Source organism: Lepisma saccharinum, unplaced genomic scaffold (genome assembly GCF_977018435.1).
Source record: "Lepisma saccharinum unplaced genomic scaffold, izLepSacc3.1 HAP1_SCAFFOLD_483, whole genome shotgun sequence".
Lineage (NCBI taxonomy): Eukaryota > Metazoa > Arthropoda > Insecta > Zygentoma > Lepismatidae > Lepisma > Lepisma saccharinum.
The window spans coordinates 4,524-148,702 of NW_028143172.1; the positions used below are offsets into that span (position 1 = coordinate 4,524).

Here is a 144,179-nt window from a genome sequence, read left to right on the forward strand (position 1 = left end):
GGATGAAGTGCCCACTGTTGAAATTAGGGATATCTTCTTCTGTCCGATCATTTTAGCAGCTGCAGATTTATGTTCTGCTGTTGACACATGATGAAATATAAAGTATTTTTTTCTCATGGTTTATTGTTTTTTCACATATCTTGCAGAGAAGAATAGTACCGTCTGTCGAAAATGTACTTTCACCAAATTCACGCACGTAACCATGTAACTTACCACTTTTAATGGCACACTAAATTTTGGCATGATGACAACTACACGATCCTTTCCCTCCAAAGTGCAGAACTAAACTAAAGATAGAGAACTTGATTTTGGAATCCATGTTTTGGCATTAGTGCTGTTTCTTGTCAATAACCTCCTGACACGGAAGCTGGACGTGATGACGTAATTGTGCAGGTGTTCTGCAACAGGTATTCATCATTCAAACATGCACAAGGAAATGTTAACGGCAAAGCAATATCCTAAATCAGCATCGAATACTTTTTTCTCACACTTTTCTCCTTCAGCAATGTTGAAACATACCTGAGTTGAATATTACTTTAATAAGGTGAAAATTATTCACATAATAAACTGAAGAAAAATAAATGCCAACAACGTTTTTTGGGAGAAAAATAATTTATCCTACACATTTTTTTAAAGAAATTGTCAAATTTCATTGAAAAAGGCAAAAAAAGGCATTATAATTAAAAATAGGCAGTGGGGTCCCAAATAGGCAAAATGAAAAGGCTTCTAAAATATTCGAAACAACATAAAAAACGTATATCCGGGAAAAATTTATCAATATATGCAGTAGATAAAAAGAGGCATTTTGCCAAACTTTCGGGCTCTAGTCATTAAATTCAAGAGGGCCTATCGTTGTTTACTTATATATATATATATATATATATATATATATATATATATATATATTTATATATCTTTGTTTATTTTTATCTTTGCATGCTCGAAATATGCACACATGCTCATGGGCGGCAAGGAGCAAGGGAGCTGTGGTCCTTCCTGGAAAATGAAAGTCAACCAAAAATTATGTATTTCACACACATAACTTCATTTTAGCCACAATAATATGTGTTAATTATTGCATTAACACAATAAATTAAAATGTAAGCAATGTTTTTTTTAGGGAACTACACTCTTTTGGGGGAAAATGTGACTTGTTTGCGCCCCTGGAAAAAATACCTTCCTTGTCCCTCCCTGAAAAAAATCCATGCACATGCTCTCATGTTTCGAAGATATTTTGCATTTATATTAAGTAATGACACATTTTAAAAATAATTTACGTGCCGAAAGTACTTGTAAAATGTTATGTTTTAGGAGACAAAAAGAAACAAAAATACATTTCGCTTGACATGCATGCAGGTTTTGATGTGTTCTGCGGTTGGCAATACTGTGGATTTTCTCAGTGTCTGCGATGTAAGCAGCTCGGCGGTTGAGGCAAGACTGGCACGGAAGATTCTGTGCTCAGTTCTCGCGTGGATTGATACATAAAACCTGCTGCAAACTTAGCCTGATGCGCGGCTTAGTGTTACAGTAGAATAGACAAGACAAGAAACTCCTCGCGGCCTCATGCCCAAGCCATATGTAGGGGAGGGATGCACGGAAGCAGTGTTGGCAGTGCAAACGGGCCAAACTGTCTATGCAGAACGAGAAGAAAAGTAAGCAAGAAATTGAAGTTCATCAAAACAATAGGTTTTTACAGAAAGAAAAATACACAAGACATGAGATGTTAAGATAGTGAATTAAGATAGAGCATACCTGCACTATAAAGTTTAGTCGCTATCGGTTATGTCTTCCATGCCACTCACTTCATCCTCGTTTGATGGGACGATCTTCCAAGGAGCTATCATCTTCCAAGAAGCCATCATCTTCCAAGGTACTATCATCGGCAATACTGATAATGAGTCTCTCTGTTGCACTATCGATTAACGGTTCTGCCTTGAGATATTCATCCTCAATTTTTTTTAACGTGATTTGACACTTTTTTCCATGCTGAAAGTGGCAACGTGGCTACAATTCTGTGCACAAATAGGTGGCTGATTCCACAGTAAACTTCACGTTCTTTTTCGAAATGTATTGTTTCATGTCTGCCCATATTAGTTCTATCGGGTTAAGATCTGGGTGGTATGGCGGTAAACGTACAACAGAATGAGCATGTTCTGCTAAGATGGAATCAATTTTGAACATCTTCAAACGGGGTTTGTTAAGTTTCACCAACGAATACAATTCTGGTTTGAACATGTGTGCGTCAAAGGGGATGTTGTTTTGAAATAGCCACTGAATCATAGTATCTTTTCGGGAGGATGAAGAAGGCGCAGGATTTATTTGTACGTTATGGGATGAGGCGTTGTCAACAACAACCACACTGTTTGGTGTCAAATTTGGGATCAACTTCTCTCGTAGCCACTTCAAAATTTTGGGCATTCATATCATGGTGGTAATCGCCAGAAGACTTTCAAGATTTGAATGTTAACAGTGCACCTGGAACAAAACCCTCTTCGCCCCTAGCTTGTACAACAATTACACGTTGCCCTCTAGACACCGGTGCTTTGATGCCAGCCGTGGTTCCATCCACCCAAGCTTTTTTCTTTGTTGTCGAGCTGTGAAAATAAGTCTCGTCAACGTAAACAATGGGTCGCCCTTGTCGACAAAAGATTTTTATGGCTTTGAGTACAGCGCCTTGAATAACATAGTGTGGAAAATAACCCAAGAAACTGGTTCCCCAGACGGATGAGAAACATAGATGGCAGTGCGATCAATCTTGGTGCTAATTTTCTTATGAAAGTAATGCGGCTTTGTTAGTTTTGGGAATATATTATGTAGATTTGTTTGTCTTGAAAGGCGGTACGTGAATTGATGGAAACAGTTATATTTGTGGAGTGATTTGCAGTCACGAAATAACATTAATTTGGAAGAAAAGTAAAATAAAATTAATAAATAAATAGCATGCGTACCACAAGAAGAAACATCGCAAAGTGATTCCGGACATCAGGTGTTGAATTGTATACTAGAGTTTTATTTTTCTATGTTATTAGAATATAAATAGTATCCTGAGAGATATTTCATACCGAGGCGACAAACCACAAGTGTCGCTTGGAAGCGAGCAGTCTGTAATCAATGCAGCCTTTCGAACCGTAGGGACACAAGCTCTGACTGCACCATTTCCTCAAGGAGATTTTACACCAAAGCGACACGCGACAAACGATATGAGGATTTCACACCAAAGCGACACAGGTACTTCGGTCCAAGGCAACTTTCACACCGAAGCAACACATGTTGCTTGGAAACGAGCCAATCAAGAGCAACATTTCACATCGTAGCGGCATGACGGGAAGCACAGGCCAGCGTTCGGTTGGTGAAATCCTCAAGCAACAAGTGTCGCGTGCCCCTTGTCGCTTTGGTGCGCAATCTCCCTAAAGCAAGACACTCATTGCATCAGCGAACAACAAACAACGGCAACATGTTGCAAGCTATTGAGGAAATGGCCCAGTTTGAGCGACAAAGTGACACGTGTGACTTATCGTGTCGCCTAGATCTGTTGTTGTAATGTGCGGTTTGTCGTGTCACCTATCTGTTGTTCGCACAATTAGCAGCTAACGCTTGCCAATGGACTGAAGGTTCTCGCTTGTCACTTAGTTGGGAACTCCCCCTGTAGCGTGTTGCTTCGGTCTTAGCACCCTTCCTTTAAGGAGCTTTCCGACCGAAGTAACAAGTAGCACGCGAATACGCCATATGAACGTGTCGTTTGCTGTTTGGACCCTCATGTGCAATGAATGCTATTTTACAGTCTGGAAATGTGTGTCACCAGTGTGACAGTGTGAACATTCTGTGTCGCTTGGTTTGAAATTTTCCTTACACTCATGTCGATGGCACTAAGAAAGCTTTGTGGGGTTCCCCTTGTCGTTTCATGGAATCATCATTATCATCATTGCCGCGATTAGTTTAAAGTGGAAGAAAAGAGACAGTAAATATCCAAAATACAAATGCTTCAGTGTGGATGTCTTTAAAAGAAATGATGATGATAATAATAATAATGAACCTAATTCATACACAAAAATTTAGTTGCCAAGAGCATTCCTCACGTATTTTTCTCCCGTATTATTAACGAAAGTATGATGATAACAGGACATGGTCGACTGTCTAGAATGTTCGTTAATATCTTCGCGACCACTGTACCAAATATCATGGCAATTATCACATTCTTAGAAATGCTTCATGTAAAAGAATCAGACGTTGCAGCGAAAACTCCATTTACTTCCATTATAAGCAGACGGTATGGGTACTATTATCGTATGAGGGAAACACCTACGAATCATATATTTCGGACTTCTTTAGATTGCTAACATGTCATTTTCGAATGTGGAACATTTCCTAAAGTAAAATAATTCATATCAATGTCTATTTCTTAGACTTACGAGTACTTACTGTTACTTGTTGTTTCGAATCTGTAACACATTATGGCCGTGATAGCGTTCTGGTATAGAGAGCGTTCTGAGTGTGTTTTGTTGATTTATGCAGTGTTGCAACCTCGTTCACCGGAAAATATCTACTTTCGTGCCCAGACTTCAAATTATGCTAATACGTCGCAAACCATTGACGTTAGCCCCACAAACACCATTCACGTTAGCCCCAAAAACAATTTTCCGTAAGGTTAGGTTAGGTTAAGTTAGGTTACGCAAGCATAGTTAAAATAAAAAATAATGAAGAATACTCGACACGTCATGTTCTAGTGAAAACACAGCGAGGCTGAAACACTGGCTACGGGGTTGCATCATCTTAACACACGGAACATTGCACTCTCGTGCAGAAAGCAAATTGCGGGAACAGAAACAGCATGTCGGACAGAGATTTTCGCAGAAAACAACACGCATTCACATTAAAATGGATCAAATCTACATTCAGGAACTTCCACAACGCTAAAGAAAATGATTTCCGTAACTACTTTCTCCTGTAAATTTGAAGGAATCCGTTTCCCTCATATGATAATCTTACCAAGCAGTCCAATACCAAGCACCGGTTCAACACCAGCGCCTCTAGCGGATCATTTTCGAGTGGAACCAGCCAGAGCGTGCAGAACTGTACCGTTTTCCACACTACGTTATTGAAGGCGTTGTACTTTGAGGTACGATGAACGTAAACTTCTTATTTCGTCCTTTTCTATAAGCAGTTACCTATTATTTTCTGCTTTTTTCCACTTAAACCCTAGGTCACGTATTAGTAGTTGTATTGACTGTATTATAAACTCAGGAAAGGAAGAGCCCCCCTCAAGCAGGTTTGGCTATACTTAAAACAAGCTCAACATGAGCATATGAGCTTTTTGCTCAAGTGTGGAACCCTGCCTAATCCAAGATTTTTGTAAAAATGCCCTCGGGAATTTTTTTGTGAAAGGAAGAGCCCCCTCAGATTGATGTGCCCATACTTACAAAAGTTGCATCAGCCAGATTTTTGTCCATAAACTTGTCAAAAATTGATATTTTTTGGCTATACCTGAAATTAAGCAAAAACCCATACCTACCCACACATATTTACTTCAGGTTTAAGTTCAATTGGATACCAGGTTCAATTGTTTATCTAATATTAAAACAATGCAATATGCAGAGCCCTTCTAGAATTGCTCCGTGACTTTCTTATTTCTTATATTATATGTTTGCATGTTTCAAGTAATTCCCCTCTGTGTTAGTATGTACAATTCCCGAGACGGTAGTATTGATTTTTGTTTTGCATGTTCTCCTCAGCGCCAGTACTTACAGAAATTCCCGAGTATTGCATCAGCCAGTATTGTGAGAGTGGTTGAGGAGAACAGATGTGTTGTTACAGTGCTTCTCATACTTACAGGCCTGTTTGGTTTAAATATTCATATTGAACAATATAAAATCTGATATTTGTTGTAATCCACTCATATTTAGAGTCAAGCTTATATTTGTCCCAGCCTGTTATACAAAAATCAATACATAACAAGGTCATTGCCATTCAAGACATGCATGTTTGTGCAGGTATTTGCGCTGGGTCAGTGTGAATCAATATTTATTCTCTTTTTCCACTTGTGGGCTATTGACCTTACAACCTGTCATAAGATAAGCATAGAAATTAGATTTAAAACCCAGGAAATTTTATATAAATACCAAAGCCAAAAATATTAACACACACACACACATACATACATACACACACACACAAAGCACAGTGCTGAACCCAACTGATATTTTTTATTCAGTATAAAGTTTTGAATTGAAACCCAGGAAATTGTATATAATAAACAACAGCAAAAATGCCAAATCAAAAATATTGTGACCAATGCAGTAAAAATATATTTAGCTCTAATTGGGCCAGACACCAAAAGATTTGTAACCCAGACAAATACAGAACTCCCACAAAAATTTGCCCCAAATGCAATAGAAAATACAGCATGCAATACTTCACATATACACATAAAGATACTTGCTCTGCACAATCATCAATATTGCCCCCACAACCATCCACATCTGGTCTGAAAAGAAAGCATGAAGCACCTCTTAATGCCAGAGCAGCAAAGCAGCCACGCTATGCACCACCTATCCATAGCAGTTTTAATGGCCAATTAAGGGATTATCGGTTTGTATCAGAGCCAAGATGTGGCATTGAGAATTTTTTGAACAATATAAATCCTGATCTGCAGGCAATTCTTAATGCACAAAATGGCTCTTATAAGCTCTCCCTCAAATTGTTTACACAATATAAGAAACCAAATGGCACAAAATTTACACAGCCCCACATAACAGAAACTGTGCCTGTATATTCAAATACAAATTTAGACAAAATAATAAGCAGTTTGATAGATCAATTGAATATTAAACACTCAGAATTTGCAGAAAAAGAGTCTGGATGGAGCCTATGCGGTTCTCCACACAAGTTATATGTTAATATTTCTGAATTCAGCCCATTACAAGGATCTACATATTTGCCATTACCTGAAAATATTAAAAACAAAAGAGCCGTGGTTAATATAGAAAATACCGACCAGAAATGCTTTTTGTGGTGTATATTAGCTGCTTTGTATCCAGTTTTAAAGCATCCTGAGAGAATAACTTATTATAAACAATATGAACACAATTTCGATGAAGCAATGGAGGGTTTAGAATATCCAATGTCTGTTCAGAATATTGATAAATTTGAAAAAAAGGCCCGGGATATCAATGGTAAACAATTATCTATTAATGTATTTACTTGTTCTACTGGCCGTGGCAATTGCTTGATAGCACCTCTCAGAATCAGTACACTTGATGATGATTCTGCTGTTCCGATTGATCTGCTCTTAATTGAAGGGGAAGATACATATCATTACACTCTGAATTGATTTACTTCCATTATAAGCAGACGGTATGGGTACTATTATCGTATGAGGGAAACACCTACGAATCATATATTTCGGACTTCTTTAGATTGCTAACATGTCATACATAATCTTGAAGCTTTAGTCATAACACAACTAGACAAATCTAATAGAATATTTAAGTTGTGCAGAAGATGTTTGACTGTATTTGATGGTAAAAAAATAATAAATGGGGTTTGTAAAGTGAATGCAGAAATTGCTAAAAACAAGTTAATTGAGCATCTGAAATACTGTGGCAATCATAAACCTGTTCATATGGTGATGCCTAATCCAAGTGAAAATGCCAAATTCAAAAAATTTGAAGCCTTGTTGGAACACCCAGCATATATAGTCTGTGATTTTGAATCAAATCTCAAACCTCTTGCATTCTGCAGCCCAGATCCTGATGAACCTTCAATTACACCATACCAATTACATGAACCTTCTAGCTTTTGTTATATAATTATACGGGATGGTGTAGCTAGTGAACCACACTTATACATGGGACCAGATGCTATCAAAAAATTTGCACATAGAATAGAAAATGAGTGCCATGACATAGCATCTAATATCTTATTAAAATCAAAACCCATGTTGCCTTTAACAGAGAAACAGATTGAAGATTTCAACAATGCAGAAAAATGCCCGGTATGTGATTCTGAATTTTCAGATACAAATATCAAGGTGAAACACCATTCTCATACAGATGGTAAATTCTTAATGGCCCTGTGTAATAGCTGTAATATTAAGATCAAGAGACCAAGATTTGTCCCCATATTTTGCCATGGAGCATCCAATTATGATTTCCATCATCTGATCAGGTACGAGGGGTTTGACAAGCAGAATTTAAATATTTTAGCAGAAAATGATGAGAAATATATTGCTATTAGCAAAATAATTAAAGTTAATGATGTTCCTATTCACTTAAGATTTCTTGATTCCTACAGAATTCTGTCTGCTAGCCTGGCTACACTGGCCACTCAATTATCTGATGATCAATTCAAAATCACATGTGCTTTGTTTCCAAATCAGGACCTGAAATTAATTAGGCGGAAGGGTGTATATCCATATGACTATGTTACAGATTTTTCTAAATTTGATGAGTATGCTCTGCCACCACAACAAGAGTTTTACAGCAAACTCAGAGGATCTGGAATCACTGATGAAGATTATCACCATGCCCAGTTGATGTGGAACAATTTAAAATGCCAGACATTTGGTGATTATCACATGGCATATTTAAAACTTGATGTCACTCTCTTAGCTGATATACTGCAGGCTTTCAGAAAATCTTCCATGCAAAATTATAAACTGGACCCAATGTATTTTTACAGTGCACCAGGCTTAGCATGGTCTGCAATGTTTTTAAACACTAAAATGCAATTGGATCTGATCCAAGATCAAGATATGTACTTGTTTATGGAGCAATGTATAAGAGGAGGCATGGTGCAATGCTCTCAGAGATATGCCAGAGCAAATAACAAATATATTCCTGATTATGATCCAGCGCTGCCATCAAATTATATACTGTATGTAGATGCCAATAGCCTGTATGGTTATGCTATGATGGATAAACTGCCATATGCAGGGCTTGAGTGGGTTGAAGATTTCAATATTGAAGATCTTCAGGATTTTGATGACAGTAACTATGGCCTGTTCTTAGAGGTTGATCTGACAATTCCTGATAATTTACACAACATATTTTCTGATCTGCCCCCAATTCCTGAGGTTCAGTGCTCACCTGGCTCTAAACAAAAGAAATTGATGATGACTCTAGAGCCAAAACAGGGTTATGTCATATATTACAAAAACCTCCAGTTCCTGATGCATCATGGTGTTCAAGTGACCAAAGTTGGAAAAGTTTTGAGGTTCAGGCACTCAAGATGGTTGAAGCCATATATTGATACAAACACAGAGCTTCGAACATCTGCAATGAGCCAATTTGATAAGGCCTTGTTTAAATTGATGGTCAACTCTGTGTATGGCAAAACCATAGAAAATGTCAGAAAACATACCGATGTTAAAATAATTACTGACCCCAGCCTGAGCAAAAAATTGATAGCAAAACCTAATTTCAATTATAGAAGAATTTATGATGAAAATATGGCACTCTTCAACATGAAAAAAACAAAGATTAAGTTTGATAAGCCTATTTATGTAGGGGCTGTGATATTGGAATTGGCCAAATTACACATGTTAAAACTCTATTATGATGTGTTGAAGCCTATTTATGGTGATAGTGTAAAACTGATGTACATGGACACAGATAGTTTTATTCTTGATATTCAGACAGAAGATATTTTTCAAGATATATCACAGCCTGAATTAATTAAATATTTTGATACCAGTGAATTGCCAGGCCATCTGAATATTCAACCCCACAACAAAAAGGTGCCTGGCAAGTTAAAAGATGAGACACTTGGTGATGTTATTGTGGCATTTGCTGGGTTAAGGGCCAAGATGTACAGGTTTGAAACATGTAGTGGTGTTGTTGCCAAAAAGGCCAAGGGCATTGGCAGAGTGACTGTAGACAAAGAGCTTGAATTTGAAGATTACAAAAATTGCCTCAAATCATGTAGCACAATCAGAACATCAGAATCCAGAATTCAGAGTGTGGATCACTTGTTGACTAGCAATATTGTAAGAAAAGTGGCTCTGGACCCACATGATGATAAGAGATGCATTTTATCATGTGGCATTCATACTTTACCATGGGGTCATTGTGATTTGAAAAATGGCAATCAATGCCCAATTACAGAGCATGATTTGAAATAAATAAACATGCCTATGAACTTATTTGGGTTCAAAAAACAGGCTATTATGGAGCTGCCAACACCACAAGCCCCTCCTGATATGCAGTCTATGCTGTCTAAACTGAGTGGCTTGTTAATTATTCATCTGAACAGCATATTTACAGATGTTGATGATGAAACAGGCAAAATATTGTACATATTTAACAATAATTTAAATCATTACCAATTACCTGTAGGTGGGCAATTGCAATTTATTACAACCCCTGAGGGTGATGTTAAAATTTCAGTAGGGAGAAATATTTACAGAATTAAGCACTCAAACATGATTTCTGGCACTGTATATACTGTTTCTGCTGGTGACTGCTTATATATTGAGGTCCCTGGATCTTATGACAAGCTTATACCTTTTTTTATAGAATTAAGAATCAGATATTCAATAATAAATAACTACTAAACAAAATGCCTAATGATATTTTTGGCCATACAAGACATGAAGATCACAGTGATGAGATTTTGATGCTTGATGTCAGAGTCAAGAAATTAAGAAGTGATTTACAAGCTTTACAAACTACACTCAATGCCAGTCTTCAATTAGAAATTACAAATTTGCAATCACAATGCATGGACCCTCTTCTTAAAATTGATTCTGAACTCAAATTGCTGGTTCAGAAATATACTGACCTGGCCACATTGGATAATTTTCAAAGTTTAGAAGAAGCTGTAGCAGCTCTTCAAGCCAAATTTAAGACCCAGGCTAACAACTCTGAGCAATTGAAACAACAATTGGAAGAGCAGATAAATAATGTCCAGGCACAGCTCCAAACAATTGTCAAAAGCATAAAATCACAAGAAGATTTTGATCTCGTGATTTCCACTCTAAAGGAACAGATTCAGTCACTCCAAATACCTAATCTGGACCCTCTGAACAATGCCATAGCCGAGGTTAAAGAAAAAATTGAGACACTTGAAAATTTTATGAACAATTTGCCATCTTCTGATGCTTTGAATGCAATAACTCGGAGTGTAGCAAATATTAAGCTGCAACTTGAAACATATGAAGATTTTGGAAAAATTCAAAGTTCCATAACCCATCTTGAAGGTACAATAGCAGCAGTGCAAAGTGATTTGGCAAATGTACTAGAATCCCGATTGCCTGGGATTGTAGATACCCTTGTCAGTGTCCAGCAACAAATCACAAAGCTTGAAAACCTCAACACTGAATCTGAGCTATCTCATTTTCATCACTTGATAGATGATATCCAAACAAAACTTGAAATTTTACAACAATCCACACCCACTCAGGCAGATATAGCTCTGCTCCAAAATGCTATGCAAAATGTGGCTCATGCTTCTGAATTAAACAATGTGAAATTGGCACTTGAATCTTTGCAAAATACAGTGTCAAATTTGCCTACATCACAGGAACTTAAAAATATTAAGAGGGCAGTGAATAGGATATTGAAATCAGAAGATATCAAGAATATCCAGGCAGAGATCAAACATCTCACTCAGGTAGTGGCCACTCTACCAACCAATCAACATATTAATGAATTGCATGCCCTATTTGAGGATATCAGAGGACAGGTCCATGATCTTACAGCTCAAAATTCAAAATTGGCAATTGTTGAAAATTTGCAACAAATTGTAGCTAATATCAAGCAACAGCTAGGGACCATGGAATCCAATCAAGCAAATGCTCTGTTTTTGCCACCCAGCTCCAAGAAATTGTGCAACAATACAAAAAACTTGCTGTTGACATAAGAATCAAGCCTGGGCACGATGAGATTGTTAGGACCATCAATGAGCATCTTGAATCTGTAACAAGCAGATTGCTCACAGCAGAAAAGGAAATAACAGGCATAATAGAAAATCCTAAACATACAGTAATTCTTGAATTGTACAGCTTCCCAACAAAGAATATGACTCTCCATTTACACCAGGTGGCAAAATATATATGCTGTCCCCTGCACAATTTTATTACCAATTTTTTGTTGGGGGCACATTGAGACCAATCAAGATCAAATATTGGCTTCAGCCACAGGCACACCACTACCCTACCTTATCAATAACAAATGCTGATAACAAAGTGAAAATCACCAGTGTAGAATTGGAGGATTTTACAGATCCCAATACATTAGAAACAGCCTATGCTTAAGATGATGACTCCCTGGAATTTAAAATACAAATTGGAGACAAATTATATTTAGAAAATCCTGCAGTCTCAGCTGCTGAACACCCCATAGTTGCAATATTCTTGTTTACATATTATGTCTAGAAAAATTATTGTTGATGAATTACACAGACAGGCCAGACATAATTTTAAGAGACTCCCAGTAGTCACAAAGGGCATAGATGATTTATGGCAAAGCGACTTGATTGAAATGGCAAGTGGACAGCTGAAAAACTTAGACAAAATCAACAAGGGCTACAAGTATCTACTCACTGTAATAGACACATTTTCAAAATTTGCCTGGGCTGTGCCACTCAAATCCAAGACTGGAAAATGTGTTACAGAAGCTTTTAGAACAATTATCAATCAGAGTGGAAGATCCCCGCGCTATTTGCAAACAGATAATGGCAAAGAATTTTATAATTCAGTGTTTCAACAATTTATTAAAAGCCAGGCAATAAAACATTATTCGAGTTACAGTGACCTCAAGGCCTCAATTGTAGAGAGATTCAACAGAACCTTAAAAAATCTTATGTATAAACAATTTACACTCCAAGGTAATTATAAATGGATTAATATTCTTCCAGAACTTCTACATAAATATAACAACTCTGTCCATTCCACAATCAACATGAAACCCTCTGAAGTAACTTCATCTGATGAGCAAAAATTGATCAGTACTGTTTATTATCCTAGATACCAGCCAACAACAAGAAAGGCCAAATACAAGGTGGGGGATCAAGTAAGAATAAGCAAATATAAGCACTTATTCAAGAGAGGCTTTACAAGAAACTGGAGCACTGAATTATTTACAGTGGTTCAAGTTAAACCCGGGACCCTTAACACATATATAATAAAGGATCACCGAGGAGAAATTCTCAAAGGCAGGTTCTATGAACAAGAGCTCAGCAAAACTAAACAGCTTGACACATATCTCATAGAAAAAATTATCCGCAGAAAAGGCAACAAGTTATTTGTCAAATGGCTAGGACTCCCAGAACACAGCTGGATCGATGCAAACAAAATAATAATATGAACACCTGGGATGTTATAAAGAGGCTGCCAGAACCTGAACAGCAGAATAAGAGAAATGGAAAATTGCTACCTGATAATATTAGGTGTCTTATTGTTGGGCCATCTGCTTGTGGTAAAACTACACTAATGGTTGATAATTTTTTATTGGCACCCAACTGGTTAGACTGGAAAAACAGGCACTTGTATGTCTTCTCTAAGAGCTTGGAACAATTAAAATATCAGCAGCTGATGAAGCTATATGATGGATTGGATATTGGCACTTTTGAACCAGATGTTAAGCCACTCCATGAATGTCTCGATAATTCTGTTGTTGTGTTTGATGACATTATACTGGATAATCAAAACAAGGTTAGGAATTTCTTTACACAGGGCCGGCACAAAAACATTGATTGCTTCTACCTTGCACAGACTTTTTCAAAAATACCCAAGCAGCTGATCCGAGACAACAGCAATTTTATATGTGTGTTTCATCAGGATCATACCAACCTCAAACACATACATGATGAATATGTAGGTGGGGACTTGAGCTACAATGATTTTTCTAAGTTTTGCAGCAGGTGCTGGAACCAGGACAGTTATGGGTTTGTCACAATTGATATGACAAGAACACCCAATAGTGGCAAATACAGAAATAAAATCAACAATTTTCTAGACATTGAAATATAAATAAATAACCATGAAAAGGCCAATTATTGATGATCTTAAGTTAAGAGATTATCTTGTAAAAAGATTTAAGGGATGGAAATCAGAGAACCGTGGAATTTATGAAAAACACAAACAAACAGAACAGCCTGTAATTGATGCTATTAATAATTTAGGTAAGAATATCAAAACTGTTACAGAGCAAAATCAAAATTTGCTCACAGAGCTTGTACCTGTAGCTGCAAGGAACATATTAGATTATCCATTCACCCCACTTTCCAGTATTCATACACCTAGTCCTATTGCTCCTAGAAGAATTGAGGCTAGTCAGGATCCTATTGAATTGGGTCTTCTTGCTCAAAAATATTTAACCACACCTAAAGACAATAAAGATGAGGTTTTTGGCTTATATGCTGACACAGAGCTTGATGGCAGCATCATACATAGAATTGGCAATTTCAGAGTAACATTTATGGGAGATGATATAATTGTATATTCAGAATCTCGACTTGGAGAAAAAGGTGCTTTTGTTAAGTATCTCGGCACACCTGGATTATGGGAACTGATGACTAGGAAAAGGCCTGGCAGCTATACAGATCAAGATTATGAGGATTACAAAGAAATATTAATAAAATCAGATGCTCTATACCAGAACAATGATCCCACACAAAAAAGGGTTAAGTCGAGCAGTGGGGCAAAATACAATAATTTAATCAAGCCCATATGGTCACAAATCAAGACTGGCAGTGGAATCAAACAATACAACACCCTGCCCAAAGAATTTGTATGGGTTGATGATGTCAGGAAACTTGTAGATAGGTTATTGGTAATAGCTGGGGAGGAAAATGCTGGGAACCACAATTTTTACAATGAAAAGGTTGGAATTATGGACATGATAAGCACAAAATTGTCTAATTTTATAGTGAATGACACTAAGGGGATTGGATATGTTATAAAAATTATTAACACTCTACCCCCCAAATTTTGGAATATTTCTGAGGGTCGGGGCCTTGTTAATGACATTATAAACAAGCTGCCATTTGAACTACATATTCCAGGCTATCAGTATTGTGGTCCAGGCACAAAACTGGATCATAGATTAAACAGAGGGGATCCTGGTGTTAATCCCTTAGATGCTGCTTGTAGAGACCATGATATTGCATACAACACACATTCTGATCTTGACAAGAGACATGTTGCAGACAAGAAATTAGAAGAGGCTGCATTTGGTAGATTTGTAAGCAAAGATGCTTCTTTAAGTGAAAGAATAGCAGCATTGGGAACCACCATAGCTATGAACACCAAACAAAAACTGGGGTGGGGGTTGTGAATATATATATATATAATAAACCTAGGATGAAGGCCAAGGGTGTTATGTATCAGGTACCTTATGCAGGTCTTAAATCTCTTAAAACTATTGATAGCCTTTTAACCAAAAAGCAGCGCAAGAAAAAAAGCTCTTGTCTTGCAAAGGGGCATGGTATGAAATTGTTACTTAGTACCCCCCAATTAAAAAAATTACAGCAATCAAGAAAAAAATCACATGTGGGGGGATTCATATTTACCATCCCTGCCATCTTAGCTGCTCTCGGGGCTGTGGGGAGCTTGGCCGGGGGATCAGCCGCCATAGCAAAAACAGTAATAGATGCCAAGAAAAATAGGGCAGAATTAGATGAGCAGAGGCGCCATAACCTGGCCATTGAGAAACAAGGCAAAGGTGTTAAGAGAGCCATGAATAAGTTTAAAAAAAACAAGAGCCGCTTACAAACCAAGATATTGAAGCTTCAATCAAGCCACTGGGCATCAAACATTTTAGAGGTGTGTACATGTCTGATTCTCTACCAGAACAACCACTCAACAAAGAGTGTGGCATTGTTAATTTGGATAAGTACAAAAATCAGGACACTCACTGGATTTGTTATCGTAAATATTTAAAAATTGAGGTATTTGTATTTGATTCATTTGGAGGTGTTCCACCTGAAAATTTAATAAAATATCTAAAATCAGCTAATCTTTATTACAATAATGCCCGTGTTCAAAACTTCAAAGATGTTAATTGTGGACATTTGTGTTTATCTGTTCTTAGATATATGTCTCAAATAAATAAACCATCAATTGAAGATTTTCAAAAAGCCTTGTGGTATCTGAAACATCATGGGGGTATTTCATCTCACCAGCCAAAATTCAATATTGAAGCTCAGATTACATGATGATATAGTGTATCCCAAAACAATAGCTCTCAGAGCATTTTATGGCATGTACCTAATCCCCAATATTACACACCACAACAACACAATTGCAGTAGGGGATGAAAAAATTGTCATCACTCCAGGGCAGTATAATCTCTCCACTCTAAATGCTCAATTACCCAGAGGTGTAGTGTTAAGTCAAAATTCTGTCACTCACAGAGTAGAAATTGTATCTGCCACAGAAATAGTGGATCTGGGTACTATAGGAGAGCTGTTGGGATTTGAGAACAACACAAAACTTGAACCAGGCATCAAACACACTGCTATGAATATACCCAAATTCTTAGCCATAGAAACTCTCAATATTCACTGTAATGTGGCCGAGGGTATGATCACCAAATCAAATGGCATAGGCACTCACAAACAAACTGGCATCATTGCAACATTCAAACCTAACTCTGAATTTATGGAGCCAATCATCTACAATCCATCCCCAACATTATATTTTCCTGTGTGTCATAATAGAATAGATTACATTGAATTGATGGTCACTAATGAAAAAGAAGAATTAGTTGATTTTGCTGGAGCCACAACAACTGCAATCATAGAGATTAACATTTAAATAAAAATACATACAAGAAAAAAATGGAAAATATTGAGAGTTATGAGCTTCAATCATTCCCTCCAAACAGGAGGACATTTGCAAATTTAAATCAACCCAACACAGAAATTGAGGTTGATCTTGATGTAGGGGATGGCTTTATACACCCTCACAGAGCAGATCTATACATCAAATTTGATGTTGTAAAGCTCGATGGAACAGATTATCCGGCAAATACAAATATAAGATTGGTAGATAATTTTGTGCCGCATCTATTCTCTGAAATTGAGATCAGAAAGCATGGTGTTGTTATAAACAGAGTGGATTATCCCGGCATTACCTCCACAGCTTTGGCCACATTAAAATTATCCAAAACAGAGGCTTCTTACTACAAAATCGGTGGATTTGAGGCTGGTGAGAAAATTTTATCTAAAAACCACACTGTGCTGTTCCCTATGCGCCTATTGCCAGGATTCTTCTCGGATTTCAAAGATATTATGTGGAAGGGTGGGTTAAGAATTACATTTAGAAGAGCTGCAAATGATAACAATGCTTTGATGAGGTACAGTGCAATAAACCCTACAGGGGAAGCTCTGCCCAATACCCTACCAGATGCAGGCAAATGCATTATTCAGACCATGGAGCTAAGAATCCCTGTTGTTGAATATGAGGCCAGCTATGCTCTTAAATACAAAGCAGATATAATAAAAAAATCCACAAATTCCTCTAAAATTTTATACATATCAATGCGTACAGAAGCCCGCATCTGGTTCTTATTATGAATTTGATGCCACAAATTCATTCTCCAGCATACAATTTGACATGCCTGATTTTGTAGTGGTACTGTTTCAGACTGGAAGAAACAACAATCAGGAAAAAAATTCAAGTAAATTTGATAGCTGCAACATCAAGAACATATATCTTAAAAATGGCAGAAATGAGGTATTCCCTAGAGAAAATTACAATTTAGACATGTCCAAGGATGATTTCCTCAAATTATATGAGGCATTTTCTTCCTTCAAACGTGTCACTACAGGCAATACTGATATGTATTACACTCCAGATGAATTCAAAGCACAGAGACCCATGTTTGTAATCAACACTTCAAAAAGGAAACAAGTTGTGGTGAATGACAGAACAAATATTAAAATTATCTGTGAATTCCATGAGGCTTTACCTGATGACACCATATGTAGTGTTATTCTCATAGGAGAAAAATCATATGTTTATGATGTAAGAAATGAGAGAGTCACAGAGCAATTCTAGAAGTCCGATTCAAACACAGAGGCCCTTTGATTATTAAACAATAATACCAACACTTTGCTGTCAGGAAATATATTACTTACCCAAATTTTATACCACCTCTGCTCGTGGCAGAAAAGCTTTTATATATATTACCTACCCAAATAACACGGCATATCTGCCAAAAGCTTAAATACGGAAATATGCAATGTTTTGTAAGTTACAGACTTGGGTATATTATTGCAACAAGACCAAACCTTTCAGTTTGCATGACAAATATCCAAGAAGCCAATACTAGGAATTTCCTCAATATGATGGATGGTAAGTAATTTTCCCTGAAAGGGGGTACAGTGTAGATAATAATTTCTCTTTGAGTCCCATGATAAATAACATGTAATTTCTCTCTGAAAAGCATAGCGCAGGTTATGCCAGCAGATAAAATCTCCCAGGCATACAGAAAGAAGGCAATTACTCTTTAATGATGAATAATATGTTATTTCTCTCTGAAAAGACGCAGTGTAGATTATATCTGCTGGCATACAGAAAGAAGTAAATTACTCTTTGATGATGAATAATATGTTATTTCTCTCTGAAAAGACGCAGTGTAGATTATATCTGTTGGCATAAAAGAAATATAATTTTCCCGGGCAAACATAATTAACTGCTGGCCAAAACATAGGATTGATTAAAAGATTAGAAGAACATGCAAGCAGTTAATTATGTTTGCTTGACCTCTATTCCAGTGTATTGACCAGGGAGTTTTGCCTCATAAAAATATAACAGCAGTTAATATGATTTTATACCCAGACAACAGCTATTAACTAGGCTCTGTTGTATAACACTTTTACCAGGTTTTCAGATCTGGGAGTTGTATATCAACTAGCAGTAATTATTCTCAAAATCTCACGTATGGAAATATTATTTTGCCACATGTATTTCAATCTATCAGGACTCGAACCCAGAGCCCCTTGTTTACAAGACAACAATATTAACATTTTGCCATCAGGGGAGGCTTCACATTTTACCAGGATTTAAACCCGAGCCTTTTGATTACAAGACAATAAAAACCATGCACCACACTCTACTGGCTCTCAGAACCCAATAAATATCAATTCAAGATTCCTGGGATTTTGACAGAAAAACATACTATAAACAATAAGATGATAAGAGAACTTGGCATAGTTTTAAGTATAGACAAATCAATCTGAGGGGGCTCTTCCTTTCACAAAAAATTCCCGAGGGCATTTTTACAAAAATCTTGGATTAGGCAGGGTTCCACACTTGAGCAAAAAGCTCATATGCTCATGTTGAGCTTGTTTTAAGTATAGCCAAACCTGCTTGAGGGGGGCTCTTCCTTTCCTGAGTTTATAATACAGTCAATACAACTACTCGTATTATCTTGCGCACACACCAGACACTGCCTTGGAAATCTATTCTTTGTTTCAAAACCCTTCGGATACCTTCTAACGTTGGCCTTTCCCCGTCCGTAATGTGAAATTCGTGCACAACACGCCTAACAACACACTTATCGAACTCGTCTATATCACTCTTTGACTTTTCGGTGAGGTCGTGTTTTATGGGGCGTACGAAAGTGCTTCTTCAACGTAGTGCATGCTTTACTTTCGATTACAATTCTTCTCACACTGCTGAAAGAAACACCACATGCGCGAGCCACCCTCCATTGCAACTGTTTTTCGGACATACGAACTCCCACCTTGCCTTTCATAAATGTATATACATTATATACAATTTCTCGCCCTGGGCTGTGGATTACTTTCCGTCCCCCGAGTATACTTGCTTTCTCTGAACTGCAAGCTTCCATGATAGCAAGTACACTGCACACAAAATCACACACAAAACAAACACACACTTTAAATTAAGACTAGGAAGTCGATCACGTTGTTTCTTCGTGCTCGCACAGCATTTATGACGTTCGGCAACCCTGCCTGCCTGTGTGCACGATAAAGGGAAAGTTCGCGCATGCGTTAGCCGCGTTTCCGACCCAGCACACGGGGTAGTGTGGAAAACGACCCAAGAAACTGGTTCCCCGAGACGATGACACGTAGATGGCAGTGCGATCGACACAGCGGCTAATTTTGTTATGAAAGTAATGCGGCTTAGTTAGTTTTTGGAATATATTGTGTAGATTTGTTTCTCTAGAAAGGCGGTAAGTGAATTGATGGAAACAGTCATATTTGTGGAGTGATTTGCAGTCACGAAATGGCATTAATTTACACAGAAAAGTAACATAAATACGTTTTATGTGCAACGCAACACGAGCATCAACATATCGCATGTGAGGCTGGACGTCAAACGTTGGATTGTGTATACAAGTTTATTTTTGTATACTAATAAAATTGAAATAGTGTCATGAAGGAGAAAAAATGTTTCGTGGCGTACATATTATGAAGTCATTTTCCCGAAATGCAGATATTCGAAATAATTTAATTTCATATTCCATGGAGTTCAAATAGCCGATTAGGATGTACCTTGTCATCTCTATCAACAAATTGCTTTACATTCGTGTCGATTGGTAAGTTGAACATTGGTGTTAAGGACTGTGCATAATCTCTGATAATGTATTGTCCATCGAAATGCAATTCACAAACACCAGCTGTGTCATAGAGTTCCTTGTCAGCTCTGGGAATTGCTCGATTCCACTCGGCTAATTTATATTTTTGTTTGGGAACACTAAACATATAAATACCCTTTTCTTTACTTGAACGACATCCACCAGAACAACCAGGCACAAAACAGTGGCGACAGTTTCAAGACATGGTGAAAATATAACTCAACCAACGTGTTGTTTACATTTTTCCTGTAAGCGGGATACGAAAAGTGTCATATTTCACGCTTGCGAGTTTTTGGGCGGTAAGTTGGACAACACGCGAGTGGATGTAAAACAATCTTTGAAAAATAAACGACTATTGTCTGTGTGAATTTCCATAAAAATAATATTTGTGACAATGACCATATTAATGAACCTTTCAGGATAATGCATACACAATACTAATTCTCGCAGCAATTGTCATGTTACGTGTTACAATCCATACCTATGTTTTCTTCCGTATTGTTAATAAAAAAGTCAAGGACAGGTCATGATCGACGGTTCATAATATTCTTTAATATTTTCGCGACTACTGTACCAAATATCATAACAATTTTCTTATACAAAGAAATGTCACAAGGAATAGAATCAGACGTTGCAGCAAAAACCCCATTTACTTCCATTATAAGCAGTCGAACACCAAGCACCGGGGTCAACACCAGCGCCTCTAGCGGATCATTTTCGAGTGGAACCAGCCAGAGTGCGCAGAGCCATGCCGTTTTCCACACTACGTTATTCTAGGCGCTGTAACACGGGTGGGAGAGTTTCTTGTCTCACCTCTTGTACTGTAAAAGAACACAAACAAAAGACAAGATAAAATAAAATTAACAGAATATGGGGTTATTCCTGAGTAAACAGAAAATAACCGATCAGACAATTCGATTATAGATGGCGGGGAAAGAACTTCCGGTTTGGGCAATTTCCCAATGTAAACAAGTGGAATCAGATCCTCGCCAAGCTTATTTTATTACAAAAGATCGGATACAAAATGGATCACTTGAAATTTTTGAGTGATATAGAGAAACAAAGGTACCTAGAAAAGATTGGCTATTTCCCGGATCCTTTGGATGAAGATTTACAGAAAAATAGTAGTATTTTCCAAGACAATGTTGATCTTCTACAGTTTCGTGTTAAGACTTCTGCAGGTTGAAATAAAGCTTACATAAATGGACATTTCCACTCATTTTTTTTTTACAACAATTTTAAAAACTACACTCTGGAAAAATGACCCCTGCAAGTTCTCGCGTTTCTCTGCGTCCAGTTTAAGGCAGAAACGAGACTTACAAAGTTGCGAGCCTAGCATTGCGCTGAAAACACGCCGCCGCCATGTTACTACGTCACTCCTTAGGGAGAGCTCGTTTGTCGTCTGCTTCGAGCGTCCAGTTCCAGGTGGGTAGCTCACGGTGAGCGAACACGTGCAGGAGTTTTACAAATCTGTACTGATTTAAGTAAGAAGAAGGAGCGATAGGAGAAAGGAAAGCTATGCTTTGTAATGATCATTCTTCTATGAAATATCTGTGCTGCTCACGTGCAAGATAAATGAAGAGGTTCAGCTGCGTGTGTGTTCTCAGGCCATGCGAAAAATATTGCTTATAAAATTGGTTAATGACCAGACACTCAAAAATATTTTTTAAACTTACATTTATCGATATTTACCGTAACCTATGTAGTGAAAAATAGAAATCTTCACATTCTTCACTTTATTTATAAAGCCTTTATAAACTTCCTTTTCCATAAAGCAATTTCAGTTTGTGTTCCACGTCTGTTGCGCAAATTATGATCAAATATTTTTGTGCAGATAAGAGAAAAATACACTGAGAAGATTACATTAGTTTCACAGTACATATCTATACTTAGTTTATGTATAATTATTACAAGGAAATAATGTGTATAACCATGGGCGTATTTAAGGGGGTTTCAACGGGTCCAACCCCCCCTCTTTTTTTGGTTCACTAAAATTACCAGTTTTCTTGTTCTATCCGCTTGTTCATAAAAATTCCTTCGGACTTATTTCATTATCTTAAATTAGAGACGTATAGGACGGGATACGGATGGGAACGAAATTTCGTAATTCCACACACCAGATGGGACTGCAGACCAATATATGCAATTTCCTGATAGTTCTGCGATAAGAAACTGCATTGAGACTGTCAAATCAGTTATTTTCCCCCCCTCGAATCATATTAAAGAAATTTGGTTCTTAAAAACGTAGTGACACAAGATGAACAGAAAAATATCAATACTAAGCAGCGTGACTTCGTGACTACAAACCTACAACTTTGTCGGGTCCAACATCCCCTCCCCCCATGCTCCCGGCCAGCAGTGTCCTGGATTTTCACTTACGAAATAATCATACCAAAAGTTGACCCATCCCTCCTTCCCCCCCGTGAACTATATATACGCCCATGTGTATAACAATATCCCATACTGAAATGATACGATATAATTATTTCGAATTTTGTATTGCGAAAAAAGCCGCCTCATCTCGTTACCCTGAACGCATTAATTGGTTGGTTCACAACTTCACCACTAAGGATCCTATCGAGACGAGACATGGCAGCCTTGGTCTCGTTCTCGTTGAGAGTTGGAAATGTCTGTCTCGTATTTATTTGTAAATGTCTCATTGACAGTCTCGTCTCTATTTATAAACATCCGTCTCGGTTTGGGAGGGCAATTCTCGTTCTCGTCTCAAGTCTAGAAAAATATAGAATTAACAACGTATGCAAAGGCTTATCATTATAAATACAAAAAAAAAAAAGAACTTTTTTTGGGACTCCTCGTATCGACGGTACAGCCCTCGAAAACTAAATATTATCCTGCTTATATATGCAAACCAAACTGCAGATTCAGAATTACCAGGAATGAACTGGCGTTGTAATTATTATACACAAAATTCATGATTTATCTGAGTAAGTCGCATATTCCAGGTTTGACTCTCGACCTGGGCATGATTGTTTCCTTGTGAGTGATATTTCATTGAAGTGGAAATTGTTACATGGGAGGATGTTTGCTCGAGACTTTGGGGACAGCTAGGGGGATGCTTCTAGTATTGTAATATTAGTGTTGCTCACGAGACGAGGCATGTTCCGAGGGGTGTACTCCTGCAACCCGACTTCGAATACTGCTTGTAGTTATTCATCTTCATTGTAGCGATTAGCCAAAAGTGGGAAGAAATGTGATGTTAGAGATGATACATACTAAACTAACCATGCGTTCTCATCGTTGCGGTTAAACAAAGTGAACGGAAAAGCGACGTAAAAGTAGGCTAAATACAAAAAATTGCAATATATATATTAACTGAAGAAAACTGTCATTTACTGCAAGAAATTTAAAAACTCACCGTACCTTTTTATACCGTATCACCTCCTATATTGCTGAAATTGGCGTGTAAACCAGTGTGTTCTAAAAGTATTTGTGAAGAAAATATTATGACGAAAATAATTGTAATTCCAGTAAAGGTATTCATTCCTATAACATTAAGTTCTTGCCAGTCAGAACTAACCTATGTATTCGCAATGAACAAGGCTGTTCACTTGTTCAGCCATTGACTGTTACAAGGTTTGCTTTGCCACCCTAATGGGAAAACCCTCTATCGAGTGGCTGAATTATAGTAAATACTGCTATACTGCTAGGGCATAATTCATCTCCAAGAAATGGAGCACAGATTTTTGCACTGGAAGTTGTAAGATACTCGTTTTACACAGTAACGAGTGAATTTGCTGTTGCTCTCGCGGCTCATGCTAAGTTGACGAGACGAGCAGATGCCCCGCCTGCACGCATTTCTATATGATGACGTCAGTGGTCCTCTGTCTGTGGAGAGGACGTTTTCAAATCCGTGACGTAGGAGGTGAATTTCAGCGGTGTTTGAAGGCGTGTTTCTCGAGAACCAAAACAAATATCGCCGAGATATTTTGCACATCTCGTGTTTGTGTCATTATCTGTAAAATGAAAGGATTTAAAACGTTTTTCATGTCAAAGTGGAAATGTCCATTATAAACATTGAAATACTTCAATTTCACCAATGCTATTAGTACTCATTTTTCAAAATTGTTCCAAATATATTTTACAAAAAAAATAAAAAGCAGGGAAAAACACTCGCAAATACACTCAAACACACCCTCAAAAATACACTGAAAGACCCACGCACAAAGAATTAAAATCATACACACGAACAACGCATTTTTCGCCACGGGAGACGGTTTTCGAAATGGTAAGATTCCGACCGAACCGAACCGAAGAATAACTGGACATTGATAAACCGGCCCTCCGGATTGCATCTGACTTTCGACCCGACGTCATATCATGGTCATATCCAGAAGGAAGAACGGACTTTTCTAATTTTGATCTGGCAACTCTGCAGCCGTTTTAGCGCCTTGGTTACTGTTTTGTTTCTTCATCTCTCTTGTTTATGTTTACCTCGAACACAACACATGAAGGTGTATAAGGCTGGTTATTTTGTTCCCGTGTAAGAAAATTAGTACCTTCAGTGGTATATACTTTGGGTGTAATGTAATTCCACTGCCTATCAGTGCCAGGGGTTTATGAAGAATTGTTCATCTATGTGTGTTGTTTAGAGGCATGAAATTAGCATTGAATTCAAGCTGGAAGAGAGCGGAGCCTAAAACCGAAGGGGCCCAAGTTCCTTTTGTTTTATTGCGATTTAATTGCTACGAATGCAATTTGGAGCGAATGAAGAATACAGAGAATGTCTCCAATTTCGTTAATATTTGTTATAGTAACTAAATTTTTCTTTCTAATCACGAATCTGGGTAGTTATCCGATATAGCCCGAACACTTCTCACTCGTTTATTTCCTTAATTTTAGCATTGATACTTACCTATTCTGCATTGCGGAAGATTCTTTAAGGTGTAGTTATGACTTTTTCCATAAAATAATGTCAACTTTTCATATTACGAGTCATTATTTGTCTTGCTTGTTATGCTTGGGTAACAGATAATATGGCGTGCACTCGTCATGGATCATCGCACGTTGTGCTTGTGTTTTTTCGATTTGGAGTTGGTATGCAGTGTTTCAACCTTCTTAACCGAAAAATACCTACTTTCGTGTTCATTATGTCATCACAAACCATTGATGGATAGCCCCAAAAACCATCTACGATAACCCTACGAACCATTGATGGATAGCCCCCAAAAAACATTCACAATAACCCCATGGACCATTTCCGGCAAGGTTAGGTTAGGTAAGCATAGTTGAAAAAAATAAATAAGTAAATATGCGATAACACCCGGACACCTTTCACTCATTTATTTCCTTAATTTTACCACTGTTACTTACCTATTTTGCCTTGCGGAACATTCTTTAAGGTGAAGTTATGCCTTTTTCCATAAAATACTGTCAACTTTTCATATTACGATTGATTATTTGTCTTACTTGTTCCCCTTCTGTAATAGACAATATGGTGTGCACTCGTAATGGATCATCGCACGTCATGACGTGCCAGCTTGTGTTTTGTCGATTTTCAGTGTGCAAGCAGTGTTTCAAACCTTCATGACGGAAAATTACGTACTATTTCAATTTTTTTTTCATGTTTACCTCCACATACCATGCACATTAGCCCCAAAAACCATCCATGGGTAGCCCCACGAACCATTGACGTAGGCCCCAAAATCCATCCATGGGTAGCCCCTCAAACCATTGACGTTAGCCCCAAAAACCATCCACAGCTAGCCCCACAAACCATTCACACAAGGTTAGGTTAGGTTCCATTAGCACTTATTTCACCCCTAAATTCATCGAAAAAAGAAAGCGCGGCGAACATAGTTAAAAATATAAATTTTTGTAATAAGAAGGCATGTTTGGAAACACTGCAGAGATTGCGTGACTTTCAACGCTCTCGCCATCTGCACGCACACAATGGAAACAATGGCATAATGTGGCAGGCAATGCCAATTTCTTACGTAAAAAGTGATTAATTCTTGTTTGGCAGCATTAAACCCCGAAGTTTTTACTTTCCGTGAAAGAAAATACCTCCAAGAACGCCCAGAATGCTAAAGAAACTCATTTCAGTAAGTACTTTCTCCAGTAAATTTGAAGAAATCCATCCGGGTGATATCGCATATTTACCAAAATAATTTTAAAAAAATCTCGTAAAAAAAGGCACGTTTGAAATCACTGGAAAGACCACGTGACTTTCAACGCTCGCGCCATCTGCATGTACATAAGGGAAACAATGGCCTTATGTTACAGAAGATGCAAATTCCTTACGTAACAAGTGATTATTTCTTCTTCTGCAGCATTCTATGGTGGAGTTTTCAGCTTCCACGAAAGAAAATACTTCCAAGAACTTCAACAATACTGCAGAAACTGATTTCAGTAAGTTGTTTCTCCTGTAAATTTGAATAAATCTGTTTGGGCGATATCGGATAGTTACCCAAATCTGTTCTTGAATGCTGCGGTCACGTCTGAAAATCGTGAAAAAGCAGATTTAATTTGATTTTTTTTTTAAAAATCTGTAACGCATTGTTTTACGAACAAAATGATAAGGTAACACTTGCATATAGGTGAGATGGATTTCTTACTTTTTACAGGAGAAAGTACTTATGCAAATAATTTTCTGTAGCGTTGTGGAAGATCGTTAATGTAGTTTTGTTCCATTTTAATTTGAATGCATGTTGTGTTCTGCGAAAATCTCTGCCGACACGCTGTTGCTGCTGCCGCCATTTGCTTTCTGGATGAGAGCACAATGTTCGGTGTGTTGGATGACGTAAACCCCGTAGTCAGTGTTTCAAACCATGCCGTGTTATCGCTACAAGATGACGCGTCAAGGATGCACCGTGACGTTGTTGCCAGGTGTGGAAGATGCCGTTGAATTTTTAATTCAACACTGAATCGTGAAGAAAGAAGTGGAATGCAGGACGTGGAAAGTTAAAATTCAAAAGAATTCCGTGTATTTTCTTTCATCGAGAAAAAAAGCGATGTTGTCCATATATGCTAAATTGAATGAAATGAGTGCTAATGGAACCTAACCTAACAGACCTAACCTAACCTCGTAGGCATACCTTGTCCCCGTGATGGTTCGTGGGGCTACCTGTGGATGGTTTTTGGGGCTAACGTTGTTGGTTTTTGGGGCTGATGCCAATGGTTTAATAATTAATCTTTATGTCAAACATTGAACTTTTTTCATGAAAAAATCTAGGCACGAAAGTAGATATTCTTCAGTGAACATGGTTGCAACACTGCATGCACACTGGAAGTCGACAAAACACTGGCACAGCGTGTGATGAATGGGTATGCTATCGCCATATTGTGTGTGGAAATAATGAAGAACAGTAAGTACTCGGTAATGTAAGAAATAGACATTATTTTCAGTAGAAATTCATTACTTCACCTAAATAAATGTTCCACGATACATAGTAGTATGATATCAATGTAAAAGAGTGGGAAATAAATGTTTTGAAGGTGTCTCACATATTTGAAAGTAGTACCAATTATTACTGATCAGAAGGCAAATAGTAGTTATATATTAATTAAATATTAATTAAATTCAAGAAAGTTATTTACTCTAAGCTTCGAAAAAGTTTCGTGGCAATATCAGTTAAACCTTTTCCCATTGGGTAAAACACCGAAATCCATCAATTTTGTAATTAGCCTACATCCATCCTCCTCCGCACTCCACTTAAGTAAATCTTGCACATTATCAATTTTATCACTCCTCTGCTCTGCCATGCTTTAACAAATAATGTTCTACAAGTGCAATACAACAACTTATACTCTGCAAGTAAGGAAGGAACAGTGTGGCAATGCTGTAGACAGCACAACGAATGTTGAATGTCACATTTTCATATCATCAAAGATGGCTGTTATGTTTACGTATGGAGAATGAATGTGGTAATGAAGAATGTAATTTTGCAATATATATAGATGTAAGTAAACAATTTTTACATGTGACCGCAGCATTTCAACAACAGATTCGTTATTAGAAGGCCAAATGTAGTTAGTATACCAAATATTAACGAAATTGGAGACATTCTCTGTATTCTTCATTCATACCAGCAATTTTTACATGGTTCGATTCAATTGAGATTTACGTCTGGTAACATCAGTGAGGTGCGGTGACCTTGACACTTGGTGTAGCAATCCGAGGGTGCCAAAGGGTGGTTGGTGTGGGTGATAGCCCCCCTCCCACCCACACACATGCATGCACACACACTTTAGTGCCCAGTATTTGTAAAGAAAGTACACGTAACTCCCACCACCTTTCGAAAATATAAAACTATTTCATTTGACTACTAAGCCAGAGATCCCTGCTTGCCATGGGTGTTCTTTGTGTGTGTGTCCCTTCATCAATTTATCATCTTCGCGATTAGCCAAAAGTGACAGGAAAGTGAAGTAAAATAAACCAAATCTAACAATGAATCAATGATTTGATTTGATTTTTGTTACTTAGCGTCGATTTTTTGTCACATTAGGTTAATCGCGAAGATGATAAGATATAATTAAGGACTGGATAAACACAAAGAACACCCATCCCCAGGTGGGGGTTCGAACATGGAACTCCTGGTGTCATTGTGCACTGTGATAACCTCTCCCCCGCAGTTGGTTGATTTGGTGTATTAAACCCACTTTATGTACAGAAAGGCTAATCGGGACTGGCCCTACAGCTTAAAGTGGGAACTGAACCACTATGTGCCTCCACTGGGTAACGCTGGTCCTCGTAGCACATCAATCATGCTAAGACACCAGGGGCCCCAGATTCAAATCCCGGCAAGGGCATGGATGTGTTGTGAGTGTCCATTCATCAATTTCATCATGTCAAAACTCATCCCTATTTTCGCAAATTAGTCAAAAGTGGCACAAGAAGCAAAGTTTAATAAAGGAAATAAAAAATCCAAGGGCTAACCATTCAGATACGTGGGTATCAGTAAAGCAAACTGCATTTGCCCCCAGTGATAATTTTCAATTTGTTTTTGAAACACCATCTTTGTGTATGATTAACTTTTTTCCAAAAGTTTGCATTGCTTGATTTCCCTTATTTCTCCATTTCACGATCACATTACTGAAAGATCAGAGTTCAAGCCCTGGTCTGTGCATGAGTGTCTGTTTGTATCCACCCTTCACCCATTAAATTTAATCAACATTCAATTGTCATTACAGAAGTTAGGTAAAGTTATGGAAGAGCAATGCTAACAAAAAGAGGTACTATTATAGAATGGGGGTGACACCTATAAATCATTTATTTCACACTTTTTTACATTGCTAACATACTATTTTGCAATGCGGAACATTTCCTAAGGTGAAATAATGCATTTCTAACTAAGATAATGTCTATTTCTAACATTTACGAGTACTTATGGTTACTTGTTATTTTGATTCTGTAACACACATTATGGCGATAGTGTACTGCTTCATCGCACGTTTTGCGACTGTTTTGTCGATTTATGCAGTGTTGGAACATTGTTCACTGGAAAATACCTACTTTCGTGCCTGGATTTGAAATTATGCCTCGCAAACCATTGACATTAGCCTCACAAACCATTGACGTTAGCCCCACAAACCATTCATGTTAGCCCCACAAACCGTTCACGTTAACCCCAAAAACCATTCACGTTATCCCCACAAACCATTTTCCGTGAGATTAGGTTAGGCAAATAGAATTTAAAAAAATTCAAAATTCTCATCACGTCATGTTCTAGTGAGAACACGGCGAGTTTGAAACACTGACTAAGGTGTTTACGTCATCTAACACATGGAACATTTTGCTCTCGTGCAGAAAGCAAATGGCGGCAGCAAAAACAGCGTGTCAGACAGAGAAAACAACATGTATTCGCATTAAAATGGATCAAAACTAATTCACAAACTTCCACAATGGTACAGAAAATGATTTCCATAAGTACTTTCTCCTGTAAATTTGAAGAAATCCATCATCACCCATAGTAAACTATTACCCAAAAAGAAAATATAAATACAAATAATTTTCTCCAAGTGCATCTGCAGGGCACTGTGAAATCTGGAGTCCAGAGTTCTCTGTTTATGATTGCCCTCATGACTTAAGTTCATTAGCTACTTATTGCGATTAAATCTATACAGCTAGAAAAAGTGATGGGAGGTGGCAAAAATACAATATATTTAAGGGGATAAAGGTATCAATACACATCTTTTTGTAGTTTCTTCAATCAAATTCATTTGGCTTTTTGAGCTTTGTAATAAATTTTTCACTTCATTATTTACAACAGAGTACAACACACAGGAACAAGAATACATGGTTGTCATGTGTTCGAATCCCGGCCTTTATCATTTCCATCATATACGAGGGTCACTATTTATATTTTGAGCCTAACAATGAAAAAACAGGAATTTGGCATTGAAAACTGCTTTATTGTTTTTCGAAGTATTCTCCTTTATGGTCAATACACTTTTGCATTCGTTCGAACCATTTGTCAAAGCAGTTTTTCCAGTCTTCTTGAGACACCTCCATAATATGTTTTTTGAACGCATCGACGGCGTCTTCCGCCGACGAAAATCGTCCACGCAATTTATTCTTGACATTCGGGAACAAGAAGAAGTCATTGGGTGCCAAATCAGGACTGTACGGCGGATGACCCATCAATTCGATTTTTTGACTGTTCATAAAGTCGGTTGTTAGACGAGATGTGTGACAGCTGGCATTGTCTTGATGAAAAATGATCCGACGGCATTTGTTTGTTTTCCGTATTTGACCGAAGACCTCTGGCAAACAAATTGTTATGTACCATTCAGAGTTGACCGTTCTACGTTCCTCTAAAGGCACAGTTGCCACATGACCAGTTTTCCCGAAAAAACAGGCGACCATTTGTTTCGATGTGCTTCGAGCGCGAACAACTTTTTGTTGGATTGGGTTCATCTTGAAACACCCATACTGTCGACTGCTGTTTACGTCCCGGCTCATATGCATATATCCATGATTCGTCACCTGTTACAATCTTATATACGTCTTTTGAAGCACCACGATTGTATTTATTGAGCATTTGTTTGCACCAATTGACGCGAGCGTCTTTTTGAGTTTTTGTCAAATTGTGTGGGATCCAACGAGAACATACCTTTCTCACAGCTAAATGATCATGTAATATTTTATATATGCTGGTGGAACTAATGCCTATGGTTGCCTCAATCTCACAGTATATCACATGACGATCTTGCAGAATTAGGTTTTGCACAGCATCAATGTTTTCTTGAACAACAACTGATTTTGGACGACCTTCGCGAATCTCGTCGGTAAGCGAATGGCGGCCACGATTAAATTCGTTATACCAGCGTTTCACAGTGGCAAAGGATGGGGCTTCATCGCCAAATGTGGAAGTAAGTTGATCGATGCACTCTTGTCTTGATAATCCACGTCGAAAATCGTAAAAAATCATCGCACAAAAATGTTCACGAGTTAATTCCATTTTATTGTTGTCGCGCTATCTCCAAGGCAACATAAACAACACAAATGAAGCTATTGACAAAACATTTGAAGTACGTTATGGTCAATAATGCCAGACAATTCCGTGCAAACGTCAAATCGAGCCTAACTTCAATCAGTGTTGCCAAGGCTCAAAATATATATAGTGACCCTCGTATCACTCTCATCCTCATTTTCGCAATAACCAAGTGTGGCAGAAAAGCGAAGCAAAATAAACCTAATCAACAACAACAATAAGAACACTCATTCTCTTGCCCAAATAAATACATACTTACATAATTGTTTTCATCAGAGGCCAAGAGATACTATATTTAAATAAAACACTACTAATACGAGAGTGAGAGAGAGAATGTGAGCAAATATTTGTTATTTAATCATTATATATTCCATATTTGGAAAAAAAAAAAATGAAACCATAACATTTTTGTCTGCACATAATAAGTTCCCATTTCATAAATAATGAAACTACATCCCATATTATACATACACATTGTACAACGTGCAAAAATGTTGAAAAAAAAATCATTCAGCATTCGAAACCATTACCCATGTAGGGCTGGTGGCCAAATGTACCCCTCTAAATTTATGTTGATTTTTTTTTTCAATTAATATATGTTCATGTTTTACATAAAATTTGTTCACAATCCAGAGTCTCGAATATCTGATGTATTTATTCATGATATGTTTCCCACGTACTTCTATTGTGAAATACTTCCACAATTTTTATGTGTCTGAACCAGTTGCATGCACATTCAAAATGTGTAGAACCATGTGTAAATGCTAAGAAATGCAAAAATATGCAAATTTCAAGAATGTGTTTGCAATTGTGCATTGTGTAAATGCTCAAGGATCATGTATGAAATACAAACACAGCCACGCAGGGGCCTACAGGGTATATGGCAACAATATGCTGAATTATATTCCTGAATTATCAGCATCCTCATGACAAGCATTTTTCCAATTTGTATCGAAGGTCAATTTTGCTGACACTGTGGCCAAGCACATCAATTGTTTGACTTTTAATCCCATCAACAAAATTTTCAGGTTCGAAACTTTGTCTGTACCTTTATCAATTTCATCTGACCATCACTCATCCTCATCATCATGATTAGTAAAGAGTGGCAGAAAATCAAGAGTGATACAACCAAGAAATTGTGGAAATTCTAACAGAATTAAACCAACATGTGTAACTCAACAAAAAAAAAGGTAGAATTATTTTCAGCAGCAGCAACTGAATTTCAGTCGCAGGAAGATATTTATCATTATCAGCAACTGCCTGTCCAAGTGCCTATTGTTTAATTCCAATTCTTTCAAGGCCACTGCGTTTTTTATGTAGTAAGGTAAAAGGTAAAGTCCAATGCATAGCACCATGCCATGAAGGCACATTTAGGGGATGTTGGGGTAGGGCCTCACACATTTTCGATCTCTGTTCTTTTGGAGGTGATGTGACCAGCACTATGCTCCATCTGCCTTTATCCCCCAATGTTGTGCCCCAGAACCACTTTTTGCAGGGACAAGGTCAGAAAAATTCCAACCTTAGGTCACCCACCTTGGAAACTGAACCCGGGTCTCCCACATGACAGTCAAATGCCCTACCAACTAGAGTGTGAGTGATTTGCTTTCTGTGCCATTTTTGGCTAATTTCCGAAGATGGGGATGAGTGATGATATGATGAAATTGATGAATGAACACTCACAAACATTCATGCCTAGACCTGAATTCAAAACCGGGGCCCCTGGCATTGTAGCACGATGTGCTAATCGCTCCGTCACAGGGGCTGGTCCTTACCGACTAGATTGCTGTGGTATTTTACATGGTTTGATTTCTAATTATGTCTGTTAACACATACTTCAGAGGTTTCGTGACTACTTACTACACTTTTTCTGGAGAACAATTTTTCCCTCCCATGCACTTCTATCTGATTGTTTGCAAGCAGTCATTCATTTACTGTTGTCTTAGATACAGACTGCTGCTACCATCTTATTTCACATGCGTGGGATGTGAAGGAGTATTATTTCACTCCTAAATGTTTTTGTTATTGTTAGTCAGGTTAGGTTTAGGGCTCTTGGTAGTAATAAAATATTCTGAAATCCTTTGATTGTTAGATTAGGTGGGTCACCTTTAGGTCTCCTAGTAGTAGGAAAATGTCCCTAAATTCTTTAAACACCTGATCACATCTTGATCTGACCTTGAGCACAAAACTTCCTTCCAGCCTCACATGATAATCTGCAAGTAATTGATGAAAGTTCAGCAGGGGAAAGAGAAACTACATTCCATCTTACTATTTCACAAATTTTGTATTACATCAAAAACAGGGGTGTTGCTAGTATGATTCCCAACAATACCATGCCTGTCTACATTTACTGCAATTTTGCTTGTAATTACATAGTGTACATTTCATACTTCTGATGCAGAAATGTAACCCGTATTAACCATGTAAAGAAAACCAAACTAAACGTTTCACTACTCACATGGTTGCAAATTGACTACACATATATGTACAAAAAAATCCTTTCCAAAATATTATATCAAAGTGGCTTACAGGGGTGGCGCGAAATGTTCCAATATTTTCACTGAAATGACACTTCCAAATATGGGCTTATTTAGTACTTTTTACATGTAAAATGTTTCTGAATTTGAATTATGTGTTTATTTTTTCAATTTAAGGCAAGCAACCAAACTACACTAACTGAGCCTTGCAAGTGCTATATAGGCTTACATTCTGACTTGGGCGGTGCAGAAGTATCTTGAAACACTAAGGGTGACATGAAATGAAACAGTTTGAGAACCCCTGTTCCATCATACAGTGTTTATTCCATTTACTAGGTCACAGATACATTTGATCACATAAGAAGAATGCTCCCTCATTGCTTGAAAATGCTTCGTCTTTTCTTTTCAAGAGTATAGGACCCGTTCCGAAAGTTGCACGAGTTTAACACGTTAAACGAGTTATGGTAACTGGCTGTCCCACAAGTGCTTCCGTGCATTTTGTAAGATTCATTATGCTGTCCCAAAAGTCGCATTCCGTACGTTTCGTACAAGAACGAGATTCACCAAACGCACGGGCCACGAGGCTGGTTTGTTCGGTGAGAATCGTCTGCTGCTTGCAGACAACGCGTGTCTTTGATGGATTCAAACTGAACTAGTTTGAAAATGTTTTATAATTTTAATAGATAGCAACATGAAGCAACATGCACAAGATGAGTATGCCTCAACTGTTCTTAGAATGTGATTAGAATGAGTAATAGTGTCCGCAGTAGTGTTTATTTTTGCCATTAAGAACATTCCTTCCACTGGACACCATGCGGAAACATTCTCTAAAAAAAAAGCTATGCCTGCTCATTTGCCAAGATAATCCCATAAGTCTGCAAAATAACTGGTTTCACCAAATTCACGAGCCCAGTTATTTTCATTAAATGTGTTTGTTTCGTTAAGACTTTCGGAATGCACCCATAATATTGTGCTTATATTAACCTGCATGGGTGCATGCCACACTCACAATTTAATAAAGTGTCATTTTAATAATATTTAAAATATTGGCCTGCTGCACACACTACCAACTTTTTAGAGTACCACTGGAAATACAACAACTTAATTTCAAAAAATTAAAATTTGAATTTTAAATTCTTATACAATTAACATTTTTTTTGTTGATTAATGTAAACTACTCCACACTTGAAATTAAATATTATATATGTATAAATATATATATGTGAGTGTGTACATATGCCATTTAATTGAATTAGTATTTTGTGGATACGTTGTATTGACTGACACACATATCTCTGCCATGATCGGTGCAGCACAATGCGAGAACCAGCGTTGCTAATCTGTTCGATAGAGAAATCGCTATAGTGCACCGAGGCACATCTGTTCATAGAACAAGGAAATGAGAGATCTCAGCTCTATCTAAACATTGAGTTTTAGACACCATGCATTATAATGAGGGCTGGAATTAATATGTGCTAACAAGTGGCTTGATATGTGCATACATATGCTAAATTTGGACTAACACATGCATAAAATTACCCAAAATGATGCAAAGAAGACTTCTTCATAGTGATTCATTATTTGTGTGATTTCAAATAAAGTAAACACTGTATTATTTTTCCATTGCATTAATTGGCCTGGTGGCATTTTAACTGTTCACTCCCAATAAGCCCATCCACACTGGTACTGGAACTGCAACAACATGTGATACATGACTGACACTACTACTGGTTTGAGAACTAATAATCTGCGCTGCGAACGTGTTTAACCTCGACAATTGGACCACAAACACTTCTCCTTATGCAGTATTATTGCCTCTCTAAGTTGGGCGACAGTCAGCTGCCTTTGTTGCACATTTACAAACTATACTGGCTTCCGCAACAATAACAAGAATAAGAAGAAAACAAGTACATATATTGCCACCAGACGATAAGCTGTGTGGATTTCTCTTTTTTAGGAACTTGCCATCAAAGCATGCCAATTTTAACAAAGAAAACAATATGCATCACATTAAGCAGTAAAAATACCAGCTTCCTTCCTTCGCACAATTCCTACAAGAACATGTGATGGAGCCGAGTGTTGAAACACAGAAATGCTCATGCATCCACATAATTTCTTTCTTTTGAACAATTCTAAAGTGATGAAGTATGAACAATAGTACTGGAGGCATTATGGAATTCAATGTTCACTAACCAAACACTCACATACACACACAAGCACACAACATCAAACCGGTCAAGTACTTAAAATAATGTTATGGTGCTTCCAATCCAACAAAACTCACAGTCACTTTGTCTTTGTCCTTACGTGATAGAAAAGTACTTCATTAATACAATTGGCCACACTAGTTACTAACTAGCCAATGAAAATGCACTGCCTAAAAGAAGTAACCATTACGCCATGCTATATTGTCACATTAATGTCCCTGTTGAACGGTGTGAACTGTGAGCTGGAGCGCTATTCAATTGTTTTCAGTTATGTTTGCACGAGTGTGTCCAGGAATAGAATGACAATCGGCAACAATGGCAAAGGTTGGCGAGCAGGATAGAACATGTGATGCTAAGAGGCAGGGAGATGAAATGAAAATTGTGATCTGCACTGCAGCAGAGATGTGTGTGTTGGCCTTTAATCACACAGACTCTTTAGATTGTTAATTATATTTGTGGGAGGGTGAGAGGTGGTAATATGTAAGGTTGAAATAGAGAAAACATTTACTGAGTAAGAGATGTGAATGTAGCTAGGAAAGTGAGGATATGTAATATATAACTGGAATGACCGAAATATAATAGGAATAGATATATACAAAGCTTTGTATAATTTAAAAATGCAGTTTACAATAAATTTTACAGGTTTGGTAGGGAATCCAGATGTTCAACTGTAACAATTGCAAAGAGGAATGTTTATATTTTTGTCTCAAGACAAAATATAAAGGGAACATTTAATTTGTAATAAATATCTACTTTTGAGGTAGGTAACTAAAAAAAAAAAGGCCAAGGTATCCCTGTTTGTTGTGCACACATGATGTGAAGGCACATGGGGTGTGTGGAGGTATAGAGCTCCACATATTCTTGATCATAGCCATAGTTGTGATGTTGATTAGCATCCTGCCTTTACCCTACAGGTAGTGATTTATATGAGTCTGGGTGAACCTCAGAGCCATGCAGAAACAGGGAAAATTTTCCCTTGTGCAGATCACCTGCCCCGGGATGAGCTTAGGTCTTCCGAGTGATAGTCAGATGCTCTACGAACTGAGCTATGGTGGTTCTTGGTAGATGACTATAATTTTCATAAATACCCTGCATTTACCCAAATTTTATTTAGCTACCCAGTGTTTAAATACCCATGTCCCAACCCTACCCTACTTATGACTTCAGTTTTCTTCATTCTAGGTTTCAGAGGTTGACAGTTTTTCCAAAGTTTGTGTGCTATCCATGCATAGACAAGCCAGACAATCTTGCAGGACTTCCATAACATGTCTTCTGAGTCGGAAAACCTTCTGAATGAAAACCCATCATCTGCAGAAGAGAAGCAGAGAAGGGAGATGGGCTTTGAGGTAAAGTTACTATTTTTTACTTGAAGGAGTTGTGATGTACTAAAAAATACAGTCAACCCTTATTTGCTCTTGGGGTGGTAATAGATGTATTTCTAAGAAATGAAAAAGTATTATTTTTACAGCTGCTGTTACTATAATAATAATAATGTAATCATGTATACTTTCTTGAAGAACCACTGTGAGTATCAGGGTTCTTGTGAATGAAATTGTTTCATATTACACTATCCTCTCCTGTTTGGCACAGCAAATCAATTTTGTGAGTGGCATGGACCTCATTGTAAAACTACATGAGGAATGGAATATATCTACAGAACAAGATATTGCCATGTTTAAAAATATATTTAAATTTCAATTGAGTTACGTAATGTGCAAGAGTTGCATGTGTTCATTATATTTTACCATACATTCTTGATAAATGTCTATGTTAATGCACTCATCATAATAAAATACTAGTAATGGAAGATGTACCTAGAGTGGGTAATAATAAACACGTAGTTTTTTTTATATACGTATACACAGTCTATCCGAAAAGTCACGCAACCCGGTGTTTACGACCGTATAATGTAATAGCGAAATGGAATGAGAAGAAACGCTTTCTGCCAAGAGAATACCCTGTATATTGGGAAAATTTAGAGAGACAAACATATGTAAGAACATGCATGTTTTAATAATAAATAAGCAAAGTGTTGCCAAAGGTGGAAAAAAAATATTTGCAACTCGTGTATATTGATGCACAGAACTCACTGAGGTAAATTATTGCAACATTTCACAATACCAACGAACAATTTGGATGGCCATCTTTTGAATTTGACAGAAAAAGAACTTTGACGAAGTTTCAAAAACATTGCAGAAGGGATTAAGTGGCCTGTTCCAAAAATCGATGTTTTCACAATATTACGCAGGACACTGGCAACACTGTTGGTGTCACATGTCACTAACAGATGTGTTTCACCTCAGGCTATCACACTAAGGCACTTTTAACGACGAAGGAGAAAGTTGGTTATTCTCGAACATATGCAATAAATTACATACACCTTGCAACCCTGAAATGTGGGTATCACTACAAATTAAAGCAAATGTTTGAAGTGTCCACCATTTTCTTGGATACATAAGTTGGTTCGCTTGATCATGTTCTCAGATACCTTCCTGAGGGTTGCAGCACCGATATTATTAATTTCCTGTGTAATGTTTTGTTTCAGCTCCTCCAATGTTCTGGGTCCCGTTTGGTATACTTTCCCTTTTAAGTAACCCCACAGAAAAAAATCTCAAGATGTTAAATCGGGCGAGCGACTGGGCCATAAATCCTTGGATATGAGACGATCACCAAAAAATTATCTCAGCATACGAAGAGATTCATTAGATGTATGGCAAGTTGTTGTAGCCAAACATCACGTTCATCTTCTTTCAGGAGAGCAACAAATTGCATTATGAGATCCCCGTACACAGCAGCATCCACTGTTGTCTCAAAGAATAATGGTCCCACAATACAACGTCGCGATATTCCACACCATATACCGATTTTCGGAGAGTGCAAGGGTAGTTCATGCTACTGATGTGGTTTTTCTGTCGACCAATGCCTGGAATTTTGGCTGTTGACATACCTATCCAATTGAAAGCACATTTCAGGGTTGCAAGGTGTATGTAATTTATTGCATATGTTGGAGAATAACCAACTTTCTCCTTTGTCATTAGTGCCTTAATAATAATAAGTGCCTTAGTGTGATAGCCTGAGGTGAAGCACATCTGTTAGTGACACTTGACAGCAACAGTGTTGCCAGTGTCCTGCGTAATATTGTGAAAACATCGATTTTTGGAACAGCCCATTTATTCCCCTCTGCAATGTTTTTGAAACTTCGTCAAAGTTCTTTTTCTGTCAAATTCAATAGATGGCCATTCAAATTGTTCCTTGGTATGGTGAAATGTTGCAATAATTTACCTCAATGAGTTCTGTGCATCAATACACACGATTTGCAAATATTTTTTTTCCGCCCTTTGGCAACACTTTGCTTATTTATTATTAAAACATGCATGTTCTTACATATGTTTGTCTCTCTAAATTTTCCCAATATACAGGACATTCTCTTGGCAGAAAGCATTTCTTCTCATTCCGTTTCGCTATTCTGTTATTCGGTCGTAAACACCGGGTTGCGTGACTTTTCGGACACTCTGTATAACATCCCTGATGGAAACCTTTGTTCAGAAGATCAAAACACTGCATTTTATCATTTAATAACCAGTCATAGAAGTTATTTCTTAGCTGTTGTATATTTTACATAACAAAATCGGATCACACATACACTGGAACCCCAAGTTCAAGTTTAGTTTAGTTTACCTCTTTAGCTACTACGTTCTGAGGAATATTTATTCTAAGTTACACTGTAAATGCATAGCTTGTAATGATTTTCTTAATTGGAGCAGCATTCAGATACAGCATGGACAAAATGGACCAAAGAATTATTTACCACTGTTATATTAGATTGCTCCATTGGAACATGCTGACTGTCTTCTGTATTATTTCAAGTATTCTGCCTGTCTATTCAAGTCTCTGCCGATCTGTCTTTTTACTGAAACCATAGAGCATGTCTCATGCCAAGGTGAGTGATCTGAGGTCAGATCACCCAGACTCAAATATATAGGTACCTTGGGGTAAAGGCAGCTGGAGAATTGTGCTGATCACATCACCTACATTGTGAACCAAGATCGAGAATGTGTGTAGCTCTATCCCCCACATCCCGTTCCCCTAAATGTGTCTTAATGACAGTCTTAATGGCACAATGCAATATGCATGGGGGAGTTTACTATAGTGTACGCCACAATTGACATTCAAAAGAGTTGCTACATCTGGTTATAGCCAATTTTCTTTGTCCCTGTATCCACTAGGGTGTATCAAACCTCACATCCCCTTTGTTTTAGAAAGTCTTAAAACATGCAGTGTGCAGAAGTTTGTGTGTTTTTTTTTAACAACCTGTGATTTTTTAGGCTCAGTCAATAAATAATGAGGCAGAGGATATTACACCAAAACTATGGTAGTTAGAAATGGGTCGATGGACCTGAAATGAAGGTGCAGGTGTGACAAAACTGATTCACACATGTATTCCCGCCGGATGGCGTTACGTGTCTGGCAAGGTATGCGCAAAGGCTGCTAACTGAGCAGCGACCATGTCCAGTAATTCCATGTTTGACTCTTGACGCGTAATGGAGGCATCCAAAGAGGAGCAATGTGGGTGTTGCGTGTTTCTTGACAGCGGAAGGTGTAGGGGGTCGTGAAATCCATCGACGAATGGAAATAATATATGGGTATATGTGTTGCACTGTATGTCCCATGCAGGAGTGGAACAAACTCTTTGGCGAAGGACATGTGGAGTGGGGCACCAAAGTGTGTCACAGACCAGCATGTTATGCAGGTGGATGAACTCATCAAGACAGACCGTCATGTATGAGTGGATGACATTTTGGCATCATGGTACTGCCCACACAATCATCAAGGACACCTTGATGTTTTGTAAAGTGTGCACTCAATGGGTCTCGGAATGTCCAATTGCCAGGGTTGGCCCAGGTGGGCCCATCCCAGTTTTCCCCATGCATTTTTTTTTAGAAAAACCTACCAAAAAAGACACAAAATGTGTAGTTTTTTTAAGAAAATGTTGTAAATTATTGCTTTAAATACTTGTGAGGTTCTACAATTGTCAAAATTTTTTGGAAAACTTGTAAAGAAAAGTCTTAGCAGAGCTTTAAATACTAAAAATGATGAATGTAGTACAAGTCACAGTGAGTTTTTTCAGGCTATTTTCCTCAAATCATGCTAGAAATGGACTTTTATATATCTAAGAAACAAAATAGAAAAAGTATCACAAATTTTTAGATAAAACCTTTGCATTTATTGATGTAGCATAGTTTAATAAAGCTTATAATTTTTAAATGTGGGAACATTTTGGTTATCAGTTACTTCCTTATGTGAGTGGAAATGATAGTGGCAGATCATAGTTTCAACTGTGACAATCAATTGATACAATCAATTTTTGCATGTATAAACATTACAAGGGAGAATTGAGTACATTTTATTGAAATGTCATTAATTGTGGCATAATTAACTTGGAACACACTTTAAATGATTTTTGTCATTTCTCATCCTAATGGGTTGCTTTCCTATGCAGCAAAATGTTATTTATGTCTGGTTAGGAGCTCTATACCCATGTAAGTCATGCATCTTCATAATACTGTATGATAGTAATACCTATCATAATTGGAGGATTTGGAAATTGATTAGTACCTCTAATAATTGGGGCCCCCGACATAGCCTTCCCACGATTAAATAATATAAGATTTTTACTACTACCACCTTCATTAACTCTGCTATTATCAGGAAGAGTTGTAGAAAGTGGTGCAGGAACTGGCTGAACAGTGTATCCTCCCCTATCTGCAGGAATTGCACATGCCGGAGCCTTTGTAGATCTATCAATTTTTTCATTACATTTAGCAGGAGTCTCCTCTATTCTAGGGGCAGTAAATTTTATTACAACAGTAATTAATATACGAACTATAGGAATATCTATAGAACGAGTGCCATTATTTGTATGATCAGTAGTAATTACTGCAGTTCTCCTATTATTATCACTACCAGTTCTAGCAGGAGCAATCACCATACCACTAACAGATAGAAATTTAAACACCTCATTTTTTGATCCATCTGGTGGTGGAGATCCTATCTTATATCAACATCTATTCTGCTTCTTTGGACATCCAGAAGTATATATTCTAATTTTACCAGGATTTGGAATAATTTCACATATTGTAACTCAAGAAAGAGGTAAAAAAGAAACATTTGGAGTTCTTGGAATAATTTATGCAATAATAGCAATCGGATTTCTAGGATTTATTGTATGGGCACATCATATATTTACTGTAGGAATAGATGTTGACATGCGAGCATACTTTACTGCAGCTACAATAATCATTGCTGTACCAACAGGAATTAAAGTATTTAGATGAATTGTCACACTCCAGGGAACACCAATTAATTACTCCCCATCAATATTATGAGCATTTGGATTTATTTTCTTATTTACAATAGGAGGATTGACAGGAGTAGTACTAGCAAATTCATCATTAGACATTGTACTACACGATACATATTATGTTGTAGCACATTTTTATTATGTATTATCTATAGGAGTAATATTTGCTATTATAGCAGGACTAGTACATTGGTTTCCACTATTTAAAGGAGTAATAATAAACCCAGATTGATTTAAAATTCAATTTATTGGAGTCAACTTAACATTTTTTCCACAACATTTTCTAGGATTAAGAGGAATACCACGACGATACTCGGATTATCCAGATGCATATACAATATGAAATATTGTATCAAGATTAGGATCAATCTTATCATTTACAGCAGTAATTATTATAATTTTTATTACCTGAGAGGGTATAAGAAGTGCTCGACCAACATTATTTAACCTACAACAAGCATCATCAATTGAATGATATCAAATATCACCTCCTTCCGAGCATACATACTCAGAACTTCCGATACTACTTATTAACAACTAATTTTTAAGGTGGCAGAGAAGTGCATTGAATTTAAGCTTCAAATATAAGGATTACCCTTACTTAAAAGTGGCAACCTGAAATCAAATAGGACTACAAGATAGATCCTCTCCACTAATAGAACAAATAATATTCTTCCATGACCACACAATATTAATTTTAATTATAATTACAGTATTAGTAGGATATCTAATAACATCATTATTTAATAATAAAGTAAAAAACCGAATACTTTTAGAAGGACAAGTGCTAGAAACAATATCAACAATTATGTCAGCAATTACCCTAGTTTTTATTGCACTACCCTCACTACGTTTATTATACTTATTAGATGAAATTAATCAACCTTCATTAACCCTAAAAACTATTGGGCATCAATGATACTGAAGCTATGAATACTCCGATTTTATAAAAGCAGAATTTGATTCATACATGACCCCGATAAATGAAATAACAATAGTCTCATTTCAATTATTAGATGTGGATAACCGAACAGTATTACCAATTAATATAGATATTCGAGTACTAACTACATCTGCAGATGTATTACATTCATGAGCCATGCCATCCATAGGAATTAAAATAGATGCCACTCCTGGACGGCTTAACCAAGCAGGAGTAAACATTATCGAATTGGTCTATTTTTGGACAATGTTCAGAAATTTGTGGATCTAATCATAGATTTATACCAATTATTATTGAAACTACAACTCACAAATCTTTTATTAATTAATAAAAATTATACAACAATCATTAGATGACTGAAAAGTAAGTAATGGTCTCTTAAACCACAAAATAGTAATATAACAACTACTTCTAATGAAAAGAGTTAGTTAATACATAACATAGGAGTGTCAAACCTAAATTATCGTTATGGATACTTTTTTATCCCACAGATATATCCGTTAAACTGAATTATTCTATTTACAACATTTATATTAATTTATTTTCTATTTATAATTATTAACTACTATAATTATAATAAATTATTAAATAATAACAATTTTAAAATAGAAAATAAACCAAAAATTAAATACTGAAAATGATAACAAGATTATTCTCGTCATTCGACCCAACATCATCAATTATACAACCTTAGTGACAATGAAGTTCGACCAGTCACAAATATAGGAGTGCGTTGTGAAAGAAGGAGAACACATGCATATGCTGAACATATTTTATTCAGCAGGCTACATGGAACAAAGGAAAACATAAATTTCCGCTGCAACGCAGCAATGTATGGTGTCCACACAAAATAAAACGTTTTCGTCCATCTACACGTGACATTGAAGTTCGACCACTGTTAGAGGGGATCCTGTTTACCATGGTGTGATGCCGCCCCGTCGGCGAATAACTGTGGCAATGCGTCGGGGCATGCTGCGGATGAGTCGTTCAAGGTATTCCACATGGATGCGGTGCCATTCCTCCTGCAGGCAGGCAGGCGATAAGAGCAGCCACTGTCGTGGGTCCCCTCTGTTGCACACATTCTCAATGGGCGAGAGGTCGGGACTCGATGGTGGCCATGGCAGAGTTCGCACGTGATGGCAAGTCAACCATTCTCTTGTCAGCCGCGCTGTATGAGGCCTGGCATTGTCATGTTGAAAGATGAGACGTCGCCTGTGGAACAGGTGCCTTCGCACTGTGGGAAGATGCCGCTCCAGTATGCGTGTATAGGCGTGTGCATTCACAATGCCCTCACAGACGTGTAGTGGGCCAACCTCAGATGCCGTCATGCATCCCCATACCATCACTGACACAGGTTTCTGTACCTGACATGCATAACATTTTGCTTCATTCTGTTCCTCCATCCGACAAATGACTGTTTTCCATATTTTCCCGTACACAACATTGAAAATGGATTCGTCTGTCCACAAAACCCTGTTCCACTGCCGAAATGTCCATCCCCGGTACATTCGTGCCCACCGTAGTTGATTGCCTTTGTTCAACATGGAAAGGAAGGGTTTACGTTTTGCCTTGTACACTCGGTAACCGCATCGCTGTAGGTAACGGCGAATGGTTCTGGTTGACATTTCAATGCGAAAGCGTTCTCGGGTCCACACTCGTAATTCGGCCACAGAATATTCGCCTAAATATCCGTAGGTCACGCACGCTCAGCAGGCATTTTCGACCGGGGGGCCTTACCTGGCTCTGTAGTACCCGTATTTTGGTGGTGTTTGATGATGCAGTGGACGGTTGACTTGGGTAAGTTCAGTTGGCACCCTATTTCTCGTTCACTGAGTCCATCCCGTTGCAACTCCACCACTCTTCTCCTCACGGTGTTGTCAATAGGTTTGCCCCTGGCCATGGTGATGATGCACTGCGGTTCTTCGGTGCACAGCATGCGCTTATATACGGCGGACTCCCTTATCGTGTCCGTGACGTCATGCTTCCGTCGAATGCGCCACTATCTGGAATTTCCGTATGGGTCTGGTGCCTGGTCGAAGTTCAATGTCACGCGTAGAGTTCCCTGTTTTCGTTCTTTACGTGACCTTGGGTCCAACATGCTGGGATCACAATTCTTGCCTGCTCACACGCCTCCTCTTACACACATGCGTCACTTCTGCAGGTCACCCATTCCACCGCCTATGCCTCTGTGCATTTAATCACGTATTCCTTTCTGGTCGAACTTCATTGTCACCAAGGTTGTACATTTATCACTAAATTGAATAAGAACATTCTTGGGATTATTAATAATCCCAACTCCATTTTGATTCATACAGTCACGGACCTCTATGTTATATAACACAATAATAGTAAAATTACATGAAGAATTCAAAACATTTTTAGGAATAATTAATCACCAAAGAAGAACTCTAATATTTATTAGTATATTTTCAATAATTTTATTTAATAATTCAATAGGATTACTCCCCTATGTATTTACTAGATCAAGTCACTTAGTTTTTACCCTAACCTTAGCCTTACCAATATGATTATCATTTATACTATTTGGGTGAATTAATAATAGATCATGAGAATTGCCATTCTTATAGCATTTGAAAGCTTATTGTGGAGTAGTTGGAATAAAGCCAACTTACGGAAGGTGTTCACATTTTGGTATGATTGCATTTGCAAGTTCTCTCGATCAAGCAGGAGTAATTACTCGTTCCCTTTCTTATTCAGCATTAATGCTAGCCAGATATTTGGAAGATGTATAAATTATTCCATTTGGATGAAATCAGCCAGACAATTAAAAACGACAAACTTATAATTTGGCATGGTTAATACATGGAGGAGGTATCTATGCTTGAAAAGTCCAAAAAATAATGGGCAAACACAACTGTGAACAAACTGTTTTGAAGCAGATTTAAAACATTGTGTTACATAGTATTTTTGGATTATTTTATGGTCTATGGCATATGAAATAAATTAGAAAAACTGTGTTTGTAGCATAATTCATTCCAACATATGTACAACACTACATTCGCAAAATAATTTGTTTCATAAACTGAAGTTCAGAATGGATTTGATTGATTGATTTGGTTTATTTTACTTTGCTTTTTGTGCAACTTTGGCTAATTTGCAAAGATAGGGATGAGTGATGATGTGATGAAATTGATGAATGGAAACTCACAAACATCCATGCCCAGACCTGGATTTGAACCCAGGACCCTTGGCATTGTAGCACGATGTTCTAACTACTCTACCACAGGGACTGGCGAAGTTCAGAATGAAATATTTACTAATGGTATTAACTGAAAATGTGCATAACCTTGAAAAACATGTAATTTAACATCTAAATTTGAGTATCATTATGGAGGAAGAAGGTAGCAAACCTAAGAAAATTCCTGCATTATTAAAGTTGTTATGTTATGTTACCGTGTTGTTTGTTAATGTGTTCATCGAAACAACTACTCAAATTTGTGTCATGTTCATAAACGATGATGCATCCAAGTACACACACACACACACATATACATACATATGGATTTCTCTTGTTTGTTGTTTCACTGGTCGATCGATTGATTTGCTTTATTTTTCTCCTCTTTTCTGCCACATTTGGCTAATTGCAAAGATGAAAACTAGTGATACGATGAAATTGATGAAGGGACATACAAAGAATATCCATGCCCAGTTTGGGATTCGAACCCAGGACCTCTGGCATCCTAGGCATTTTTCATCTTAGAGTAAAATGTTATTAGTCCTCACCTATAATCAGGTGGCAGTGTAGAGTACCGTTGTTGACTACCAGAAAGAAAGAAAACACTGGTAATGACATATTCTGTACCCCCCACCCCCGTTAATTTGATTATTGGATACACCAAAGTATGTGCCTCCTCTGGGAATGCGACCCTGAAAACTGATCACAAAGCAACAGCATTAACTATTACACCATCCAGGAAGAGTTGAATCAAGTTGTTGGACAAATATTTTAGAACAGAAATATTAAATAACTATTCCCTCTGGAGCAAGGGTGTGCTTAGCATCAGAAAAGGGAAGGAAATAGAGTGGGCAGAGCAAAGCAGTACATGCTGCTGTGAAGGCTGGTAACTGCAGTCGCTTACTCCTTTCCAGGCAATCCATTTCTCTCTCTCTCTCATGTTCATTGATGGAGCCATCTAACTTTACTACTTGTGCAGAGACTTGTTTTTGTTTGCTTGCTCCAGAGAGAGTTGGGACCGGGTGTAAAGCAATACAAATTGAATGTTATGATACATTACTACTAGGGGAAAAATGTATTTAATTTTTTTATATATTTTAAATATAACCTGAAAAAAAATAATAAAACCCAGTTTTGCCCGGGTTTTATCTGAAAAAAATAATAATGAAAAACCCACCTGGAAAAAACCTGGGCAAAATACCAATCTTCCCTATTGCATGACAATGCTAAACCACACACAACCAACACAACAAATAATAATAATAATATTTTTTTGTCATTAAGCTTGTACAGCAATAGACAACATCAAGAACAAAATACATGTAAAATATATTAATTATAACCCCTTTTATGTTTAAGTTGCACTAGAATACAATATTTTTAATTTCAAAAAATTCTTGAGTACAATGGAGTAGCAACTAACCAGGCATACACTTATGCATAAATACATTCATAGGCATGTTTGTCACATCAAGAGGTAGCTTATTAAATAGCATAACTGTTTAAATAAAAATGTATAAATAACTTACGTGAGTGAGTACTCACTCACGTGAGTTATTTATTATAACACCATTAAGCCTTGTTTCCATGATTATGAAAAACTAAATATGCTGACCAAGGCAGTAATTTATTTTATTAAAAACATAAACTAAACGTAACGTTTCAACCTTCTAGCAAGGTCTTCTTCAGACTCTGTATCAAGTACAAAAGTAACAAGATACAAAAACAGGGCATTATATATACACAAACATTACTCCCTCCAGACTATTTAGAAAGTTGTTTGGAACTTTCTAGCAGTTGACTTTCACTTTCCAACTTTACTTTCACCTAAAAGGCTAAAGGCAATTACTTCCATATAGAATGTGGTTGGACTTTTAATCTCACGCTCTTTTCCCTTCATTTTTCTTCCTTCTCCTCCCCTCTTTCTCTCTTGTCCTTTCCACTCTTTCTAACATCTTCTTCCATTCTTTGTTTAACTTCAATCCCCCATTCCAGTTCATTGTGTCTTCTTCACATCTCTTATAAATAAAATAAATTTTATAAAGAATATGGAGGACAGAATCAAGAAAATATGCATGAAAGAATGTGAAAAAGAAGGCAAAATAAATAGCCTATGGAAACAGCTGGAAAAGAATGGCTATGAGAAGCAGGATAGACTGGACATAAACAGAAGAAGGAAGAAAACGGGCAGGGAAGAATTGGAAGAGAAAGACAAAGAGGAAGAGAAAGAAAAAGAGAGAAGGTTTGGAATAAGGAGTATGGGGAAGACCACAGAAAAGATATGCAAAGTGCTTAAGAAAGCGGGAATTAAAACTTACAGGAAGGGAGGGAGAAGCATCTTAGGAATAGCGAGGAATGCAAACAAGAAAAAGGAAAACATAGAAGAGGAAGAGGAAGGGATTATCTACGAAGTGAAATGTAAAGAATGTCAGAGTGTGTACATAGGAGAAACGAAAAAGAGGCTGAAAGACAGGTTGAAACAACATAGGGATGATGTACGACTTAAGAGAGAAAGAAATGCAATATTTAAACACACGAGAGAAACAGGACATGACATAGAGTGGGATGAGGCTAAGCAGATAGGAAGGGAGAAGAGAATGCTAGTGAGAAAATGGAAGGAAGCCAAGGAAATAGAGAAGAGAGGTGAAGAAGACACAATGAACTGGAATGGGGGATTGAAGTTAATCAAAGAATGGAAGAAGATGTTAGAAAGAGTGGAAAGGACAAGAGAGAAAGAGGGGAGGAGAAGGAAGAAAAATGAAGGGAAAAGAGCGTGAGATTAAAAGTCCAACCACATTCTATATGGAAGTAATTGCCTTTAGCCTTTTAGGTGAAAGTAAAGTTGGAAAGTGAAAGTCAACTGCTAGAAAGTTCCAAACAACTTTCTAAATAGTCTGGAGGGAGTAATGTTTGTGTATATATAATGCCCTGTTTTTGTATCTTGTTACTTTTGTACTTGATACAGAGTCTGAAGAAGACCTTGCTAGAAGGTTGAAACGTTACGTTTAGTTTATGTTTTTAATAAAATAAATTACTGCCTTGGTCAGCATATTTAGTTTTTCAGAGTTATTTATATATTTTTATTTGAATTGATAGTGAGTAAAATGCACCATTGTAATATGTTTTATAACTGTTCAGGGATTTTGAGAGTCTAGGATAGGGTATATTTATACCCCTGCTGTTTCTTGTAGTATATGAATGTGCATCTTTTCTACTTTGTAGTTGTGGCAATTTTTTTTTACATACAACAACACTGTGTAAATATATAGATTTATCACAGTCATAAATTTTAACTTAATGAACAGTGGTTTACAATGAACTAATTTGTGTGAGTTGGTAATTATTCTCATGTCTTTTTTCTGCAGTATTAAAATTTCTTGTACATAACTGCAGTTCCCCCAAAGTAAAATTCCATATGAAATAATGCTTTGATAGAAAGCAAAGTAAGCTGATCTTATGTAATCTTTAGGTACATGACTGTTTAGATTCCTTAAGAAATATATGACCCTGGAGAGCTTGGCAGTTATGTATTTAATATGTGGCTCCCATGATAATTTATTATCAATGACAATACCTAGAAATTTCACATTGTCTGAGCTATTATCAATCGGGATGTCTCTAAGACTGAAAAACATGTGCTGGGTTTTACTTTCATTCAGCAAAAACCATTAGCTCTGAACCATAAAGAAGATTGATACAGGGTATTATCAGTTATGGCTTTAATAGTGTTAAAGTCAGAGCTGGCATTAAAGAAGGTAGTATCATCTGCATACAGTATTGTGTGAGCAGTGACACAAAATTGTAAATCATTCATCATGAGAGCAAACAATAAAGGTCCAAGAACCGAACCGTGAGGTACACCACATTTGACCTCTCCATTCCTATGTAGACAATTTGTTTACGGTTCTGAAGGTATGAATGAAATAGTTTAAGATCTGTACCACCAATGCAGTAGTATGTGATCTTTTTTAAAAGTGAAGTGTTCTCTACACAAAAAAGCCCTGCTCAGGTCACAGAAAGAAGCCTGAGCAAAGTCCTTAGTTTTGAAAGCCTTAAGTACATTTTTGACTAAAGAGTCCATGGCATCAACTGTTAACTTACCCTTCCTGAAACCAAACTTTGATTTGCAAATTAAGTTATTATGGTCCAAGTAATTGCATAATTGAGAATGCATAATTGATTCTAAAACTTTTGAAAATGCTGGAGTCAGTGAGATGGGACGGTAGCTGGCTAAACAATTTTTCTCACCTTTTTTATAAATTGGTACAACACTTGATAATTTCAACACATTTGGAAAAGTTCCTTCCCTAAGACACATATTTATACAAAAGGTCAGTGGAAGAATTATACAATGTATGATTTTTTTCACAAGATTACTGGATATACGTATCATAGATATCTACACTATCTGATGGTGTGCACAACATTATAATTATCTCTGGAGTTATTTCAGAAAAAACAAATGTTATTTCAGATTGTCTTATGCTATACTGTTCAAGTAAGTCGGATACTGTTTCAGAGGGTCGTACAATGTTGTTACGAATTTCCTCAACAGAATTAATACAAAACTTATTAAAGTCATTAGGGGAGATTTCTATAACATCTTTTTTGCTGTATTTGGCAATCAAATTAATTAATTTCCAGGCAGTCTTGCATTTATTCCTGGATGCCTTAATATTAGTTAGATTATACAATTTCTTTGATTCATTTATAGCCCATTTGTATTCCTTTCTTGCCCTCAGGTAGATTGATTTAGCCAGATCTATCTTATCCCTCTTAAACAAATCTAAGTATAATAAAACCCTACATTTCATACTGACCAACCAGCATTATTTTTGGTATTTTCTTCTTATTAACTTTGAGACTAACTTTACACTTTTTCTGGGGAATACCCCTATCATCAATATCTAACAATACTGTTAGAAACTTTTCAAATGTTACATCAGCCAATGTGTGTTCTGTATCCAAGGACTAGAGGTTTACTTAACAGATCTAGCCAGTTTATATTACAGAGCAAGTTCCTGAAGTTTAATATTTTATCATCCGTTATTGGTCTTGAGATCTCTATTTTAGATTCCTTACAGTTACAATCACACGGTTTTAAGTTATGTATTTTTAGCCAAGGAGAATCATGATCTGAGTATGCAAATACAGTTACATCACATGTTATACGAGATGTTTTTATATTTGTAAATATATTATCCAGTCATGCTGAACCCCTAGTGTGTTTATTATTCATATAGTTAAAAGTTAAACTGCCTGAGCAGATTTTTAAATCCAGTTACACTTTGTTTATCTTCTGTTACATCAAAATGAGAGTTTAGATCACACCAATTACAATACTAAAGTGTTTCCATTGAGACTTACTGATAAATGTAACATTTCCTCAAGTTTTTAAAGAAAAAGAGTAGGATTCCCATTTGGTGATCTACTAGTTTCAGGTCTCTAATAAATTAACATGTGGCTTCAAAGTTTAATTCACTACAGAGGAATTCAAAACCTAACTTATGACTAGCATGTACAAATGCATTTTTTATATATATATAGACACTACACCTTGTTGAATTTTTCCCTACTATAACTGTTAAACAGATAGAAGTCATCTAGTGTTTCGAAGGAAATTTCACTTTTATAACACAAATCCTCACTTAGACAAACAGCATCAAAACTATTTCCATTAGCAAAATCATTAATAAATTTCATGTTCTTTGCCGAATCCCTGTATATTGAGATAACCTATCTTTAAATCCAATGGAGTGTGAGAGTTAGAACAACATGCTCTAACTTCCCCATGAACATTCTCAAAACCAAAATTAACACCTGATTGTTAAGAATATGAAGAAGTGATACATTTGGGTTTACTGATGATATTGTTAGGCATATATAAGTTAGATTGGTTTGTAGATATAGATATAGGCCAAGTTTCACTAGTATTACACTTGGCCACTATTACAGGTTTCCCTGCTCCGTATGATCAGTTACAGCAATATTCATATGTTGTCTAACAATTAGCCTATCCTGAATAATCCTGTGTATAATTTTACACAATTCCAATTTTCCATTTGCATTCAAATGTTGGCCATGCCTGGTATGCATTTGTCTAGCAAGTTTGGAACTATTAATAACTGTTACATTTTCAAATTTTTACATACATTACTGTACATGCTATTAGCTTTCTCTACTTCTTTATTGACAATAGACCAGCTTCTGAGATCATGGCAGTGTGGAACATTTACTACAATCACATTTGTGTGAGTCAGCCTCCCCAAAGTCTTTCGCAGTGTAGCTACAGCATCAAATGTTCGATCTTTGCTTACATCATTTTATCCACCAATTAATATGGCAAAGTCATCAGATGATAATTCTGAATATTCTTTGTTCCCTACCACCTGTTCAAAAGTTGCACCTGGTTTCACAACACTTTCAATTTTTAGATTATCAGCACATTTTGAAGAAGTTAGCATTGAAGATAAACCACGCCCATGACTATCAGAGTATATCTTGATCCTGCCCATTCCTTTATTCTTATTTCTTTGTAGGTTAGGTTGCACTTCACCTATTTCAACTTTCCCAGTGAGCCCTGGTTCACCAACCTGGTCCCCTTATGTATCCTCCTCTCTGCCCAAGACTGCATACCTATTATCACTAATAACAACACCATCACCCATTATGTGATTCCTCTTCTGGCTCATAGAGTGTATTCTCTTCCCATGTGAAACAATTTGCCACAGTTCAGCCCTTGATACCACTAAACCACAAGATAATCCCTTGCCCAACTGCAGGTCACATGCCTCCAGGTTTTTATTTAACAGCACATTCTCACCCTACAATGTTTCAATATCAGCACAGATATTATCTCCAGAAGAGTTCCTTCTTCCCCCTTACCACCTCTCTGTGCACTCGCCACATGTGTAACGGCCATATTGGACTGTAGACCTACACACCTCGGACACATCCATTCAGTTCCCTCACTTGCCAACTCGTTGTCACTTATACCTACGCATCTAAAAATGGTTCCACAAATTGCATAAGATACCATTTCGAACAGTTCTTCTACATTTAACACACCTAATATCGGTGATCACACGATTTTTTGAAAGAGCTACACAGGATTCGACCGACTCAACTGGTGCCATCTTGTTTCCTCTCATTCCTCCTCAAAGGAATGCCAGAAAAAATGCAAGTGGGAAGTCCAGATCTGTCCCCGCGTGACTTCCACATCTTCGGTGAGCTCAAAAAAGAAAATGCTGCGGAGACAACAGTTTCAGTTGGACGATGACGTCAAGGAGTACGTGTCCAGTTGGTTCCAACAGCAGCCAAAGGAGTTCTACGAGCATGCCATTTTGTGACTGGTGTCACAATGGGATAAATGCCTAACAGTGGAAGGCACTACTTCTGAGGGACGTTACGTAAGTACTGTGAAATATCCTCTGCCTCGTTATTTATTGACTGAGCCTCATAAATAAAAAAAATCTGATTATTTTTTTATAAGAAGTAAAAAAGACATTTAAATTAAACATCATCATTTTTAATCCACACTGCTTGTGATTGTCTTTCAGAAGGCTTCTCCATCCTGGTCTGATGATTGTGAAGAAAATGTGGCTCTTCAAGTGTCTGGCACAGGTTTCTCTCCTATGAAAGTGCTCATAAAGTCTGAATCAGAAAGTGCCAATCCATTCATTTGTGAACAAACATCTCTGGAGAATGTGTGGCTTCCGGATGAGTCATGTGTCAAGACTGAAACAGAATCCTTCAAGGAACCTCCTGATGTTGATATCTCTGTTGACATCAAACCATCTAATCAGTGCATACAGGATGCTTGTGTTGACATCAAACAATCTAATGAGTGCATAGAGGATGCTTCTGTTGACAGCAAACTATCGAGTGAGTACATGAAAGAAACTTCAGTTTGTAAAGTGGAAAATGTGAGTGGTGATAGTTGGATTCAATTTAAAGGCAGAAATCAGGAAGTTCCTAGTGGGCAAAATGTTCATAAAAGTGAAGGATTTTATCCATGTTATCATGGACAACTTGTTAAAAAAATGCCATCTGAGGACAGTGACAATGGTGAATTAATTTTAAGTGAAGATAAAGACATGAAGTATTCTGTAGAGAATCCTGATGAGGTGGAAGGCGAAATGGCAGATCCTGCAGATAGGTAGGTGAAGAAAATTTTAGTACAAGGATTGAAAATGAGCATGGCAGTACTAAGGTTCAAAATTGGACCTTATTGCTTGTAGATTATGATTCATGTAATTTCTGTGTTGTGCCAGCAGATTCTCCAAAAGTGTCCACCCAACCATGTCAGATTGGGATAAAATTTGTTACATGATATCCTTAGACATATATAGCAAGGTGGCTACTCACCGGAAATTCCTATGCATGAATTCTACTTGAATTTTTCTCCATAGATGTAAAGAATTACAATTTTTATTACCGCCCACAGCTTCACTTTTATAAAAATACTTCCGTAAAATTTTCTTGCTCGCTTCTCTCGCAATTCCTGGTTTTCTTAGTCTTCCTAACTGCTGTCCCATGTGCCTCCACTGGGTATCGAACCTGGGACCCTTTGATCACAAGGTGATGATGTTACCACTACACCATCGGGGGGGGGGGGGGGGCACAAAAGTTGTTAGAGAGAGAATGCATTGGCGCCCAGTGAAATTAGTTGCGCCCTATTAAATCAATATTGATTTCAGCCTGCAAAAAATTGGATCACTGGAAATTGGTCAAAAGTGGCACAAGAAGCGAAGTGAAATAAAGCAAATCAATAATAATAACAATGTTATAATAATATTATAATATTATTATTGTCAGTTTATTCTGGAACTTGCCCCCTGAAAAAAAATTGTGGTTGCTCCTCTGATAGTAAATAGAAACTCAGCACCTTAAATTAAATGTTTTAGTTATATTACGTATACCGTTTAATTGAATCAGAAGTTTTGGATGTTGGAATCACATAGACCCTTTATATTATTAAGATATTTGTGTGTGGATGTTGAGAGACAGTAATATACGTAAGGTTAAAATAGAAAAAAAAATCTGCTTGAATTTTTGGAAAGTTCGCCTTGAAATCCGGGAATTATACTTGAATTCTATCATGGTCCTAGAGTAGCCACCCTGTAAAAGAACCCATATATTTATTTTTGCTTCTGGAATATCAACTCTAGTTTGGAATTTATAGTCCTCTAAAATTTCCTGCCATTTGATGCCTTTTTTTATGAGATCAAGCCATGTGTAGAGTGGTGTATCCAGGATTTTTGGAAGGAGGAGGGGGTTATATATACTTTTTTGATAATCAGCCCTGGCTTTAATTTTTTCTTAGGAATAGAGGGCCAAAGGGGAGATATGTCCCCTACATTTTCCCATCCCCTTAAGGTTATACAGCATGTAAATATTTTGGGCCCAGGTTCCTTTTGTTTTATTGCGATATCATCATGCTACGAATGCAATATTTACAGGGTTCATTTTCGATTTATGTTTGTTAACACATACTGGGGAGTTTTAGCGATTACTTAAGATTTTGTTCAATATATGCTTTCGTGGTTAGGTTAGGCAGGTTAGGTTTGGTTTTCTTAGCATTAAAATAAAGTCTCCCAAATGCATTCTACTAAGGTTCTGATTTGCTTCTACATTCATTCCCACTAGTCTACCATACTAACTGTAACTTGTCAGTGAAGAATACCTTGTCCATGGGAAGCACACATGCTTGTGTAAGGTAATTTTTAAGTTTTATTTTTCAACATAAATAAAGGGCCTCCCCTATGGTATAGTGGTAACGTTGTCACCTTGTAATCAAGGTGTCCCTTTTTCGATACCCAGTGTAGGCACATAGTGTTTCGGACCCCACTTTAAATTGTAGGTTCAGTCCCGATTAGCTTACTGTGCATAAAGTGGACTTAAAACAACAATTCAATCAATCAATCAACATAAATTTTTTTTTTTTAGAATCCAAGCAGTGCTTCCTTAAGGAAGTTTCAAATTTCGTGTGACAATGATTTCCAAAATTCTACGATATTAGTCTTTCTGCTAGGAGAACTTTAAAAAAATCATAAAACAGTCGGAACTGTTACCTTTAAAATAGTTAAAAAATTAAGTTTGATGCTGCATGCATATCACCATGCCAAGCAACATCAATGTTATCAATGTTTTAAGCAAAAATGTGCACACTTGAGATGAGATACCAGACTGTGGCATTACGTGTGTAGTAGGGGTGTTCAGAAAAAAAATATTGTCAGGTGGAATTTCACATAGTGGCTTATTTTGTTGCTTTCACATTAGAGGATATACCTACCAAAATTCAAGAAGATCGGTTTGTGTTTAGAGGTTGCTCAGCGATTGATTGATTGATTGAGTTAGTTTATTTTACTTCGCGTTTTGTGCCTCTTGGCTAATTTGCGAAGATGGGGATGAGTGATGAAATGATGAAATTGATGAATGGACATTCACAAACAACCAAGCCTGACCGGGATTCGAACCCGGGACTGGTTGCTCAGCGACCTCGAAATAATACTACTAAATTGATTTACAGAAAATGTATTTTTTCCATATCTCAACTGCTTTTAGGCACTAAGAAATTAATCTAAAATATTCAACTAAGAGTGTGTAGATGTGTTGTTCATGAAAGAAATGAATCATCCATCAGCTATTCATTAATTTCAAAAAAGCATATGATTCGGTCAAAAGAGATAAATTATATAATATATTAGTCGAGTTTGGAATACCCAAGAAGCTTGTTAGTATGCTAAAAGTATGCACCAGTGAAACAGAAAGTAAAATTTGTCTGGGTATTAATGTGTCTGACAAATTTACAATTCATTATGGGTTAAAACAAGGAGATGCATTATCTCCATTGTTCTTTAATTTTGCGTTAGAATATGCTGTTAGGAAGATAAGAGAAACTAAAGAAGGACTAAAATTAAATGGTGTGACTCAGTTGTTAGCATATGCAGATGATGTAGACTTATTAGGGGATGATATATATACAATTAAGAATAATGCTAAAATATTTTTCAAAACTGCTAAAGAGATAGGTTTGGAAGTTAACAAAGAGAAAACTAAATATAGGCTTACAGGCCGAAAACAAGTGTTAGGTAATAATCAAAATCTAATTATTGATAACAATTCGTTTGAACCAGTTTCTAAATTCAATTACTTAGGACTAATACTAACAAATGAAAATTATATTAAAGAGGAAATAAAAAGTAGGCTTAATTCAGGAAATACATGTTACTTCTTTCTTTATAAACTTTTGTCTTCTCGTTTAATATCTAAGAAACTAAAAGTTAAAATATACAAAAGAGTAATTTTGCCTGTAGTATTATATGGGTGTGAAACTTGGTCCCTTACATTGAAAGAGGAACATGAATTGAGAGTATTTGAAAACGAGATCCTTAGGAAAATCTTTGGACCTAAAAGGGATGAGGAGACTGGTGAGTGGAGAAGGTTACATAATTAGAAGTACATAATTTGTATTGATGTCCAGATATTATTAGAATGATTAAGTCAAGAAGACTTAGGTGGGCAGGCCATGTGGCACGAATGGGAGAGGAAAGAAGAGTTTACAGGATTCTTGTTGGGAAACCTGATGGTAAGAGACCTGTAGGAAGGCCAAGACAAAGATGGAGGGACAACATTGAGATGGACCTAAAGGAAATTGGTAGGGATGGAAAAGAGTATATAGATCTTGCTCAAGATAGGGACAGATGGAAGGCCTTGTGTTGCTACAGCCATGAACCTTCGGGTTTAAGAAGGCTAGAGAGTTAGTTAGTTAGTTAGTTGGATGTGGTGACGACAAGCAAAATATAGCAAGTTACAATCGATGTTATTTTCGAGAAGTGAACAAGCACCTTTTTTAGTCCTGTATTTGATGCAGGAGTGTCGAAACTCACCCCTACAATTTCATCACACACTTCCCACAATTGAAGCAGCTCATCAGTAGCTTTGCTTGTGCTTCTCCTGTTCCAGATGGTATTTTGGCAATTCCGAATATTTTTTCCAAGTTATGGCCAGTGACAATGGCAGCCAGTCTCTCTGAACTAGTTGTTCTGGTAGCAGTTTCATCAGCTGTGCAGTTTTTCATAATTCTTGGATCCCAGTGAACAGTAAGGGTTGGTTTCGCTGCTTGTGTGAAATCTGCTTTATTTTGTCTGTGGTTTTGGTGCTATGAGCTGACCTTCTACGTTGCACAGTTGAATGTGAGAGTAGAGCGTCTGCAAGATCCTGACAATATGCTTTTGCTATAGCTGCAGCTAAAATTGTAAATTTGATGTCTGACAAATTAATACAATCTAATGTTGAAGAAACTTCTGGGGAACTCAGCATGTTTTGTAAAATTCGGGACTTCTTGGATGTACTTGGATCATCAGATTCAGCCCGAGATATGTCACGTTTTTTTTTATATAATACAGTCGTATCTGAATATCATAAGCATCATCATCACTATTTGCATCACCGCCATTGTCTTCCTCACTGCTACTGGAAATGCCAACTGCTGCAATGGGCGTCATTTCCTCTTTTCTTCGTTTTTCACGTTCCATTCGCTTTTCTTCTGCTTCTTTGTGTAATTTTGCCCTTTCTTCCTGTTTTGCCAAATGCACATCTACACCAGCCATTCACATCTTTCTGTCTCCACGCTGATCCTTCAGGAACTGTCTGTCTTCTTCAATCTTCATCAAAGTCATTGTTTCTTTATGAGCCATGTCAAAAATTTTTGACATTCTCTTTGACAATACTTCCTCCCTGTCTCTCTGTGCTTGTGACTCTCATGATTTGTTTTTCTTGATCAAATTATATTCATCTACAACACCCTTTATCTTCGAGATAATGTTTGGCTCAAAAGCAGTAGGGATACGGGCTTTTTCCAATATGGTCACCAGCTCCTCACAAGTGCACTTCAAAGGGACAGGAACTGTCTCTTTCAGTGAGATATGGTAATGGAAGAAGGTTCGAAGAACATCTCCTGTTGTAGGTAACACATAATACGGTAGATGAGGCTCTTGATGTCCAATAAGCCATACAGCGGTCTTGTTTCTAGTGGTGAGGTGTTTGGACTCCATTGCTCAGAACAGCTCAGTAACCTGGAAAAGGGATTTCAGTAACACTGTCAACATTTTCAACAGTACAACTCCACACACAAATATTCATTTCTTCTCAGTACAGAGACTTTCATAGTATAAGAAAACTATACAAAGTATACAATACCACAGTCAAAATATATGTGCCTTGAGCAACCTCTGAATGTTATCCAATCTGGAAAAAAATTTCACACATTAGTTTATTGAACAAAGTGGAACAAAATGAGCAACTATGGAAAAAGATCAGAAAATATTTTTTAACCCATATGTGTATGAGCAGCCCTAGTGCATAGTTTTGAATGCAGGAAGGGCGTTGCTGGTGTAGTCTTGTGCGTTCTAGCAAGTTTCATTTTGTGGACATTATGCCTATATGTACAGTGGGATTCATGAGTATTACCATGCAAATTGTTCATCACCATGTTCATGCCCTCTATTTGACCCAATAAGAGCTTCAAGAATGAAAAGAAAACTCAAAACAATCTGTTGACAACTTCTGCACAAGCATACATAAAAATCCATTGCTTAAACTCACACAGGTTGAAAGAGAAATATTAATGAAAATAGTCGTGGGCAATTTGCATGGTAATAATCATGGGTCCCACTGTACTGTCTAGATTATAATTTTACCTCATGAAACTAACCTGTTTTCTTCTCTCTTCATGTGATGGTTATAACCAAAATCTCATCAGATAACTCAAACCACCTTAACTATAGGACTCACAATTTTAGCACTTCATTTTGATTTATTTATCCAATTCTCAAACAAGCTTGAGATTTTGCATATTTATTGTGCAAATGAAATATGAAACTTGTTTTTAGTAATAACTCCTGACTGAACCAGACTGAAGCATATAACTTGACTTTACAATTTTGACCAGTATTTCCCCCTCCCATCCAAAAATTACTGAAGCAAGTTTGGACCCAGTCACGGGTCCTGGATTTGCAGTAGGTATGCCCTAGTTGGTGCTGGACTGACTACCAATTTACTAGTTTTCGCCTCACACAATAATTATCAGCTTACTTGTCAATAGACTTTTGTTCCCATACGAGGGAAGTTGTAGTGGCAGCTGCATGAGATGTCAACAATGTATCACTTCACATTTGTAAAAGCTGATAACTATACAACTGAACGTTATTAGGTACAAAACAATGGCGCTGCTTAAATACATACTTTACAACTTTCACTGTACACGTATGGAAGAGTATTTTTCTTGTTTCAAATGTAAACACCGTGCACTCAGCATAGATGGTGTAACTCAACGCACCTTTCATGCTGTATATGTTATACATTGCTGGAGTAACACTCGGAAACCACAGACAAAAGTGCTCCTTTGGACACTCACAGATTATCTTCACATGACGAAACTTTGCTCTGATTGGCTGTTCCACAGAATCCAGTCGAGGAAAGCAAGTAGCAATTAGAACATGTCCTATTCTTCCAAACCAGTGAAGCAATCAACCAGGCGGCCATGATTGCTACCTAGAAAGTTAGTTCAGCGCCAACTAGGGCATTCCTACTAGAAATCTAGTCCCGTGTGATAGGGGCTTTACATATGTGTGTGTGTGTTAAACAAGGGAAGTACTGCATGAATGACAGAGCACACTGACCAATATCATCCACAGTTTTAGTTTTTGCACTTCAGTGGCCTTTTTTTTTTTAATAATATTAATGTTTTTATCTTCCAGTACATTTTATTGCCATGTTCTTATAGCACTGATTGTTGTAATCACTGAATTTTAGCAGTAACACAATAAAGAAACATACGGTCCAGACTGAAAATTGTAAATTGAGTAACTGTTACAAGCAATGAATGTGTAATCATGTTGATAATGAACACAAACAAAGCATAAGGCCACAGTATTGAGATGACAGTGAAATATTTTACAATGCACCCAGTTGGCAGGGAGGAAAAATGTTTCTTTGACCAAGTGGGGAATCAAGACTTAGTATTAGAGCTTATAGGCAACACTACGGAGCCGAAGTTTTGTCAACATACAGAAGCGTCATGTGCCTAATATTGGCCATATATTTATATAACCCATGGTGCAACAACCCAAAGAGGGCCCAGGTCTACCACCAACTGTCGGCCTCACTCCCACCTGATCCTACTCACTCACTTGCCCGAGGTGCGAGATCATCCAACCCGTTACAGGGTTTCGTGTGGTCAGCACGACGAACTTCCAGTCTTTGCTGTAGGTTTCCATGCCCGGGTTACGATACTCAATTGTAGCTCCCTAATTTCCTCATGATGGTGGGTGCCCACCGGTATCACACATAGGCCAAAATCTCTTGTTATGCTTTCCCTAGGAGACTCAAACCTGTGCAGGTCTCATAGTGTAAACGCAAAGCATGGCACCTTACACTGCACAGCCATGGTAAGGGACCATATATTTACAAGGAAAATCCTAAATTATAATTTCCCACCGAAATTTCACACCTAGGTGTAAAATTCTATACACCTAGCATTGCTATCAGTACATGCCAGATGATGTAGCTTGTTTTGAAATTGCAAACTGATATTCATTTTAATCTCTATGACTTCCTTTTAAAAAAAAGTACATTTTGGCCATTAAATGTGCCAACTAAGTCTTCAATCTAATGATGTATGCTATCATTGAGTCAATTAATTTATACAGTTCCACATACATGTTTTCTTGGAACACTCTTGCATGCAAGGCCCTCCCCAGTGATGTAGTGGTTACATGTCACACAGCTGAGGCACACAGCATTTTGGATTCCACTCCAAAATGTTAGTCCGGGTGCCAAATTACAAAAAATGGCATAACCTTGTTTTGAGGTATGAATAGAATGTTTTGACTGTTTTTGAAAGCTTTTGTTACGTATATTTCAGATCCGATTGATGCCAGTCTGTCAAACTTGAGCAATTTGAGTAATTCAAGATGGCATCCAAATATGGCGGACTATGCAGTTAATGACCTACATCTCAGTAACCAATGATTGTAAAAAGATTTTTTTTATTATTATTATTGATCCTCATTAGAAGGACTACAAAAAAGATTCTGTGTAGTTTTTCACTAATGTCAGTAGTTTTACCGTAATTTAAAAAATAATCCTTAAAATATGTAATTTTTCTAGCACCTTTTGAAGTTTTTGCCTTGTGACTTTTGAACAAATTAAATGACAGAAAATTATTTTTTAATAAAGGTGGTAGCCCAATTCATAACCTTTACAACAATATAAGACTTAATGCATTTGATTGAAAAATACACTATAAAATGTGTCCCAAAATGGAGGATAGTGCCAAAAAAGTGCATCTTTATCACAAGCCGGCAGCTTGTCTCGAATCATTGACTTTTTGATAAAAGCAAGATACTTGGTAGGATTAATTGTTAATTCTATCATTAAAGATATTTTCAGTCGAGTAGCCAATCGATATCTGTACTTCGACGGCCGCCATCTTCAAAATTAAATGTCATATTATCAGATATATTTTTTGGTTTGACATATCTCGGGAATGGTGTCCCTACCAAAGTCCGGTTTTCTCAGAAATGTTCCAAATAATGTAAACTTTCATAATAAATCAATAAATCAATTTTTTGAAAAATAAGAAGTAGAAGTTTGCAGAGAAAGTATTTTATTTAGATTTATTTTTTCAAGTGCAAGCCATAAGCTGTATGCACTACATAACATTTGGATATTTTTCTACAATGCATACATACATATATATATTTTCTGCAACTAGTTTATCTTATATGCTGTCTCTTAGTTTGTCCCCTATGTACACCTTCTTTCTCCTCCCCTAACAGCTCATTCATTCCACTCATTCTTCCTCCAGTCTTTCTTCCTTCTTCCTCGCCTCACCTGTCTTTTCCTTCACTTTCACCAAAAACACTCCCACTTTCTCCAACTTTTCCACACTTGCTGCACTCTGTTCCACAACTAATTTCAGTGCTTCTTCTTTTCCCGATTAGCGAACCAAACGATGGTATTTTCTATTTTGTAAGATTACGAAGTGTTTGTTAGAAGTCTTTATATGAACTGAACCCCTATTTTTTTTTAGATTTATAAAATTACCTTAAATAACATTTTAAGAGAAATAAATTTACAAACAAGTCAACATAATTTCTGAAAAAAAAAAGAGTCATTGAAAATTATACAATATGAAATTGTTGCATTATTTGAAAGAAAAAAACACATCTTTATTGTAATTTATGATAAAAAAAGCTAGTGAAAATTGTCTAGATTTAACAATTAATCCTACCAAGTCTCTTGCTTTTATCAAGAAGTCAATGATTCGAGTCTTAGCTGCCGGCCTGTTATAATGAAGCACTTTTTTGGCACTATCCTCCATTTTGGGACATATTTTATGTAAACGTTATGAATTGTGCTAACACATTTATTCAAAACAATTTCCAGTCTTTTAATTTATTCAAAAGTTACAAGGCAAAAAGTTCAAAAGGTGCGAGAAAAATTACATATTTTAAGTATTAGTTTTTCAATTATGGTAATTTAGCAAAAAACTACACAGAATCTTTTTCGTAGTGCATCTAATGATGATCAAAACTCAAAAAAAATGTTTTCTGTTTATGGCCATTGGTTACTGAGATATTGGACGCCATCTTGAATTACTCAAATCGCTCAAGGTTTACAGTGTGGCAACCATCGGATCTCAAATATACTTAACATAAGCATTCAAAATCAGTCAAAATATTTTATTCATATCTCAAGTCAAACTTTTCCATTTGGCACCCGGACTGTGTAGGTCCAGTCTCAATTAGCCCAAATATGCATAAAGTCGATTTAAAACAAGGAACTCAAACAAACTCTTGCATACAAGTTTAAGGACAAGTAGTACAGAAAATGCTCTAAGAATGCACACGTGCTTTTCCAATGAACCTTTTGAGAAGTGGGCATTCCAGGCAGGCACTTTTTAAATATGATGGTGACATGTTCAAAAGTGGTATTTTGTCATGATTACCTGCAAATTTCAAACTATTTGCATTCACAGGGCCGATGCGAGAGCCTGACTTCTATAACACAAATTCTTCAGAAAAATCATTTTTACAATGTATTTCATTATTCGAGCATGTCATAAAATCAATAGTATATTAATGAAATACAAACAGATCTAGAAGTATCATTAATAGTTTTGGAAATATGTTGTTTTAAATGCAGTCATGTGTTACTGATCCAGTAGTGTAGCAAGGGTTGCATTCGATCCACTTGGGATTCCCAGTTTTGGTGCAAAATACAGGATTTGTGGTGTTTCATTTAAATGCAGTGTTCAAAATGAAGAAAATGCAGAGAGGGGAAATACTTCAGAACTACTGATCAGTAGGGGGAAGGACTAAGGGAGCATGGTGGGGCACTTGCCCCCTCCTCCCAGCCAGTTTTTGATCTACATTATGACCTCCTAATGCTAAGCCTTGTTTACACGGAAAATTAAACTCCTTTTGCTTCCCCCTCTCCCCCTCAGTTTTGGCACCCAATCCCTGCTACTGATTTTAATGTGTAAATGATGTGTTGCAGTATGGTCTCCTTCCTGTAGCCTCATTTCAGAAAATTTTGTCACAGGAAGGTAGAGTTGAAAATTACCTGGAAAAAAGGCTTTTTGGGAGGTGGGGGAATCAGTTTTTCCTGTGGCTTTTTGTTAGCTTTCTTTCTACCTCTTTTGCAAAATTTGTCATTACATACTCAAAACTCACAACTAAAGCTGGAAGTGAAATACTGTAGTTTGAAGGAAAAAAATCATACATTCAAAAAATCTGGATTTTTTTGCAACTGACTTTAGAGTTGTTCACAGCCAGTAGTGTAGCAAGGGGTGGGCAAAGTGGGCAACCGCCTGGGCCCTCGTGCCTGAAGGGGCCTCGCATCCCATGGAGCTTATACAAAAAATTTAATAAATAGAAGTGAAAAAAAAGATGGAAAAGGAAATAAAACTGAATGCAATAATATTAAAACATTTTGTTTTTATCTGGCTTTAAATTGTAGTTAAACGTTATAATTTGAATGAATACATCAATACAGGAGTAACTAGTGATGTTGATTAAGGGGGAACGCCTTTTTGCTACTTTCGCTCCCGCACTATGCTAAACCTAATGAATCTAGGGAAAGTAAACTGTTATTGCCCCCAAGCTTTGGAACCCAATTGCCGCCACTGGGCATAACATACAGGCAGGAGGTCGCAAAGTGTAAGGAAGCCAGAAATAAGTAAAAATTATTGCCGTATTTCTCATGCGAAACATTTACTAAAAATTCACGATAGCTTGCTTGGATATTTACCCATTCATTATTTTCTTGACTAAGAAACTGTGTGTCTTGTCTTTTCATCTTTCTCTTGACCTTGCATTCCCAATTATAATATGATAACAATAAAGCACTACCAACTGCCTCGAAGTAAGCGTGAGGGCATTTAAATGCTTGCATTGTTTTCAACTCAAGGAGGGTTTGAATAATATTAGTTTCTTCCTTCCTTCCTACAGCTTCAGATTTCAGCTTGCGGAAAACAGAGAAAGACATTTTTAAAGTGAGTAAAATAATTATATATAATTTTCGTCAGTAATTTTTTATTATTATTTAAATATGAAAATTTCCTGACATATCCCTGAAGATTTTGTATCAATTCACATTGAGATGTCCAATTTAAAGAACGGATGGGGGCCTCACATACTAATCTCACCCAGACCTCACGATATGTTCCTACACCATGTTCACAACGATAAATAACAATGCTCATAGTGTTCCATCCTTCGTTCGATTTCGTTGTTTGGTAAGAACCACATACATTTACTGAAACCTCTTCCACAATCAGTTGTTGATATTGGAATGGTCTGTAGTTTACAAAATGTTCACTCAGCAAAGCACCTATTGAGCTTGTCTTTGTTTTTGCATTCATTGACAACTAACCAGTCTCGTTCTATTTTAACCCTACCACACATCAAAGTGATTTCTTTGTCACCGTAAAACATATGTTTTGTTTCATTCTCTGGCTGCTTCTCATGGTTCAAAACAGTAGTTCCTTCGAATATTCCATGATCTTCAAATCTGGAATTAATGTTTATCAGCAAGTCCCTAAAGGAAATGATGATCTGAAAATATGATATTTTTTTTTCAATGTATTCAGATGTTTCGGTTAGTGGTACACTCATAAATGCTTTGTTTTGAGAAAACTAAAATTCTGCATCTTTACACTTTCTCCAAGGTGCTCTTTCATTGAAGTTAGTGATTTCATTTCCACAACCAGTTTCTGCTGTGCAGTAAATACACTAGCACCCTGTAGAAGGAAGCAATGAAAACTGTTTGAGGAAATCTATTCTTTCTTTTCAACTGATAGCTGCACTGAGCTCAGGACTCTACTGCCGACACAAATTGATAAGATGCCACCCAACAAATGTTCAACATTTTGTTAATTTCCATTATTGTTGTTGCCACTGCTTGGCAACTCTCGAAGAGATCCCTCTGATTTTGCTGTTTTGACTGAATATACAAAAATAAAGTACACCCATAAAAGATTTTAAGTGCAATGGCTGTATCTTTTTTTTCACAACAGCAAGCTTGAATTTATGACTCAAGCAGTGAATAACTGTCATGACATCCAAACTAATAATAGAATACACATTCAGAGGAGGGAATTTTCTTTCTCTGGTTGGGAATAAAAATATAAATGTAGAGCCGGGGATGGAAAAAGTAGAAGGGGGAGTTTCCCTGGGGAAATTCAATGCAAACACTGTGTATGGCCAATACTTGAGTACATTTGATCTGTGTCTGTTGACAAAATTTCCACCGACCACAATGCGAGGAATACGAATACAGCAGTCCTTTTTAGGTTATACCCATCACAGACTGTTCACTTGATAAAATGATCAGTCAAGCTATTGATGATTGCGAAAGTGTTTGTTTATGGACAACATTCAACAACTCTTAATTAAATAAACTTCCTCGAAGATATCAAACTCTGGAACAAGTGGCCATACTGGTGAACTATCAGAATTTCTAATGCTTCACATCCCTTGTAGAAGTATGCACACATTATGCACTAATTTTGGTTTTTTTGATGTGGTCATGCAGGTCAGGTTAGAAATTGATCTGATAGTTTCTAATACTTTGAATGCCTGATAGGAGTGTGTGCAAATTCCAGGGTAGCATGCATAAAGTAGCAAAATTGTGCACTGAATTTTGGCACTAGTTTAGGTCCATTTTGAGCCAATGGTCAAGCAAGTGTGAAGTTGGCACAACCATTTTGAATTACAAATTCCTGCCAAACCATGTATATAGAAAATGTGGAATAGTGTGCATATATTATGCACTAATTTGTTACATTTTTTGCAGAAGGGTTGGATCATATGATAGAGCAAACTTCAGATGACTAAAATATTTGTACAACACAGAATAGTGTGTGCAACTTGTGAAAAATTGTTTATGTGCCATTTTGATACACCTCATCAAATTTTGCTTGCATGCAATACAATTGCAGTTTAGTAAATTTTCTTAGTTACTTAAAAAAATATCTAAATGATTATAAACTTATGGTAGTAAATCCCTTTTGCCCTCCACCCATGCCCACTATGGTGTGCAGTCAAAGTTCCCACATGAGGAAGTGACCGGTAACTAAAGTGCTATCAAGGATTACCTATTACAGGATGGGACACTGAGCATATTCTCTATTGACTTGTGCGAACACTTTTCTAAGGCCTTATAAACCACAGACTATACATATCCAGTACAAGCAGAACCATGTGGGGGGTGAAGACAACATACTCGAAAAGTGAGGAACTATCAATTAATACACATATCGATGTTTGAGCTCAATACTTGGAAAGCAAATCGACTTTTTTCATTGGAATTTAATAAATTAAAAAAAGGATTAATTAAAATTGTTGCATCTTGTCATGTGCAAAGGAAATACCTGGAAAATTTATAATTTGTTATATATTTACTAAATATATATGATATTGGGTCATTTTATGGTTTTCATAAAATTCAAGACAAGAAACATTTCAATTCTAACACTAAAAATCTTATTTAATACTTCATTATTGTAATTGATTCTAGATTTGTTATTTACATTAGAGTTTATTAAATCAATCCATGTGATATGCAATGAGATTAACAATAATAGGACCAAATTATCTTTCCCTTGCACTAAAATAACAAACTGCCTGTAATGCAGTAAATTTACCACAGAAGAAATATTGTACTGTGGAGCTACAATGAAAGTTCATCATATGCAAATGCAGAGGAAGATCATACCCATATAATATTAAACAGAATTTTTAACTTTGACCATACACATGTTTTTATTTGATTCATTAAAAGTTTGTCTTGTACATTATCTTCTGTCTATCTGACAATAAAAATAATTTACTGTTCCAAAATTGTTATCCTTAAATATCATTTGTAGGATACAAGAAAGATTTATTTTCCAACTAAACTTAAATTTCAATCTACACAAATTTAAATTATACACACACACAAAATGTACATTTTCTATCTTTGCTCAGAGCGGTGAAACCCAACTTGTCTGTTTTGAGACTTCTTAGAGGATGGTAATTAATCAATATAAATGGTAAAATAGTATCTTACACGATGCACACAAAAGCATACAATTTACTACAAGGTGAGAAAATGATTGTGGATATTTGCATCCCTCCACGGCCAGTTCTATTTAGGCCAGAATTATTAAATTTGGAAATGCTGTCTCGCCAGCTTAAAAATCAGCTACAAGGTATGGGCGCAAATAGCAAGATTGCTGTTGACCTTTAAGGAAACATGGGAATCCGTGTAAAATGTTTTTCCCTTTTCAAACCTGGACAGAAGATTGACATTACGATGTAAGTGGAAAACATACATTAACAGTAGAAATGGAAAATTATTGTTAAATAACTGGAAATATACAGAAAATGCAAGGCACACTTTACATATCGTATGCAGCATGGAACTTTCCAATAATGTGTACAGTAGTTTGAACCTATTTTATTTGCTAGAAAGTCGGAATGACATTAGAAACTCTTTAGAAACTAAATATTTAGGTGATGGAAGATCTGATACACTGGTTTTACAGTTTTAAAAGTAAGACGTAAGAGTAGTTTTGGATGCGATAAACCAGCATAGGCGAGTATTACAGAGTGTAAAATGTATCTTGAACATAATATTTCCGTACAGCGTCTCCATATTTTATGACATAATATAACGATAAAACGTGATTTTGTCGTTATTATTATTAGTATTAGACTTATCTTTGCTTTTTAACTACAGTTCGGTTGACATAAACTGATTTAAAATATTATTATAGATTTTAATGTTTGAAGGAAAAAAATAACCAATTACCTTTACTTTCTTTTATTACAGAAGAAAACTAAGAAATAACTTCACAACAAAAATTAAAGGTTCACACTGATTCGCTGGTGGTTCTTGGTTTACATGAGTAAACCCAATACAAGAGTTCACACCAGTACTTTAGATTATCTTGGTAAAAGAAATATAAGAAAAATTACTCTCACGTATATTTATAAAAAAGAACAAATTTAACCTTTTTACTCACGATTACATGTCCGGCCTTTAGAAAGAATTAGCGCTTTTCAAACTTTAGTGGGATTTTTTCATCAGAAGATCAAGCTTGTGGGGGTTAAAACACGAGAGCTCTCATCACTGGGGACCACTTCACTAAAATCCTCGTTGTTCCGTCCTCTTTTTCCGACGATCTTCAGTGTCTTGTCGCTGGAGAAAATCGTCTGCAATCTCGGCTTCACTGAATGAAAATCTGCTAAACTGCTACAGACAAAGTTCATTCCCGGACGATCTCTTTTCTGGAGAGCCTTTATTACCGATTTAACGTTTCTTGTGCCTCTGCAAAAAACGGCGTACTAGCGTGGTCTTCCGACTGAAGAGATTACTTTACCACTTCTCCAGAAGAAAATGTCACCGCGTGTAAATCCACGAGCGCTTACTTCCCTTTGTGTACCGGACTCAGTCTATTATGTCAAAAAGGGGTGTTTCAATTCCTTTTGCTTCTTTCTTCCCGGAACGTTCTGTTAACAATCTGTTACAGATGCCCCCTCCCCGAAGAGACATTAGATGGACTGATCAAGGAGAGCTAATGTCTTTACAAGTCTCTTTATCTCCTTAAATTTTCGACCAGGCCCTTATATATATATATAAATATATTTCTTTACTCATATTACATTATTCAAATTTATTTTAAAAAAATACCATCAACCTTTCCATCTGTTTTACATAACTATCGTTCTATTTTTTTAAACAAAAATTTCAAAATAAAGATAATATAAGATCAATTTTTACAATCATAATAGTGATATTCAATTCCGTTTTATTTTATTTTCCAACCTCATAGTATGAACATTTTCGATTAAAGTACATGCATAACCACCAGTTTGTAAACATTCAAGCGTAATCATCATCCTATACAATCTTTTCATCACAAAGTACATATCTTCATTCATTACATATCTCTAATCAACACCATTACAATATTATATATATATATATATATATATATATATATATATATATATATTATTTTACACAAATCCTTTATGTGTTTACCATCATTCACTTTTTCAGTTGTTTTCTTTTACATAAAACTAATTTTGAACACATAGTATCATTTTCATGTACCCACCTTTTATCTTCAAAATCATCAAACTCTCTAACTTGTTTTCAGAAATAAACATATTTTGTAAATTTTACAGCCTTTTCTTTATCATCAACCTGACTTTTTATGACTATTAAAAACCACATTTTTTTTTTAACAATCCTACTCTGAAATATGCCCTTCGGCTGGTTTTGGCAGAATAGTATCAAAAATTATTATTACTTTTACTACTATCTTCAAATAGGATGCCAAATATGTATAAATTCCTTCAAAATAACCTTAATTAGTAAACATCATTATCATGCCTTTAATAATTAGTTCTTCCCTCTTTTTCTTCTTCTTTTTTCTACAAAGTATCAGCTGGCTCATTTTTCTAATTTAAGGAAATTCTCTCATCTTTAACATGTTGACCTTCTAATAGCATTTTATTATTCAGACTAGCAACAGAATTATGCACATCAACATTTATTATATATCAGCATGTACATTAATATCATCAAATTTTCGGTCCGCCTTCGACCTACTATTTTTAACATTATTTTCAGTCTGCCTTTGACCTACTATTTTTCAACATTTCCGGTCTGCCTTCGACCTTATATTTATGTGCCTCTCTCGCACTATATCTTAACACACACTGACTTTTACCTTATAAAGCTATGTCCAAGAACTCTCATCACTTCATCATTCTATTAATGCTATTTAACCTTGCTTTCCAAAGAATTTCCTCAAATAATTTTCTTCTGAGCAGGACTGTTCTATCTTCTTTCTCATTTGTTCTTCATTATTCTTAACGGTTTTGAGGCTTACTTCCATTTTTTCTCTTACTCTTTGGCATTTTTCTCTTATTACAAAGTTATTTTCAAATTCAAATTTTCATTATCTACCTACTCATTGACAATAATAGTTACCAGAGCTTTTATCAAAACCATCATTAAACTTTTTACATTGAACCACAACTAGTTTTCACATATCCTATACAAAACAACTGACATTAAATATTTTTTTTATTTTTATTTTCAATATACTTAGCTCATAACAACATACACACATTTTTGTTCATTTACATTTTGAACAATTTCCATCATTTTATCAAAATTTACATAAACTAGTAATTTTCAAAATGTTCATCAAGAGAAATGGAAAATTAGATCTTCCTCTAAAATTTACTAACTTAATAATTACATTTTATTATATTACCCAACAAATTAGAGAGTTTCCGTATTCCTCTTCTTCTTTTTCCTCTTCTTTTTTCATCTCTTTTCTCTGCTTTTCAAATTTCTTCTTCCTCCTCTTCCAACTTTCTTCAAGTAGGGAAACTAAAAATCTCTCAACACTATTTGAACTTTCTCTCATCTTTAAAGTCTTTTCATTTTGTTTCCAATTTTCCATAGGTTCAATTTTCTCACTATGAGAATCACCACAAGCAACTTTCTTCTTAACTTTCTTCCATTCTTTCCTGTCTTGTTTCTTTTGGGACTTTCTTTCATGCTCATCAGATGAATGCATTGCTCTCTTTTCTGGTTTCATCTCTTTCATACTTGTGTCTGATCTTTTTGCGCTGACATTCTTAGATCTTTTACGAACTTTCTTCTTCGCTTTCACTGACGCTTCTTCAATTTTCTTTGCAGCTTTCAATTTCTTTCTCTTCATTTTCTTCACTTCCTTTACTAAACTATATCTAGGTCTCATTCTAATTTTCTTCCGTTTACTGATCAGAGTCATTTCCAGTATCGTCGCGTCTAAAGTTACACATTCTTGCAGTTTAGAAAACATATCATCTTTCTCAGTTTTTTCGTGAAAACTTTCATCTTTACTTATCACTTCCTGAGATTGCTGTATTCCAAGTGACTCATCTTCAACTTGTTGCCTTTTCATTCCCAACACGCACACTCGTTCCTCTAGAGCCTGTACTTTCCAATATGTCTCTTTTTGTTCATTTTCTATATCCACTTGTACTTCATCAGAATTATCTTCTACATTTTCGCTGTTCTCACGGACCTCATTACAATCATCTTTTACTTCATCGATTTCGGCCTGAAATCGAACCTTACTTTCCTGGATAGCGTTCACCTTAACGACCTTCATTTCCATTACAGCTGATTGTTTCTGTTCTGGAACTGACATTCGATCACTCAATTTTTGGAAACCAACACTTACTTCCTTCAATTCCTGCCTACGTTCTTCCATCTTTTCGCATAATCTCCCCCATTTCACTCTATCCTGTTCCTTATTTTCTTCCCATTTCAGCTTATCTTGTTCTTCTTTCTGTTTCCATTCTAACCTATCTTGCTTTCTATCTTGTTCCATTTTTTTGTATAATCTCTCCCATTTTAGCTTATCTTGTTCCTTATTTTCTTCCCATTTTAGGCATAAGTTCTCCTGCGCTAGCCTACTCTGTTCCATAAATGACAAAATTGAATTCAAGACATCATTTTCCTTTCCCCGACCAACGTCAACTTGACAACCAAATTCGTCACTTTCTTTCGAAACACCCTGTTCTTTGTCGTCTATATTTTCATTATCATGAACTTCATTTCCGGCTCCGTTCTTGCACTGCTTGCAGGAAAAATCTTTCTTAACGCAATCTTTAATCACCCATTGTTTACAGTCTGAACATTTAACAGCGGCGGCGTCAGAAATCAACAATCTACCGCAACAAGGAGATTTGCGTATTGTACGAGCCATGCTGCCGACAAACAAGAACGCAGGTTGCAACACTCAATATTTACATAAACATCGCCGACAATGACGCAACACAATGCCTGTTACCCCTTTCATTTTTTTTCTTTAACCAAGACAATCTAAGGCAACTCCCGGGAGTTTCAGACACCATATAACGATAAAACGTGATTTTGTCGTTATTATTATTAGTATTAGACTTATCTTTGCTTTTTAACTACAGTTCAGTTGACATAAACTGATTTCAAATATTATTATAGATTTTAATGTTTGAAGGAAAAAATAACCAATTACCTTTACTTTCTTTTATTACAGAAGAAAACTAAGAAATAATTTCACAACAAAAATTAAAGGTTCACACTGATTCGCTGGTGGTTCTTGGTTTACATGAGTAAACCCAATACAAGAGTTCACACCAGTACTTTAGATTATCTTGGTAAAAGAAATATAAGAAAAATTAATCTCATATATTTATAAAAAAGAACGAACTTAACCTTTTTACTCATGATTACATGTCCGGCCTTTAAAAAGAAACTTTAGTGGGATTTTTTCATCAGAAGATCAAGCTTGTGGGGATTGAAACACGAGAGCTCTCGTCACTGGGGACCACTTCACTAAAATCCTCTTTTTCCGACCATCCTCAGTGTCTTGTCGCTGGAGAAAATCCTTCTCTGCAATCTCGGCTACACTGAATGAAAATCTGCTAAACTGCTACAGACAAAGTTCATTCCCGTCGATCTCTTTTCCGGAGAGCCTTAATACCGATTTAACGTTTCTTGTGACTCTGCAAACAATGGCGGACTAGCGTGGTCTTCCAACTGAAGAGACTACTTTACCACTTCGTCAGAAGAAAATGTCACCGGAGGTATGCAAAACTCAACAGACAGAGCACTAAATTGCGCGACCACCTTTCAGTGAAAATCTCCGTGCCAACTGCTTCAACTACTCCGCGTGCAAATCCACGAGCGCTTACTTCCCTTTGTGTACCGGACTCAGTCTATTATCTCAAAAAGAGGTGTTTCGATTCCTTTGGCTTCTTTCTTCCCGGAAAGTTCTGTTAACAATCTGATACAATAATTTGCCAATATTTTATTCAACAGACAATACATTGTAATTACGATGTACATATGAGCATATATTTGTTTTGTATGCATACTAGGGTGATGACTTTTTTACAACCTCATTTACCTGTATCATAATTTGATGAGCTTTCATTAAAGATTAGATAAAATCTTACTTTCAAGGTGATTAGATAAAAAACCTCACGCACAAAATGATTTTATAAAAAATATTTATCAGTGTTTTTGCCCATTTTTTGAAGTCACTGTAAGCACATATAAAATTGAACACAAGCTTTAGAGTACGTATATACAGCATTATATAGTGTCATCAAACACACAAGGAAGTCAATTATTCACGATAATGTCATTGGACAGGATGAATCTCAGTGGGAGATTGTCCTTTTTGCGGCAGGAGTCGTGCAAATGTTGCATAACTTTGATCGCACGCTCACAGCACTGGTTGCTTCGGGCAATGTTGATTGGAGATTCATCTGTTTTCCATCAGGTTTTTAAGCATTTGAGACCTGTTGGGTAGTCATTCAGAACTGCAGATAGTTCATCAAAATCTTCAGCGTGGAACAATTGACTGCTAAACTAATGGTCAGCCCATGAGCAGGAAATGAATGAACAAATTTTACGCAGCCTGTTCCGGGTTTCAGGCATCAGAATAAATGCAAGAAGGATTAGAATGGCACAAGAGTTCCATTGTGCATTGCTGATGTTTGGGATCTGTTGAAACTTCACGAAGGGGATCTCATTCCTGTCAGTGAAGTGGCGGAAGACACGAGTGAGGTGGTAGAGAAACTTCATGTCGTCTCTCCAGCTGCCTGTTTCCTTAATTTCAGTTTTACCATTGCTGAAGGCTGCTGTCAATTTATCATAATTGCTCGTCAAATCCTGCACAAAGAAGTACTCGATGTTTGGTGATTTAGTCGAACCATGGAGCTCATTGTCCATGACAACGTGAAGAACACGATCCAGCACATGGTGCTGGCAACTGATGAACTTGGGTTTGAGGTGACCTTTCTCTTCGAACATTTGCTGCAGCCGAACAACAACGCCTGTCTTCTTGCCGGTATTCACGCTTGTTGTGTCGGCAACAACCATCACAACTGATCCCCACAGGTTGAACTCCTCTAACACATCCTGGAGTCCTTCTGTGATCGTTTGAGCTTTCACATCTTTCAATTTGAGTACAGACAACTTAATTTATTTTGCTTCATTCTTGAGGACCACGGCCTGATATTCAAAGCCATCAATGTGTTTGCCGTCAAAGTGTATGCTCCACTTCTCCAGATGAAGCGTGCTCACCAAGTGCTTCTTCATCTGAACAGCTCGTGTAGATAGACTTGTGGGTTGCTGACTGACATATGGGTTGGGATTTCAATGCCCTCACCAGAAAGCTGGCATCACACCATTGCTGCTCCGTGGGACAACAGCTTTGAGCTTGTAACAAGGTGTCTTGCAATGCCTGTTGGGTTATGCTTCCTTGTGCTCGTTGATGCTTCATTCTTATCCTCCCAAGGACTGTCTTTGCTGTTGTCGGATGAGTCCGTGTAACCGTCGGAACAATCAGGTGGCGCCGAGCTGGTAAGTGTTGACACAGTCGCTTCCATTGCCTTCTTTCACTTGGATGGGTGGATGGTCTTTGCACTAGCACGTTTGCAACTGAAATAACCAACCTGGCCCTTGCTCTCAATTTGCAGTTTGTAGAGGTTCTCATCCTCTTTGCACATCCATTCACCTTTCACCTTGGTCACATCAAACAGTTCATTCAATGAATCAAAGTTTTGTTTCTTTCTGCATCGCTCATAGTCTTTCAGAAGTTTTGCTAGTTTTGCACAAATGGCTTGATCAGATACATGCGGGAAGTTCAATGTTTGCTCCATAGGGCTTTAAGCTCCACAGCAATTAGACCGATCCTCTCTCTCCGTTCTTTGGCAGTGGATTCAAGAAATTGGAAGCATCCAATGATGTGGCTTTTCAGGGGCATGTGACTCCGTTCACTCAAGGGTGCTTCATATATTGCCACGTTGCCTCTTCTTGATGGTGCTTGAAACTGGACTAAGTTCTTTGTCCAGGTTTCCTTGTTCTTTTCCGTGTTAGAAGAGCTCTTCTTGAACATGTTGTCTTCTACTCAGCAACTGAAATAGAAAAGGCCTTAACGTAAATATTAAATACTTAACAAATTAAAGAAACTGTTATTGAGTTTCCATATATTTTATTTAAAAACAAGCAAAAAGGAATTATAGAAAATGAAAAAAAGACAGACACTAATAATATATTAGATGCTCAATTATAATTAGCAAGAGAGTTCAATGTAGCTCACCAAATAATACAAGGATTTCTTTATAATATACTCTGGATATTGCGCAATAGTTATAATAAGGCAATAATAATATTGACACCAAATTAATCTAATTAAAACTCAACTATCCGCTTTGAACACCTCGCTTATATAGCAGTTTACACCACATTGCGAAACAGCTGAAGAAAATTTTAGTACTGTACAGAAGCTTTCCGAGTAATTACATCACCTTGACGTCTCAGTCCGGCCGGACGGTGCACAGCATTCTATGATTTTCTGGAATATTCGATACAATTCTCTGGTGCATCAATTATTGCACAACTCCGTTTGCTGAATTATATTATATATAAATATTATTAATACAATTTTATGAAATGGTAAAATGGCATACATAAAATTTAAACATGGTTTGTGCGTGACCTTTTTCAATATTTCAATGGAATATACCTCATTTTAGTCATTAATAGGCAAAAGTTCATCCATTTGTGCTACAGGAAATAATTTTTGAGAAGAAAAAATGAAAAAGTCATCACCCTAATGCATACATATGTACAGGCTAAAATAATGCCTTCCACGAAATTAATAAGCTTAAAATAAATATTTCCAAACTAGTGGCATTTTTGATGTTGGTGGCTAAATACTCTCAGAGAGAAAGTGGATAATTTTGCATGGTTTAGGAATTAGTTTTACATTTCCATTGTTTTTGTCTTGTGGAGATATGTTACAGTGAAGGAATGAGTGTTGTGTTATACTGTTTTCAATAGGTTAGGCTTGTTAAGTTTTATGCTCTTAAAGGTTATATGAATTGTTGTTTTATGGGTGTTCTAGTTTCGGCCTTGTACTTAATACAAGTAACATTAAAGCTTAGCGTGTGGTGCCTCATGCACACAACTTTTCTCAGCGTGGAATTTGCTTTTTGCATAAACATGTTTTAAATTATTCTCTATGTCACGGTTATAGCTTTTTGACGTAGCTGATTTATTTTGCACATAATTAAAAATCATAATGACATAATGATTGGATATTTATTATATTTGATGATTCACCACATATGAAAAGTACGGAATGCTCCGTGAAATGCTGGAATGCATCTCAAAAACTTTAATGCATTTTTTAACAACTTAATAACGTACTGCTTTACTTACGCAAAATAACGAATAAACTAGCGAATGCAATTTGAGCGAATGAAGTGATTACGGAGAAACTTTTACTTTTTTTACGTTTGGACGTTCATTCTCTAATGTTTCTTGAGAGTAACATTGGCTGGCTGATGTCATGGTTTACAGGGTTGCCAAATTGAAGGCTCTGGCCTCCCTTGGATTATAGATGACCGTGATCCCTCCCTGCATTTCAAAAATAATATGTCAAATGATGTCTAAACATATATTTTTTTTTCAACATTTGCCTCAGGTTGATATTATTTTTATGAGTGACCTGCATGGATTGTGCATCAAAACTCAACCCCCCTTCCTCCCCTCCCCCTCAATGCTGGCTTTCTTTGTTTAATCTCAGCAAATTTTGCCAAGCCCGACTGAGTTATAATTACTGAGAAGCATTTGGTATCATCCTTTCATCATAAACAAACCAGGAAGACAACATTTAGTGAGATTTTACACTGTAACAGTCCATGCACGCTAGAAGAGCTCTCTTGAATATAAAAGCAAACCTAATTTCTTGCTGTCATGATCATTTTTAGTCTACTCTTTGAGGTGTTGTAATGTTGATCTTTTGTCTCTCGTTTGTTGTGTGTGACTGGAATGGGGCCAGTAGGATTTCAGTGGCCACAGTGCAGGTATATGTAGGGTAGTTGGTGGAGTAAGTAAGTCATCAAGCAATCGGTGACACTGATCTACCTACCAAACAATTATATAGTAATGTAGTATAATATCTTTACACACACACATATATATACTTGTACGTATTTGAACATGTTTATTAACTGTAATTATGTACTGACATGTTCCATACCATGTGTGGAAAACAACCACTGTACAATGGTCAACAGAATGAAATAAATCATACATCATATGAATATGTAGCAGCAGCCAATCATGGCCATTTGTAGCAGATCATAAATATTGTTTGTAGTAAATTATTATGGGATTCTACAGGGTACACACAATATCTTTATGACTGAAAAAAGCAAATTATAATGTGCTAGGTGGGCAATATAAATTTATAATGGAACTGAACATGCGGTTCTGAGCGATGAAGTTTCTGGAAGGACCACCCACAGGTCGGAATGCAGGCGGACACACAGTCATATAAAGACAACTGGCAAAATCAGAACTACACTTGGCAACGTCACCTTCAGTTTTACTTCGCAACTGAGCTTGTGGACACCCATTGGATCACACTCCCCCGAAAATGATTGGGGGACAGAAAGGGCCAGAAATAGCCTTCAAGGTCAGCCACCAGTTGGAGTTGTTTTCAGTATAGTAATCACAAAAGTCGCTAAGTAGGAAGCTAATGATGCATTTTTGCATGTTGCTTCAGTCTCTAACGAGAACCAAGACCCAGAAACAACCTATAGGGGCAATTGAAAATGTATGCCACTGCTGTACCCTCAAGAACAAATTCTCTAATGCAACTTGTCAATTTTCAATCATGCAGAAATCATCCATTCACCAATCATGCACAATCCTCTGCATAAACACTAAATGAAAGAGAAACACAAAATCACCCCTTCTAGTAACTTGACTTAAAAATGCCTCGTAATTAACACATGAAATGAACCCATTCAATAATCATACAATCTTGTTAGCGTAAAGAAACAAAATGTTATTTTAGGATAACGAACAACAAGGGATGTTTAGTGTAACTAGTTAATAGTTATAAAAAAGATGTCAAGAATTAACATTAAAAACTGTACTTATGTATGCAAGTATGTTGTTCCTATTTTCCTTTCTTTAGAACTATGTTTCGGTGACTAACTATCCCCTTCTTCAGGTTCGTATAAAAAACTAGGTGCATAACATGGTACCACGTCGAAATGTAATAAAAGGATAGTGGACAAGGGTTGGTGTGGATACATTTATGATATTATATACGCCCCCCAGGTTTTGTATGTAAAAATATTCGTCGTTCTCTAAAAACTTGCACAATTACCCTATTCCCACTTTAAAAACGTTAAAAGACTAAAAAACTGTATGTATCACTATGTACAACTTGCAGGTTTCGCTTTTCCTGCTGAACTGTGTTTCCTAATCTACGTGAAGATCACTCTTCCAGGAACGCTTTCCTCTCCCCTTCATTTTCTTATTTCCCCCTCACTATCACGTCACAAATCCAACGTGAATTCTCGTTCTTCTCGAGCAGCTTGGATAACTTCTGGAGTGACGTGGAAACCGATGTTGGGTTCAATCTTCCGGGTTTTATCCCATTTTTTGAGGAAATTGTATAGACAGACAGCATGCTCCCGGCCTTGAACTGCCTTATAACATTTGTAATTCTTCAGGAGTATATTTTGTTCTGTTCATGCCTAATACGTGCTTTCGGACAATTAATTTTTAACTGACATTAATCCACACTTCGTTCGGTGGGGACAAGGCACGTATTGTTTGAGAGGAGGGTCACATCTCGTTCATATAGGCTACCAGATACAATCATGGCCTATACTTGAATTGATTGATTGTTTCTTCGCTTCTTGTGCCACTTCTATCTGATTTGCTAAGAATGATGATATGATGAAATTGATGAATGGACACTCACAAACATTCATGCCCAGGTCAGGATTCGAACCCGAGGCCCCTGGCATCGAAGCGCGATGTGCTAACCACTCTGCCACAGTGGCCGGCACATGCTAAATACTACTTTCACAGATCATTTGGACATGTCAATTTCGCTATACAAGTTCAGGGTGGCCTGGAAAACTGGGAAAAGTCAGGGAATTTGAGGTGTCAAAAAAAGTCAGGGAAATGTCAGGGAATATCGTCTTCCTTGACTTTTTTTTATTTATTTATTTAAAGATATCGTTGTGGGTCTCTGCACAGGAACAGGAAATCTCGTTCGTAAGTTTCGGCCTCAACTTTTAGGTCCCTTTTATGCGCAACACAACCACGGCGCCAGAAACCAGTGATGGCAGGAGGAGAGAGAAAATCTCTCGCCCGGGCTTCTCGGCGGGAATTTTAAATTCGAACACTGTTTGGAGGAAAATTGTTATAACTTGGGCACTATGGGAGCAATCTACTTCGGATAACTTTTGTTTTGCAGCTAAAACATCAGTGCATGCAACCGTGTACAATTCAAAACACCGGACCGAGAAAGGGGGGCTTGGGGGGGGGGCCGTCCCCCGAATTTCAATGGAAAAAAACATAAAAATCTGGAGTTTGCCTCCTCTTCTGCCGCTATTTTGGGGAGAACGCGCGAACTTTAGCATTCTTTTCAAAGAATGGACATTTCTCAAGATAATGAAAAATGTTTCATGTTCTTGGGTGCCATACAAGTTGAATAATGAGCGACAATGTGATATTTTTTTCTTACGAAAAATATGTAATTTGCATTTTTGAAGGAAAATTGTTATAACTCTGGCACTATGGGAGAAATCTACTTCAGATAAGTTTTGTTTTGCAGCTAAAACATCAGAGCATGCAACCGTGTACAATTCAGAACGCCGAACGATGAAGAGGGTTTGGAGGGTGCGACCCTCGAATTTCAACGAAAAAACAAAAATCTGGAGCATTATTTTCAAAGAATGGACGTTTCCAAAGAGACTGAAATATGTTTCATGTTCCTGGGTGCCATACAAGATGAATAATGAGCCAAGATGTGAAACTCTGTTCGGAAATGTGGCATGGATATGTTGCGGAGAGGGGGGAGGTTGGTCATCAATATGAATTTCCCAGGCTTGCTCCAGACCTGTGTCTGAGTTTCCACCCAAACATAAGAGTATGAAGGTCCAAAAAGCACATTCATTTCGTAATCAGCACCATGATACCATATGGTATCATCGGGGGAGTAAAGGTCAAGCCTCTAAATATTACGTGGAAAATGCATTGAAGTATCATTTTTTCTTGTCCGTAGGGGAGTAGTAAGGGGACTTGTCAACAGATGTAGGGGATAAGAGCGGTTGGTGCCATCCGATAGTTGTCGGACGTCGTAGTAAGGAATTTTGTTGGGCAAACTGAAGGAACATGGAAACAAATAGGTTCCATTGATACATACGATTTTTGTCGAATATCGCCACCCGACAAAGTATCTCACTACAACATGCGACAGAAATTGCATGGACTGCAACATCCAACAAAAATCGCATGCATAAACAAGAAGAACTTTAGACTGCAAATATGCTGCTGGAATTTTATTACTCTTCTGGCTCACTTCACCTTATTTAATGTAGCAGTGTTTACGAAGGTTTTCTTTCATCATCCTGACATATTACTGGTTTTGCACAAGTTAACATACATTTACAATGACATTGCCCTATTCTTAGATATCAAGAAGAATCCAACCAAACGGGATATATACTGCTGGACAAAAAAAAAACGGACACCTTAATATTTGACATCTATTTTGCAATTACTTATGAATTACGCTCTCAGTTAAGTATTGAACAATTGAACATTCATTATTGAACATTTTCCATAGTTTTTCCGTTTATTATTTATTTATTTATTTATTTACTCGTATTTACTTATTTGGAACACCTAGTAGGCTCAAAATCAATTTCATGAAATTTTGTTTTAAGTTATTGATTTTCAATTCCTGTTGATGTTATTTTGTTTAATGTCTAGAGAGCCATGAATTTTGGTTCATAGTAACCATAGTAACAGATATTATTGACATTGTCATTGCTGGTGTTTTTCTTGCAAGTGTATTGTAAGTTTGCTAGCTTGAAAATGAGATGTGAAGAGGTAGTAAAAGCAGTAGTTCTTGATGATGGTCGTAGTGTACACTTCTAGGGTGCTAAATATGGCACAAAGTACTATCCATGAAGCTCTCAGACGGTATGATTCAACTGGTTCCTATGGTAGAAGACCGGGTTCTGGTCACAAACGATGCACAACAGCACGGAAAGATTGTTTAATGCGTATCATAGTCTTAAGAGACCATCGTACGACTTCAAATATTGTGGTAGAGCGTTTGAGAAATGTTCATAGAGCTGTGGTTTCTTCACGAACAGTTCGTAGAAGACTGAATGAAAGTGGTTTATCATCTCGGACGCTACAGATCCCAGGTTGTTAGCACGTCACCGGAAGCGAAGACTGGAATTTGCTACAAAACACTTACATTGGAATGTGGAGCAGTGGGAAAAGGTTTTATTCTCCGATGAGTCAAAATTCAATCTACGTTCATCAGACGGGCATGAACACGTGTATAGAAGACCTAATAAGCATTATGCACAATGTTGTTTCTTTGAAATATCACCCTTTGGAGGCGGTGGTGCCATGGTCTGGGGAGGTATCTCTTTACAAGGATGGACAGAGTTGGTTCTTGTAGACAATGGGGCAATGGCAGCTTGCAGGTATATTACAGAATGTGTGGAAGATCATGTAGTACCATATGCACCATTCATAGGCCCGGACTTTGTTTTTATGCATGACAATGCGCGTCCTCACATTGCGAATATTGTCACGGAGTACTTGGACGAAGTTGCGATTACGCGATTAGAATGGCCATCACAAAGTCCGGACCTAAATCCGATAGAGCACGTCTGGGATCAACTGAAACGACATATCAGAAATCGCGCAATAGTTCCAGAAACAATTGAAGAGCTAAGACTTGCTATTCAAGAAGAATGGGAGCAATTGGACCAAGAAGTGATTACCAATCTTATTCGAAGTATGCCACGGCGGTTACAAGCTGTAATTGATGCCAGGGGAGGTAACACCCACTACTAGACAGCTTATATACCCCACCAGTACCAGTTAAAAATATTAAAAAAAATATTGGTAACATTTCCTTTTCTCTTTTTTTTTTTTTTTGGTAGTTTTCTGTAACTTTCATTTTTGTTCTAATTTATCTTATTAACAATAAATTTTAATTTGCCTTCTGTTGAATATATTCAGGTTTTCTTATTTCCAATAATTTCTGCAACCTTTAGTTAGCCTTCGAATCAGAATTTATGCGTTATCACAAAAAATGCAAGTGTCCGTTTTTTTTTGTCCAGCAGTGTATATTGAATACTATCATGAAAAAGTGAAACATAAATCTGCATTGGTGAATGTTATACAAATTGGCAAGTGCATGCTCCCAACCTCAAATTTACTGCAACACTAGTATTGCAATGAAATTAACGCCACACTCTGTCCTGTCTGTTTAAACTCGTGAGATATGGTCATTAATCTCTCACTGAGTAAGGTTAATGTCCAATATTATGAAATAAAATACTAATAATAAATACGTAAATATTTTAATATCATATTTACTCGAATCATTCAATCATAAAAGCAAATCACTTTCTTCAAGAATTGACTTTTCTCTGCCAGCCCTGCTAAATTTTCACTGTCCATCTACTGATTTATACGAGGGGTGGTCAGAAAGTAATTTCCGATTAGTAGGGACATTGATTTTTTGCAAACGCCAAAACCGTGAAAAAAAGCAATTGCTGCGAAGTTATGTTTAGGAATGTCCAGTGATGTCTGGACATATTTTTTGCCCGTTCAAAATATCGAAGTAATGCGAATTTGGCATAAAATGCGAATTTTTGGAGTTTTTAGCGATTTTTTAAAAAAGAAATGCCCTATAACAACGAAGAATTCCATGAAATCCAACATTCTTGTCTTTTCTAGGCCATGTTTGTGTACATAGAACATGCAAGTTTTCCAACATTTTACTCAAGAGTAAACTATAGAGTTATACGTACATGGAATAATTCCGACAGCCACATTAAATCATGTATTTCCCGCGATTTTTTCAACTTCTATCAAAACCATTTCCATCACACAGCAAAGTGGCAGGGTTCTAACAGGAGATCGAGAGCATATCTACCATCACACGGGAGCCACATCTTCGTATTTGTCGCACGAGATATGTTTTGAATTACCAAGCTAAGTGCGTACCATCGGCATTTGTCGAGCGAGTAATAATGGAGCTCAGTCGTTAGGGCATCTGACTACTATGCGAGAGACCCGGGGTCGATCCCCTGCGGGGGAGAACCGGAATGTTTTCCAGATATTCAAACTGCTCCAGCACCCACCCAGTATCATATGAAGCTGGTACCTTGAGGAAACTTTAAGGGATAAAGGTAGCCAAGAGCGTAGTGCTGATCACATCACCTCCACCTTCAGCCGTGATCAAGAAACTGTGGGGCCCTAACTCCACACCCCTATAACCCTTCATGGAAAAGTGCAGGGGAGTACTTTACTTTTACTTCCTCAAGAATCTGTTCCAACATATCAAACTGTCACGAAAATACGTAGACCATGTGACCTGCAATTTAAAATAATAGTTTAGAAGCACAATGGAGTACTAAGTTTCGGTATATTTGGCAGATAAATGTTCTAAAACCAAAACGCGAATTTTCGGAAACATAACACTAACAAGTCAAAAAAAGATAATGCCAATTTTTGGTGCCATAATATATCGATATCTGTCACGTGAAATTGATTTTAATTTTTTGGGTGTGTCGACACTTATGGTCATTCTGCACCCTTCAGTATATACTGGGAAAATTCCATTATCTAAAACCCGTCCTTAAAATTAAAAAGGGGGTATGGAAAATAACTTTCCCAAAATAACTTTCAAGATATGAAACTCTCACGAAGAGGCGTAGGCCATGCGACTTACAATTTGAAACAGTAGTTTTAAAACACCATGAAGGTATAATTTCAGATATTTGCCAGAAAATGCGCTAAAATGAAAATTTGAATTTTGGGAAAAATAACACCGTATAGTAAAAAATAAAAAAAGAAGAAAATACACCAATTTCAAAAAAAAAAAAATCAAAATATCAAGGTCTCTACCAATTAGGCATAAATAAAACAAGAATATCAGTTGTAGTTTATTGCATTCGTAACAGTGAGTCCTAACCTAATTTTCGGCATAATTACCACCGTTGTTCTGTCATTTGTCATAGCATGGCACTAAATTTTATATGCCCATGGTATATGTATCTGACAGCAAAGACTGGAACTATCTCTACCGCAGCATAGCTGTCAAATCCTTGGCCTGCCAGAAACCTCTTCAGTTAAACAAAGAGATGAAAGTCGGTACATTCAAGGCCAGGGCTGTACAGGGAGTGGTCCAAGATCTCTCACCTGAAGTGATGCAAAGGGCCCGTGTGTACTCACCTGTATGCGGTTGTGCACATTCGATTGGCCTTCCGTGAATTGTCTGCACCATCGTCTGACCATACTATCACTCATGACGTCTGGTCTGCACACCACACACGATTGCTGGTGGCTCTGTGGCAAATTGTGAGCATGCAATGTAGGCTACATTACAGTCGGTGGGAGACTGTATGAGAGCTGCAACTTTAACCTAGAACTGTCCTAAAACGGCTGCGTTGCAACTGTACCAGATTACAGCTACATGCCACTTCTTCTTGCCTGCATGTGTGTGTGTTGCTCTCCGACCACTAGTGCTGCTTATAGGCACCATTGGAGCTTTTTTCAGGATGCCCCTCGTATATGAACTTTCAGAAGCTTTTATTATTAGAGTGTACCTGTTTTAATGTGTGGTCAGCCAAATGAGGTACCTATACAATGCAATTCTATAAATTCCTTGTGTTAAATTTCTAATACCTATATCCTTTTCATCAGCATTAATGGTATAACTGCTTGTTGTCAGTTTCACAGTACTTCATTTGAATATACTGTACTGAAGCAGAAATCCCATTGATAATGTAAGGAAATATGACACTTTATTTTGTTCGATTCAGTTGTTTCACTCATATGCAAGAGTTAAGTTGTTTGCTTTACAGAGAAGAGAGAAGTAGCTTTATGCATTGAAAAATGAGTCCGCACTCATGTTTCTTGCAAGGAGAGGGTTCCAAATCTCAGTGGACACTGGAAATATCAACATATTATACCAAGAATGTATAAGGAGACTGATAAATTACAAATTGTATATCTTAAACAATCACTCTTCTCTCTTATCTAATTTAGTCGTAACTTTAAAAATAATCAAGTATTTTATTTTAATCTTACTGCGTATGACAAAATTCTGTAATCTTTCCCTAGCTTGTGAATTGTAACAATTTTCCAAATTCACTATTTTGCAGTTTGAATTTAAATCATAGAGAATAAAGAAATTAAGTCAATTTCATAGAAGATAATATTGGTACTTAACAAAACCATACGTGGATCTCTATGAGTTTATTATTTCCATTTGCAAAACATGTAATCCTCTAACAGGGTTTTCTTCGGAATAAGATTCGTGAGGGCTTAATAGAACTAAGTATCATTCACTGCAAAGCAATAGCTATAAACATGAGATAAACCTGAAAAGAGGGGTTAGTATTCACCATGAGAGAAGTGCAGCAGGTAAAACAAAATACATATGTAAGGAAGAGATGTGTAAGTGTAAGTTTCTATGTGAAAATTGATTGAGTAGTAGCACTAGATGCTTTTACGTCAGGGTTCCCAGGTTCGAATACCGGCCTGGTCATTGGTGTTATTTTTGAATCTTCTATTTATCATATGTTCACTCATCTTCATCGTCGCGATTTAAAAAAAAACTGGCAGAAAAGCGACGCTAATGTTATGTTAAGATGTCAAACCTGTAACAAGCATACAGCGAAGTTGTGTGAAGGATTGACTATAAGCTTCTATCACATTTAATCTAAGCTCACACAAAGATAGCGACTGAGCGAACCAGAGCAATGCAAAGCAAAGAAAGCACTTAATCATTGAGAGAAGCAATGAATTTCAAGGCTGCAAATTTCTGCAAATGTCAGAGTTTGAACTCGCAAATAATAATTCTTATGTGACGAATAGTATCATGTTGTAAGCCAGTGGGGATTTCAGGTGCTTTGCGTATTGTTGCTTTTTGAAATCATTTTTGTTTTTACCATTCTTGATATACTCTTAAAATATTCTTCATTTTACAATAAGTTCTTAATTAGTTTCGGTTTTTGTTTCAAGTCCATTTTATGCACAGATAGGCTAATCGGTATAAAGTGGGATCCAAACCTTTATATGTCTCCACCGGGTATGGAACTCAGGGCCCCTTGATTACACGGCTTGACGTTATTACTAAGACATCCTGAAGACCCTCCGCAATGGGTTACATGTGCATGGATTAACGTAAATTCATTTTAAACATATTTCGGACACTAAATAAAGTTCATTATCACCACAGATTGGAAGTTAGTTTTTTTGCGAAAAATATGAGGAATACCTATCGCTCTTCTCTCGTTACTATTCATTAGAAAATAAGAATTATTTCATTTCACTCTCACGATCTATCGTTGCTGTTTGTTGATTGACGAAACGACAATGCTTCAAGCTCAAAAGCCGACACCGAAACTTAGATTTTTGTTATTTCACGCCATTGTTCTACCAGTTTCCGTTAATTGCGATGATAAAGATTAAAGATGTGATAGGTAGAGGCAGGATGAAGACCAGGTTCAAAACCCAGCTATTTGACTTTGAAGCACATTACGCTAACCAATTTGTCACGGGGTTGGTTTTCAGTTCATCAAATCACTCTAGTCGTCATTCAAATTCCAGAAGTAGCAAAGCAACGTAAAATAACGAAAACAGAAAACAAGAACATATCTACTTATCATCACCCAGCAAATCGACACACTAACCTCTTCTGGCATTCGTTTTGCAGAATGGCCTTGAGGATTAAAGATCGCCATCTTCCTGGTTCAGCTCGAGACAATTCAGGTGCCTTATCAAAGCTGTCCTGAAGCATACAGGGTTTCTATACCACTTCGCCGTGAGGTCTGTCATTACCTTTTCCATTGTTTGTACACATGATCATATTTCATCAGATTACATAATTCAACATATGTCACTGTTCAGCATATTAAGAACAATTTTTACAGAACACAGAGGCAGTAAACCCCACCAAGCGACTCATTTACTTCTTCCTAGCCTAAAGTTGAGTATCACCATACCAAAAGGTGGCAAGATTCCAAGGTTTTTTGGTTTCAGTATTTACGTTCAGTAATAAGTCTGGAGTCTGGCCTCTCCAATTTTGACTGTCCAATCTAAAGCTCTTATTTTCTCTCGCACCTGCACTGGTCTATAAATCTAGGTTCATCCTTTCATCAAATGCAGCACACTTTTCATTTTTATGAGATTTTATATACATAATTTATGTGTATCTCAATAATATAAAAGTTAGAGTAGGCAGCATTTCATTGTGCTTTGGTACTGCACCAGTATTGAGCAAATATATTAGCAGTAATCAGAAGGCTACACTTTAAAAGTAGCTTCTCTACAGCTACAGCTAATTTTCCAGAAATGTAACTTTGTTACAGCTACATCTATGTTTACCAAAAATACACTTCCTTCTATGTGATAATGGCCACTTTACTACTTCTGCATAAATAAACCAACCATATGGATATTCAAAATAATTGCTTAGCACTTGTACTTACTAGAAAGTAGGTTCCGTTATTATTAACATGAGACTCTCAGTGGCAATAGATACCAAATCGAAATATTAATGTACATTGATAATATCTTCCAAAATGATTTAATTTGGACTTTTTTATCCAATAAATATTGCGTTGAATGCAGTTGTTTTTTTCCCCCTCAACCTGTGGTGCAACAGCCCGTAAGGTTCAGGGTCTACCTAATGACTGCCTGTCACACTCCCATATGCCTCAGCAGAGGTGGTCAGCACAACAAACCCCCAGTCGTTGTTGTAGGTATCCAGAACTGGTTTATGCTACTTATTCATAGCTTCCCCATTTTCCCACGATGGTGAGTGGCCATGGTCCCATGCTCTGGTCGAAATCCCAGAGTTGTTACAGTTATCCAGGATACTTGCACCTGTAAATATGTAGAGAATATTTTTGGAAGCAATTGGTAATTTCTATGGCATTTACCTTTGCAAGTATTGTAGGCCTCCCCAATGGCACAGTGGTGGCGTCGTTGCCTTGTAGTCAAGGGGTCCGGTGGAGGCACATAGTGGTTCATATCCCACTTTAAACTCTAGGTTTAGTCCCAGTGAGCCTTACTGTGCATAAAGTGGACTTAAAACACCAAATCAAAAATAATTGGAAGCATTGTAAAAAAGAGAAAGTTGAAAGGTAACATGTACTTGTGCCTAATAAATTTTATTGAAGTGGACATAGTGTGGCTGAAAATGTCAGGTGAATACAACACCTAAATCACTTTCTGAATTACTTGAGGCATCCCCCAATTCCGACTACTGTGAATGAATTACTCTTGCAAATGTTCAGCTACCAGAGATTGGTTCCCAGCCTGCAAGAGACTTACAAGTGAATTCATGTTAGACCAGGGGTCTACATTGAGCACTGAGATAGGGATGAGACCAAGATGGGAGTTCAGAGGCTGAGGGCATGTGACGATGGAGGTTGACCTTGAGCTTTGACACTGTGTAGTGGCAGCCCTAAGTCAAATTAACATATCTGGTCACAAGTAGATATGGTTGTAGTAACTCTTGTTTACCCTGCAACAGAAAGAAGAAAAGGAAGATTGAATGAATGTAACTATGCGAGACAATGACAACATATTGTCACACAATTGATATGTACCAAGCTTTATGGCCAACCTAATAAAAATTAAAGCAAAGATATGAATATTTTTTGACTAAGTAGTAGAAAAAATATTATGTATTTATTCTTGCAGGAGTAATATACATTAAATTAGCACACATAGATGTACTACATAGAACTTTAAGTGAAAACTCATTCAAAGTCAAGCCGGCTCAGTAGCTCAGTCATAGAGCAATGGCATCGAATGCCAGAGACCTGGGATCGAATCCTGGTCCAGCCTGCATTTTTTTGCTGAAAGTTCTACACAATAATATGTACGTCACCTTCAACAGTCTACTCTATCTCTCCTTTCTTTCCATTGATTTATACGTGTTAGTCTTTCTCATTATTTACTCAGAAAGTGAAACTACATTTGTATCATATTTTTTTCAGCTGCAGGATCAAGAACAATGTGGAAGAACAAGTACAAGATGTCCCAAGGTCAGTTCCACATTTGCCAGTGTCCGCAGGAAATTTGAGAAAACAAGAGCAGCCAAAAGAAATTGCAGAATGTATTAGTACAGTTGAAAAATTAGAAGCTGAACCTGCAACAAGAACCCTTGCAAGCAAGGCACATGTTGATGGTTCCAAGCCTAATAACAGGAGAAAGCAATGTATAGCCCCCATTTCCAACAACACTTTCCCTGACAAAGGTGATTTTATAACCCATGAACCACAGATGTTTTTTAAGGATTCAGTTTCCAAGAAAACTGTTGTCCATGAAGCTGAGCATAATACATTTATGAGTGTTCCCACACAAGAGAGACATTTTAGTTGTTCAATTTGCAACAAGTATTTTGCCCGTAAGTTTCATCTTAATCAGCATGTCAAGGTTCACACTGGAGAGAAGCCTTTCAATTGTTCAATTTGCAATAAATATTTTGCCCGTAAAGAAGTTCTTAGTGTGCATATGACTGTTCACACTAAAGAGAAGCCTTTCAAATGTTCAATTTGCAATAAAAAATTTGCCCATAAAGGAAATCTTAGTATACATATGAATGTTCACACTAAAGAGAAGCTTTTCAATTGTTCAATTTGCAATAAATATTTTGCATGTAAAGGAGTTCTTAGTGTACATATGAATGTTCACACTAAAGAGAAGCCTTTCAATTGTTCAATTTGCAATAAAAATTTTGCCCGTAGAGAACAACTTAGTATACATATGAATGTTCACACTAAAGAGAAGCCTTTCAATTGTTCAATTTGCAATAAATATTTTGCCCATAAAGGAAATCTTAGTGTACATATGGCTGTTCACACGAAAGAGAAGCCTTTCAAATGTTCAATTTGCAATAAAAATTTTGCCCGTAAAGGAGTTCTTAGTGTACATATGAATGTTCACACTAAAGAGAAGCCTTTCAATTGTTCAATTTGCAATAAAAATTTTGCCCGTAAAGCTGAACTTAGTGTACATATGACTGTTCACATGAAAGAGAAGCCTTTCAAATGTTCAATTTGCAACAAAGATTTTGCCTGTAAAGTTCATCTTAATAAGCATGTGAGACGTCATACTGGAGAGAAGCCTTTCAATTGTTCAATATGCAACAAAAGTTTTGCCCTTAAAGGTTATCTTAATAAGCATGTGAGGGGGTCACACTGGACAGAAGCCTTTCAATTGTTCAATTTACAACAAAGATTTTGCTCGTAAAGAACATCTTAGGGACCATGTGAAGGTTCACAATAAAGAGAGGCCCTTCTAATTGTTCAATTTCCAATAAATATTTTGCCCCTAAAAGAGACCTTAGTGTACATATGAGTGTTCACTCAAAAGAGAAGCCTTTAATTGTTCAATTTACAACAAAGGTTTTTCTCCTAAAAGCCAACTTAATGTGCATGTGAGCATTCACAGTACAAAGAAACTTTTCCTATTCAATTTGCTAAGATGTTTTGTCTGGAGGTGTACACTTAATGTACACATGAAGCTTCACAGTCAAGAGTAATATTTCAAATGTTTAATTTGCAACAAATATTTTGGGAATAAAAGACGTCTTAATTCGCATATGTGCATTCATGCTAGAGAGAAGCTTTTCAATTGTTCAATTTGTAACAAATGTTTTGGCCTGAATGATAAGTTTAATAGAGACATACAAGGATGTTTCATCTCAAAGAGAAACTGTATTTTTGACAAGATTTTCCTGTAAAGATAACTTCATGGTACATATGGGGACACACTTGAAACAAAATCTATTAATTGTTTAATTTGAATCAAATATTTTGTCTGCAAACATAAAGTTATTATGCATGTGAGGAGATTACACACCTAACAGAATTAATTAAGGAAGTTTTGCAAACATCGGTATTTCTAAATGGATTTTTAAATAGAAATCTCTTGACTCTGTGCACATCTCACATGCTTTAGGATTTTGACATCTGAATTTCAGAATCAATTGTCTGCACATCAGGAGGAACGTCTCTATATCCAGCAGGGATCTCATCCATGCTTTCAAAAATGCCACCAGTAGTTGAAAGATAATACCGATATTCGATTTTTAACTGACAAACCAATTTTTATGCTTATTCTTTATCCAAGGTACAAAACAGAGATGGAAGCTGTCATAACAGGCTCTTTAACCTGTACAGTGGGAATCATTTGTATTCCCAGACAGCGGATAAGTTTTTCCTTGCAGACAGGTAGGACGCTGTCGCTGGGTACGAGCCAAGTGGTGTCTGCAATGAACAGCCTCTCCCCACCCCCACCTGGTGCACTTCTAATTGCAGGCAAGCTGCAAAACCAGTTTTTGCATGCTCACAACACTCCTCTAACAGCATTCTCCAAAGGAAATATATAGGGAGTAATTCATTCGTAAGTGTTTCGAGGCTTAATGGTGTTATAATCTCGTCTAACAACCGACTTTATGAACAGTCAAAAAATCGAATTGATGGGTCATCCGCCGTACAGTCCTGATTTGACACCCAATGACTTCTTCTTGTTCCCGAATGTCAAGAATAAATTGCGTGGACAACGATTTTCGTTGGCGGAAGACGCCGTTGATGCGTTGAAAAACCATATAATGGAGGTGTCTCAAGAAGATTGGAAAAACTGCTTTGACAAATGGTTCGAACGAATGCAAAAGTGTATTGACCATAAAGGAGAATACTTCGAAAAACAATAAAGCAGTTTTCAATGCCAAATTCCTGTTTTTTCATTGTTAGCCTCAAAATATAAATAGTGAACATCGTATAATTGTGACCAAGTGAAAAGTGTCTTTGGTATCATCTCCCATTTTTGCCTTATCAATTCTTTATTCCTGTCATCATATCAAAGTATAAATTTCCAAAGTTAGTGGAAAATCAAAAGTAAGGAATGCCAGGGAAAGAGCCTACCCTGTTGATTGATTTATTGAGTTGGTGTTTAAAGTAAACTTTATGCACAGTAGGGCTAATCGGGACTGGACCTACAGTTTAAAGTGGGATCCAAACTACTATGTGCCTCCACAGGGAATTGAACCCAGGACCCCTTGATTACAAGCCAACGATGCTACAACTGCAACATCGGGAGGCCTAAAAGGCTATAAAAGTAAAGTTCGCAGTCCATCAATTCAGAACAAAGAATTAATAAAAATCATGTAATATTAAGTGGCATTTAGAAGAGTGATAACATGTTTGTGGAAGGGTCGGTGCTTCCCCGAGAGGTAATCCATTTCTCTCTCAAAACATTGAAATAAATTACCATGACTTCTGTAAAGTTAATATTAATACGTGCGTGTAATTTTACTCTAATCGTGGATTGGAATTACAGATTAAAGTGGGATCTGAACCACTATGTGTCTCCACAAGGTATTGAACCCGAGATGACGATGTTACCGCTATGCCATCGGGGAGGCCCTGCACATGTATTGATTAGGAATTACAATGACAAACTATCAAGCGATTTTAAACTAACAACATGCCATCCCTCGTGGCTGAGAGGTTAGCACATTGCGCTATGATGGCAGGGGTCCCAGGTTCGAATCCTGGCCTGGGCATGGATGTTTGTGAGTGTTCATTCATCAATTTCATCTAATCATCACTCACCCCATTTTTGAAAATTAGCGAAAATTGGTAAAAAAAGCGAAGTAAATTATAGAAAATCAATAAATAATTAACTTACAACATAACTGGTTTGAAATTACATCTTTACAAATTAGGCAAGGCAGCACATATAAACAAGTTTTTATTGAGGTTTGTATGTGCAGAAACATATGCAATTATCATCATTTGATGTACAGAGTAAACTTCTTTAAAATATAGTTACTGGAAACAAATTGTGTCCCCTCTCTCCCCCGAACAGTCAAATCCTCATGTGTTGCTTTGGGCCTATAGCAAGAGCAGTCTACATATTAAAACGTCAATACACCCCACCCTTTGCTCCTTAGGAAAGACACTGTTTATAGAAAGCAATGAATGTATAATATTATGTTACAGATCATGCCAAAAGATCTGTTTAGCCTTCATGTATACAAATTATTTGCATTTATCTAGCCATGTGCACAAGCAATTAAAACGAGTGATAAAAATTCAAGTCCAACCAGTGACTTGTTTAATTTTTTTAGGCAGTCAGTCGTTTTTCGTTTTCTACAACGTGTATTTCAGAGTAGGGTATACAAACGAAACTTGATGTGTGTTTGTGCTTCTGGGAACATTATTACCTCAGTGTAGATGTGGAAGATTTTGACAGTAGCCATAAGTTGAACATATTTTAAGAGTTTGAATAATATTTTTATCCTTCTATTCAACACACTGCACAGATTGCAATAAAAAAAGAAGAAGAAGGAATATTTGCAAGTTTTCAGATATCTTTCTTTACTTTTAGGTCAAATCTGTGCTAATAAAAATCACACTTCTCAAAATTGAATTGATTAGGGACAAAGGGAGAATTCAAACACAGAAATTTTATCACCATTATTCCCATGTAAGCGTATATAGAGTGAGATGGTAAAAAGGTAAAGGTAAAGTGCTCCCCTGTGCTTAGTACCACGCCATGAAGGCGTATAGGGGGTGTGGAGGTAACGCCCCACACTTTCTTGATCCGGTCGTGAGTGGGGGTGATGTGATCAGCATCACGCCCCTGACTGCCTTTACCCCCCAGGGTTTCCCCCAGGTACCCATGTTATTCGACGCTGGGTGGGCACCGTGGCCGCTTCCAACGTTAGAAAAGTTCCCGGATTTGAACCGGCCGGGGATCGAACCCTGGACCTTTAGCATGGTAGTCAGACGTGTTACCGACTGAGCCACCGCGGCCACTGAGTGAGATGGGTGAAAATATTAATAAAGCCACTAACCTTGCAATTCCTTTGCTTTTTATCAACCCTTTGCCAGGTTCTTTGTTTGTTTTTGTTATCACTTTAGTCAACACACGTTGATGTTTTTAAAAATCATCTATAGTTTGGAACTCGGGAAGACTGGCCCTCTATTTAATTGATATAATTGTATTAATTGATAATGCTCATTTAGCCTCAATCAGAAACAAACTGTAAATGCAGTGTGCATCGGCACGGTATTTCATATGATAGTTACTATACACATATCCCCCTTGCAGACATAACATGCAATACATCTGAAACACCTTTCCATTTCCTTCCCACAACCTTCGCAGTTGGGGCTTGTGACCTCCACGCAGGACGATTCCCGGTGTGACGTAACAGGCAGGTAGAACCACCTGTCACGGCTTGTCCCCACCGACAGCCTCGCAGCGACAGCTGTCTGGAAGGAGAAGCTTCCCTCCCCATCATCCGGGAATTAGAATGGTTCCCACTGTACATTGTGGATAGGGATTTTATTGGCCTGAGCTGTGCATATTGTCACCTATGTACACATGATCACTTTTTAGCAGGTAACATAATACAACATGTTAAAATGATATTTAGAAACCACTGATGTAGCTCATAAGAGGATCTTTCTCTCACCCACAGCTGATGCACTGAGAAAAATTAATATTGTAACATTTAATGTGAACTGAAAATTGATGAATTTAATTTTCGTTATTTGACTTTTCTCCTAGATGTGCTTCTCAATATCAACAATATGAGCATTCCTATAGATTTTTTTTCGCAAGCATTGCTGAAACCATGCTTGCTGCTTCTTAGTGACCACAAACACTTTTCCTTTGCATCAATTTCTGAACGAGATTCACTACTGCGCTACGAACAATTGGCCAGCCACCTCTCAGTATGTCTGCAGTTGAAGAGATCTGCAACTTTCTTTGCACTGTCCACCACAATGTAAGGTAGCATCAATGTGCTCTTTGATCAATGGCATGTTGGTTCACTGCATAACTAGAAACAAACATTGATGAATAGCATGCACGTAACAATGGCAGTCTTTATCCTTAACATTGTGTAAATTTAAAATGATTACATAGGGATGTGGTTGTATGTGTGTACACAAAACTGTATTTTGAGGTCAGATGGATTTTTTGACATTCATAGGGAAATTTCAGTCAGTCAGAATTACTGCAGCTGCACGATTTGTGCAGTGTCTTATTTCATTTTCCTACTGTGGTGCACTCCGCAGCATCCCAAGGCCAGCAGTGAATGCATAGTTTGCTTCTGAAAGACTTTATGCTTAAGATAGAACTTATATTATTTTGTAATCACTGAATTGCAATATAACATGAGAGCGGAAGGATTCCTTGATTAAGCACAATTGAAGTGAGAGGCTGTTTCACATATATTTTATGCACATAAAGGCTAATCGGGACTGGACCTAAAGTTTGTTGAATCCAGACCACTGTGGTGCCTCCACCAGGTATCAATCCCGGGACCGCTTAATTACAAGGTGGCGACATTACCACTACGCTGTCGGAGAGGCCCGAGAACAAGAATAAAGTGAGTGTTAGAAACCGGCAACTTTCTGTCGTCGAAGGCTTCGAGAAGCTTAAGAGAAGGAAAGAAGACAGGGTGCAAATCACACTTCGAACTGTGGAAGCCTTCGTTAAAGCAATCATTCCATTAGAGTGAATGGGGGGGAAAAAAACTGCTGTCTTTCTATTTAGAAGGTTTTTTTTTATAAATATGGGAAGTGTGGTGAGTGAATACTGTGAACTTTTACTATGCACAATCTGTGCATGGAAAATCATCAATGTTATTGTAAACTGAAAATGAATTTAAGTAAACAATTTTTGAAAATTTTATTTTGTGAGAGTGAAAAGGTTTGAAATATGATTGTGTTCAAAGATTTGGGTGATATCCATCAATAAACATTTCATATTTAGTGACCGATGAGATGAAATAGTTTTCCAAATGCAAGAAATTTAGTCAGTTTTCACAAAGGTAAGCCTTCGATTGATTTTTTTTTGTCATTAAAACTATTTGCCTTAATTTTCCAGAACTAAGGCAATGTGAAAATCTTATGCATAGAAGAAACCGTAAAAATGCATGTAAAAATAACAAAGATTTTCAATTAATGTCACCGAATTTTGCTTTAAATAACACTGAATTGTAGTAATAAATAACCTCAAAATTTAGGAAAAAATAAAAAGAAAACTTCTTGTCCCTAGTTATAACATGTAATATATATTTAAAAAATTTCCATTCTTGAAAAATCAGCATATAATTTCACTGGTCATGTGAACTGCCAGAACCTTAAAATTATGTTTTCTTTTCTGTTTTGCACTGTGTATGTAATATCCTGTCTTTTTATAATAAAACACTACGTATGACTGTATTTTTTATTTTATTGTGAATACTTCAAAAGGTTGGTGTTGAAACAGTTCTAAGTATTCATCACAATGAAGAACTTTATAAATCCCAACATTAAAGTTCCATATATTATTTGCATATTATGTTTCACATCAAGGAGAATACTTTTAATTGCTTAATTATAAACATAGATTTTAACCATGAAGATACTTAATATACATGTGAGACTTCATAGCAGAAGACAATGCAAATGGAAAAAATGTGACCTGCACACAAGAAGAAAGGGCAGCATGATACAAAAAAACTGTCAGTTTTATCTTCCTATAGCATTCATGTGTAGTTTCTGAATATATATTTCAACGACATTAATGAATACTTTACTTTAGCCTCAGATTTATTGAATATAATTAGGACAGAGTGTAAGAGACTACTTCCAATAATCTTATAGTACCCCCCCCCCTTTTTTTGATCATGATGGTACAACACTGTAACAATTATACATGTTCAGAACATTTATACATACTGAAATATATGTTTTCCGCATCAACTATACTAAATCAGGGTTGCTAATTATGCGTGAATTCTATGTAAAAAAATTGCAACTTTTGTAAATCCAAATGAATTCATACATTTGCAAATGCCCCGAGGTAAGTTTCTCACAGTTTAGCTTTTATTTTTATCGAGGAAGGATAGAAATGAAAGCTGCATCGAAGATATAATAGAAATCTCTCTCAGTACGTTTACGTTTTTAGTGCCCTTTGCAGAACAATCTATCTGACAGACAGATTATTGCAAGATATGAAGTTCATTGTGTAATTTTGAGTTTGAAATTCTTACACAATTAACAACTTTTCATAGAATAGTATATTTCTGTTTGTACATGTATTTGAAGCCTGAGTACGTGAAATAGCAAATGTAAACTCTATACCTTGAATTGAATATATTAAATAATATATATACCATACCGTTTCTTTGAATTAAATTAGAATTTGTGGATTCAATGGAATCACACAGACCCATTATTTTGTTAATATATGTGTGTTTGTTTGTGTGGCGGTGATGAAAGGTGGTAATGCATAATGTTGAAATAGGCATAGCATCTGTTTGTACCTTTGAATTTTTGGAAAGTTTGCCTTGAAAACTAGTAATTATAATTTAATTTTATCATGATCTTAGAGTGGTCACTCTGTATATCGATCTAGTAGAGTTCCTCTTTATCAGTTTTGTCCAAGATCTGCACCAGTAGGTTTTCTTTTTTTGCCAATACTGTATCTTTCGGAATTTTCTTTTACTCAGATATTGTTCCGAGATAAATGTTATTTCTGCTACATGAGCTTTGAAGTGTATGATTAGTATTAATAGTAATTTCATTCTGCCTATATTGTGAAAGGGGGAGTCCCATATTAGAGGCATACATTTTACATCAACTATTTTCTGAATATCACTCCTGTTCTTCAATTCTGTACCCTAAACATGGGTTTTCAAAGGCAAAACGATCTGTTCTTGTAATCAGACAAATACAGTGCATTTCCTTTTCAAAGAACAAGATTGCTAATGGAATGGGGTGGAGGAGTGAGTCATTTTTCAGTCAGTGCATGACGATTTTTGGACTATGCACTCAGAAATATAGTCCATTATTCGTCCTAAGTCTCCATCGAACACAAAAGGTGTGATTGTTTGAGGTATACGTGTCTGCAGTGAATTCACGAAGTGTATCGTTCACATAGTGTTGCAAAAATTTGGCAGATGGCAGATCTGCATAGGGAGCATTAACCTCTGATTCTTGTGATTCTTGCAAGATTGTGTTTAACATTTGGGACATTTGTTCTTTTATTTTTGAAAAAAAATATTTTGAGTTGTCATGATAGGCAAGCATGTAACGTTTTTTCTACAATGATATGTCATTGTTAAATCTTTAGGCAATCTTTAGGCGACAATTGTTTGAAAACAAATTTGCAATTATCGCGCCCCCAACGTTGGCCAAGTTGGCTCACAGCAACGCGCGCCATGGGACGTTCGGAACAACGCTAGGGTTGGGCTGCAAGAGGTCGGTGTAAAAAGATGGATATGCGAGAATGCGCATCTGTTTGAGCGGCGTGTAATGTGCAAAATTCTGCACGAAACCAGCTGAATATGGTTGATTTGGAAGTGATCAGCCTCACAGGTACCATTTGCAAGACATGCAGGAGATGTTAAACCTGCGAGGTAGGTGGATGTCACCTTAGGATAAGAAGATAAGAAGTTCCGTTCTTGCATCGTCGATGCTGGTTTGCTTGCATAGAAAGTAAGACACTGTTCCTTACTTTTCACAAAAAGGAAGTTTGTGAATGTTCCGTTGCGGATTAAGTTGCAAGCACACATCTTGGTGCAGAAGTAACTTCAAGTGAACTTTCATGCCATTCATATTTGAACTTTTGTCATAACAACTAATTTTGCATACAATGGAAGCTACGTTGCCATCTTGAAAAAACTTGATCTTCGCAAGTTTACAATTTATTATTGCCATCAATCGATAAGTTATAGTAGTATAGTGATTTCGCCGGTCCGACCTCAAGTTCAAAATTTTGGCTGTTTTAAACAAAAATAAAATCAAAATATCAATCAAAATATCAAAATTTTAAAATATCAATTTTATTTAAAAAATAAAAATAAATCTAGAAATCTATAAAATAAAAAAGTTAATAAAAACCATCCAAAATCACATTAAAAAACTAAAAATATATTAAAATATGCAATGACACAAAAAAACATAATTCATTATTGAGCAAAATAGGCTCAAAACTGCTGAAAATCGCTGAAAATGTCAAAATTGTGAAAACTACCCATTTTATAAAACCCCGGTAATTTGCCGGGGTTAAGAGGTAATGAAAAATAATTACAACTCTAATACATAATGGTGTATCAAATTCAGTGTTACATGGTGATCCAACACTAGATTATCTTGTTTTAGAATTTGCAGGAGCCACACTCACACTTACATCCATTAGTTACATTTTCACAGTCAACGAAATCTATACGATAATAATGCATGTTGGTGTTAAAGAAATAACTAACTATATTATGCTTACAAGGACATTCTCGTCCTTTATATTTTATAGAATGTTTCTCAATTTCTGAGATGATCTCATTTTCAAATGTTGCTAGGTCTGACGGATTTATTAAAATCTCATTCCCGACATGAATCTTACTTTTTTCATCAATATATTCATATCCGCTAGACCTTATAAGGGTAATTATGCTGTGTTAAGATATTTTCTGTTAGTTCTAATACATTAGTATTTGATGTCATTGTTGTTTGTTGAGAAATACAATTCCAACCAATTTTATCTTGAAACGTTTTAGCTATATTTTTTGGTAACAATACACAAACATTATTTAATGTAATAATATTTTCTATACTATTTGGTTCAATTTATAAGAAAAATATTATATGATAAATGCTCTTCAGATTATTACAATATATCATAAACAAATTAAAGGAATGGTATGACTCTATTGTTAATCCATTTGATATTGACTTATCTGATCTGGATATTACTTTTGACTTAAACTATAATGACCATAACTAAGGCTTGTAAATCTATCTAGTAGGTATTTCTTGTCATCGTATGGTGATAGCGCAATCTTAGTTTCTTTTGTCGTGTACATTTGCAGACTTCACAAATGTATTCTGTGTATATCTTCTGTGGTTTGTTTTGTGTTGAACAAACATTCTTTGTAGTTATCAATCTTAATTTTTTCTATGTTAGACTTTTTAATACCCTTACACACTTTTTTATCTGTAATATCATTTTTAAAGGAATACATCTTTGATCTCAAACCAACAAACTCTCTAATTGGTATGCTATTGAACTCATCTTTAAATATCCCAGGTATTTTTTTATTAGATTTAGGTATATCTATTGGAAAGTCATCTGGATAGTCACTTGTATCAAACCATTCTATATTTTGTTTTATGTCTTCATAGAAATCTTCACTTTCTACATAAATTATGAATGAGTCTGTATCAGTCTGTAGCAGCTTTACCTTATCACCATATTTTTTTTAATAAAACCTATACATTAATAATTTCGACAACTCTAGTATACAAAATCCACCAAATATTGGTTTATTTAGCTTTACTCTCATATTTCTACCATGAACTAACACTATCTTTTCATTAATAATAGTTCTATTTTGATATTTTTTTCAGTTCACTAATTTGAGATATCTATCAGGTGTTTTTGCAATATCAACATTAGTTCTAGTTTTAACATTCTCCATCTGTTTACCGTACACGCTGTTATTCATTAATTTGAAAAATTCCTTTTCAGAATCATTTTTAGCCAGTTGTCTAAGTTTTGTGTTTTTCTCAATATATGGTTTTAACCACGCTACTTGTGTATACTTAATCCCACTATGTATGTTAACTAACTCAACACCAAGCTTAATATATTCTTTAAGTATTCTATAATCAACAATGTAATGTGTTTTATCTTTTAAAGTACACATAAGCTTTTTATTTTTGCCTGTTGGCTTTGTCCCAAGATTTTTATCAATCATGTATCGTTGAAACTCTGACAAATCATCAAAGTTTGGGACGAAATGCTCTGGTGCAGGTGCATAGTCATTAAATGTGTCATGCAAATCTCTAGATATTTTAAGATTAACTACTAATGAATATCCTATATCATTTTCATCGTCAATATTTAAAATATTCGCTTTAACATAATCTATTTCTTCTGTGGTCATCCACTTACGATTTTTAATAGGTAATCTTCTAGACATAGCCCATCCATATAAATTATTTGCATCAAGATACATTATAAAACTAACATGTTTCTTAGAGTTGAATATACCTTTCTCTTCAGCTTGTTTTTAGATAGTTTAACAACTTTATCCTTCTTTTTATCATAGAAGTAACAATTAATTGAAATTGCGTGGGGGTTGCTTACCATACTGATGCCACCTCTAATACCCTCTGCCATTAGATCATACATTTCCTGATCTGTATATAATTCAAGTTCTTGTCCAGTTGTTTTTAAAGCAGCAGCCTCTGCTAAGTGTGGCGCGCTTATGTAATATGCTGGATCTGGCTGATAATTGTCGTAGCACATCTTTCTAAAATTTGTAAACACATCATGTAATAAGAGAGTATCTAATCTAAGATATAAATCGTGGAATTCACCAAAATTTTTGAAGTCAAAATGGTCCCACATTCGCTTTAAATATTGGTATTTTTTATTACTTATCTTTTCCCCGGTTAATTTGGAAACAAAGCATTCTTGTGGTGGTAATGTTGTATATTTAAATTTATCGTATGTGTCAACCCACTCATATGGATATTCCCCTTTTGTTAGTAGATAAACTTTATCTTCTAGTGGTAGATCTTCATATTCTTTATTAAACAATTCAAATCGTGTATAGTTACATACAGTAAATATCTCTTTATTGCAAAACTCGCATGCGATAATACTATTGCGCACATCACGAAGTATTGGGTCTTTTAATGGTCTATGTTTTTTGCATTTTGCACAAAATGCCGAGTTTACACCTAATTCATTTTTAATAGTTTTATCTAATTTTGTACTAAGAAAAGCATACGTATCTATAAACCTAACTTCTATGTATAATTTTTGTATTCTACCTTCTTTTTTGATATTTAAATTAGAACCCCCATTTTTACAAACCTTACAACTATCAAGTAATTCTTTAAACCTTATATTACATAGTTTGCATTTAGTTTGATCATATTTTTGCTTTTACTCACCAACTTCAACTCGCAAAGTAATATATTTGTAATTTTTGCTTGTATCAGGGAGAATACGTATATCTTTTTCGTTTTTGCATAGGTTTACTATCCACTCTATAAATATTTTACTATCATACTTAAGGTTGTGTATAAATATAGATATGAATCTAGGCAACGTTAAGTGAAGATTACAACTGTTATGTGCTGCACCCCTATATTTGCCAGTGGTATGATCGTGATCATATACTTTACAATCACCTTTTTTAAACTCATCCCCACAAATATGTTGCTCTTTCAAATTTTTTCATAGACTCTTCATCATATATAGCAGGTATGTTTTTATTTATACAGTTAGTATAATACTTTTTTGCTAAATTTACAAGATCTTCATTAAATTCTTTCATAAGTTGGCTTTTATCGCCCCTTCTTTTTAGTATATTAACACTATCTCCTGTAGTTATAATCTCTTTGTTATTTATTTTTAATCCTTCTGGTTTTTCCTGTGTTCTCTCCATATCAAAAGTTAGAGTATACGGATGAAAGAGCTCAGCACCACATGATTTATATTTTTTTATATTATTTTTATCTGTTGGCATCACTATCTCAACTCCACTATCGTCTATATTAGATTTACATTTGAAATGTGATTGGTAAAAGCTTCCTTTTTACCAAATCTTTTATGACATTTTGGACTTGTATCTATGTGTTTATCTCTATTATGAATTTTTCCACTAAGAAGTGCACTATAATTTTTTATACCCACACAATGGTGTGTTGCTGGGACAGAACTTTTGAAGGTACAGATTCGATAGCTAATATGTTTACATGCTTTTTGTTTTGTAGATCGATGTTATTACTGGTGTGCATTGTGTAAAGTTGTTCTTCACCTATTTCATTATGAATACCATATACATTTATAGAGATGTTTAGAAATGTTTCATATATTTCAATATTTTCTGATGTAATTGCAACAGGATAAGTCATACATAATTTATTATATTTTTCAATATTATAGTTAGACGGTCTATTAGGATCTTTCGTTTTAGCTGGATTTAAGATACTTTCCAATGCATACTCAAAACATCTTTGATCTTCTCTGTTAAAACACTTAAAAATCCTGTTTATTACGTTTTTCACATTAATGCAACACTGTTTATTTTTAATCCATTTTGGTAGCTCTGTCCAAGTTCCACCTCTTATTGGATGATACACATCTCTACTAAGCACGGTATATTTTACTCGATCAAATCTAAATTTTGTATTTCTATAAGTCCATTGTTCAAACTTTGTCCTGATCTCTTCTGTTGCTAATTCATATATAGTTCCCAACCTATTTCTAGCTGACCTTTCAATATTAAGAGTACGACATCTAAGATGCCATGTCTCTGTACTTACTACGTCTCCTGTAGCTGGGTTTAAGATATGATATTGAAAATGTGTTGTAAAATAAATAAGTAAATTTGGATATTTGTCTAAACCACTATTAATATACTTAATTACCTTATTTTTTATTTCGTTAAAGTGTACTATAAAATCTGTGTTATTGTTAGAAACAAATGGAAAATCACTAACCATGTCATTAAAAGCTCTCCTTGGTGTACCTAAATATTCTCTTATTATTTGGTTTCTTCTTTCTCTCCTCGGAATTCTTATTAGTAAATTCGTTATTATTTGAGATTGGCAAAGGGGGGGGGGAATAGGATTAAACACATCATCACTTGAATTTAATTCTGCAAATGGTAATTTTTCTAATTTAGTTCTTATATAGAACTTAAGGTCACTTTCTTTTTTATATTTACTATATTCAGTGATACCATTTTCTTTAGCAAACCTTATCAAGTTAGCTCTACCTTTAATAGTATCTAATATATCAACCGGTTCTGCAAATTCTAGATTACGTTCTGAAAATGGTTTTAGATGTAACATATGTTTAATATATTCTCTTAGTTCTGCAATTGTTCTATATTTGCTATATCCTTTAATGTCATGTTGTTTGGCAATAGCTTTTAAATTAGGTATTTTCATATTCTCTAGATCCATTGTGTTATTTATAAGACAATTATTTGGTTGCATTGTACCAATATTTTGTACCTCCACTTATTACGAAAAAATTTTAGCAAAGAAAAACTTTAACATACTACGACTTTACTTGATAATATTTCTTTTGTTTGTTTAGATAATTTTACTAATAATTCATGGAGTTTATATTTTGTGTGTCTTTTAAAATGTAAGTTTGCTACATATTTTTCACATATATATCACAATATACTTTTTCAAGTAGCTTACTATTACGTAAATTTTGACAGACATGACATGTATATCCATAGCCATATTTCATACTCTTATTTTTAACAAATTCATTAAAAATTATAAGAGTCTTGCAGGTAGAACACCTTCTTGTAATATCTTGTGGTACCTCCATTTAATAGTAAAAATTTTATTACTTACAATAATACTCTACACGTAAGTTATTAAATATCTTTTCATATATAAATAAACAATGCCTGAACAAAAGAGAGTCCAAACGCCTAACCAAAAAATGAATACTATTTTAAAAAAGGATTCAGCTTTGACAGAGGCTAGTATTCCATCATTTAAGAATTTATCTAATATGAGATCAAGACAATTAGCAATGCAATTTCTAACAATTAGAGCTGATCCAGAATTAAAACAGGTTACTTTAAAGGATTTTGCTAAGAAAAATAAAATTGGTGAAAATAGAATTAGAGAGCAAATAAAGTTTTTAACTGGTGAAACATTAATAAAATTTAATAAATCATCTAATAACATTACAAAACACAATCATATTAAATCTAGACAGATACCAGACAGGGAAGATAGTGTTTTAGAGCAAACATCATCTAAACAAAAAACAAATAGAAAGTCTAAAAACCTTAATGCAGGTACTTCAGAAAATGCTTTAATGGAAAAAATAAAAAAGAATACAACACAATCAGAAAACAGCGATGAATTAACTACTTTACAAAAACGAGTAGGTATAATTTAATTCTAATAAATGGAACTAGAAGAATACACTAAACATTATGTGCAAGATGTTAATTTCTTAAAAGAAGTTGAAAAAACACAAAATGATTTTCTTCAGTTACCAAATATTGCAACCAAAACAGAAGCTGCCAAAGTTCTAATTATTGGTAAACATAAAGCAGAACGGTTTGTAAATGATTGTTTAGAAGTAATGGGTGAGCAAGATATAACTATTGAAAAACAAGGTGCTTATATAAAAAACTTAAAAGGTGAAAATAATTTTTTACAAAACAAATTACATCAAGAAGGAATATCATACGAAAAGGAATTAGATAAATTTAAAGAGAATAATACAGCTTTAATGCAATATACAAACACAAATAAATTGCAACGAGGATACCAAGTATTATTAAAAAAAGGCACAGAGAAATCAAAAAAATATAATATATATTATAATTAATAAAACCACTAAAAATATTAAAATGCAATTACTTCGTTTATAAAATAATATTTTCATTTTATCGTTATCTAAAGTATTATCTACAAACAATATCTTTGGTATCCATTTAATTAGGGTATTAAACGACAACATCCTTTTTGTTAATCCAACTATTATGTGAACTGTCAAATCAACTTTTTCATGTAAATATATATCAGGGTATTTTGTTTTCTGCATTTCTTGTTCATAAAACGTACCTACAATTTCTTCACCTTTACAATCTTTAAGATGATAATATGGTGGGTTACCTTTAAATACCTTATTAACTGTAAATATTTCTGTAGACCAGTTTGCTGTATAACCTTTTTCGAAAATACCTTTAATTTTACTAATACGAACTTTATCACCAACTTTGTATTTACAGGGTAGATGGTCGTCCACCCTATTACGATATACATCATAATAGATAGCCTCTTGATTTTTAAGTTAACTTCAATAGACTTCATTTTAATGGTATTATGATACGTATTATTATAGCTATTAACTAATTTTTGTAATATATCAATCCATTTATAATTTCCTTGAATAGAGAACTGTTTCCACATTTTCTCTTTTAATGTTCTATTAAAACGCTCGACAACAGATGCTTTAATATTTGTATATGCTGAATAGTGATTGATATTATGTTGTTTCATTGACTCTTTAAATTCTTTGTTGTAGAATTCTTTACCTTTATCAGTTTGCAGATTTCTAGGAATACGATCCTCAAAAATGTGTTTAAAAGCGTTTGCAACATCTGTACCAGTTTTGTTCTTTAATGGTATAGCCCAAGCTAGTTTAGAAAATACGTCTATAATAATGAATATGTACTTATATCCCTTATTGATTTTAGAAACACCTTTAAGATTACCAGAGTCCATTTCAGCCAAATCAGCTTGCCATACATCATCAATACCGTACGTGATTACTTTTCGTGTTTCATAATTTTTTCTAGCTGGTTTATGTAATTCATCTATAATTTGATGTCTTACGTTTCGTGACTGATGGTGATCCGTCACTGATTCATGTTCAACTCTTTGTCCAATTATGTTTTTTAAACGTAGATTTTTTGGTTCCACATTTAACGCAGTTTGACAAATCATATTGTCTTCCATTTTTAGCCTTTTTGTGACAGGATTAATGCTGTTGGTATTAGTTTTACACTTGACACAATATGATGTCATTTATTTATTATAAAAATATGCTCTTTTAGGGAGTTAGGAATATTTTTCTATCAACAATATTAACATGTGCAAATCTATCCGATTCCACTATGCAATAAATATAATAATTTTTCGCTGGATTAGTTTGTAATCTCCATATGAACTTCAATTCATCTGTTTGCATGCCGCTAAATATGTTTTCATCATTTTCTTTAGTTAAATCGAAACAAATAATAGGATAAACTAATCCAAAGTCCTTGTATGAGACACAAGTTGCTTCATCTGGTGTTTTATAACCCATGCGTAGAAAAGCTGCATATAATCTAGAACAATCCATTGAGTTAGGAGTAAAGTCGCATGTATAAGAATACACAGGCAATCTTTCCATTTCGTAATATATGACAACTTTCTAGGTCCATGTTATCAAATATCATTTGAGATTTAGTGAACGATGATTCGCGATCTTCAGCTGAAATCACAATATAAACACTACTAATCTTGTATTGATTAGTAATTACATTGAACGTACCAGAGTTTGAATTTTGTAGATTGCTTCTGTAACAATTAATCGCGTTCCAACCATAACCTAAATTAGAATTCGGTTTTGCAATTTGCCCTTCAAGGTGACTTCAAACCTGTAATGAAGGTTCAACTTCTGGTATGAATACACTTAAATCTGTTATTTCATAATCATAAATTCCATCTTCTGTGGCATGTAAGATATTTTTTACGTAGTTCTTTTCCAAATTTATTTTTATTTCACCATTTAATACTTTATTTACATCTCTAAAAAATCTAAACATATACGACAGTGGAATGAATTTACATAACGATTTACCATCCTTTGTTAGCTGCCACCTTTCTAAATAACCTTGATTAAAATTAGGATTGCGCTTTATTTTGCTTACAACTGCTTCAATTGATTCGTCATGATCCTTCAATTTCGTTTCTTTATTGTCCTCATTATATACATATCTCTGTGTGTCAGCTTCGTCAGAAGTATCTTGGTACCAACATAATTGTGTTGCTTTTGTATTAGAAACATCTCCTGAGAATTCGATTAGATTTGACACAGTCGTAGCAATTCCTGGGAAATCTACATCTTCTATCAATTGATTATCGTATGTTAGTTTTGCTCTCTTAAAATCATTTATGCCATTATTCGAAACTGTTGCTTTATTGCTCGGATCATTTTTAATTTTTGATTTAACGAATAAATATGCAAAATGTCCATTTTTCCAATTATTATTTCTAATAACTATCTCATAAGATGTTTTACCACTTACAGTTACATTGTTTTCTTTGTATTCAAGATACGTAAATGATTTTGTAGATTTATCAATAACTGGTGGTTCAAAAATATTCCAGTATGAGTTTATAACTTCCATTTAATATAAAATAAAATTCAAGTTAAAACCTTTAATCCATTTCCTGTTAATTTCTTAATAATACGTTTTGATTTTCTATTTAATCCTTCTCCTCTTAAATGTTCGGCAAGAGATTTTTCTTTAATATTTTTCACAATGGGGGAAATTATTTCCGATTTGACCTCATTGAAGGTAGGAGTTTTTCTTGTAGATAACACTTTCTTGATGCCTTCAAATAATACTGTTTTAATTTGATCTTTATTGTTTCTTATTAAAGGTTTAATTATATTTCGGAAAACAAATTTACCAGCTGGTAGTAAATATTTATAAAAAATATTTCCACCTCTCAAATCTCTATAATACAACCTTAGTGACAATGAAGTTCGACCAGTCACAAATATAGGAGTGCGTTGTGAAAGAAGGAGAACACATGCATATGCTGAACATATTTTATTCAGCAGGCTACATGGAACAAAGGAAAACATACATTTCCGCTGCAACGCAGCAATGTATGGTGTCCACACAAAATAAAACATTTTCGTCCATCTACACGTGACATTGAAGTTCGACCACTGTTAGAAGGGATCCTGTTTACCATGGTGTGACGCCGCCCCGTCGGCGAATAACTGTGGCAATGCGTCGGGGCATGCTGCGGACGAGTTGTTCGAGGTATTCCACATCGATGCGGTGCCATTCCTCCTGCAGGCAGGCGATAAGAGCAGCCACTGTCGTGGGTCCCCTCTTTTGCACACGTCGCTTAAGAACACGCCACACATTCTCAATGGTCGAGAGGTCGGGACTCGATGGTGGCCATGGCAGAGTTCGCACGTGATGGAGAGTCAACCATTCTCTTGTCAGCCGCGCTGTATGAGGCCTGGCATTGTCGTGTTGAAAGATGAGAAGCCGCCTGTGGAACAGGTGCCTTCGCACTGTGGGAATATTCCGCTCCAGTATGCGTGTATAGGCGTGTGCATTCACAATGCCCTCACAGACGTGTAGTGGGCCAACCCCAGATGCCGTCATGCATCCCCATACCACCACTGACGCAGGTTTCTGTACCCGACGTGCATAACATTTTGCTTCATTCTGTTCCTCCTTCCGACAAATGACTGTTTTCCGTATTTTCCCGTACACAACATTGAAAATGGATTCGTCCGTCCACAAAACCCTGTTCCACTGCCGAAATGTCCATCCCCGGTACATTCGTGCCCACCGTAGTCGATTGCCTTTGTTCAACATGGAAAGGAAGGGTTTACGTTTCGCCTTGTACACTCGGTAACCGCATCGCTGTAGGTAACGGCGAATGGTTCTGGTTGACACTTCAATGTGAAAGCGTTCTCGAGTCCACAGTCGTAATTCGGCCACAGAAACATGATTGTTGGTCTGGATATAGCGCCTAAATATCCGTAGGTCACGCACGTTCAGCAGGCGTTTTCGACCGGGGTCCTTACCTGGCTCTGTAGTACCCGTATTTTGGTGATGTTTGATGATGCAGTGGACGGTTGACTTGGGTAAGTTCAGTTGGCGCCCTATTTCCCGTTCACTGAGTCCATCCCGTTGCAACTCCACCACTCTTCTCCTCACGGTGTTGTCAATCGGTTTGCCCCTGGCCATGGTGATGATGCACTGCGGTTCCTCGGTGCACAGCACGCGCTTATATACGGCGGACTCCCTTATCGTGTCCGTGACGTCATGCTTCCGTCGAATGCGCCACTATCTGGAATTTCCGTATGGGTCTGGTGCCTGGTCGAAGTTCAATGTCACGCGTATAGTTCCCCGTTTCCGTTCTTTACCTGACCTTGGGTGCAACATGGTGGGATCACGATTCTTGCCTGCTCACACGTCTCCTCTTACACACATGCGTCACTTCTGCGGGTCACCCATTCCACCGCCTATGCCTCTGTGCATTTAATCACGTATTCCTTTCTGGTCGAACTTCATTGTCACCAAGGTTGTATTTCAATCCCATTCCATGTTGTTTTTGGAACAACTGATTATTTGATGTTAAAATTGCCACTTATTATAAAATTAAAAATCACAATCGTCATATGTCGAAAGTAATTTCACCATTAAAATCAATATCTCTGTCAAGTTGATCGGTAATCCTAATTCTAATTTTATATATAAAGTTATTACGGTTAATTGGTAAATATTTGGGGTTGAATGGTTCAATATTGATTAGTGATCCTGGGTATACATTAGGAATAAAAGTATAAATAACATCGGAGAGAACATTATCCATATATGAGCTTCCAATAATGTCACAGTGAATTAAGATTTTATCAACATCTCGCGTAATATTAGTCATGTTCTGGGCTATATTAATTTTTTCTTTGTATATCTTGTTTTTTTTTTCAAATCCTAGTAATTGATGTAAATCTCCTTCATAAAATCTAACACATGTGACAATGCGATCATATATTATATAAAAATCCGCACCGTCACAGTTTATAGAAAGAACTTTCGTTTAAGAAGATAAAAAGAAACGAAATTCTCATGTCCGCCGCCAGAGGGTAGCTCCCTCTGTCTGCTGTATACAGAAGTGCTGCCTCCTGGCGACACTATCCAGTACTTCCCCAAAAAAACTACGCGGAAATTGCTGGTCCTCCCACACTTCCACTTCGTGCATAGATGGGAACCTGAAGGGACATTCTATCACCAGGCAGCTGCAGTCGCTCTTTTATCAGCCCGATCTTCTAGTACCGTACCATAGAACTTGAGGTTTTCATGGTAAGCAACAGGAGCATGCTTTAGACGATCTTCCCGGACTGTGAATTGACTCGCCATGTCACCGAAGACAGATTGTGTAATACACATTTGAGGTACGTAGAATCGGAAAGTTCTGGTAAAATTGCGACCACCAAAAAGGACCTATAGTGAAGTGAACATAAAAATCTCGAACTTAGTGTACTTTCGAACCTTTTTGTTATTTTTTTTTAAGCACGAATTCATTCATTCCCTTTTGAAAAGAAACCACGACACGAAAGGTGAAGTTTTTGACTGTTCCTTAAGCGGAAACAATATCCTAATTTTGACCGTTGTGAACATGCTCTCATAAAATTTGCGAAATGGCTATCCTGTAGTCGAGCCGTCTCCACGTGCATGATTTTTCTAGATTTTTGCCCGTCTGCTATAGAATTGATAATGTGTCATTAAACAGAGAACTGACTAAAGATAACTTCCATTTTGCCACAGTGTAGATTATTCGTCTTTGTGGAATATTGAAGAGAGATTGCAAAAGAATATTTAACAAAAAAAGGTCTCATATGCAAATTCTTATGCGTCGAATTCCCCCTCCCCCTTCTTGCAATTTTACCTTCCGTTAAGTCTTTCCTTCCAAGTAGTAGCGTCAAATCGTTGGCTTTTGTGATAGTAACGTTATATACTCATGTGTAAGTAACGCGATACAGATGAATAAATCCTTAAAATAGAAATAATTGTTGGATGGGATAAAAATATGTAACTAAACCCTTGTACCTGAATATTGTAGTAATATAATAAATATACATGTCAGGCTCGCTGGCCGAGTTGTTGGTAACGGACGTAAACCTTTATGTGCGAATGTTACTAGATGCATTAAAAAGGTGTATCGCATAAACTGTGATTAAATTAATGTCTGTTATTTAACATGACAATAATATTGTTGAGAGATGAGTTGAATATATATATATATATATATATATATTTATTTACATATACGTGTACATGTAATTGTTTAGTGACAGGTTTTTGAAGTAAATAAAAGTCACAATTGTTAACGTTTTTGGTTGTACCTTCTTTGCGTTTACACATCACTAGGCACTAATGTAAATTTAGTAACCATCTATACCTTATCTTGTCGCGCAACGCAGTAGTAGTCAATATGTACCTTTGACTGCAATCCTGATTTCTTGACCAAACGACCACAGAAACCTCAGAAACTCACTTTCTCTCCACGTTCCGCGCCTCATTTATTGCGCTGACGATGTTTCACGGCGCAGAAAAGCAGTGATGAGTGAAAGATGAGCTCTCATCCTCTCATCCTTTGAAGGATGAGTGCACCTTATCGTAATTTTCCAAGTCCGGGGGCCAAATGTTTATATATCGTGACCTTTGTAAACCTACCTCTCTCTCGGGGGAACACGATGTGCCACACACGCGCGTGCCTCTCATTATTTGCGTATTGTGACGCAAACAAACAAAATAATAATTGTTTTTTTTTTATTTTTTTTTTAGGATTTCTGGCCCCTATAACCTCGCCAGGAGTGCGTGGTGCCCAACCAAAAAAAGTAAAAGGTTCTCTAACGGCTGCGGTTGTAGATAACCACACCTCTATAGAGTTTCACGTGTTTCTTTTTTTTTCTCAAACTTCCATGAAACTCTACAGAGGACCTCCGTAATTGCATGCAACGTGTACTAACGACTTTAGTGTTATTTTGATGTTGTAATATTTTTGGATATAGAGTTTTATTGTGAGATAGATAAAAATAATTATGTTTATTATAATATTTTCTTGATGAAGATGGAGAATGTATGTGTGTGTTACAAATAAAGTTGCATGCTTTTTTTTCTAGTGTGTGTGTATGTGTACGTGTTTTTTGATGTTTCGACAGCATCTGAAACGATAAAAAAAGAAAGAATTTTATTGTTAATTTTCTCGTGTAACAACAAAAAATTTTGTGCAAAAATTCTGATTTTTGTCTCGTGCTATAGTGCAAGAAACTGATGAAAAAAAAAGATATTGTAACTGATAACTGATGAAATTGACATTTGTAACTGATCTGAACTAGTGAAATTCGTATTGTGCCATTGTAACTGATTGTGCTAGTACAAAAATTTCCTTATTGTGCAAGAAAAGATGTTAAACCTGTTAAAACTGCTCCGTGACCCTCTCGTTCTTCACGTCGTGGACGAAGGACTTCTCAGCGACCAGGATGACGCTACACACGGTGTCCTCGGGCAACGGACTGTTGAACTCGCAGACGACCTTGATGTTGGTTCGATCATTGACCACCACCTGCTTCCGCTTTGTCGTGTTGATGACGGTCATGGGTCTGCGTGTTTTGAATTCGCTGGGCGTGTAGTACACGTCCACGCTTCCCTCGGTCACGCGTTTGAAAGAGGTGTAAGCTTCGTAAAGTTTGAGGTAATCGTCTTTGGTCATGTCGAGGTTGTAATTCTCGCGCGGGAAGACTTCGTTCCTACCGTTCTTCAGATAAACGTTTTTGATCTTGCAGTCGTCGAACTTGCTGGAATCTTTTTCCTGATTCTTGTCCCTCCCGGTCTGAAAGAGTACAATAACGAAATCTGGCATGTCGAACTGTATGTTGTTGAACTGCGTCGTCACGTCGAATTCCATGTGACTCCCCGACGCCAACTTCTGCACGCACTGGTAACCGTGAAAGTGAATCGGTACCTGCGGACTCTTCAAGATCTCCGCTTTGTACTTGAGGGCGTAGTTCGTCTCGTATTCCACGATCGGCATTCTCAACTCCATGCTCCGGATGACGCACTTGGCTGCTTCGGGTAAAGTGTTGGCTATCGGCGTGCCGTCGGCGTTCAAGTTGGTGTATCGCATCAGTGCGTCGTTGTCGTTGGCGCCCTGCGAAACGTGATCCTCAGTCCTCCCTTCCACATGATCTCCTTGTAGTCCGAGAAGAATCCCGGCAGCAGACGCATGGGAAAGAGCACCGTGTGATTTCTCGTCGATATTTTGGTCCCCGCTTCGAATCCTCCCGCCTGGTAGTATGCTGCGTCCGTTTTGGATAATTTCAACGTTCCCACTGCCGTCGACGTGATGCCTGGATAATCTATTCTGTCGATGACGGTGTTGTGTTTCCTCACCTCCACCTGCGAGAACAGGTGAGGCACGAAGTTGTCCACGAGTATCAAATTTGCTGCTGCTGCGGGAAACGCGTCTACGCTTTCCTTCTTCACCACGTCGAATTGAAGGTAGAGGTCAGCTCTGTGAGGATGAACGAACCCATCCCCTACGTCCACGTCGTATTCGATCTCCCGGTTCGCTTCGTTCAAATTGGCGAACGTGCGACGGTTGGGAGGGAAAGATTGCAACTCGTAACTTTCGATTTGCTCCATTTTCACTATGTATGGTTATTTATTATACGTTGATCTCCACGATGGCAGTTTTCGTTGCACCTGCGAAATCCACCACCTCTCCTTTCTCGTTCGTCACCACCAACTCTATGTCGTCTATGCGGTTGCGACATACTGGAAAATAGATCGGCGAAGAGGGTGTGTAGATGATCGGTTCCATGAATTCGGAACTGGGTTTGAACGTGGCTATGATTCCCGTCTGCTTGTGACTTCCCAGCAACCCCCCGTCCGAGGATTTCGTGATCATGCCTTCCGCCACGTTGCAGTGTACGTTCAAAGTTTCGATGGCCAAAAATTTAGGAATGTTGGTTGCTACGTGCTTGATGCCAGCTTCGAGTTTTGTGTCGTTCTCGAAACCTAAAAGTTCTCCTATGGTGCCCAGGTCCACGGTCTCCGTCGCGGACACGATTTCCACTCTGTGCGTGACCGAATTTTGAGAAAGGTACGTGCCTTTGGGTAACTGAGCTTGCAAAGTAGAAAGATTGTATTGACCTGGCGTGACGACGATGTGTTCGCTTCCGACGCTAATTTTGTTGTTGTGATGCGTGACGTTAGGTATGAGGTACATGCTGTAGAATGCACGCAGAGCTACGGATTTAGGATAGACGATGTCGTCGTGCAGCGTGAGTTTCAAGATCGAAGATTCGCTCGTGAGATGGAACACGCCCATCGTGTTTGAGGTTCCACAATGCTTTCTGGAAATCTTCCACCTGTGGCTTATTTATTTTAGAGAGAAACGCGAGCATGGAGAGACAGAGATGACCGCAGTTCACGTCTCCGAAATTTTGAATGCGTTCGTCGTTGTAGTATATAGGATTGTTCGTTTTCAGATAATGAACTAAATTTGTAGGTGGAACACCTCCGAAAGAATCGAAAACGAATGCTTTGTTATTGTCATTTTTGTGGTAACATATCCAATGCGTGCCTGGATTTTCTTGACTATCCAAGTTGACTACTCCACATTCTCTTCTTTTGATGGTTGAAGGTAACGAGTCGGACATGAAAACGCCTCTGAAGTTTTTGATTTGTAAAGGTTTGATCAGAGATTCAATGTCTCGGTTGGTGAGTGCTGCTGTTTCTTTTTTTAAAACTTCCTCATGACGCCCTTCCCCCCCTTTCTTCTCCATGGCCAGGTTGTGACGTTTCTGTTCTTCCAATTCCGCCTTGTTCTTCTTCGAGTCGATGACGGTTTTCGCGATGGCGGCGCTTCCGCCGGCCAAACTTCCAACGGCCCCCAATGCTGCCAGGATGGCCGGGATGCTGAATATGAAACCTCCGATCTTTTGCTGTTTCCGCGAACGCTGCAAGCGTCTCAATTGAGGTGTGCTGAGAAGTAATTTCATTCCGTGTCCTTTCGTCAAGCAAGAACGTTTCTTCTCGCGTTGTTTCTTGGTGAGTAACCCATCCAGGGCACCTAGATTTTTCAGATTCGAATATGGTATCTGGTACACGACACCCTTGGGCTTCATGTTGATGCTCTATATATATATTTTTTTTCAAGGTATGTTATTTATATATAAATGTTCTGAGATTTTTTTGTTTCCCTCTCTCGTGTAATTTTTTTTTACAGTATGTTATTTATATATATATGTTCTGAGATTTTTTTTGTTTCCCTCTCTTGTGTAATTTTTTTTCAAGGTATGTTATTTTATATATACTCCGCGCAGTCGTTACACAAATTCTATTACGTGCTTTGTTTTCTTACCAAGAAGTTCCTTTGTACCCTTGTACACGATTCGAGTTTTGTTCTCGACTAAAATAGATAGCTTCTCGTCAGATAACATGTTAGCGTATCGATCTGGTAAAAATAGACTGTATTGTGCGTTGAGCAACAGACGCACCTTGGGACCATACTGGGTAGAAACGATTGAACCGGAAGTTATCGTGTAAGGTTTGTCGACTTCCAATTCCTGAATTTTTATATATTCGACTGACAAATTTAGCATTTGTTTTAAAGCTTGGAGATCACTCATTTTTTTTTCACTCATATCGAAGGAGAAATTCAGAGTGTTAGAGAAATTTAATTTTTTTCACAATGTGTGTTATTTATATATACCGAAGATTATTTTTTTTCACGATGTGTGTGTTATTTATATATCAAGTTTTGACACGTATATATATTATTATTTTTTTTTTAACAGAGGAAGAAAGTCCGTGCTTCGGAAAACGCGATGATGTGCGTAATAATATCTTCCGTCTCTTGTTTCGACTTATGACAATCATCCGTGTATCTTCTTCTTCCCTGCCTCGCCTCGTGCAGTTCATCTAACCTATCGTTTAATTTTTCCCCTGCAGTCGAAAGAAGAGTGTCGAGATCACCGCACCTCATGCCACTGATCTCCCGAAGACGGTCCTTGACAGCCATTTCACAAGGGATGCGAAAATCCGGCGTTGATCTCGCTATGATCAAAAGTTTCCCTATATCCTCACAATCTCCGTTTACTGCATGTTGGAAAATTTTTCTAAGCAGTTCGTGCGGCAAATCAGTTATACGAGACATGTTGTTTTATACTGTATGTTATTTATTTATACACCCCATCCAAATTTTTGTTTCGTGTTCATGGCGATGGTGGTGCCCAGTGCTGCAACTCTTTCACCCAGCGAAGCGTCTCTGCTGACGAACCTTTCGAAAGCTGCGTGCTCTAACTTTCTGTCTGCTTCGTGACGTGCATCCAGATCCGTCTGCGTGTTGTTGTAGGCGATGTCGTGATCTTTGCATGCGGCGTCCAACGGATTTACACCCTTGTCTCCTCTCTCCAATCTTTTCTCGAGTTTGGTACCCGGTCCACAGTACTGGTAGCCAGGTAAATGCATCTCGAAAGGTAACTTGTTGATGATGTCGTTCACGAGTCCCTTTCCTTCGGCCACGTTCCAGAATCTCGGAGGCAGCGTGTTGATGATTTTGATGAGGTAACCTATGCCCTTGTCGTCGTTCACGATGAAGTTGGAAAGTTTCGTGCTGATCATGTCCACGATGCCAACCTTCTCGTTGTAAAAATTACGATTGCCTGCATTCTCCTCTCCTGCAATAACCAACAACCTGTCCACGAGCTTGCGCACGTCGTCCACCCAAACGAATTCTTTGGGTAACGTGTTGTAGCGTTTGACGCCGCTGCCTGTTTTGACCTGGTTCCAAATCGGTTTGATGAGATTCCTGTACTTCTCGCCGCTGCTTGATTTCACCCTATTCTGCGAGGCGTCGTTGTTCTGGTACAAGGCATCCGTCATGATCAAAATTTCCTTGTAACTTTGGTAATCTTCGTCGGTGTAATCTTTCGGCTGCTTTTTGGCAACGAGTTCCCACAGTCCCACAGTGCCGGGATACCTGGTCCAACTATCCTTATCGCCTAAATTGACTTTAATGTCGTTGCCTTCGAAGGTCACCTTCGATTTTCCAATCTTCCACACCACACCCTCGTTGGTTTCCATGCTCGGATACAATCCGAACACTTCGTCCTTGTCGAATTTTCCCGTGCTCAGGTAGTCTCGTGCCAAAGGTCCCAACTCGATTTTATCCGAAGACGTGCTACCTATGGCTCGACGTCGTGCCGGTACTTCCTTCAGTTCGAACGGCGTCGAAGGAATGCTCGAAATGGGCGTGGGTACGGTGTAACTTTTAGCTGCGAGCGGCACGAGTTCGTTGATCAAATTTTTATTTTGTTCCGTGACGCTTTTAATTTCTTTACCTACACCGCTGATGGCGTCGATCACAGGTTGATCTTGACGTTTCTTCTCTTCGTAGGATCCGCGATTCTCGGATTTCCAACCTTTGAAGCGCTTCACGAGGTGTTCTCGCAACTTGAGATTTTCGTCTTCTTGAAATTGACGTTTTGACATTTTTCTATATACGTTGAAACGTTTTTGAAACGTCGAATTCTCAGCCTATACGTTCGGTTCTCGTAGTTTTCTGCTGTCACCCGCTTGAGACTATCCACTTTTTCTAACACTCACTTTTTTGTTGTAATGGTTATTTTATATATACTTGTCGGACGTTTGAAAAAAAAGAACGTTTTTTGAAATTTTATTTTTTAGATTCACGATTTTTGATTTTTTTTGGATTTTTTTCTTCTTGTTGCAAATCTGAAATTGTCCTCTTGTTAGCCTTTGAGACGTCTAGATAAACGTTTATTTTATTCCTATATTTTCCATGGTTTGCCTTTCGAGTCATGTCGATGGTCACGAATCCGAAATCGTCACTGTTCCAACAGTGGGAGCAGAATTTAGAAAATAGATTGTAATTTACGTCAGCCCCTACGTAATCGTCGTGTGCGTGTTTTAAATTGGTGTGGTCTTGTCGAAACAAACATATGAAATTAGCGTTGTCGCGTAGCAGTTGTTTCGGAACCTTGGAAAAAGTTTGTGCCAGGTAGAAACAATCCAATCCTTTGTGACGACCTCGAGTGAAAAAATTACGAATCTCGTTTTGAATTTCCAAGATCATGTCGTCGAACACCACAACGGAATTCTCGAGACAATCGTCCAGTGGAATGATTTCAGATGCGAAAGTTGCAATGCCCAGTCCCTCGTACAGTTTCATAAGTTGCTGGTATTTCGGTTGTTCGAGACTATTAGAGAATACGTAGAGGTGTCTCTTTTCCCAGTCTAACCAATTGGGTGCGAGGATAAAATTATCAATGAGCAGTGTCGTCTTTCCGCACCCCGAAGGTCCTACGATCAGACACCGTATGCTGTCGGGGAGCAATTCGCCGTTTCTTTTCTTCGTTCGATTTTCCGAATCAGGTAGACGTTTCACGACATTCCACGTACTCATAGAATCACTTCGTTTGAATGGATCCAACTTGTTTCCGGAAGTCCCAGCCATTTCACCAAAAGTTTGTCGCCTCTCTTACGCAAAACTTTTTCGATGAGGTACGTGTCGGGGTATTTAGTTTTAGAGAGTTCCTCCTCGTAGAAGCGCCCCAATAAAATTTCACCGCCACTGTCCTTTATTATATACGTGTGACGGTTCCCGGGTAGAACTCGAACCACGGTAAAAAGTTCCGTGCTCCAGTTTCGTGTGAAACCCCTGTCGAACGTTCGCTTCAATTTACTGACCCTCACCTGGTCTCCAATTTTGTATTTAGCTTTCTTTGTCGTGGGCGTGTACTTTGGACAGTAAACGCTAGAAATTAATCGCTGCTCGTCGGACTTGGTAACGTCAGCTGGCTTCATGCCTATCGTTCCGTGCACCGTGTGATTATAGTCGTTAACGAGTTCCGGAAGAATGGTGACCCACTTGTAGTTTCCCTGAAGCGTGAAGCGTGACCACATGCGAGATTTCAGAGTGCGATTGAATCTTTCCACGATGCTGGCCTTGACGTCACTGAAGGTCGAGTAATGTCGAACGTCGTGTTTGCGAATAAACTTTTGGAATACGGCGTTGTAAAATTCCTTCCCCTTGTCCGTCTGCAGAAACCGTGGTCGTCTGCCGCCGCTTTCGCGAAAAATTGTCTTGAATGCTTCCGTGACGCACGTTCCTGTTTTCGCCTTCAAAGGTAGAGCCCACGCGAATTTCGAAAACGTGTCTATGACGGTGAGGAGGTACTTGTTGCCCTTGTTCAATTTATGTACGTTTTTCAAATTGCCGCTACTCATCTCGACGAGGTCGCTTTCCCAGAGGTCGTCGATGCCCTTGGTCACCACCGCCAAACGTTCGTAGTTGCGGCGTGCAGGTTTATGCAATTCTTCGACGATGGCCTGCCTAGACATTTTTTTTTAGAGATTACGTTTGAAGAGAAGCACCAGCGTGATGGGATTCAAGGAAGGTGGCACCTCGCTCGTGTTTTGAACGATCAGCTTATCGCCGGCACTCACGTCGAAAACGGTAAGATCTTCGTCTTCGTGTATTTCATATACGTTGCGCGTTTCGTTCCAACGTGCCAGAGGAATGTTTCCTGCTTTCTGGACACCACGATTCGATATCAAAGTCATGGTGGGAACGCTAGCTTTTCTGCCGTGAGACCAGTACGAGAATTCGTTTATCTGAATCGTGCCATCGAGGAGAAACTTGTAGTACGGATGATAAGGATGCAACATGTACAGTTTGTTACCTTCGACGAACGTGGAGATTCTCTGTTGATTGGGTACGCTGTTGATTTCGATGGCTTGCAGAGAATGCAGTTTAGCGAATTTAGTATCGACGCTAACGAGGTTGCTGTGAAGCTGTCCCAGTGTATTTTGTATGGGCAACAAATGCTCGACTATGGTATCCGTTACTGTAGAAAATGACGGTTTGATTTTCACTTCCACGTTCAACTGCTTGTAGTTTTCGTTGAGTTCTTGCAACTTGGCACCGAAAGAGACCAGCGTCGATTCCTGCGTGGATTCCAGCACTCCAACTTGATCTCTGATGTTGACGACGATGTTCTGAAGGTTCTCGACTTGATTCAATTTCGAACTTTTCTCGGTAAGATCGTTCACGATGCTTCGCATCTCGGTAAACTGCGTGTGAAGGTCGGCGACGCTCTGCGAAGTGGGCAGCGTCGACACCAGCGAACTGATTTCGTCTCGAATCTGTTCCACGTTCGCCGTTTCTGTTTCCAGTCGTTTCAGCATACGAGATATGTTCCTTTTCAAAGCGTGCAATTCTTTGGAGGTGGGGAGATTGGCCACCCTACTCTCGAGATCGCTCAATGAACTTTTGATGTTGCTCGATTCGAATAGTGCCGTCACCGCCGTTTTCAATTTTTCCAAATCTTCGCTCGAAGGCACGCTCGTCCGTAACGATTCCAAGTCACCCTGTATGTTGTCCAGTACGTGATGAAAATGAGCGAGATTCGTTTCGACGTTCAAATTTTCTAAATATTGGATCTTCTGCTGAACCGTGCTTAACGTGTCTTGAATGCTCGTCAACGCACTCGCTTCAGCGTGAATGTTTTTAATTTCTTCGTTGATCAACTCCAAAGATGCCTGAAGCGTAGCGATGGTGGTTTGAATGTGTTCGAAATCTCGATAAGCCTCCAATTGAATTTTTATGTTCGCTACGCTTTTACCGATGACCTGCAGTTCGTCTGACGAAGGTAGGTTCGTCATGGTATCTTCCAAAGTCTGCAACTTTGATTTAATTTCTTCCAACGTGCCGGTGAATTCTTCTTGTAATTTGGAAACGACGACGTGCAAGCGTTCCGCATCGATATCGTTCACGACGGTTTGAAGTTCAGAGAAATTCTTTTCGATTGCGGAAGTTCGTTCTTCGATTTGGAGTTTCAATTTTTCCAAATCTTCATTTTTCGATTGAAATTGCTGTAATTTAGCCAAATCATTTTGAAGCGAATCCACGCTCAACTGTATATTTTGAACGTTGTCGTAAGAAGGTACGTCGACATAATTTTTTATGAGCGTTTTCAGTTCGGAATCGATTTTCAGAATGGGGTCGAGACATTGCGTTTGGAGCGTAGCGATTTCCGACTCTAAACTTTTGTTTAAGGTCTCCTGCAAAGCGATTAAATCGCTCCTCAACTTCTTAACACGGACATCCAACATGAGAATCTCTTCTGCGTGGTCTACACGCTTGGTGTGGCCGAAAATGTCGTTAGGCATTTTTTGGTTAACGGTTATTTATTATAGGATAGACGATTCGTAATTCTACGAAGAGAGGAACGAGTTTGTCGTAATCTCCTAGGAGTTCCACATAAAGATAATCTCCTGCAGAAACATCGTACGTAATGTTAGAAAGTACCTTGTCGTGCTTCATTCGAAAAATGTTCTTGCCGGTAGAAATTTTGATTTCGCCTGCGTTCTCCGGATTCACAGTGATTTGAAGTTTCCCACCGATCGGAATTTCGTAGAAATGTAAATTGTTATTGAAGACGTAAAACATCTTGCCCACATCGTCATTCAGTTTCGTCCAGATACTGTTGAGGTGTACTATCAAAAGACCGTTGAGTTTAGTTAACATGGAAGGTAGAAATTCATGATCTGTTGTCGTGCTGTGTACAGTCTCCATTGTTTTCTTTCGGAAACCAAAAAGATTCATTGTCCCTGTTATTTAAATTAAATTTTCTATATGAGGTGCCCCTTCGTATATCGAATTAAGAAAAGAGAAGATTTTATCTGCAGCGGTCCGCAATACAAAGAGACTCTAACATGTAATTATGTCATTATATTACGAGGAAGAAGAAAAAAGTAAGAGTTGAATTTAATGAGCCTCGTTTAAAGCGAGCTTAACGAGTTCCAACTTTTCATCGCCCGAGGGCTCCTCTTTTCCTCCGTCTGTTTTTGAAGAATGGCAAAAGACACACAGCGGACTTCATGGCTATGGGGTTACAGTTAACACACGTCACATTTATCGCTTCCATTGCAGTGGCCCCACTCTCTCGTATGTATTTGACAATCGAGAACACGTAACTTGTTGTCTCTGCCATCCAGTGCGACTTTAGTTACGCGCGTCGTGTACAGTTCGTGTAATTTATTCGCAATGCGATGATCTGTGCTGAGTTTTCTTTTACCTTGAAACAGGCATTCTTTGTACTCTTTCATGGTGAATTTACTCGTGCTTATTTTTCCCACACCCTTCGCTTTCTTGATCTCTTTTTCTTCTGCAACCTTAACGCAGTACATTTTGGCACGAAGCCCCGCAAATTCGCTAATGTACTCCCCGCCAACTTCATCTTTGTATTTTCCAATCGTCATTTTATTTTCTGCCGAATGCAAGTGATGGCCTTATGGTAAGTTACTGAAATCAAAAAGATGCTTCATCTTAGTCAGATCATGTTCGAGGCTTGGTGTTTGGATTAGAAAAATGAAGCTATCTGTGTCAATGTAACATATTTGGATGTTATCTCCGTAAAAAGGTTGAAACTGATCGTAGTATGATTGGTACATGTGCAATTTTGATAGTTCAAGGACGGTGGCACCTATGGCAATCGGCTTGTTGAGCATCACTTGCTTCTTGTTCTTCTCGACGAATACAAGATTCTCGTCGAAAATGGTGAAGTTTTTGAAGTAGGGTGACGCGACAATCTTTTCGAATTTCTTTTCGTCCGTGACCAACGTTGCGTCGATGTAATTACGCACGTTCTCCATCGTCTTGCCGTAGATGGCGTTATTGAACAGTTTGTACAGATCCTTGTCTGCAGGCGATGTCGATTGCACTCTGCGTCGTGTGTTCTCGGCTATGTAGGGTTCCAGCCACCTGCTCTGCCTAAATTTCAATCCTCTGTGTATTTTCTTCAGCTGCAAGCCATGACGCACGTAAAATTGGAGGAGTCGGTAGTGCAGAACGTAATTCGTCTTGTTCTCCATGCTCAGTATGAGTTTTGGCTCCGATGATCCTCCAGGTGGCTTCATTTTCGTGGGGGCCAGGGCCAATCCGTGATGTTTCTCGTGCAGCGTTTCAGGATAATCGAGATCCACTTCCAAGAAACAGCCCCATTCGTTATCTTCGCTCCAGTTGAGAAGAAAATCCTCGCAGGAGAGTTCCTCTTCGGTCATCCACGCGTAGTCGCTGATGGGAAGACACTGGGACATGGAGTGGCCGTACAGGTTGTTGACATCCCAGTAGACAATGTAAGTGTTGGGCTTCGATGCATCGTAACCAGACGTACCAGGATTATTTGCCTGAGCATGGCGCCGGGGACATTGGACGATGCCACCGCGTATCGCACTCTCCATGAAGGCATACTGTTCTTTCTCTGCGATGAGTCCCAGTTCCACGTTGGTGTATTTCAGCATCGATTCCCAAGTCAATCCCGGCGTCGTGAAGAAATACGCAGGATCCAACTTGTAAATCGAGATGCATCTCTTGCGAAACGACTCGAAAATGTCCATGAGGAGAGTCACGTCCAATTTCAAATACAGGTCGTGATAGTCGCGAAAAGTTTGGCAATTGAAGGCCGTCCACACACTACGAGCGTGTTCGTAGTCCTCTTCGGAACAGATGTCCTCCGTGAGATGAGAATAAAATGCCTCCCGGGGTGGAAGTTCCGTCTCGTCAAATTTGTCGAAATCGTTGACGTACTCGTAGGGGTAGACGCCCTTGCGACGCAACAGATTCAAATTTTCATCTCCTCCCGAAAAACATTTTTGCTTGGTGGCCACAAGATCTTCGTCGCCAAGTTGAGCTGCAAGGGTGGCGAGGCTGGAGGACAGGAAATTATAAGAATCCAGGATTCTAACTTCCACACTTCCTCCTTCTCGGAGAGGGATCCACACCCTCACCGCGATGTACTTCTCGCTCGTTCTCGGAATGATGCTGATTCGAGTCGTTATGTTGTAGAGCTCTTTGACGAAGAGATGCGTAAAGTACTTCTCCGTGTAGTGCAGAAACACGGCAACGAAATGCGACTCCTTAATCTTAAGATTGCACGAATTACAGATCGTGCTCAGGAATAATCCATTCTGATGGTCATGGTGTACGACCTTGTGATTTTCGGGGGTGAAAGCCTGGTTACACTCCGCGCATCTTGTCGCCGTGTCATGTCTCCGTTGTTGTTCCGTCGTGAGAGCAGGTGGAGAAACGTAAGAACCTTTCAGGCTGGGTGCAAGTTCTCTCGCGCATTCCACTATCTTCTTAACAAAATGTTTTGCCGCATCAGGTCCGCAATACAAGATGACATCATTTAATTTTTCTCCGTAGATGGAGAAACTGCAAGGCTCGTGGTGAAAAATTTGGATCGTGCTTGAGGTAGAGGGATCAGGGTCGCAAGACGTCATGGGAACTTGGAAGCTTTCAAAGTCGGCATAAAGAACAGCGGGGTGGTGGAGAAGAGCCCGGTGTTTCTGAAATTTCATCTTGGTTCCGGGTTCCGGCATGACATCTTCGGGTTCTGCATTCACGGAGCCAAAACACTTGTGCTGTTCTTTCGTCTTCTTACCCCCGCGAAAAATTCTCAAGCACCGATCGCAAATGTCGATCTTATCGTGATGCTTGCTCATCTGTCTTCCGAGTAGGCGAGAAAAATTGCGAATCAAACTGTAACGACCATCTACGAGCAAGAGTCAGTAGTGGAGTTGATGCTATAGCAAGCACAACTTACAAGTGTAGGAAAGGCGAGGCTATTTGATTGAACAATCAGATTTGCTTATACTTGAAACAAAGCCAAGAGGGGGCCTATACCCCAATTTTTTAGGTGTGATATGCTCTGATTTTTAAGAAATTCAGAATTTCTAGTGTAGGAAAGGCGAGGGCTCAACAGATAGATTTACCCATACTTAAAACAATGGCAAAAGGGGCCTATACCCCAATTTTTCAGGTGTGGAGGTTCGGGTTTAAGTCCTCATAAAATGTGAAGCCTCCCCTGAAGGCAAAATGATAATATTGTTGCCTTGTAAACAAATGGCTCTCGGTTCGAGTCCTGATAGATTGAAAACATGTGGCAAAATAAAATCTCCACAAGTGAGATTTTGAGAATAATTACTGCTACTTGATAGCCCCCAGATCTGAATTTTTTTTTCTCCTCTCCTCAGACAGATTCGGCCATGTGTGTAAAAGCTATATCTGTGTGATTGTTGTTTATAAACTTGTCAAAAATATGGCTTTTTTCTATGAAAACATGCAATCCTGAATACAATTCTGGTTTTGTCTTGTTTTGTTAATATAAACACAAGTAAGACTTACAGAATATTTATTGCACAGTTCAAAATCCAATTTTGAATTGTATTTAGTTGATATAGAGATGAGGTTTTAAACCTGGTGAAGTGTGTTGTACATCAGCAAAACTATCACCAAAACCTAGTTACTGCTGTTGTTTAGGTATAAAAGCACCAGCTCAGCTATTAACTGCTGAACCCAACTGATATTTTTATTAAGTATAAAATTTTGAATTGAAGCCCAGAAAATCTTATATAATAAACAACAAAAAAAAATGTCAAAACAAAAATATTGCAATCGGTGTAATAAAAATATATCTAGTTCTCATTGGGCTAGGCATTGCCGTATTTGTAAGCCTAGGAAATGCAGAAAGGCCATGAAAATGTGTCCAAGATGCCATAAAATATTAAGCAAGGCATATTACAAATGGCATAAGTGTAATTCTTATGTACAGTCATCAACATTGCCCCCACAACCATCTACATCTGGTCTGAAAAGAAAGCATGAAGCACCTCTTAATGCCAGAGCAGCAAAGCAACCACGCTATGCATCACTTATCCATAGCAGTTTTAATGGCCAACTTAGGGATTACCTGTATGAATCAGAGCCAAGATGTGGTATTAATATTTTTTTGAACAGTAAAAAACCTGATCTGCAGGCAATTCTAAATGCACAAAATGGCTCTTATAAGCTGTCCCTCAAATTGTATACGCAATATAAGAAGCCAAATGGCACAAAATTTACACAGCCCCACATAACAGAAACTGTACCGGTATATTCAAATGCAAATTCAGACACAATAATAAGCAGTTTGATGGATCAATTGAATAATAAACACTCTGAATTTGCGGCAAAAGAATCAGGATGGAGCCTATGCGGCTCTCCTCACAAGTTATATGTTAATATTTCTGAATTCAGCCCATTACAAGGATCTACATATTTGCCATTACCTGCCAATATTAAAAACAAAAGAGCTGTGGTTAATATAGAAAATACCGACCAGAAATGCTTTTTGTGGTGTATATTAGCTGCTTTGTTTCCAGTTTCAAAGAATCCTCAGAGAATAAGTTATTATAAACAATATGAACATATTTTTGACGATGCAATGGAGGGTTTAGAATATCCAATGTCTGTTCAGAATATTGATAAATTTGAAAAAAGGGCCAGGCATATCAATGGCAAACAATTATCTATTAATGTATTTATTTGTTCCACTGGCAATCGCTCCATAGAACCTCTCAGAATCAGTACATTTGATGATGATGATTCTGCTGTTCCGATTGATCTGCTCTTAATTGAAGAGGATGGCACAAATCATTATACTCTGATACATAATCTTCAAGCTTTAGTGAGAACACAACTAGATAAATCTAATAGAATATTTAAGTTGTGCAGAAGATGTTTAACCGTACTTGATGGTCAAAAAATGGTAAATGGGGTTCGTGAAAAAAATGCAGAAATTGCAAAAAACAGGTTAATTGAGCATCTGAAATACTGTGGTAACCATAAACCTGTTCATATGGTGATGCCCAATCCAAGTGAAAATTGCAAATTCAAAAAGTTTGAAGCCTTGATGGAACACACAGCATATATTGTCTGTGATTTTGAATCAAACCTCAAACCTCTTGCATCCTGCAATCCGGATCCTGAAGAATCTTCTATTACACCATACCAGCTACATGAACCTTACAGCTTTTGTTATGTGGTTGTACAGGATGGTGTTGTTACCAAAGAAGATTCATACATGGGACCAGATGCCATCAAAATATTTGCACATAGAATAGAAAATGAGTGCCGTGACATAGCATCTAATATCTTATTAAAATCAAAACCCATGTTGCCTTTAACAGAGGATCAGATTGAAGATTTCAACAATGCAGAAAAATGCCCGGTATGTGATTGTGAATTTTCAGATACAAATATCAAGGTACATCACCATTCTCATACAGATGGTAAATTCTTAATGGCCCTGTGTAATAGCTGTAATATTAAGATCAAGAGACCAAGATTTATCCCCATATTTTGCCATGGAGCATCTAATTATGATTTCCATCATCTGATCAGGTACGAGGGGTTTGAGAAGCAGAATTTAAATATTTTAGCTGAAAATGATGAGAAATATATATCTATTAGCAAAACAATTAAAGTTAATGGTGTTCCTATTCACATGAGATTTCTTGATTCTTACAGATTTTTACCTGCTAGCCTGGCCATACTGGCCACTCAATTATCTGATGATCAATTCAAAATCACACGTGCATTGTTTCCAAATCAGGATCTGAAATTAATTAGGCGGAAGGGTGTATATCCATATGACTATGTTAAAGATTTTTCTAAATTTGATGAGTGTTCCCTGCCACCGCAACATGCGTTTTACAGCAAAATCAGAGGATCTGGAATCAGTGATGAGGATTATCACCATGCCCAATTGATGTGGAACAATTTAAAATGCCAGACATTTGGTGATTATCACATGGCATATTTAAAACTTGATGTGACCCTCTTAGCAGATATAATGCAGGCATTCAGAAAATCTTGTATGCAAAATTATGGACTGGACCCAATATATTTTTACAGTGCCCCGGGCCTAGCATGGGCTGCAATGTTTTTAAACACTATAAAGCAATTGGATCTTATCCAAGATCAAGATATGTACTTGTTTATGGAGCAAGGTATAAGAGGGGGGATGGTGCAATGTTCTCAGAGATATGCCAGAGCAAATAACAACCATATTCCCAATTATGATCCAGAATTGCCATCAAATTATATAGTGTATGTAGATGCAAACAGCCTCTATGGTCACGCCATAATGCAAAAACTGCCATATGCAGGGCTTGAATGGGTTGAAAATTTCAATATTGAGGATCTTCAGAACTATGATGACAGTGACTATGGCCTCTTCTTAGAGGTTGATCTGACAATTCCAGATTATTTACATAAGAAATTTTCTGATCTGCCCCCAATTCCCGAGGTTCAGTGCTCACCTGGCTCTAAACAGAAGAAGCTCATGATGACACTGGAGTCAAAACGGCTATGTCATACATTACAAGAACCTCCAGTTCCTGATGAAACATGGTGTTCAAGTGACCAAAGTTAGAAAAGTTTTGAGGTTCAGGCACTCAGAATGGTTGAAACCATACATTGATACAAACACGGAGCTTCGAACATCTGCAAAGAGCCAATTTGATAAGAGCTTGTTTAAATTGATGGTTAATTCTGTATATGGCAAAACAATTGAAAATGTCAGAAAACATACCGATGTTAAAATAATTACTGACCCCAGCCTGAGCAAAAAATTGGTTGCAAAGCCTAATTTCAACTACAGAAGAATTTATGGTGAAGATATGGCACTTTTCAACATGAAAAAAACAAAGATTAAGTTTGATAAACCTATTTATGTAGGGGCTGCAATATTGGAATTGTCCAAATTACATATGTTAACATTGTATTATGATGTGTTCAAACCTTTTTATGGTGATAGAGTAAAACTGATATACATGGACACGGATAGTTTTATTCTTAATATTCAAACAGAAGATGTTTATCAAGATATGGCCCAGCCTGAATTGTTTAAATATTTTGACACCAGTGAATTGCCAGGCCATTTGAATATTCAACCCCACAACAAAAAAGTGCCCGGCAAGTTAAAAGATGAGACACTTGGTGATGTTATTGTGGAATTTGCTGGGTTAAGTGCCAAGGTGTATAGTTTTAAAACATGTAATGCTGTTGTCAAAAAAGCCAAGGGCATTGGCAAAGTAGCTGTGGAAAAAGAGCTCCAATTTGAAGATTATAAAAATTGCCTCAAATCCCAGAGTTTAATCAGAACATCAGAATCCAGAATTCAGAGTGAAGATCACTTATTGACTTCAAATGTTGTAAAAAAAAGTGGCTCTGGACCCACATGATGATAAGAGATGCATTTTATCATGCGGCATACATACTTTACCATGGGGTCATTGTGATTTGAAAAATGGGAAACAATGCACAAGCACAGAGCATGATTTGAAATAAATAAACATGCCTATGAACTTATTTGGGTTCAAAAAACAGGCTATTATGGAGCTGCCAACACCACAACCCTCTTCTGATATCATATCTAAACTGAGTGGCTTGTTAATTATTCACCTGAACAGCATACTTACAGATGTTGATGATGAAACAGGCAAAATATTGTACATATTTAACAATAATTTAAATTATTATCAATTACCTGTAGGTGGTCAATTGCAATTTATTACAACCCCTGAGGGTGATGTTAAAATTTCAGTAGGGAGAAATATTTACAGAATTAAGCACTCAAACATGGTTTCTGGCACTGTTTATACTGTTTCTGCTGGTGACTGCTTATATATTGAGGTCCCTGGATCTTATGACAAGCTTATATTTTTTTTTATAGAATTAAGAATCAGATACTCTATAATAAATAACTACTAAACAAAATGCCTAATGATATTTTTGGCCATACAAGACATGAAGATCACAGTGATGAGATTTTGATGCTTGATGTCAGAGTCAAGAAATTAAGAAGTGATTTACAAGCTTTACAAACTACACTCAATGCCAGTCTTCAATTAGAAATTAGAAATTTACAATCACAATGCATGGACCCTCTTCTTAAAATTGATTCTGAACTCAAATTATTGCTTCAGAAATATACTGATCTGGCTACATTGGATAATTTTCAAAGTTTAGAAGAAGCTGTTGCAGCTCTTCAAGCCAAATTTAAGACCCAGGCTAACAACTCTGAGCAATTGAAACAACAATTGGAAGAGCAAATAAATAATGTCCAGGCACAACTCCAAACAATTGTCAAAAGCATAAAATCACAAGAAGATTTTGATCTAGTGATTTCCACTCTAAAGGAACAGATTCAGTCACTCCAAATACCTAATCTGGATCCTCTGAACAATGCCATAGCCGAGGTTAAAGAAAAAATTGAGACACTTGAAAATTTTATGAACAATTTGCCATCTTCTGATGCTTTGAATGCAATAACTCGGAGTGTTGCCAATATTAAGCTGCAACTTGAAACGTATGAAGATTTTGGAAAAATTCAAAGTTCCATAACCCATCTTGAAGGTACAATAGCAGCAGTACAAAGTGATTTGGCAAATGTACTAGAATCCCGCCTGCCCGGGATTGTAGATACCCTTGTCAGTGTCCAGCAACAAATCACAAAGCTTGAAAACCTCAACACTGAATCTGAACTGTCTCATTTTCATCACTTGATAGATGATATCCAAACAAAACTTGAAATTTTACAACAATCCACACCCTCTCAGGCAGATATAGCCCTGCTCCAAAATGCTATGCAAAATGTGGCCGATGCTTCTGAATTACACAATGTAAAATTGGCACTTGAATTTTTGCAAAATACAGTATCAAATCTGCCTACATCACAGGAACTTAAAAATATTAAGAGAGCAGTGAATAGGATATTGAAATCAGAAGATATCAAGAATATCCAGGCAGAGATCAAACATCTCACTCAGACAGTGACCACTCTTCCAACCAATCAACATATTAATGAACTGCATGCCCTGTTTGAGGATATCAGAAGACAGGTCCATGATCTTACAGCTCAAAATTCAAAATTGGCAGTTGTTGAAAATTTGCAGCAAATTGTAGCTAATATCAAGCAACAGCTAGGGACCATGGAATCCAATCAAGCAAATGCTCTGTCTGTTTTTGCCACCCAGCTTCAAGATATTGTGCAACAATACAAAAAACTTGCTGTTGACATAAGAATCAAGCCGGGGCACGATGAGATTGTTAGGACTATCAATGAGCACCTTGAATCTGTAACAAGCAGATTGCTCACAGCAGAAAAAGAAATAACAGGCATAATCGAGAATCCAAAACATACAGTAATTCTTGAATTGTACAGCATCCCCAACAAAGAATATGATTCTCCATTTACACCAGGAGGCAAAATATATATGCTGTCCCCTGCACAATTTTATTACCAGTTTTTTGTTGGGGGCACATTGAGACCAATCAAGATCAAATATTGGCTTCAGCCACAGGCACACCACTACCCCACCTTATCAATAACAAATGCTAACAACAAAGTGAAAATCACCAGTGTAGAATTGGAGGATTTTACAGACCCCAATACATTAGAAACAGCCTATACTGAAGATGATGGCTCTCTGGAATTTAAAATACAAATAGGGGACAAATTATATTTAGAAAATCCTGCAGTATCAGCTGCTGAACACCCTATAGTTGCAATATTCTTGTTTACATATTATGTCTAGAAAAATTATTGTTGATGAATTACACAGACAGGCCCGACATAATTTTAAGAGACTCCCAGTAGTCACAAAGGGCATAGATGATTTATGGCAAAGCGACTTGATTGAAATAGCAAGTGGACAGTTGAAAAACTTAGACAAAATCAACAAGGGCTACAAGTATCTACTCACTGTAATAGATACATTTTCAAAATTTGCCTGGGCTGTGCCACTCAAATCCAAGACTGGAAAATGTGTTACAGAAGCCATCAGAACAATCATCAATCAGAGTGGAAGATCACCGCGCTATTTGCAAACAGATAATGGCAAAGAATTTTATAATTCAGTGTTTCAACAATTTATTAAAAGCCAGGCAATTAAACATTATTCGAGTTACAGTGATCTCAAGGCCTCAATTGTAGAGAGATTCAACAGAACCTTAAAAAATCTTATGTATAAACAATTTACACTGCAGGGTAATTATAAATGGATTAATATTCTTCCAGAACTTCTACATAAATATAACAACTCGGTCCATTCCACAATCAACATGAAACCCTCTGAAGTAACTTCATCTGATGAGCAAAAATTGATCAGCACTGTATATTATCCTAGATACCAGCCAACAACAAGAAAGGCCAGATACAAGATTGGGGATCAAGTAAGAATAAGCAAATATAAGCACTTATTCAAGAGAGGCTTTACAAGAAACTGGAGTACTGAATTATTTACAGTGGTTCAAGTTAAACCCGGGACCCTTAACACATATATAATAAAGGATCACCGAGGAGAAATTCTCAAAGGCAGGTTCTATGAACAAGAGCTCAGCAAAACTAAACAGCCTGACACATATCTCATAGAAAAAATTATCCGCAAAAAAGGCAACAAGTTACTTGTCAAATGGCTGGGTCATCCGGAAAACAGCTGGATCGATGCAAACAAAATAATAATATGAACACCTGGGATGTTATAAAGAGGCTGCCAGAACCTGAAGAGCAGAATAAGAGAAATGGCAACTTGCTACCTGATAATATTAGGTGTCTTATTGTTGGGCCATCTGCTTGTGGTAAAACTACACTAATGGTTGATAATTTTTTATTGGCACCCAACTGGTTAGACTGGAAAAACAGGCACTTGTATATCTTCTCTAAGAGCTTGGAACAATTAAAATATCAGCAGCTGATGAAGCTATATGATGGATTGGATATTGCCACTTTTGAACCAGATGTTAAGCCACTTGATGAGTGTCTCGATAATTCTGTTGTTGTGTTTGATGACATTATATTGGATAATCAAAACAAGGTTAGGAATTTCTTTACACAGGGCCGGCACAAAAACATTGATTGCTTCTACCTGGCACAGACTTTTTCAAAAATACCCAAGCAACTGATCCGGGACAACAGCAATTTTATATGTGTGTTTCATCAGGATCATACCAACCTCAAACACATACACGATGAATATGTAGGTGGGGACTTGAGCTACAATGATTTTTCCATATTTTGCAGCAGGTGCTGGAGCCAGGACAGTTATGGGTTTGTCACAATTGATATGACAAGAACACCCAATAGTGGCAAATACAGAAATAAAATTAACAATTTTCTAGACGTAGAGACGTATATAAATAAACATGAAAAGGCCAATCATTGATGATCTTAAGTTAAGAGATTATCTTGTAAAAAGATTTAAGGGATGGAAATCAGAGAACCGAGGAATTTATGAAAAACACAAACAAACAGAACAGCCTGTAATTGATGCTATTAATAATTTAGGTAAGAATATCAAAACTGTTACAGAGCAAAATCAAAATTTGCTCACAGAGCTTGTACCTGTAGCTGCTAGGAACATATTAGATTATCCATTCACCCCACTTTCAAGTATTCATAGTCCTATTGCTCCTAGAAGAATTGAGGCTAGTCAGGATCCTATTGAATTGGGTCTTCTTGCTCAAAAATATTTAACCACACCTAAAGACAACAAAGATGAGGTGTTTGGCTTATATGCTGACACAGAGCTTGATGGCAGCATTATTCATAGAATTGGCAATTTCAGAGTAACATTTATGGGAGATGATATAATTGTATATTCAGAATCTCGTCTCGGAGAAAAAGGTGCTTTTGTTAAGTACTCCGGAACACCTGGATTGTGGGAACTCATGACCAGGAAAAGGCCTGGCAGCTATACAGATCAAGATTATGAGGATTACAAAGAAATATTAATAAAATCAGATGCTCTATACCAGAACAATGATCCCACACAAAAAAGAGTCAAGTCTAGCAGTGGGGCAAAATACAACAATTTAATCAAGCCCATATGGTCACAAATCAAGACTGGCAGTGGAATCAAACAATACAACACCCTGCCCAAAGAATTTGTGTGGGTTGATGATGTCAGGAAACTTGTAGATAGGCTATTGGTGATAGCTGGGGAGGAAAATGCTGGGAACCACAATTTTTACAATGAAAAGGTTGGAATTATGGACATGATAAGCACCAAATTGTCTAATTTTATAGTGAATGACACTAAGGGGATTGGATATCTTATAAAAATTATTAATACTCTACCACCTAAATTTTGGAATATTTCTGAGGGTCGGGGCCTTGTTAATGACATTATAAACAAGCTGCCATTTGAACTACATATTCCAGGCTATCAGTATTGTGGTCCAGGCACAAAATTGGACCATAGATTAAACAGAGGGGATCCTGGTGTTAATCCCTTAGATGCTGCTTGTAGAGACCATGACATAGCATACAACACACATTCTGATCTTGACAAGAGACATGTTGCAGACAAGAAATTAGAAGAGGCTGCATTTGGTAGATTTGTAAGCAAAGATGCTTCTTTGAGTGAAAAAATAGCAGCATTGGGAACCACCATAGCTATGAGCACCAAACAAAAACTGGGGTGGGGGTTGTGAATATGTATATAATAAACCTACAATGAAGGCCAAGGGTGTTATGTATCAAGTACCTTATGCAGGTCTCAAATCTCTTAAAACTATTGACAGTCTTTTGACCAAAAAGCAGCGCAAGAAAAAAAATTCTTGTATTGCAAAGGGGCATGGTATGAAACTGTTGCTTAGTACCCCCCAATTAAAAAAATTACAGCAATCCAGAAAAAAATCACATGTGGGGGGATTTATATTTACCATCCCTGCCATCTTAGCTGCTCTCGGGGCTGTGGGGAGCTTGGCCGGGGGTTCAGCCGCCATAGCAAAAACAGTAATAGATGCCAAGAAGAATAGAGCAGAATTAGATGAGCAGAAGCGCCATAACCTGGCAATGGAGAAACAAGGGAAAGGTATTAAAAGAGCCATGAATAAGTTTAAAAAAAACAAGAGCCGCTTACAAACCAAGATATTGAAGCTTTAATCAAGCCACTGGGCATCAAACATTTTAGAGGTGTGTACATGTCTGATTCTTTGCCAGAACAACCACTCAACAAAGAGTGTGGCATTGTTAATTTGGATGAGTACAAAAATCAGGGCACTCACTGGATTTGTTATCTTAAATATGTAAAAAATAAGGCATTTGTGTTTGATTCATTTGGAGGTGTTCCACCTGAAAATTTAGTAAAATATCTAAATTCAGCTAATCTTTATTACAATAATGCCCGTGTTCAAAACTTCAAAGATGTTAATTGTGGACATTTGTGTTTATCTGTTCTTAGATATATGTCTCAAATAAATAAACCATCAATTGAAGATTTTCAAAAGGCCTTGTGGTATTTAAAACATCATGGGGGTATTCCATCTCACCAGCCAAAATTCAATATTGAAACTTAAATTGCATGATGACATAGTATATCCCAAAACAATAGCTCTCAGGGCATTTTATGGCATGTACCTAATCCCCAATATTACTCACCACAACAATACAATTGCAGTAGGGGATGAAAAAATTGTCATCACTCCAGGGCAATATAATCTATCCACTTTAAATGCTCAATTACCCAGAGGTGTAGTGTTAAGTCAAAATTCTGTCACTCACAGAGTAGAAATTGTATCTGCTGCAGAAACAGTGAATCTGGGTACTATAGGAGAGCTGTTAGGATTTGAGAACAACACAAAACTTGAAGCAGGCATCAAACACACTGCTATGAATATACCTAAATTCTTAGCCATAGAGACTCTGAATATTCACTGTAATGTGGCTGAGGGTATGATCACCAAATCAAATGGCATAGGCACTCACAAACAAACTGGCATCATTGCAACATTCAAGCCTAATTCTGAATTTATGGAGCCCATCATCTACAATCCATCCCCAACATTATATTTTCCTGTGTGTCATAATAGAATAGATTATATTGAATTGATGGTCACTAATGAAAAAGAAGAATTAGTTGATTTTGCTGGAGCCACAACAACTGCAATCATAGAGATTAACATTTAAATAAAAATACATACAATGGAAAATATTGAGAGTTATGAGCTACAATCTTTCCCCCCAAACAGGAGGACATTTGCAAATTTAAATCAACCCAACACAGAAATCGAGGTTGATCTTGATGTAGGGGATGGCTTTATACACCCCCACAGAGCAGATCTATACATCAAATTTGATGTTGTAAAGCTCGATGGTACAGATTATCCTGCAAATTCAAATATAAGACTTGTAGACAATTTTGTGCCGCATCTATTCTCTGAAATTGAGATCAGAAAGCATGGCGTTGTTATAAACAGAGTGGATTATCCCGGCATTACCTCCACAGCTTTGGCCACATTAAAATTATCCAAAACCGAGGCTTCATATTACAAAATAGGCGGATTTGAAGCTGGTGATAAGATATTATCTAAGAACCACACAGTGCTGTTCCCCATGCGCCTCTTGCCAGGATTCTTCTCAGATTACAAAGATATTATGTGGAAGGGTGGGTTAAGAATCACATTTAGAAGAGCTGCCAATGATAACAATGCTTTGATGAGGTACAGTACAATAAACCCCACAGGAGAAGCTCTGCCCAATACCCTACCAGATGCAGGCAAATGCATTATTCAGACCATGGAGCTAAGAATCCCTGTTGTTGAGTATGAAGCCAGTTATGGTCTTAAATACAAAGCTGATATAATAAAAAATCCACAGGTTCCTCTGCAATTTTATACATATCAATGTGTACAGAAGCCCGCATCTGGTACATATTATGAATTTGATGCTACAAATTCATTCTCCAGTATTCAATACGACATGCCTGATTTTGTAGTGGTACTGTTTCAGACTGGAAGACACAACAATCAGGAAAAAAATTCAAGCAAATTTGATAACTGCAACATCAAAAACATATATCTTAAAAATGGCAGAAATGAGGTCTTTCCTAGAGAAAATTACAATTTAGACATGTCCAAGGATGATTTTCTTAAATTATATGAAGCTTTTTCGGCTTTCAAGAGGGTCACAATTGGCAATACTGACATGTACTACACACCAGATGAATTCAAGGTACAGAGACCCATGTTTGTAATTAACACTTCAAAAAGGAAACAGGTTGTGGTGAATGACAGAACAAATATTAAAATTATCTGTGAATTCCATGAAGCATTACCTAATGACACCATATGTAGTGTTATTCTCATAGGAGAAAAATCATATGTTTATGATGTAAGAAATGAGAGAGTCACGGAGCAGTTCTAGAAGATATTTGCTCTATTATCCTGTTGTACAACACACAAACCTCAACTGTATATCAGCTAGCAGTGAATATCTTATGTGTAGGCAGTTGTATGTATTACAATCTTATACAGGACTCGAACCCAAAGCCCCTGATTACAAGATCACAATATTAACACGTCTCCAAATAGAATATGCCCACATTTTACTAGGTTCTGAAGACCTTGATACAGACAAAATTGGATTTTGTTTCTGTCATAATATTCTCCAAGTCTTGCCTAGGTACATATTATCAGAACAGAATTGCTTTCAACACGAAGAGGGGCAGTTCATTGCCTCTATGTCAGAAAATGTGTATCTTTGTCTCAATCTTTGTTACATTTTCCTTGTTACATTTTCCCCTGTTGCACGGAAAGATTAATGGCCCCTTCAGTGAATCGCACAGAAAAATCATTAATGCTCCCTTCTAGCGTGTAGATTTTATCTTTTGCGTGCCGGCAAGGCATGGAGGCAATTAATTATGCCTACCCGCTCTTCTTCTATTGTATTGAGCGAGTGGTTATAAAACATGAGAAAATAAGAAAATTGAGAAATTCAGTTTTTGTACAATATATTGTTGTAAAATATTTTTTACCAGGTTTTCAGATCTGGGGGCTATCAAGTAGCAGTAATTATTCTCAAAATCTCACTTGTGGAGATTTTATTTTGCCACATGTTTTCAATCTTAAATATTTTATGAGGACTCGAACCCAGAGCCCCTTATTTACAAGACAACAATATTATCATTTTGCCTTCAGAGGAGGCTTCACATTTTATGAGGACTTAAACCCGAACCTCCACACCTGAAAAATTGGGGTATAGGCCCCTTTTGCCATTGTTTTAAGTATGGGTAAATCTATCTGTTGAGCCCTCGCCTTTCCTACACTAGAAATTCTGAATTTCTTAAAAATCAGAGCATATCACACCTAAAAAATTGGGGTATAGGCCCCCTCTTGGCTTTGTTTCAAGTATAAGCAAATCTGATTGTTCAATCAAATAGCCTCGCCTTTCCTACACTTGTAAGTTGTGCTTGCTATAGCATCAACTCCACTAGAGTCGAATTACATTATTCTGGCTTCTAGCAGGTCTTAACACACGAATGTTGTCGCAATCGTCAACCCCAAACACAGAAATATCGATATCTTCTCCTTTTTCCTCTCTATAGTTTTTTTCAAATTGATCGATCTTATTCAGGGGCACAGGATAGGAAATTGCTCTCATCATATTCTCGTATCTCCCCTCATATCCTCTGTAATTGGACAGGCGTTCGGGGTTAACATTATTAGCTGGGTGTAATGCGGCGATGACAGACCATAGGAAACTCTTCGCATCATTACTTTTTATGTTCAACACTGCATTTTGCTTTTTTTTTGTTTTTGTTTTTTTGAGCGCTGCGTAACGGTTTGAAATTGCAGACTCGAAGCTGTAACATGTGGCTGCGACCGCAAAGACTCCATCCACTTCCTCTACCTTCAAAGTCTTCTTGTTTTTGTGTCAGGTGTTCAAAAAGCCGTGTCACAATTTCCTCCAAATCGTCGTGATTGCCTTCGTGTAAGCCTTCACACCCTACGTAAAAGCTGAAAGTGCTTGTCTTGGACGAGACAACTTTCTCATACAGCAGGGTCAAGACGAGATGAATTTTAACTGCAACATTAACGAGGCAATCACGTAATTGATCGACTACAAGAGATTTCACATTGTCGAGGAAGGTGCTCGAGTCACATTTTTCGTCACCTCCAGATTTATACGTCATGATGCGTGCACTTTTATTCAAAGCACCGCCGCATTCATGCGCATCAGTGCGAGATTTCTTTGCCGGGGGGGACTACGATATCATGTTCCGGTAGACGACATTTTTTCAAATGCCTAGCAATATTAGGTTTCGAAATTAATTTCCCACAGTTGCGACATGCCACTTTCCCGCAAAGACCGGAGGGACCTGGTTGCGGTTCCATTTTTTTCTCTGTTATTTATATATATACAGAGAAATTTTTGGGGGGGGTTGTGGTGGTGGTGGTAAGGGAAAGCGCACTGAAACAGAAGGAAAAAAAAAGTTGAAAAATGCTAGACATTTTTTTCCTTCCACATATATATATTAGACGCGAACAGTATGTGTGTGTGTGTGTGTGTGTGTGTGTGTGTGTGTGTGTGTGCACTGTTGTAGGAGGTAAAAAATATGCGACATGTAAGTGTGTGTGTGTCAATTTTTTATGACTCCTCTGAATATGTGTGTGTCAGACGCAAAACAAAATATAAATATATATCATGAAAAAAATAAAAACTTACCTTTCAAGAGAGATAGAGAGAGACTTCAAAAAAAACTTGTAGCTCACTAAAAAACTTTCCACGATGATATATATGTATACTGCCAGACAAACAAATTAAAGAATACTGAACTGCCACGATTGACGTTCACTATGATAATGATGTACAAAAGAAGAAACTGGTACGTTATATAGGAACCCCCAACCCACGCGACCCCCTCTCTCCTTTGGTGAAAACACAATGAGCGCTATAGTCAATGTCCTAGCAATGAACTCCCCCGTTGACCGATTCACTCATGCATGTGGTACAAACGAACAATGCTATACTTTTTTTTTAAACAAAAGACTTTTTTCAATGCGCACAATATCCTGTGGGGGACAAATAGCAAATGAAACGGGCGTTGACAGTTCCACCCATGCATGTGTTGTCGATCATTTCCTCGGTCTCTATATTCCACACGCCCCGTCAGAGGGTGTGGTGTGTGAAACGGGCGATCCCCCACCAGAGCTCTGTGAGAACCAGCACACAAAAACTCAACCATGCCTGAAACGAAAACGGTGGACGCTTTGTTTCGTGCTTGTGATTCCATAAAAATAATACGCGAAAAGGTTGAAAAATTCCACGTGCAACAATACAGCTTTGTTGTCGCTCGAGCATAATTGTGGATAGATAAATTTCCAAAGCGGATGCTGTTGCTGTGCTCGCTTCCGCCGCATCCGCTTCTGATTCGATTGTTATAGGGGGATGTGGTGGATTCTTCGTTCAGGGCCGTGGGAAAGCTGAAAAAGTAGAATCTCTTCGGGTCGAACTTGATGCGAGAGGAATGGGTTCGGGGTGAGGCTGTGGCGGCGACGGCGTGGCGGTCGTATGTGTCGAAGCTGGTAGCAGCACGGGTAGTACTGCGATCAATTCTCGTGAATGTAGTAATTCTTTCGAAAAGATAACGTTACCTAAACGAGTGCACGCTTCCAAAAAAAGATAAAACTTGTGAGCGAAATTGTGAATCACTCCAATATGCGGGCACGGAACAAAAAAGAAATGGGTGAGGTTTCGAAGCCACGATGAACGTTCAACACCTGTCGTTGTTTTTTAAAATTGCATCATTGTACGATGTCAGTTTTGGAAACGCTTGCAATATATTTTGCACGTTGCGTGAAAACAATAATTTCACCTCGGACGAAACAATTATTTCTCGCTGTGTAAGCTCAGCTAACGTTTTTTGAGTTTGATGCTCTCAACGAATCGAAAATTGATTTTAATTTTTCCACGCCACTCTCGAACGACATTCGGTAATTTCGAATTCGCGCAAATGCTTCTGGGTTGGTTCGAAAAATATAGTTTGGTCCGTGATGAAAATATTACATTGAGCGACGAAACACAATTTTTCCACAGGGACGGGAAAAGTTCTACCGAGCGTCGCTATCCATGCGAACATTAGAAATTGCCTGAACGCCTTGGGGGCTTTGCACATGATTATCGATTTTCGTTTTAGAGAATAATCTATGTAAGATTCTAGCATCGAGAATGAACAACGTTGATTGAATTTTTGACAACATTCGCAGTACA

The 144,179-nt window shown here is 37.2% G+C and overlaps 1 protein-coding gene across 1 annotated transcript; it reads left to right on the forward strand.

Moving 5' to 3' along the window:
• The first annotated feature begins 37,945 nt into the window (after positions 1 to 37,945).
• On the forward strand, positions 37,946 to 96,092 carry LOC145982948 (uncharacterized). Its single transcript, XM_083116239.1, has 5 exons — positions 37,946 to 38,026; positions 54,740 to 54,886; positions 54,986 to 55,338; positions 91,889 to 92,298; positions 96,028 to 96,092. Exons 1-5 carry the CDS (start codon positions 37,946 to 37,948, stop codon positions 96,090 to 96,092), a joined length of 1,056 nt encoding a protein of 351 aa, XP_082972365.1.
• The last annotated feature ends 48,087 nt before the right edge of the window (positions 96,093 to 144,179 follow it).

What these genes read in the sequence shown, in the direction of transcription:
- LOC145982948 (XM_083116239.1), top strand. Translation starts at nt 37,946, where the DNA reads ATGTCTTCTGAGTCGGAAAACCTTCTGAATGAAAACCCATCATCTGCA. An exon ending in ATGGCAGATCCTGCAGATAG is followed by an intron (nt 55,339 to 91,888) that starts GTAGGTGAAGAA and finishes TATTTTTTTCAG; the next exon opens with CTGCAGGATCAAGAACAATG. An exon ending in TTGCAACAAGTATTTTGCCC is followed by an intron (nt 92,299 to 96,027) that starts GTAAGTTTCATC and finishes TAATTTTTTTAG; the next exon opens with GCAGTCAGTCGTTTTTCGTT.